The 144,179-nt window shown below is 44.9% G+C and overlaps 1 protein-coding gene and 1 non-coding gene across 2 annotated transcripts; both read left to right on the top strand.

Annotated features, from left to right (window-relative positions):
* The first annotated feature begins 1,678 nt into the window (after positions 1–1,678).
* CACNG3 (calcium voltage-gated channel auxiliary subunit gamma 3) lies at positions 1,679–97,756 on the top strand. The gene is made up of 4 exons (XM_069570687.1): positions 1,679–1,889; positions 84,571–84,654; positions 91,361–91,501; positions 97,245–97,756. Exons 1-4 carry the CDS (start codon positions 1,679–1,681, stop codon positions 97,754–97,756), a joined length of 948 nt encoding a protein of 315 aa, XP_069426788.1.
* Positions 82,636–82,708, top strand: TRNAG-CCC (transfer RNA glycine (anticodon CCC)). Its single transcript has one exon. It is a non-coding gene; the product is annotated as a tRNA-Gly (tRNA).
* Positions 97,757–144,179: the final 46,423 nt, after the last annotated feature.

Here is a 144,179-nt window from a genome sequence, read left to right on the forward strand (position 1 = left end):
GCAAGTAACACTTGCAACAATGACTATTTCCAAGGCAGAGTCTCACTAGCTTTCAGGTGTGCACCAACATTTGCACTTTGGACTAACAAGGAAAGCAGACCTAACTTCACATGCTTCCTGTCTAACTTAGACAAGAATGTTAACAAATGATCATCCAAGGGACCTTTGAAGAGAATCTGACATTTTCAGCGACTCTCCCACCTTGACTCCATCACCACCACCACCCCAAAAGTGTACGGTTGTTAAAATATATGTGTGTTCGGAGATCAATATCTCACACTCCCTGGGCCCAAATCCCTAATATGTGCATAACAGAGTCTACATACTTCTGGCTCTTTCTGTCTTTTAGGAATACATGATCATATGTATATGAACAGTTCCGGGTCTGATCTGAGCACGTTGTCTCCGTTGCAAACCAGAGCTCCAGAGAAAGGAGGGTAGACATATTGGTTTGTTTTCTGGGGAACCAAATTGAGACAGACTATACACAGATGTTCCTGTGACAACACTTTTTGCCCGCCCAAGTGAGCCATAGAACCATTGCCCCGAGTCGCCGGTCCCTTTAAGAAGACTCGGTCTTCCCCAATGGGCTCCAGCGGCGCCCGCAGCAAAAGGCAAACTTGCCTGGCTCATTGGTGGTGGGGGAAATGCCGCGTCGGGTGGGAGCTGAGAGAGCGCCAGAGTGCGCTGCAGGCTCCTTTCCCCTTCCCCTTTCCTTAACCCTTCCGGGAGCGGGGAGCGGGGGAACCGGGTCGTGCTGCAGCGCTCCTGAGGAGCCGGGGCTCTGACTGCCCTGGGCTCCCGAAACTTTGCGCGGAGCGTGGGTTGACTAGGTTGAGAAGAGCAGGTGGGCTGGCCTGGGAGGGGCGGGAGGAAGACCCACTCGTCGGTACCCCAGGTCTCTCGCCCGGGCGTTAGGAATGCGGGGGTGCAGCAGCAGCAGAGGAGCTGTCCCTTCAGCACCACGGACCTAAAGCCTGGTCGTTAGGAAGGCGGGGGCGGGGCAACAGGCCGGGAGCTGTCCCTTCAGCACCGCGGACCTTTGCCCCCCGATGAAACCTCTTGGCCCCCGCCCCAGGACTGTCTTTTCTCCAGTTTGAGCGGGGGTGTCGGGAGCAGGCGGTGAGCTTTCCTGGGAGGCTGGGGAAGCAATGAACACTCTTCTCAGCGACTCGCCTCCCAGCAGTGCTATTTTTTGCCATCCGCCCTCACCCCCAGCACACGCGCTCGCACACGCACGCACACACACACACACACACACACACACATAGTCCTCTCTGGATTTCTTTGCCTTGAGTCTCCCGGGGCTGTGAGGAGCCAGGCGCATCTCAGATCGAGCTGGCAGCTCCAGGCTCCAGAGCCATGCCCTGCACGGACCCTCATCCTTACCAAGCTCCCAAGGAATGAAAGGAATCCAGGGACCCTCAGAAGGCAGCAGTGATGTGGACAAACCCCCTGGAGCCTGCACCCTTCCGAGGGCCATAGGCGACCCAGGGAACTGGAGAGAGCTCCAGACAGGAAAACCCAGCTTTCCCAAAGTCCCTGTGGATGCCGACAAAAGGAGACCCGAATTTTTGGAAGAGCCTGTCCTAGGTTATCCAGCTGCAGAGTGATTTTTTCCCTCTGGCATTGAATCTCCCTCTCCAACGCCCAGCCGTCCAGAGTACCATGAAGAATTATGAGGATGTGTGACAGAGGAGTCCAGATGTTGATCACTACTGTGGGAGCCTTCGCAGCTTTTAGTTTAATGACCATTGCAGTGGGCACGGACTACTGGTTATATTCCAGAGGTGTGTGCAGGACTAAATCTACAAGTGATAATGAAACCAGCAGGAAGAATGAAGAAGTAATGACCCATTCCGGGCTGTGGAGGACCTGCTGCCTAGAAGGTATTTAGTAATTCCTCTCAATGGCCCCAAACAATCCAGTTTCTGATTTTTTGCTATTCCAGTGTGTGGTTGGGGAGATGGAGGCAGTGATGGGGAAAGAGGATAGTTCGAATTATTGCCGAGAATTTGCAGATGTCCAGACTGTTCCAAGAAAGACTAATGCAGTGTGGGATGAAAGGGTTGGGTCTTGTTGGTTGTTTTTGGTATGAGCTTCATGAGATGAGATTTTGTGGCTCTCCGGGCAGCTTCTGCAGTTGAGAAAAGTCTTCAAATCTAAGATCCCCAGGCATATTGTGAACTACTTTGCTTTGATCTCTGGCTTGAGATGGGGTCTCTAGCTCTGCTTAAATTGCATTTCAGTGGGGAAGAGGTGACAGGAGAGGAAGGGAAGGAAGGGAAAGCGGCAGGGGGAGAGAGAGATTGATTATGACCTAGCTTGGCATACTCTGAGCTATTTCCTGATTTAGCAACATAGTCTTATCAGTTTCTTCTGAGTTTGGTCTACCTAGATATTTTCATGAACTTCCATCAGCAATCAGTTCCAGACTAACCTATATGAACCTACAAACACACACACACACACACACACACACACACACACACACACATTTTATGAAAACATTAATACGTATTTCTCCATTTGGGATCAAAACAAAACTTAAGTCTTGGTATTTAGTGTCCACCTGTCTTCTTTCCTAAAGCATTTGCAAAGCCAACATATATTTCTATGACATTTGCATAAGACTGATTCTCAAGAATCACAGCATACCACTTCTCATTCAAAAAATTGAAGACTCATTCTAAATTACAATGAAGGAGACAAACCAATTTTAGAATGTCAAGCCTGTCTCGCTATAAACTTGCCTTCAGAACACCAGAAGTCACTCTCAGCATCATTGGGCAATGCCTGGATGTCAGCAGGAGTAAATCTACAAATAGAGAAGGAAATCAAAGCTCTTTAGAGACTGTGTGCCTGAGGGAAGGAACTGGATTAGAGGGGCAGAAGGGAGTTTTTTCAGGCTTCTGAGGAATCTGTGAAGCTTGTCATAGTGATGAGCAAGGAAATCTGTGTTTCCTGTGTGTTTTCCTCCCCTGCCTGCCATTGGTTTCCATGCCTGCATTACCACTGGCTGGCATTTGTCAGGGCTTCTTGAGAAGTTGCATTTACGTAAATTGCTTAGGAAATCATGCTATGACATCACTTGCTAGTGTAATATTGCATCATTCCCTGGCCTTCCTCCCATGATCTGACACTCTGAACAACTGCCCTCCTGACTGTAGAACTACTAGAGTTGATTCTGTTTCCACCACAAATCTGCAACTGGTGGGAAGCCCAGGTAGGAAAGGATGACTTTAAATGCAACAGGATTACTGCACTTGCTGTCTGAAGACCTTGGTAATGCTGCAAACTATCTATGTGACCTTGGCTGAGACATTTACTTATCCAACCCTGAGCATATTAATCTGGTAGATGATTAATTTGGGGTAGGTGTTCATGAATTAGCACTATCCAAGGGTCTTATTATATCCAATGTACTGACAGGAATTCTTTCCTAAACATTGACACAAATCTGATATCTGTGATTATTTGTGGTCAGATATGGTGAAGTCATTTACCTTAGGGAAATGCCATAATTCTCTTTCCAATGTTAATAAGGCATTGAGCCATCTTTATAAAGCTGCAATTAGGTGGATGTTTTGGTGCCTATGTGATTCTAAGGATGACATAAAAAAAATCTGAGGTGGCTTCCAGGCCAAAAATGGCATATAGGTAGACTATGTTTCATTTATTTCCAAATTTTCTGCCTTTTTGATATAAATCTGGGAATACACAATTAAACCTCAGTTTTGGCCTCCCTCATTAGGTCCTAAAATTCCTGAATCCTTGCTCAGAATCTCTCAACTGATGGTTTCACTTATCTCCAACATCATGTCCTACACCCACAGTTTGTACAAGGAATTGGAACCCCACCCAGGCATTCTGTGGGCTTATTGGGAGAAGTGAGGATTTGAATCAAGAAGAAATTGGATTATTCTAAGATATGTTCTTGGTCAGGTGAATTCCTCTAAGAAAATTTTCTTGCAGTCTCCTTGCAATGTGGCCCAGGTATTTTATTTTTTACATTTGTGAAGTATTAATACAGTGAGCTGCACAAACTTTAATGAATCACAATGAAATTTTAGCTCTGTGCTCACCCATATAATCAACACCAAAATAGGCCTGGCTGAAATCTGAAGCTAAGATTTTCCTTCATGCAATGAACATATCAAGTGTTCAAGAAATTTGCAGGAGCATCTGCTTTCTGCATGGGAGGACACATGCAGTAGGCAGCATCCATCTTCTGCTGGAATGAAGGTGTACAGCCATCTCCTGCTCCATTATCTCCTGTCTTCCAAAGCCTCAGCATCTTCATTTTTCTGGCCCTTTAAGTGTCAAAGGATAACTGGGTGGGATAGGGCATCCATATTTTAAGAGTCATGAAAGAATGTGGCTATTTCGTACAAGAAGGAGAGAAGGCTCCAGAGGGACATGACAGCTGTCTGCAAATATCTGAAGGGCTGTCATATGGAAAAGAGACTCAAAATGTTCTATGTGGCCTCAAGAGGGTAGAATTAGGAGCTAGAGGAAAACAGGTTTTACCTCAGTATAAGTAACTCTCCAATATGTCATAAGAAGCTTTCAAGGTTATGAGTTGTCTACTACCAAAAATATTCAAGTATAAGAAAACCACATTAATTGTTTCCAGATTTAACCAGTCATCAGAATCACATAGGGAGCTTTAAAAAGTAGATAATAAGGCCCCCACAGCTAGGTTCTTGGCCTCCATGGGTCTGCGGTAGGTCACTTGGAATCTTAATTTTCTGAAAGTCTTCTAAGCAATGTATGATATTAATGCCAAACCACATTGTGTATTTACAGTGGGTCTGGGAATAACCATGTGTATTAGGAAGGATCACATCTCTCAAGTGAGAGAAGAGATGTTTCCAGTTTTCCTTTCTGTAACTCAGAAGAACATCATATATATTTAGCACTTATTATGTGCTAGGATTGTGCTAAGAACTTTGAAAAATTAACTCTTTCATCTTCAAAGGCTGTCAGGGTTGTGGGTATAAGTATTAGCCTCATTTTACAGATGAGAAAACTGACGCCGGGAGAAGTTATAGAACTTGCCCAAGGTCTCACACCTAAACTCAGCAGACACTACTTCACCTAAGCCATGTTGCTCCACCTAACCCTTGCTAGAGAACATTAATTCATGCTCCAGAGGATAGGTTGCTACTGGTACAAATATTAGCCTGTGAGAGAGCCCAAACACATGGCTTTTTCCATTCAGAAGCCCCAGATCCCACCATGCCTGTGCAGCATCTGCAGGGGTGTAGGAGCCACCAGACAGGCAAAAACTCAGAGGCAGTACAGGACACTGTTTGAATGAAAAACCAATCGACCTATGTAGAGACACCCACACTGAGAAGCCAGAACAAATGCCTGACTCATTAGCTGGAAAGCACGCTAGGCATTCACAAGGCAGTGCCCCGACCTGCTGTGTGCTTTCAATGGCGGCATGTGAATTTGAATGAGAATATGTTCAGTATGTGATTCTCTCATTAAGAAGTTGCAGATATAATCAAAGGGATGTGTTTAGATAACAGAAAGACCACTGGCTTAGTAGGAAGGATGCTCCCAGGTGCTAATCACATTCCTATCTCTAGCAGTTGTGTATGTTAGTACACACAGCAGTTGTATATGTGAATTGTGTATGTTGTTTCCTCCTTTGGACCTCAGTTCACCCAGTTCTAAAGAGAAAGCTTCAGGTAAGATTAGGAAGAAACAAATCCAAACATCCCTGTGGACTAGGCAAGTAATGTAAAGTGTGAAGCAAGTATTTCACGGTCCTGTTAGCTCAGTTATATTGTTGTGAGAAGAGGAGTAACAGTGCATATGAGATGTCCATGGGATTCTCCAGGCAAGAATACTGGAGTGGGTTGCCATTTCCTTCTCCAGGGGACCTTCCCGACCCAGGGATTGAACCCATGTCTCTTATGTCTCCTGCATTGGGAGTCGGGTTCTTTACCACCAGTGCCACCTGGGAAGCCCATGAGAAGATCCAGGAACTGAGACTTGGTTTCAATGTGGTGGCAACTGAGAGTGGCGGGGACTGTGGCAAACTGGAAACAATTGCTATGTGTCTTGAGTTGATTTTCACTCTGGGAAAATGGATACCAAACTTGGTCCAATACTCCAAATTTTAAAGAGCTAGATGTTGAATCTTCTGACTTTTAAAATGTGGGCAACTGGCTTAAATTTTTAAACACACAGTGCCAGCCAAACCAAACTCACTTTATGGCTGAATTTGACCTATGGGTTGCCTTTTGAGCCCTGAAAATGATTTAAAAGGCCTTTTAAATCCTAATTTCTGATATCTTCGTTAATGAAGTTGTCCTTCATTAAGCGAATTATCACTTTTTCAACTCATTAAAAAGTTGCTACTAAGAAAAAAAACCCAACTTTAGATTTTAAGATAGGGAACTTAAAATTATGAAAAAGAAGTTCAATAAACTGATGTTTCTGCTACAGATGGGCTTGGATAATATCAAACATCTGGCTGAAAAACTGGAAAAAAAATTAGCCAGTCATTAGAAGTTCCCCCATATTTCCAAATCTCCAGATGGTTGACTTTTTCAGCCAGATGGGGTTCCAGCTTTATTTATGTGTTCAGAAGCCTTCGGGGAAGCTTCAAAGATGTGGTTGAGGACAGGGATGGGAGAAGGACATGAGTACTTCCTATGTACCCAGCCCATTCTAGGTGCTTTAACCTATATTAATTTACAATTTTCACATCTCCTATCTGCCCTCCAGTAGAATATAAACTCCATAACGATGGAGATTCTTGTCTACCGAGGGCCCTACTATATCCCTAGAGCTTAGAAACAGTACCAAGTAGTCCCTTCTGCTCCTCTGCCCTAGATTAATGCTGTACCTCCTGTTAAATGTGGGTGCAGAATGCATCCGAACTCTCTTCCCTACTCCTGACCTTCCTGTTCCTTTCTCTCCACTTTTCTTCCTTGATCTCAAAATCCAAGAGGCAGACAAAAGAGAGAAATGGGATGGAGTCTTAAGGCAGGGTGGGAGAGACTGACCATGACTGTGTTTGGGGGCAGGTTAGGATTTGGGGAAGTGGCAGAGGCTGAGGTGTGAGCATGACTGACATTCAGCCAGAAGATGTTTATATAGCCATACTAGATGTTAAAATATGGAAATACTTCCTCATCTGTTGATAAATAGTATCTATTGGTTCCCCTTACTGATGAATTCAATAAAATTTGACATGAGCTCACTGTGTATTTTAAGAGAATTATGTTTTTGACAGTTTGAACAGTGTACTCCCAATATGTGAAAATATCCCCAGTAAAATGAGTTCTCACCAAAGCCCCACCACTAGCCCTTCCTTGAACCTCTCAAACATCCATTAGATCCACTAAGTAAAAAGTAAAAACCTGGCCTAACAGGGCCATCAGGATCGTGTTCCAGCCCTATGGAAGCATAAGTTCTAACTGGCTCATCTTATGTCCTGCTGGTGGTTAAATATTTTTGGATCTTACTCTCAATGGTTATGCCATTCTTGATGGAAAGAATTGTTCTTTTTTCTACCTCAAATCCAGACTTCTACCTTCTGACTGTAGCATTCTACCCATCTGAGAAAGTAGATAGCCCAGATATACTTTTTGCTTCATCATTTGAGATGTTATCTCTGGATTGGAATAAAGGCAAGTGACGTGCAATCCAAGGTTGGGTGATCAATGTGGGCTAGTAGCGTGGATGGTTATTGTGAGTTATCAGTACATATGGAGAAAAAAAACAACAAGAAGAAATTAGGCAGAAAGATGGGTATGCCCTTTTAATGCTTAATGTGATAGAGTAGTGTCTGACAAGCTTACTGAAGTGGTCATCTAATCCCCTGGAAGTGTACCTTTGTTTGACCTAGCTTTTCTTATAGATTCAGGTCTAGCTGTATAGTTAGATGTTTACTTGTGGAAAACTTGGGAAGATGAACATTTATCTTTTCTTTCAGTTGAGGTACAAATAGTTTCTGTTCATTAGAGGAGATAACTCCCAATGTTGTGGACAATTTGCCCACTCCCTAGGACATTAATCAGTTTTATATATAACTTAACAATATTATTTCAGTTTTTTTCCTCTAAAAAAAAAACATAACATCTTCCTTTGAGCCAGCTTTGTCATTCTGCTTGTTCCCTTCACTGATGAATTAAATAAAATTTGACATAAGCTCACTGTATATTTTAGGAGAATTATGTTTTTAACAATTGAACATTCTACCCCAACATGTGAAAGTATTCCCAATAAAACCAATGTTTCTGAGATTAAAAAGAAGCCTACAAAAACTCCAAGATTGTTTTTTCCCCTTCATTCTATGACCCTGCAGAGAGCCCATTTTTCAATATAGAAGCAAATGGGCCTTTAATAATTTATGGAAGATCCCAAAGAATATTAGATAATAGCAGGGGCTTTGGGGTCAGGTAGACCTGGTTTCTTACCTGAATCCTGCCATATTCTGGCTATAAGACTTTAGAGATTGCTAACCTCTGAGCATGAGTTTCTTTACCTGTACAACAAGGAAGAAAATGTAGCAAGCACTTTCACCTGTTTCTTTCTTATTTCTTAATTTACGTCTTATGGTTCCTTCATACCTCTAAATAATATGTTGATTAGTAGTCCTTGATTCTTGCATTTTAGACAAGATGCATTTTCTAAGACAGATGATTTTGCTTTCTTAAACTACTACCCTTCCTTCAGCACTTGTAGTTCCCCAATGAGTTACCTGTGGCTTCCAAGAAGAATCATTCATAAAGACTGAGGGCAGCTGGCATCTCATTCCTGGATTGGACACTAGCTGAGGCAGCACAACTGCTTATCTGTTCATGTACATGTTTTAGCAAGGAAGTCAGAAGACAAGAGCAGGGCTGAGAGAGAGAAGAGCAGGGCTGAGAGAGAGGACAGCAGTGGGGCAGCCTGTTTGGAAGGGAGAGGTCTCATGAGTTGAGTGGATCTGTGGTGGATACCTGAGAGCTTATGCCATTTTGTCCATATTCCACCCAAGAGAATAGCCAGTTAGACCCTAGACAGGGCTACATGATATTCAGGAAGATTGCCCTGCAGTCTGTTGCCCTGCACAGGGCTGCCTGGCCAAGGGGTCAAGCAGGGATTAAGAGTCAGTCCACGCACCACTCCCCAGACCACGCCTTTTGATCCAGAACTGAGTCTCTTCAAACGGAGGAGGAGGACCTTAAAAGCATAAGGGTTCTATATGGGGCAACTGCAGGTCCAGCAGCATAGGGGTATGAGTTGCCAGTGATAGGAGCCAAGACAGGATGGCAAAGACTGGCCAGACTGAGGTATCTCACATCAGGGAAGGAAGTTGTAGTCGAAGGTCCACAGGGCCTCCAGTAACCAATGCACAGGTTTCTAATGGGAAGTCAATGTGTTGACTCCTGCGTGAGGAGAATCTGACCATTAGTGTTAGCTGGAGGAACAGTAGCAACGAACAATAATGCTTTGCAAATCCACACACTGAGTGAAGTGGCGTTTTGGCCTTTTTTTCCTTCCTGTTCTTGGCCACAGCATACTGAATTTACTCCCAAATGAAAGAGGGAAGAGTAGGGAAATAGCTTGCATCCAGGTATGCAGTCGTAAGTTTTAACAACCAACAGTGGCTGGAAAGTTATGAAATCTGCCCAAAATATCACTAAGAAAATGAGGGATTGGACATAACACAGTTGAAAGCCAAAATAAAACAGTTGCCTCATTATATGCCACTTAGTTGAGACATCAATAAATAGGAAATATGTCATCATGTTTTGTCTCTAAAATTCTAAAAGTTGAAAACTCAGTGATGTACTATGTATGTACTAGGATACCTAATTATATTTCAGGAGTTGGCAAACTACAGCCAATGGGTCAGATTTGGACCAAGGTTTACTTTTGTGCAATCCAAAAGCTAAGACTATTTTGTACATTTTCAAATGGCAGAAAAAATTAAACAATATCCCCAAATATTTCACGACACATAAAAATGAAAAGAAATTCAAATTTCAGCATGTATATAACTCTTAGTGTTGTATATTTTAAAATTATGGAAATTTGTTTTCTTTCCTGTTATGTTAATACCTATATAGTATCCTCAGTTTTGCTGCTTGGCCTGCAGAGCCTAAAATATTTACTGTCTGGCCCCTTAAGAAAAAGTAGTTTGCCAATCTCTGCTACACCTCACTGCAGAGATATGTAGGAAGCTATAATAACATTTTATTTCGAGAAGTACCCTTTGTATTCCCAAGAGTGTCGAATTTCTTTCTTTTCTTCGGGTGCTATGTTGCCTTTATCATAGACTGTTCATCTGATCAGGTATTCAGGCATTCTGTCCTTTTTTCTTTCCTGAAGAACTCTCACTTAGTTCTTTGCCCAGGCAGTCCTTGTCCTCCTTCTGAGCCATGAAAAGTTTGAAAGAAAGTCAATGAGATCTTCCCCTCTCTAATGGTATCTAAGGAAGACAGCCCCTGCCAAGATATGTAGGGAAAAATATCTGTTGGAGCCGGCAAGAGAAGAAAACTTTGTAACCTGTGTTCTGGTGGCTATGAAAAAAAAAAAAATGATCCTAGAGGCAGACTGAAGTAGGCTCAATCAGACATGGTTACTGGGTGAGTGAGGGTGAAGAAATTAGGTCCACAAGAGGCAGCTGGTACTGAAAATCTAGACAGAGCTACTCACCCATATAGTTCCAAGAATAAGGTTCATGTGATTATGAAACTCCGTGAAAGATACTATATGAATGGGCACTTTTTTAGAAGTAGTTTCATTCTCTAGTGTTACAAATCACTAATACAGAATTTAGGGCAGAGAAGAAACCTGGGTTGATACTTAGGATCATCTAGGCATAGATGGTGATTGAAGACGCAAGAGTACACGAGAAACCCCAGGTGACTACAAAGAGGGAAGTTGACAGAACCCCTCTAAGTAACATTAATACTATGGGGCAAGGATCAGAAAAAAAAGTGAAAGTGTTAGTTGCTCAGTCGTCTGACTCTTTCTGATCCCATGAACTATCGTCCGTCAGGCTCCTCTGTCTACAGGATTCTCCAGGAAAGAATACTGGAGTGGGTAGCCATTCCCTTCTCTAGGGGTCGCCTGCATTGCAGGCAGATTATTTACCATCTGAGCCATCAGGGAAGCCCCGTGGATCAGAGGAACTTGTGAAAATTTAAAAACAACAAGACCAACAACAACCAGAAAAAACAGAACTGAAGAGGAGAAAGAATTCAGGATTTAAATACCATTTTGAAGTCTACTAAGGCTTGCTCCAGAGAAGGCAATGGCACCCCACTCCAGTACTCTTGCCTGGAAAATCCCATGGATGGAGGAGCCTGGTAGGCTGCAGTCCATGGGGTCGCTAGGAGTCGGACATGACTGAGCGACTTCACTTTCACTTTTCACTTTCATGCATTGGAGAAGGAAATGGCAACCCACTTCAGTGTTCTTGCCTGGAGAATCCCAGGGACGGGGGAGCCTGGTGGGCTGCCGTCTCTGGGGTCACACAGAGTCGGACATGACTGAAGCGACTTAGCAGCAGCAGCAGCAAGGCTTGCTCCAAAACGATGCAAATAAACAGAAACATCTAAGCCAGATAGCTCCTAGCAAAGTGGAGCGTCAACATCAGAGGGCTACTTCCTGGGTTTGTGGGTCCCACAAAAGGGCCTGCTTCCAGGGTAGGTCTGCCCTTCCTTCTGGGATTGGTAAGCAGGTGAGATGTCAATGTGGACCCTGGAGGATGCTTCTAAGGAAGTTGCTGAAGGAGAGAATAGGTCATGAGAATCCCAGAAAGAAGTGCCAAGGAAATAGTAAAATAATAATTAGTTAACACTTAATGAACACCTTCTGTGCATGAAGCTACAATTACTGGAGTAGATTAAGCGTTCATTTAGGGGCTAACTCCTGAGCATTTATTTATTTGTTTAACAGACACATGCTTTATGCCAAGCACTGTTGTAAGTGAGCACTTGACAAATATTATTTAATCCTTATGCATTCTTCAGAAGGTAGCCATTACTATTCTCCTCATTTTACAAATGAAGGGATGCGGACCCAGAAGGGACATGGTTAATAAGAGGCAGAACTGGAATTCCAATCCCACCCTGTGTTGCCTTTCATTACTGTACTCTACCGGCTTGGCCTGCTTGACAGAGGATGAGATGATGGGATGGCATCATCGACTCAATGGACATGAGTTTAAGTAAGCTCTGGGAGTTGGTGATGGACAGGGAAGCTGGCATGCTGCAGTCCATGGGTTCTCAAAGAGTTGGACGTGACTGAGCAACTGAACTGACCAGCTTGGCTAAGCACTTAGTATAAACAGAAGGGACTGATTCTCATAATAGCCCTGTGGACAACCAGCAGGCCTCTCCCACCAATAATGACACTGAGGCTTGGAGAATTGATGATCACCAGCTAGGTGGTGGCAGGGCTGGGACTTGAACCAGAAAATTCACCCTAATCTCCACACTGCACAGTCTTAATATAAGATTCAAGGCCTGGTGGGCTGGGCTTCTCTAACCTTCCCACTCCTGTATCCAGGAGACTTTGATGTTAGTCATGGCTCTGAACCATTCAACAAATGGAACTGTGGTGAAAAATAATTAACCCAGCCTTTGCCAACTTTTATTATAAAACCAGAAGCAAAGTCAAGGGAAATATATGGTAGAGTTAGTGAGACTGAAATATTGTAGCAGTAGGTTCTGAAGAAACACCACCTCTGAATCAAAGGTAAATTGAAAAGAATAAAAAGGCAACATCAAGCATTTGGAATAAGAGCAATGTTTCTTTTCCAGAGTTTGACTAGAGGCAGATGAGCAAACTATTGGAGATTCTTGCATTCTCTACATTGAATCTGTGGTGTTTGCAAACTTAAGAGTGCCATTAGATCCACAGGTGTCCCACTTCCTGAGGACTAGACCCGGGCACATCAGTTATTTGACTTCTTTGAACTTTACATTCTGTGTTAGGCAGGAGGAGTCAAGGTGTCTGACTTGGGTAACTCGGGTACTTAGGGTCTGCAGCTTGATTCTCACGCAGCACCCAAGGCCAAAGACATCTTTGAAGAGCACCTGAGTCACACCAGACATGCCAAAGACTATTGTACCACCAGCTCTAGTTCTTAGTGACCTTGGGTGTGAGTAGGCTCACAATGGGCTGCTGAGGTGAGCTTGGGGCAGCAAGACTTAACACCATTGATCCACCTTTTAATTTTCATGTTGTAAGAAATACTATCACATATGTTATCTATCACATATGTTATGCTCTTTGGAGAATACGTAACATATAGCATATATGTAACATATAACACATGGAGCATGTGTAACATATAACATATATAACACATGTTTCCTCCTTTTAAAATATTTGCTAATTTATTTTTGGCTTCATCAAGTCTTAGTTGCAGCATGCAAGATCTGTGTTGTGGGCGTAGGCTTCTCTCTAGCTGTGGCACACAGGCTCAGTAGTTGCGACACATGGGTTTAGTTGGCATGTGGGTTCTCAATTCTCCAACCAGGGATCGAACCTGCATACCCTGCATTGCAAAGCAGATTCTTAACCACTGTACCACTAGGGAAGTCTCCCGGACACTTTATCCACCACATTTCCCTGAACCACTGCCTAGAACAAGAGCCTGGCACACAGTTGATGCTTAATAAATAGACATTGAATTTATTGCTTGTGAGTAAGTAATTTCATTACCTTGAGTTTCTCTGAGTGAAACCATGCTAATCCCTGACAATCGTTGTTCTGCCATTAAGTGCTTACAAAGTACTTTTAAAATAATATATCCTATAATCCCTGCCACAATGAATGGTAATTCAACAGTCTGTATTTTGAGCAAGTCTGACTTGAAGATCTCAATATTGTTTGTCCATAGCTCACTTTCCATTTTTTTCCTCTCAAAGATGATCCATAATATTTTATTTAAAATTTCCCTCCATATCCTGGGTGCAAACTTGGGGAAGGAAAAGAGAAAATACATGTTGTGTGAGACATATTGTGTACAGATCCGGCAGGCACTATTTCTATTCCTTGTGCTTCAGATTCTGTATATATTTGGTTACCTGCATATTTAGGAAATAGAGTTTCCACCACTCTATATTCTGCAGCATATGCTATTCAGCATCATGCAGAGCTGCCTTGGAAACAATAATACCTACCTGTTAAATTAAAGGGACTCAAAACCTCATGGGTAACAGCTGAGGTGTCTTCCATCACCTCATCTATTACAAAATTCTACTGTCACCTGTGGAAATTGATTTTGGCATTGAGCCATTAATACAGATGCATATTTACAACAAATCATTCTGACCCTTTGCAAATCACAGGACGGCAGAACCAATTAGCTGTTTATCAACTTAAAATGTCTTAAAATATGTACTACCAAGAAAGTCCCGGCTTTTCAAAATATTGCTTCTCACCAAAGATGAATCTGGCTTGCAATCAAAATGCCTTAAGTGTTTAGAGAAAAAGAAAAAGATCAAATCAACAGGCAATGATGTTAATCTGAGTCAAAGGCCTGCTGCACAGCATCATAATTGCTCTTTTCTGCTTTTTCACTCTGTGGTGAGTGATGGCTTAGCTCTGAGCAGTGGGAAAATGGCAGGGGTTGGGTTCTAAGAGATAATAAGGTCTGAACCAAGGAAAATTCATTCTGGGCCACCCCCAAAGATGATTTTCCAGTTGGAGTCCCTGAGGCTGAGCATAGGAAATGGAGAGTCTTAGCCCAAGACCGTGCACTTTCTCCAAACTCTCTTAAAGCAGGCAGAAGAATGGGGTGGGGGAGGAGAGTGAAACTGTAAACAGCATGGTCAAGGTCGGCTTCCCTGAGAAGGTGACATTTAGCCCCAAATTTGAAAGAGGTAAGGAACCAAGTCAGGTGGGAAGAACTTTCCTGCCAGGCAGAAGGAACAGCAGGAGCAAAGGCCCCAAGGGGGGATGTGCCTTGGGTGTTTAAGGAGCAAGGAAGTCAGTGTGACTGAACAGGATGAGTGAGGAGGAAGAGAGAACAGGTGAGGGAGATGGCAGTCGGAAGGAAGTAGTAAGAACTTGGACTTTGAGTGAACTGGAAGCCTTTGGAAGAGTTTTTAATTACTTCTTTTCTGTGTTGGGTCTTAGTTGTGGCACACAGGATCTTCTGTTACAGCACACGGATTCTCTGGCTGTGGTGCTTGGGCTCAGTAGTTACAGTGGGCAGGCTTAGTTGCTTCAAGGCATGTGGAATCTTAGTTCCCTGACCAGAGATCGAACCCACAGCCCCTGCATTACAAAGCAGATTCTTAACCACTGGACCACCAGGGAAGTCCCTGAAAGAGTTGAATCCCAGGAATGACATATTCTTGGACTTGCCACGTCTGAGTCTTCTCACCTGCATTATTTGCTGCTTGACAGAAGGAGAACTTTGAACTGTGACCTTTCTTGCTTCCACCAGGCAAGAACTTCAGCTCTAACCTTTAAAACTTTCACCCTACCTGGTCCTCATGCTTCTCTAAGACTGGGCACAGTGGAATAGCATCTCTTCAGCCTCCTCTTCCTTCTTCTCCTGAAAACAAGCCACAGTCCCTCACTGTTCTCAGCATCATATTTCTCACTGTGAGAAAATGGGGTTTAAACGAAATGACAATGATGCGGAAGTTTCTAATGCTTTCCAGATCTTACAAAGCTCTTGGAGTCATCATTCCTGTTTGGTAACCCCTTCCTGGCTCACAGATTATCCCCGTCAGGCTGGAGTCTTCTCCGTGCTCTGGTCCCTCTTCTCAGCCTGGAGAGACAATAAGACACTTCGAAGTAAGTGGTTTGCGTTTGAGGGAACCTCCAGTCTGCCTCCTGCTCTATGAGGGCTTATTTAATACCTACTATGTGCCAGACACTGTTCTGGGTGCCCAGGATTCAGCAGAAAATAGACAAGTTCCCATCTTCAGTAAGTTCACAGTTGTGTAGGAAAGATGCCTAGATGAACAGTTCAGGATGCTTCCGGGACATAGACCAGGGGATCCAGGATTAGGCAAGGGGACTATTCACTGTCACAGCAATGTTCTCTTAGGGCTTGTGTGTCCCCAAGGTGCCTGGCCTACAATATGTGTTCAGAACACATTTGTCAAATGCACGAAAAAACTTGTGGAGGCCACACAGAGGAGAACTGACCTCTGCCAGGTGCTGGGGGCTGGAGTAGAAATGAATTCAGAGCCCGTGGCTTTTTATCCTTCAGCAGAGGGGAAAGAGAGCAGAAAAACAGTCTACGTAAAGGTCCATGGAGACTAATTGATGACACATCCGTCTCTTTTTCTAAATTCTTTGAACTTTTTAAAAACAAATAATCTTGGATATTTGATTTTTGTCACGTTCTTTTGAGTGGCATATTTTTTCCTATTGTATTTTCCTAATTAAAACACCTTGAATATAAAAGTAATAGAAAAACATATCCTCAATATCAACTTTTTTAGACAAGGCAAGGTTTCCCCTGGGCTCTTACAGCAATCTCATCCCCTTACCCCCAAACTATTGCTACTTCAGTTTGATGAATCTCTAATAAATATTATTTCCCTTTTTTTCTGGTCTACCATGTCAAGGAGATTAGAAAGCATATATTTTTCTCTTCTAGTTCAAATTATTCATAATTTACTCAAAAGCTTTAAAATGGTATCTTACAATTTATTAAGATATTTAATCATGCATGCTATTTTTAAAAATCAAATCATACAGAAGGGCTTTTAATGACAAGCATGTGCTTCAAGGGGCTTCACCCCTCCCCACTTCAAGTACTACTCCTTAGAGCAAGCTTTAAAAAAAAAAAAAATTTCTGATTCAGTTCCTCTGGTGGTTACATCCACATCTCTAAATAGTATGTTTCTTCTTTGATAAACATATTATAAACATTTTTTGATTTATAATCTATTGACTTCCTGCCATAATAGGCAAGGATTTAGCTAACTCACTCTACCCTCTGTATTGATTATCTTTCTAATTTCTAAAAATAACATTAATCTTCATTTCTTTTTCCAGCCACCTTGGGAAGAACATCTTTGCTTCTCACTTTACAGAATGAGGATGTACATATATCCTCCTTCCTACCCACCCATGTCTGTCAGTTATATTTGGACTTTTCCATGGTCAAGAGTCACTCCATTTGCATTCTAGTCTATAAATATGCTAATGTCTTCCATGCTGGGGCTATAGATTGATTCTGGAGTTTGAAAAACAAATGAACATTATTATGATCATGTAGACAATGTTTGATACAAAGCCAAGTTGTTTTCTAGGATTACATGTTTTTCTTTATGGTTTCAATGTCATTGAAATCTCTGAGTCATGCAAAGATAAATGTCCTTATGGAGTCTCCTTTCTAACGCTCAGCTAGTTGTTCAAGATCATGCCGTGTATTATTTGCTACAGTTTTCATTTTTCCTGGAGTTTCTGATTGACTCAAAGAGTTTTCCAACAGGTCATTTAAGAGCAAAATTAGGCTTCTTAAACAGAAGCCCTGTGGCCAGGAAAGGAAAGTTTTAGAAAAATCACTCCGCCTTCTTTTTTTTTTTTTTTTTCCTGTTTCCTCAGTACAGGGTAGTGGTTAAGAACTCAGCTCCTACAGTCAAACTACTTGGGTTCAAATCCCAGGTCAACCGCATACAGTTATATAACTTTGGATGTATCCACTAATATCTCTGTGTCTGTTTCCTCATCTGTAAAGTGGTGGCTATTACTCATAAGGCTGTTTCAGGGATTTAATGAGTTAGTCCCTGTATAGCACTGAGAGCAGTGCCTGGCACACGGAATTACTAACTTGGTGTTGGTTGTTACCACCCTCCTGTGATAAGCAGATCAGACAAAATCTGCCCATTGGCACTGTTCTGCCAACAGCAAGGACTCACCTAGGCTATAGTTACCGCTGTACTGTTAGTTCCCAAGAATTTTCAGTCTTTGCTTCCCTGAGGCAAAGCCAGTGATATAGCTGATGCAGATCCTATCAAGAAACAAAGTTCATGATTTTTGGTGATGCATCTTGGACCTGATTCCTTTCATACTGGTTGATGTAGGTGGTCAAAACATCAGGGAATATGTATTCTAGAATATCCCCCAACTGAGCCACAGTGAGGAACCATTAGCACTTCATAAATAACAGTAGCAAGAGCATACTGAGTACTTGTATGCATTATCTCCCTTAGTCCTCTCAAGAGCACTATGGGGTATTTATACCCACTTTACCAATGAGCAAATGGGCTCAGATGGCAAAGAAGCTGCCTACCAGGTTCAATCCCTGGGTCAGGAAGATCCCCTGGAGAAGGGAATGGCAACCCACTCCAGTATTCTTGCCTGGAGAATCCCATGGACAGAGGAGCCTGGCAGGCTACAGTCTATGGTGATGCAAAGAGTTGGACATGGCTGAAGTGACTTAGCACACACATGCCAATGAACAAATGGAACTCAGAGAAGTAACTGTTCAGATTCTCACAACTCGTGAGTGGTCGTAGAAGTGAGATTCAACTCTGGGTCTTTTAAATCTGAAAACTGATATCCTTAAGGCTGCTGTCAAGAGTTCTCAGAATGTCTTCTGTTAACTACGGAGCCTCCCAACATCATTTCATGGGGTCTGCAAAGTCAAAACTATTTCACAGTGATAATAAAATGTGATCTGCCTTTTTCACTGTATTGATATTTGCACAGATGATGCAAAAACAAAGGTGGATAACACTCCTGGAGTCTGGAATAATGGCAATGCGCCAGGTGGTTCCAGGTGTCATTGTGTTCACTACCACCATGCACCCACAGTGAAAGAAAGTGCTAGTTTCACTTTGCATGTAACAACATGGGAAGGACAGGTAAAGTACTTCCACCATAAACCAAAGGCCACTGCTGGTCTCCACCAAAGGCACTTGTGCCACTGGGTTGCAAGCTGAACTAGCTGCTTTTCCCCAATGAAACACCCTATTTACTTGAAAGGACGACTGACAGGCAAATTATGGTTATTCAGACTTGGGTATTTGGCAGACATTTTCTCGAAAATGAGCTAAGTGAGCCTGTCACTTCAAGGAAAGCAACTGACAGTATTTATTGCCAAGGAAAAAAATTCAAGGTTGCAAGTAAAATTACAATTTTGTTTCTATCTGCCCCCATAAGTGAATGCATTTTTTTTTCTATTTGTAATGAAATGTGCCAAATTTGGAAGGTTTGTATAACTCAGTGAGCTGATACTTCCCGAATGACCAATGCATAATGTTAAAAATGATCCCTGGATAAATGATTCATTCAAAATATAGGCTTAGAAAGAGCCATGGATTTTAATGTACTAGAGCATAAAAAGTTAATGCATATGTTTTCAAACTCCACATTGCAACTGGCCATTAAAAAAAAAAAAACTGCTTGATGAGTTTTGGCGTACTATCAAAGGAGATATCCGTGATCATCTTCATAGGCTATTCAAATTCATTGATCTTTGTGGACCACATATTTGTATGAGGCTAGGTTTTCTTCATATATTTCAACAAAACATTTGACAACAGATATAATGCAGAAGCATGTATGAGAACCTACCTTTTTTCTTTTTTTAACCAAGCCAGACAATAAAGAGATTTGCAAAAATGTAAAACCAAACGCCACTCTTCTCACATTTTTTGTTTTAGAAAATAAAGCTATTTTCATATAAATATACGCAATTGGGTCTATCATTGTTTTCAAATGAATATGAATTTTTCTGAGTTTGATTTTCTAATACGGGAAATTCTGTTAGAGTTAATGCACAAAAATATCTCAATAATGTGCACAAGTGTAATAGGAGTCCTGAGACCAAAACACACAAGAATCTCTTTATAGATAAACTTTTACTCTTGTTGACAAACTTCAAGCGGTCGAGGAGAGAAACTAAAAAAGCCACGTTCACACTTTTGTCAGAAGCTTTCCTTCTAGTTCTGTCTTTTCTTTTCCGCTAAGATCTAAAACATGGTCCCTTGGCACATTCTGGTCTCTCTGTTTTTGAGTCCTCTTTAGTTGCAGCTAAGCTCAGCCATTGTTCCCCCATCACTGGGATGTAAGAGGCAATGTGAGATTTCAGCAGGCGTTGAAAGAGGTGTCTTTGATTAAAATGCAACCCTGCTGGTATCAAGTTTGACAGGGCCCGAAGGATTCACTGTGTCTCTGTTCACAAACACTGACAAAGCTTAGCCATGTCCTCACAAAGAAGTGAAAGCTCGGGATTTGTGGTGTGATTCCTTACATGTGAGCCAAAGCAGAGGGCAGGAAAACCGAGCTGTGAGTCCTCAGGATTCTGTGGGTAAGGATTTATTGATAAATCATCTGTCTTCTACCTCAAATTAAAGGAGACCACATGTGAAGATGAAAAAATTCAGAAATGGAAGGGACTACTGGGACAGTCACTGAACAAGTATTTCTTGTGCCCAGTCTCAGTGCTAGGCACTGGGAAACAAAGAGAAATGGGAAATCAGAGGGAGGTTTGGGGATGCTTCCAGAAACGGCTGTTCCTGTTTGTGTGTTGTTTTGCCAGTGCCACATCCACCCTACTTCTTCTGGTAACAGTACTCTGATTTTCTTTTTGGGGTTACCATGTCACCCTATCACTCTATCCTCTGTCCACATGATTTGAGAGGAACGGACTCCAGTCTGGCCCTCTGGATGAGCATGTGACTCAGGAATGACCTTGACAATTATAAAAAATTTAATCTACGCAGTGGTTCTCAATATGGTATAATTTTGTTCCCCATGGGACAGACATTTGGCAATGTCTTGCAACATTTTTGGTCATCACGACTTGGTAGGAGTGTGGGGGAGTACTCCTGCATCTCATGGCATCAGGGGATGTTGCTAAATGCTCTGCAATGCACAGGAAAGCCCCCACAGTGGAATTTTCTAGTTCTACATGTCAACAGAGTGGGGGTTGATAGCCCTGATCGAAACATAATAGGAAGCCATTGAAGGGTTTTAAGCAGAGGAGTAATGCGATGTGAACTGATGTTTTTAAAATTATAGTCAGGTGTCATGTGGGAACAGATTTTAGAGATGAAAGAGTGGGACAGGGAGCGGGTGCGGGAGTGCTATTGCGATAACCCTGGTGAGAGACTAGAAGTTTGGAAAGAAGTTTGATTTGGAAATAAACATTTGCAAATCATCAGAGGCAAAGCGTAGAGACTTAGATGAGAATAATAGCCTCCAATAAGGCTGTGAAAAAGAACAGAATAGAACCAAAGACAGAGCCTTTGGAGTCACCCATGTATGGCACGTAAAATAATGATAATATCTAACATCGTCTGACAGTTTATGCGCCAGCCACTATGCCAAGTCATGTACGTGATCGCATTTATTCCATTTATCAAAGCTTTCACCACCATTTACAGGTAAGAAGACTTAGGCACAGAGAGGTTAAGTAACTGGCCCAAGGCCACACAGTTAGCTATTGTCCAAGACAGAATTAGATATGACCATATCGCTTTCCCTCTTAACTACCAAGCTGCCTCCCTGGTCTAAGAATTTTCCAAGATAAAAACTACAACTCTCACAAGAACTGAAGGATGAATGTGAGTTAGAAAATGAGAGGATGGAGCAGTGTTCCAGGAAGAGGAAAACAGCACGTATGGATGTCTGGAGGCTGGCACCACAGAGGAACTAAAACACTCAGTAATGGTTGCAGGAAGCTACACATTCATAGGTGGGCGGAGTGCACAGAATGGCAGGGGCCAAGTCATGCAAATCTGGGGAGGATGTATTAGGTTAGACTTTATCCTGGGGGCAACAGGAATCCTTTGGAAAATTTAAAGTGAGAGTTAAAAAAACTTATATGAGGTATGTTCCTGGTGGTCTAGTGGTTAAGACTTCATGCTCCCAATGCAGGGGGCCTGGGTTCGATCCCTGGTCAGGGGAATAGATCCCACATGACACAACAAAGTTCCTGCCTGCTGCAACTAAGACCTGGCACAGCCAAAAGATAAATAAATGGATGAATAGTAAGAAAAAAAAATCTGGCATGATAAAGTTTTCATTTTTGAGGCCCATTGCAGATGGAGTGTGGACACTGAATGGGAGAATAGAAGGCCAGTTGAGAAGCTTAAATGTAATAATCCAGGAGCAATGATGGATTTCCCCTATTGGTGATGGGGAATCACATTACTTTGGGAGGTGTGTAAAAGCTGGAATCCACAGAAGTTCCTATTTGTTGCTTGTCAATTGTGAAGAAAAATAAAGTCAGGGGATTCTTGTGCTTCTAGCTTCACCTTTGGTTGAGCAATGATACCTCTTACTGACGGAAATTTTGTACAGGAAGATGGTGAGTTTGTTTTGAACAGGTTGAGTTTACAGCTTCTCATCTAACATTCAGCTGGGGGAGTTAAGAAGGTCATTGAATACACTCATCCTAAACTCGTAAGAGATGTCTTGTCTAATTACTTCTCCATGTGTGTAGCTAGGCTTTTTGATCAGGATACAAATGTGTACCTTCAAACCTCTGCTAATTCTAATAGAGTCACCCTGGACAGGTCATTCAGTGAGGTTCTGTGTGACAGATTAACTGATGTAAAAAATCTGATTTCAACATCAGGAGGTCACTGCCAATCTAACTGGGCACAGATAGAGTTTACTGGGTCGTGGAAAGCAAGAAGTGTGAAACCCTTGTTTCAACCCCATCTGCTTCCATTGCTGACTTATCATCTGATTTGGGGTGAACATTAAAGAATCTTTTCATAATGGTGACCTTTTGAAATTTGAAATGATGGTTTCTGGTTAATTTCCATTCCAGCCCTGGGGCTGCTGCTTGAAGGTCATGAGCTTGAAGCTCTTGACTTGTTTCTAGCCCCATGATCTCAACCAGAATTGGAAAAGGGCATTGTTGTTTTTATCCTTTACATGCCCATCATTTGGATAAAGGATTGCCATACATAATTGTGTGACCAGACACTGAGGATGAAAAACATATGAAGGGTTGAGTTTCTGTTACTAACACGACCCAATCTGTTCTTTTCTGGAGAACCTGGGAACATTTGGTTTGAGGTCATCACAGTCCAATAACACTGTTGTATCACTTAGAATTCATTCAATTGCAAGTGACAGAAAACCCAATTTTAATCGAGAGAGAGATTCTACCAGGTCACATGCTTAGACAGTAAAGGTATCGCTTGATGTACTGAATTCACAAGTAACGCTATTTTTCTTACAATTCTTTCTTCTGCTTCTTCTCTGTTGACTCCATTTCAGAGTAACGGATTAGAGACTCAGAGACAGATACAGAACAGCAACTCTCCGGGCTAAATGCTTCTTTGCTTGAACTCAACAAAAGAGTATGAGATTCTTGCCCAGCAAGTGTAAATCTCACTGCATTTCATTGGCTCTGATAAGGTCCATGTCTGTTGGACCTTATCACTGTGGACCAATCACTGTGGACAAGGTGTCCCAGAGGGCTGACTGGTTTATGTGGTCAAACCTTGGAGTAGGAGAGGCATAGATCCCAGAGATAATTGTGCTGATGAACAACAAGCATCAGTTACTACATGTCAGGCACTGGTCTAAGCAGTATATGTGCTTTTTAATTTGCTACTTGGAACAACCTTTGAGGTAGGTACTATGGATATCACCCTTTTTAATGATGAAGAAAGCCAAAATACAGTGAGGTTGAGTAACTCGGGGCTTCCCTGGTGGCTCAGTGGTAAATAACCTGCCTGCAATGCAGCAGACTCGGGTTCGATCCCTGGGTCAGGGAAGATCCTGTGGAGGAGGAAATGGTAGCCGACTCCAGAATTCTTGTCTGGGAAATCCCATGGACAGAGGCACCTGGCATGCTACAGTTTGTGGAGTCATAGAAGGGTCAGACACAGTTCAGCGAATAAACAATACCAACATAAGCTAACTTTTCAAGAACCCACAGGTGCTAAATGACAAAAGCAAGGTTCAGAAAAAGGTGAAAGAACCTTCTTCAAATCAGACAGATGGTAGATGATGGAGCTGCAATGTAACAAACTCAGGTAGCCTCTCACCTCCCATTCTCTGTGACACCACTCTAAGTTAGAGTGGGGCTACTAGATGTCCACTATCACTCAACACTTCACTGTTCCAGAGGGCTTTCCTATAGACTTCAATTTCCCTCACTCCTTACGAATGAGTCAGGACCTGGGTGCATTAGCCCCATTTTCGGATGAGAAAATTGATGTTCCAGTTAATTGAGTGATTCGCTCTAGGTCAAACATCAAATAAATAGTGGAACAGGGTCTAAAATCCCACACTCATGCTTTCTTCTCTTACTTATTTTATTTATTTATTTGGCTGTTGCCAGGTCTTCACTGAGGCACGTGGGATCTTTGATCTTTGTTGCAGCTTGTGGGATCTTTAGTTGAGGCATGTCAACTTAATAGAAGCATGTGGGATCCAGTTCCCTGACCCGGGATTGACCCTGGGCCCCCTGCACTGGGAACATATAGTCTTAGCCATTGAATCATCAGGGAAGTTCCCACAGCCATCCTTTCTAACCCTGCAATTACATACCCTGACAGTTTGGTATATATTTAAAAAGCCTGCAGACTTTATTGGACTCATTACAGGCTGGTCCTGAACCCTTGATTCCTGGAAGCTACCATCATGTTAATTTCTTTCTGGCTTTGTTGTTGGCAGATAAGAGAATCTCAAGAACTTGGACACAAAATTTCCCTCGATATTTAAACTGCAAATTAAGCTATTTATAAAATAGTTCATCCACATTGAATTATGGCCTTTATCTTTGATTCAGTTCACATACACACACACATCTCTATCTGTTTCTGGACTTTATAATCTTTACTTTGATACTTCTAGTTCTGAGGTTGTATCATACTTTTGTTTGACTTAATACCACAGACTTAAGATTTTTATCACCAGAAGAGCATGTGCTTCCTTATTATGCTGCCGCTTTTTTTTCCTAAGCGTGATTTGATTACCTTTTGAAAAATACCTATTTAGGTGCACGCTGGGTCTTCGTTGCAGCACTGGGAATCTTTTTTAGTTACAGTGTACGGGATCTTTAGCTGCAACATAGGAACTCTTAGTTGCAGCATGTGGGATCTGGTTGCTTGACCAGGAATCCAACCCTGGCACCCTGAATTGGGAGTCTTAGCCACTGGACCACCTGCAAAGTCCTTCTCTGCTCTTTTCCAGTACATTTTCAGTTCTTTTGATTTTTCCCAGTGAATTTTCTGACCATTCTGTCAAGTTGCCAGAGATGGAATATTAAGAAAATGTTAATTAATAGAGTTATTTGGGCACAACCGATATCTTCAGAACACTAAATCTTCCTCAACAAAAAAGTAATAAATTTCCCATGTATTACCATTTCCTGTAAGGTCTTTTAGAGAAGTTGTGCCAGTTTCCTCATTTAAGCTTGTGCATTGATTGGGTATATATTATTTTCAGGTAGCTTTTATATTCTGGGTTGCTAATGTTAATGAGTACCTTTTCCAGGATATTTCCTAAATAGTTTGTATGTGAGGAAGGGATTGATTTGCAATCATAAGCTGCTTGAACATTCTTATTGTTGCCAGTTGCACTGTAGTTAATTTCACTTGGTTTTCCAGGTAAACAATCATGACATCTGCAGATAATAGATAAAACGTATTTTCTTCCTGCTCACTTCCCTTTGACTGAGCCCCAGAGGATGACAGCCAGCAATGGTAGTGCTTAAAGACCACTTTGCCTTGCCCCTCACTATAAATGCCTTTGGACTGTAGTTCTCAAAGTGATTTATCTAGGTATAAATCCCCAAGTTTATGCAAATTTGCTAATCTGCATTTTAGCAAGCTCCTGGGGTGATTCCTTCTCCCCTAATCCTGCTCTTCACTGTTTCACCAAGAGGCATGGTTTTTGCTATTGGTTTAGAAAGGTTTTCTTTATCATGCTAGGGAGGCTTCTATCAATGTCTAGCTAACTAAGAATCTTAAACAGGTATGGAGGTTTACATTGTTTTTTGGAGGTTTACATTTTTTGATATCTACTGAGATTGCAAGCTTTTTCTCTCTTGACTTGTTAATAATATGTTTTAATTTAAATTTATTTATTTTTTAACTGGAGGAAAATTGCTTTACAATACTGTTTTGGTTTCTGCCATATATCAACATAAGTCAGCCATAAGTACACATATGTCCCCTCTCTCTTGAACCTCCCTCCCACCTCCCACCCCATTAATGCCTTTTGTAATAAATCCGTTGGGGCTTTATTTTACTTTTGATATATAATGCTGAAATAAATTTGCTAATAAATAATTTAGACCCCTGCTCTATATTGATCAGTAAAATTTATCTGTAGTCTGCCTTTTGTATGCTATTTGTGTTAAGTTTAGATATCAAAGTTGTGATAGCTTGATAAAATGATTTGCCATGCTCTGGAATAGACTCGATAACATGGAGATTTTCATGTAAAACCCTCTGGGCCTGGGTCCTTTTTGAAAGTAGTTCTTTGACAATATCTTTCATGTGTTATTTGCTTGTATTAGGCCTTTTTGTGGAGTCATTTCTGTTTCCTAGAAAATCATTCACTTTATAGAAACATAAATGTTTTGGTATAGAGTTGAACACTGTGATTGCTTAAAGCTTGTGTTTTTCCAAGTCTATCTTTTCTCCTCTCTAGTTTATCATTTTGTCTCCTTGATTCTGTTTTTTCCAACACCATGCCATTGAGTTGTCTTTCAGCCTTCAATTTTTCAGCTTTGAGGTTTCACCTCTTTCTGTTTTTTTATGTATTTTTTAAGAAGCTGGGAAAAACTATTTGAAGGCAGCTAGCCAAATGCATTTTGAGCAACATGTTTTTTCTCTTGGGACTTTTTAACCCAGATTTAAAGTTTCGTCTTGTTCAGGTTGGCAGGTTTTAATGGGAAGAAGTCCTTTTGGGGATCCCAACTCATCCAGCAAAGGCACTAGAGTTCCCAGCTAAGTGTCATCTGCCAATGTGATTGACTAGCTTGCCACTCTGATTCTCACAGAGTCATTGATAAAACCACTGAAAAGGAAAAGTTCAAGAATGTAGCTCTGTGGTAAAGAATTAGTTAAGCATAATCATCATCAGAAGATTCATCTGAATATAAACTCACTTCAAGTTCAGTGAATTCACTAAAAAACCAGAGCCCCTAACGCTGGCTGAGTTCAGTGTTATTCACTCATATATTATACACTCATTGAGTGTTTCCTCTGGGTAAGAAAAGCACCTTGCTGGTCTTAGACACACAACGCTGAAAAGATGCAGCCCCTTTCTTCGGGCACTTAGGCTGTGAAGAAAATCCTTTCTTAAATTATGTGATCACACAAGCTTGCCCCACACCACTATTTTTTTTTTTCTTATGTAGGCAAACATTAAATTTCCCCTTCAAAAACTACAAGAGTATCATATTTACTGTAATCAGTGAAACTATCCAAACAGACAAAATGTAGTAATAATATACCCTGCTCAATTCCAACTCTATTTCCACGTTACTCTACTCCAAAGCAATCCATGATAACAGCTAGATATGTTTCCTCAACATCTTCTTCATCCCCAAACCAGACACATACATGCACAAAGGGGAGGGATTTTTTTATTTTTAAAATTGAATGAGATATTAGCTGCTACTTGCTTTTCTCCTTGAATACATCATGGGTTTCTTTCCAGGGCAATAGACACAGATCTAACTCGATCCTTTTAACAGCTATATCATATTCCATAGAATGGAATCACTGCAGTGTATTCAACCATTTCCCCATTGGTGAGCACCTTGCTTCCAGTTTTGTTTTGTTTCTAGTCATTCTTATGCATATGTTGCTCTGTACTAGTGCTTTTATTTTTATAGGCTAGATTACCAAAAGTGAGATTGCCAGATTCAGGTATGGGCTTATAATCTTAAAAGATATTGACAGACTTGAAAATCTTGAAAGATTTTAGCAAGTAGGGGATGGTTACCAGGCAAATACGATAATTATTAAAATAAAATACAGCTTGTTCACACAAATTTAAGACATTTGTTTGAAAGGAAGCTCTCTAGAATGGGTCTGTTAGATGCACAAAATCCAGGGGGCACTGCTCTGAGAACAGTAATTGTTCCTGTTGGTCACTCAGTCGTGTCCAGCTCTTTGTGACCCCATGGACTGTAGCCTGCCAGGCTCCTCCATCCATGGGATTCTCCAGGCAAGAATACTGGAGTGAGTTGCCAATTCTTTCTCCAGGGATCTTCCTGACCCAGGGGTTGAACCATGGTCCCCTGCATTGCAGACAGATTCTTTACCATCTGAGCCACCAAGAAAGTCATTGAGAAGAGTAAAAACAAGAGCAAAGCCATTTACTGAGCCCTTCCCACGTAATCAGCCAGCACCTTAAGTGGGTATCTTTCATTTCACTCTCGCTGCCATAGAAAACAGATGCTGTATCATGCATCGACCCTGGACTGGCAATTTGTTTCATATATGATATTATACATGTTTCAATGCCATTCTCCCAAATCATCCCACCCTCTCCCTCTTCCACAGAGTCCAAAAGACTGTTCTATACGTCTGTGTCTCTTTTGCTGTCTTGTATACAGGGTTATCGTTACCATCTTTCTAAATTCCATATATATGACAAAACCAATACAATATTGTAAAGTAATTAACCTCCAATTAAAACAAATGAGTTTATATTTTAAAAAATAAAAATAAAGAAAAAAGAAAACAGATACTGTTTATTACCATCCTCACTTTCCAGACACAGACACAGGCCTAGCAAGTTGAAGTCACTTACTCAAGGTCACCCATCTAGTAGGTGGTGTAGCTGAGATCTGATTCCAGTTCTGTGTGGCTCCAGGACCTGTGCTCTCAACCACCATATGGGATTTCTTCCAAGGATACCTTTGCTGACAATGTTTTACTTGAGCCCCAAAATGATGTGACCTTTGATGTTAACTTTGAACAGGCTAAGCTGTGCCTCCTGCTGGGAAGAAGGAACACAGCCATGAGCTTGATTGACCTCCACGTAGGACTTCCTCATTCAAGGGGAGCTGAGTGAGAAGTGAGCTTCCAGGATTCTAGGTGGACACTTTTGTTTGCCCTGCACACAACTCCAAAGCCAGCTTTCTCCTCCTCTTCCCTTCTCTTCTTCTCACCTCCCTACTCTCTTTCTTTTTCTTTCTCAAAACAGAGAACTGAAGCAACTAAGAGAAACTGGTAACTTTTTACCTGTCTCCATTCTCTCGTGATAGCCAACACACAGTCATAGTTAAAAGTATAGACTCTGGAGTCAGAATGACCTGGGTTGGAAACCAACCTGCTATCCATCTTTGAGCAAGTTTCATGAGACTCTCCAAGCCTCCTGGTCTCCCTGGCAGCATAACCATCCCACACAGTGTCTTGTCTTACCTATTAGAGCATCATCTCCTTGGGGACCAGTCAATGCCCATGCCTCTCAGTTTACAGGTCCTGAGGGAACCTGCATCATGCTGGGCCAGTATTGATTCTCAGCAATTAGATTTGATGAGGTTTTTTAGTAAGACTCAAGGCTAGTCAGGGGAGAAGGGAAACGAATCTGAGGGCCTATGTATTGAGCACTGCCTTGGAACTTAATAAACATTGACTCAACTCTGTGACGTAGGCATCATTATTTCCATCGTACAGAGGGGAAAAATGACACTCAGCAGAGTCAAGATCATCTTTCTAGGACTGCAGAGTAGAAATGATGGTGATGGTAGTGATAACTACTATTTATCAAGCATTGGCTGTGAGTCAGTACTATGTCAAGAACTTTGTTTGCACTCTCATTCAGTCCTAACAAAAATCCAACACATGCACCCTATTATTAACCCCTTTTACAGATGAGAAAACTGAGGCCCTGAAAGGCTAAATGACTTTTCAAAAGCACTCAGTAAGTGTGGGAGCTGGAATTTGAACTGAGGTCTTTCAGATTCCTTAGAAGCTTACCTTGCCCTTCCTTTGGTAGTGAAGACCTTGGTGGCAGTTATCCAAATTTAAACATCCAGCTTCTTGGACCATATCTAAATGTCGTGTCATGCAGCTGTTTAGAAGGCCAGGCCTTTGGAAGAAGGAACCAGATTGCATCCCACCCATCTTCATCCCTTCATCTTTTGAGGTGTGTGGGCATCACTTACATGGCAAGATTCTGCATCCTGTCTCGTGGGCACCCGTACCGTCTGTGCTTGGCACGGCCTGCTGCCTCCCTGGAACATCTGTGGCTCCCTACTACTGTGAGTGATTCTATTTTCCACACATCTCCAGCTCGTTAGAAAGCAAGGCTCCTATTTGTTGGTAGATGTTTGCAATCTGAAGCTGAAATACTGCAAAATGATGATTGAGCTGATTCACACCGGGGGAGAGTCTTTGACACATAAACACACACACACACATGCACATGACACTTAATTAGTGAAGACTGAGCTGGCACCTGGTCCAATGGGCGTGGTAACTGTCCACTGAGGGCCATCTGGCTCCTGGTGACAGTTGCTGAACCGGAAGCTTTTCACACAGCAATGGTGGTCTTCCCTGGCCACGGTTGCTGTCCAAATGTCCTCTGGGTCACCCAACTCACTGAAGTGTCAGTATCCTAGGGATGTACTCTGTCACCCAAGGGAGTGAGAAAGCTGAAATAAACAGCATTACCCCAGCAGACCTTGGGTTATGCAGCGAGGAAAGAGCTTCCCCTCTGAACGTGTCTTAGAACTTCCTCAACATTCCTCCCAGAGTCTCCACTTCTGGTCTTTGGCCAAATGCAATCTTTAAAAATACACATTTGGCAAGAATCTGAAAAAAAAAAAAAAACGCTTCAGATTGTTATGTGATGGTGGGGAAAAGACACATTTTTTTAAAACTCTAAAAAAAGCACCTTAGCATTTGTAGGCTTTTATAATTCTGAAACAGCTGAAATGCTAAAACTTTCAAGTTGGCAGGATTGAAACTGAAATCTGCAAAGCCCGTTCAATTTGACAAGAGTGGGAGCCTTGCATCTCAGAGGGATTTGATGAAGGCTGTGGGCCTGAGCCATCAACACAATGGGTGGCCACCCACTCTCAGGGGGCCCTTTCCTTGCCTCCCTTCCGGCTTCCTGCAGACCTCATCTTCTGGGGCTCTGTCCACGCAGCCCACCAAGGCTTCCCTGCTGCCCTCAGAGTGGCTGGGAGCACAGCATCTGGCTAAGGAATTCAGGTTGTGAAGTCAGACCACCTGGGTTTGCAGTACTGATTCCATGACCTATAAATTCTATGACCTTATTCAAGTTACCTGATTCTTCTGTGCCTTGGTTTCCCCATCTGTAAAATGGGAACAATATCTACCTCATGACATAACTCTAAGTGAGTTATGTCTTGAAAGTGGTTAGAGCGGTACCAAGTACATGGGAAACATTTAATAATGCTGGCTATTATTTATTAGCAGAGACAATGCAACCACAAAAAAAGATGTGGGATTTTGGCTAAAAATGTTGGGAAGCCCAGGGCTGACGGGTTAGAGAAGCTTAGACTCTAGCCAGTCAGGGGTGAGGTTAGGACAAAAATCATCATAGGTATAATCAAAACCTACTATGTGACAAAAGCTCTATAGGGATTCAAAATTAATATTTAATATATTTGTTGATTTATAATCATCTTCTTAGGCTTCCCCGGTAGCTCAGCTGGGAAAGAATCCACCTGCAATGGTGGGAGACCTGGTTTCAATCCCTGGGTTGGGAAGATCCCCTGGAGGAGGGCATGAAAACCTACTTCAGTATTCTTGCCTGGACAATCCCCATGGACAGAGGAGCCTGGCAGGCTACAGTCCATGGGGTCACAAAGAGTCAGACACGACTGATCAACTAAGCACAATCATCTTCTTCCAGAAAGAATTTAAGGCAGTTTCTAGGTACATAACATAAGAAAAGATAGGTCCAATACTTTAACTGGATTAAGAAAAATTGGGAACAGGACCACGCCAAGAGTGAGAGTAAAATGCATCTCATAATGAAATATGTTCTTGGAAAAGTGATTCCTAAGGCTGCCCATAAACCAGGCTTCCTTGAACAAGGGGAAGCTTGGTCAAATGCATGACTGCAGCACTCAGATGCAGGTAAACCTGATGGCTAAGCAAACCTTTGATCAGGCCCAACTGGGCTCCCAGACGTGCTTCAAGGCTTGTCCCTTTGCAAATTACTTACCTTGGAGTTGGAGTTGTGTGGCCATGGGGTTATTTCAGGCGTAAATTGGAATAATAGAAGAAAAACATTTATCACAGGGCCAACCACTTAGCAAGTATCCAGTAAATCATTGTCAAAATAAATAAATTTCAGAATATATAGATACCTGCCACTCTCTTTGATACCAAGCTCAGAAAGGACTGTTTCCCTTCCTAAAAGGATGCTATTTCACATAATAAAACATGATATCCTCATTGTGAGGACGATGGCAAAGTCCCCAAAGCCACAGTGCAAACCCGTAAGGAGCACAACAGAAGTACAGGTTCAAGTTCTAACTGTATTGCTACTGGTGGTGAGACCTCAGATCCCTCGCTTCACTTTCCTGATGCTTGGGTTCTATGTCTGTAAAAGGGCAAAATACTACTATTAATGCTTTCCTTATAGGGATGTTATAGAAATTAAATGAGATAATGATTGATAAGATATTTGGCATCGTTTGGGCATGTAGGTAGCACTCCGTGGCCCTGACGTTGTTCGTTGCTGATGTTGACAGAACTGATTCATCTGCGCTGGTCTGGCTTCATCCAGAGGGACCCGCAAATATCTGGTAGGTGGGGGGTCTGCATATCCCGCCGGCCTGGAGGGGTATCTCCTCTGTGTGATGACACACTTACAGACCGCATTTTTCAGGCAACCATTCAACTATTTTATCTCGTCAACTGAGGACAAACCATGTAGCTTAAATCAAGTGAGGGCTAGAAGGATCCTTTCGGAGAGGACGAAGTGCCCTTGAAGGGCCTGGACCTGAATCAATGGCCATTTTGGTGTCCTCCTTAGAAGGGGTTGTGTTGGTGAAAGCCAGCAGGGCAGGGCTGAGGTATTATGGCTTCATGGTCAGGAGCACAGGTTTGGGAGCCACCCTGTTCAGGGTTCAAGATCTGCTTCTGCTACTTACTGGCTGTGTGACCTGGACCAAGTCACCTAAACCCTCTGGGTCTCAGTTTCCTCATTTCTTAAACAAAAGGGGACAGATGGTAACAGCATCAACCTCATATGATTATGATAGGATTAAGCAATCCGAAAGATGCCGTTGAACAAGGGGCACACAGTAGGGTCAGGCTAAGTGTTAGCTGTTCTTACCACGGAGAGTGCAGAAGGTGAGAACCCGAAGACGCTATGGGGGTGGCGGAAAGGGTTAAGGGGGATGTACTTCGTGAAGGGAGGCAGAATGGAACTCCAGGGTGAGCCGTGGAGAGGGAGACTTGGGTAAACGAGGGATGCTTATTGATGAGGTAAAGACCCGGGGGCGACAGACGAGCGCGACTCCCGGGCACAGGTGGAGCGGATAATCGGGGCTCGCGGAGGTGGAAGACATTCAGGATGAGCAAGGTGGCAGCTAAGTTTAGCGCTGGAAGGGAGGGATTTGAATATGCATGAACTGCCCTCCCGCGGTGCCAAACGGCTGAGGTTTTCAATTGCTCCTCACAGGGAGTCATGAATGGGGAAACAGAGTCAGCAGGAATCCCCCTGTAGGGGGCTGTGTGCCCATTTCTCCTGGGTTCAGGCCACTGGCTTCCCACCCCCGTCGGGGACCAGAGAGGGGGTCTTCCTTCCTTTTGTCCAGTGAAACTAGGAGTTTGGGGCAGTGGATCGCTAGGGAGTGGATTCCTTTTTGACATCAAGGAGGCCTGGTTTGGGGTGGTAGCTTGTACACAATCAGAAGTGGGGAAGGGTCCTGGCTCACTTCCTGCTACACTCCCTGAAACTCACATCCCCGGGTCCTGCCCTCCCTCCCATCCCCTCTTCTCCCCACCCCTCCCCAGCCTCTCTCCTCTCCCCTTCTTCCTCTCTACCCATCTTCTCCGGTTCCCTCTATCTCTCTCCCACAAATCTATATTCAGTTTCTGTCTTCCAAAAAGAAAAACTGAGTAGGAGGACAAATTGTTTAAAAGCAATGCATCTATTTTAACAAAATGCTTTTTCCTTTGAGTCAGTCCTAAGAAATTTGGGTACCATCTAAGCCAGAATGAGCCAGACAATAATCCTGAACGATGACACGGATTTGGGAAGAGAGCCTCACCTGCCGGGACCGGGTGGAGAACAAGGAAAGACAGAGAGGATGTCACCTCAGTGTGTTAGAGAGGTAACCAAGCCAAGGTGTTCGATTAGAAGACCTGAAAGTCAGCAGAGAGAGAGTAAAGCATCTGTTTAATCATTTGGATGTCAAGTCCATCTTGTGTCAAACATCCGGCTCTTGGAAACGTATGGATGATTGCTTGTGTAGACCTGACCTTTCAGATCTTGGCCACCCTGGTTCTCACCCCAAGTCAAGAAGTCCTTCCTTAGTTGATGCATAGCGCAGGGAGTTCGGCCTGGTGCTCTATGACAACCTAGAGGGGCGCGATGGGGTGGGAGGTGGGAGGGAGGTTCAAGAGGGAGGGGACATGTGTGTACCGATGGCGGATTCATGTTGATGTGTGGCAGAAAACAACACAGCATTGTGAAGCAATTATCCTTCAATTAAAAATAAAGAAATTCTTTTAAAAAGAAGGGCAAACAAAAAAAAGAAGTCCTTCCTTGTCCTCTGGATTTAAAGATCCCAGAGCTGTCAGGAAAATATTGAAGTCTTTTCTGTTGGAAAAGCCAGAATCTTAGCTCTAGTCTTAACTCTGCCCCTTAGCTCTGTGCTATGGAATAAACCATTCCCTTTGGGGCCCCTGTTTCCTTCTGTACACAATAAGAGGATTAGACTAGGTGACCTCCAGAGGCCTCCAACTGTGACCTTCAGCCTCTGGTTCTCTTTGTCCTTGTCGCTCCACTTGACAGCCAGCTAAGAGTGTGATCTTTGGAACCACATCATCGGCAGTCATATATTGCCTCCGTCCCTGGCAACTGTGGATCTGCACATGTTACTTTTAACTCTCAGAGTCCTCAGTTTCCTCATCTGTAAAATGGATAACTGTACGGTTTTTCACTGCGCTTGTTTTCCCCATTCCACTCAACAAAGCTTATCTGGAAGCCACTGAGTGAGAATAGAACCTACCCTGATTTATAAAAATAAAATGTACATCCCATGCATATTTCAGAACTTACACTGTAATTGGTAATAACATTCTTGGGATGCCTTCTGCAATTGACGGGGAAATATTCTGCAGCTGAGATTTGCTGACTCCTCCGATCTGGTTCCGTTTCAGCTTTGCTTGAGAAAACTGAGGATCAGAGAGGCCCAACTATCTGCCCAGGATCAGCCAACAGATGTTTTTGGGTGTCGCTGAAAATGCCAAGGGAGATCTAGAGAGGGGAAGTCCTCTCTCACTCCGATACCCTGCATCTGGTTCTGGGATTCATAGTAGAAACATTATGGGTAGAGGGGGGGAAAAAAATCAAACCCTTGAATCAAGGGCTTTCCAATCCTTCTGCCTCTTATCCCCATCCATCTAATCTACAGCCTCTTCTTCCACTGCAGCAATGTGTTCTCATAGAAAACTACTTTTGCCTTATCTCCCTTCTGAGAAAATTTACTGCTTCTGAAAAGATATATTTGTCCCACAAACTTAGTGTTTGTGCACTTGATAGTAGGTGCAGGAACAAGAAGGCAAATCTGGGTGGTAAAATTGTTTCCTTTTGCTTATCTGCAAACTCTTAACTTAGAGAGGACATCGGAAGAAGACACCAGAATATCTCCCCTCCAGGCAGCTGGCCCTGCATCCTCTTGGCTTGGGTACGAGAAATCCCCTGAGTTATTCAGTGTGAAGGGACAAAACAGCATCCCTACTGGCAGCAGAGCTGCCTATGCCAAAGCCCCAGGGTGCCCAGTCGCTGTTCATTAATGCTGCCTACAGGCTGCAGGAGAAGTCCGTCTGCTTTGACGGGCAGAAGGTCCAGGTTCCAGGGCACTGGAGGAGATAATTGTCTTTATAGCCAGGGGATGCTTGGCAAAGAGGTCAAGTGACTTTATACACTCCCCTAAAAGTCTAGGCAGATGATAGTGATGAAACCATATTGTTCTTAACTCCTGGCAAAACAAACAAATGAAAGATACTTTAGAAACAGCATGCTCTAGTAGAAAGTACAATATGGGGTCGATATCTGGGGATCTTGCCAGTTATGAGTCCTGTGCTGGCTTCTCTGGTATGCGTGCTCAGTTGCTTCAGTCGTGTCCGACTCTTTGCAACCCACCAGGCCCCTCTGTCCACGGGATTCTCTAGGCAAGAATATGGAGTGGGTTGTCATGTCCTGCCCTAGGGGATCTTCCCAACCCAGAGACTGAACCCACGACTCCTGCATGGCAGACAGATTCTTTACCCAGTGAGCCACCTGGGAAGCCTGGCTTATCTGGCAAAATTAGATAAATGATTCTTGCTCTGTGTATTTCCTTGGGTTGTTATGAGAATTAAATGAGATGCTAGGTATTAAAAGATTTGGGAGAATATATTGCACTTCTTTATTTATTCAAATAATGGAGGCTGAGTGTTCTCTAGATGCCAGTAGTTGCAGATCGGGTGGTACTAGGGGGTACCTGCTCTTACATACAGGTGGGCAAAGGCAGGTGTGCCCTGAGCTGAGGAATGGTTTCTCCAGAGCACCCTCCAGAGGCCACATCCTAGCCCTCCACCTGCCAGGTTAGCTGGAAGTACAGTTTTTTTCCTTAAGTCTCTTAAGTCTCCAGATTGCTTCCTGGGGTCCGAACGGTCGCTCGGCTTCCTCCGGACTTGCAGCGTTGAACTGCAGCCCAGATGTGCTCCCTTGAGTAGGGCATGTCACAGCTGCCCCCTGAGATGCCAGCTTCAAAATGGGCCTCCATGCAGCCAAGTGTCCCAGCCTGCTGCTGGGAGGGGCAAATACCCAGTAGATTCTCAGCTTGCTGCTCCTGGTACCAATGACAGCTAGATCTCAGTCCTCAGAGAAGGTGGGATTTCTACCAAGGCTTCTCTGATCCTTTAAGGTGTGAATAATAAAACAGCTGATTTCTACTGACCGATTTATCAATTGACAAGCTGGGTATTATCCTGAGCATATTTCATACAGTAACTCTTTCAATCTAGAATTGAAAACAACTCTGTGAGGGCAGGATTAGGATTATCCCCATTTTACAGGCGAGGAAATCAAGGCTAGGAGTGACCCTCCTAAGTCACAGCTCTATGTGACAGAGCCAGGATCTGAACCAGAGCCCTTGTCTCTAACTACTAGCCTCTCCTGGAGGAGCTAAGGAGGAGAATTTTCCATCATATACCAAAATAGGGCCCACAGATCTTAGATTCAAGTTCAAGTCTGCCCTTGGGATGACAAGGTCAGGGGTGCTTCCAGTGTCCACCCGTTCCTGACTTAATGTCCTCAGTCCTGGTCCTGTCTCCTCCCATCCCGCCCCGCTCCTGCCCCACTCTGGGGTCACTTCCGTCTAGGAGTCTGCTTGCCTTGCACCGTCAGCTGGGCCAGTTTGCACTGAACAGCGTTCCACAACTTCACATCTTGGTCTCCTTCTGTGAATTTGTTCTCTGAACGTGCAGCTCTTCCGGAAGTACAGTTTCTCTCGCAGAAAACAAAATTAAACCGCTTCCTCACCAGACACCCAGCTGTGCACAAAAAATTAATCAATTACTTTTGAGATAAGAGCTGCAGAAGAGAAGCTCAGAGGGCTGCGGTGATACTGCTGTTATCTCTGAAGACACTCCTCAGCCATTCTATGCAAAGGGAGGCTGGGTTTGTTGAGGACGAGTGTTCATCCTGGTGGATGTTTCGAGGCCTACAGGTCCCCCCATAACCTCTCCTCCCATCTCCTCTCTCCCTCCCTCTTAAGTGAAGGTATCAAATCATTAACCCTGCTTAACTACTGCTGTGTTATAGGGCCTTCCCTGGTGGCTCAAACAATAAAGAATCTACCTGCAATGTAGGAGACCTGGGTTTGATCCCTGACTCGGGAAGATCTCCTGGAGATGGAAATGGCTATCCACATCAGTATCTTGCCTGAAGAACTCCATGGACAGAGGAACCTGGTGGGCTACACAGTCCATGGGGTCACAGAGAATCGGACATGACTGAGCAACTAACATTTTTTCACTTTTTTATGTATAATGGCTCTTTTACTGTAGAAGCAATGCCCTATTCACTGTAAAAAACTTAGATAATAAAAGTTAGTTTGAAAGTAACATTAATTATCCTTATATTCTCTTATCCTAGATATAACCTGGAGATATAACCCTTATTGAATGTATATGTTTAGATTTTCTATATTTTCTAGTTATCCCTTATTTTTAACTCAAATGGAATTATACCATACATTTTTTGTATGTGTGTTAGTCGCTCAGTTGTGTCCAACTGTGTGCGATCTCATGAACTGTAGCCCACCAGGCTCCTCTGTCCATGGAATTCTCCAGGCCAGAATACTAGAGTGGGTAGCTATTCCCTTCTCCAGGGGATCTGCCTGACCCAGGGGTCAAACCTGGATCTCCTGCATTGCAGGCAGATTCTTTACCATCTGAGCCATCAGGGAAGCCCACCGTGTACTTTTTATAGTGTCCTATTTCCCTTACTAAAGCACCATGGTTGTCTTTTCTATATCGACAAATGTTTTCCCTTATCATCTAGTGACTGGATAATATTTCATTGTATGCTATGCCATAACTAATTTAATCTCTTTGTGTTGGGTATTTAGTTTGCTTCCAGTTAAAAGCAATAGACACACATACATTGCAATGAATAAATTTTTGCACACATTCCTGATAATTCCTTATGAAGAATTTCTAAAACTGAAAATCACTGGGTCAAAAGATGAACATATTTTAAAATATACTTTTTACTTAGGATAGTTTAGATTTGCAGCAAAGCTGCAAAGACACTAGAAATAGTTCCCACATTCATTTTCCTCTGTTAAGTTCTCAGACTATAATATATTTGTTCCAACTATAAACCAATATTGGGCTTCCCTGGTGGCTCGAATGGTAAAGAATCCACCTCCAATGCAGGAGACCCGGGTTCAATTCCTGGGTCGGGAAGTTTCCTTGCGAAAGGGAATGGCTACCCACTCCAGTATTCTTGCCTGGAGAATTCCATGGACAGAGGAGTCTGGCGATCCCGTCCACAGGATCACAAAGAGTTGGACATGACTGAGCATCCAACACTTAACATAAACCAGTATTGGTACATTATTAACCAAAGTGAAAGTGAAGTTGCTCAGTTGTTTCCAACTCTTTGCGACTCCTGTGGACTGTAGCCTACCAGGCTGCTCCGTCCATGGAATTTTCTAGGCAAGAGTACTGGAATGGGTTGCCATTTCCTTCTCCAGGGATCCTCCTGACCCAGGGATCGAAACCGGGTCTCCCGCATTGCGGGCAGACGCTTTACCATCTGAGCCACCAGGGAAGCCCTATTAAGTCACATGCTTTATTCTGATTTCCTCATTTTTTGCCTAATGTCCTTTTTCTGTTCTTGGATCCCATCCAGGATGTCATATTATGTTTAGTCATCACATCTCTTTAGGCTCCTCCAGGCTGTGACAGCTTTTCCTTGTTTTTGATGACCTTCATAGTTTTGTGGAGTACTGACTAGGTATTCTGTAGCATGTCCCTCAGTTTGGCTTTGTGTGATGTTTTTCTCAGGATCACATCAGAGACACTGGGGTTTTGAGAAGAAAACCCACAAAAAGTGCATTCTCATCCCATCATATCAAGGGTACGTGCTGTCCGCATGACATCACTATTGGTGTTGACCTTGATCACCAGACTGAGGTCGTGTTTATCAGGTTTCTCTGCTGTGGAGTTACTCCCCCCATTTCCTGTACTGTATTATTTGGAAGGAAGTTACTCTGCACACAATTACTCTGATTCCCACACTTAATGAGTGGAGAGTCATGCTCCCCTTCCTTGAGGCGGCAGTATCTACATCAATTATTTAGAACCCTTCTGTACAAGAGAATTGTTCATGCTTCCTTATTCATTCATTCATTCATTTATATCAATATGAATTCACAGACATGTATTTTATACCGTGGATTATAATTCATTACTCCATTATTTATTTTGCTCCTTCAGTTGTCCCAGCTCTAGCCATTGGAAGCTCTTTCACTTGGCTCCTTTGTCCTTTTGACATTCTCCCATTGGTTTGTGTCTGAAAACCTCCTTATTTTTCTGGGCTCATCTTGTATGTTCTCTGCCCAGAAGAAGTCATTTTTCCAAGAATCCTTGGTTCCTTTTATGGGAGAGTGGGATTAGAAACCAAGACTGGGTGCTGGTTATGCATTTCCTGTTTACTCTAGGCCCTCCTGGCAGACAGAGCTCAAAAACGTAAGTGTGCATTAAGCCATGTGTATGGGCGTATCTGTCATTTTTTCTGAATTTATCTACCTGTATCTGTTTTAAGCTAAACATGAGTTCATATTCATGTCTCCAGTATGACATGGCTTGCTTTAGCTTTCTTCTTTGCCATTAGCTATATATTTTTTTTAAATTGAAATATAGTTGACATACTGTATGATATTAGTTTCAGGTGTATGCATAATGATTTTACATTTGCATACACTGTGAAATAATCGCTGTAATATGTCTGGTCATCATCTGTCCTCCTACAAAGTTATTACAGTATTTTTCATCACCATATTCTTTAGGCAGCATATTAAATCCCCGTAGCTTCTTTTATAACAACTGGTTTGTATCCCTTTCACCTATTTTGCCCCCCTCAACACTCCTTCCTCTCCGGCAAATACACATTTGTTCTCTGTATCTATAAGTCTGTTTTGATTTTGTTTTATTTGTTTGGTTTGTTTAGATTACACGTTTAAGTAAGATCATATGGTATTTCTTTCTCTGTCTGACTCATTTCACTTAACATAATACTTTCTAGATCCATCCATCCATATTGTACAAATGGCAAGATTTCATTTTCTTTATGTCTGAGTAGTACTCCATTTTATATATATATATATAATGTATCTTCTTTATCCTTTCATCCATAGATGCACAATTAGGTTGCTTCTATATCTGGACTATTTTAAATAATGTTGCAGTGAACATTGGTGTCCATATAACTTTTCGAATTAGTGTTTTTGCTTGGAAGATAGCTATATTTTAAAGGCTTTTGACTTATACTGCCATATTGCCTTCCATGAACTTCTTTTTGGGGGGAGGCAGGAGTTAGAGAAGTATGCCCTGAACCTCTTTGCTGACAATCAGGTTTGAATAAAATTAATCACACACACTGTGTAGAATGACACATTCTAAGCTAACATTTCTCATGCTATATGAGAGATATGAAGCCCCCTTTTGCTTGAAGAGATCAAAATCTGTAAGTACTTGTGTGCACAACTCGCGCACTTTGAGAATCAGAGACCACTAACATCAGAGAAGAGCTCCTGGTGGAAATCTGTGGTTGTTTCTTGCTTTGTAGAGTACTTTTTTGAGCCATGACTAAGATCTTTTGATCTGAGTGGCTTCCAAACTGCTTTTAAGTCCAGATAAAGAGTTAGTCTTTTATTCCCAACTTGTGGACATGAGACCTCATGGGGTAAACAATGGACTACGGAATCTGTATAAACGGTCACAAAACTCAGGTACCTAGAGAACCAGGTGGGTTACCTGGGGAAGGGGAAGGGAAAGGGTGCTGGCAAACTGGGAAACTCAGGGCCTGGTTACAGAAATGTGGGCCCAGTGTCATCAGGTCCTCTGACTTCTTTTGAAGAAGCCATAAATCTAGATTTTTGTGTGAACCCCTGCAGTCTTTAAATGGTGGCCATGATTGGCAATCTTTCCAAAACACCGTCAGAGCCAGCCAAAATATGTCCTCTGGCAAGATATGACCTTCAGAATTCCTGTTTGGGACCTTGGTATTGGTACTCTCTTGTTCATAGGAAAACCGTTAACAAGTCAATTACGTGGGAATCCATGACCATCTTTTTATACTATAAAGGGATCCCACATACAACAAAGTTCAAATAACACTGGGTTACTTTGTCTTGCAAAAGCGTTCATTTTTTTTTAAACTTTTTATTTTGTATTGGGATATAGCCGATTACAATGTTGTGATAGTTTCGGGTGAACAGAAAAGGGACTCAACCATACACATACTTGTATCCATTTTCCCCCAAACTTCTCTCCCATCCAGCCTGCCACATAGCATTGAGCAGAGTTCCATGTGCTACAGGCTTCCTAGGTGGCACTGCAACTGAAACTGTTAGTCACTCGGTCGTGTCTGACTCTTTGCGATCTCATGGACTGTAGCCCGCCAGGCTCCTCTGTCCATGGAATTCTCCAGGCAAGAATACTGGGGTGGGTTGCCATTTCCTTCTCTAGCGGATCTTCCCGACCCAGGGGTCGAACCCGGGTCTTCCACACTGTAGCCAGTTTCTTCACCGTCTGAGCCACCAGGGAAGCGCTGGTGGTAAAGAACCCACCTGCCTACCAATGCAAGGTGCAAGGGATGCAAGTTCGATTCCTGGATTGGGAAGATCCCCTGGAGAAGGAAATGGAAATCCACTCCAATATTCTTGCCTGGGGAACCCCCAGGGACAGAGGAGCTTGGTGGGCTACAGCCCATAGGGTCACACAGAGCCGGGCACGACTGAAGCAACTTAGCACGCACATACGCACCACGTGCTAAACAGTAAGTCCTTGTCGTTTATCCACCTTAAATATAATAGTGTGTATACGTCCTTTCCAGACTGCCTATCCTTTCCCCCATCCTTCCTCCGAGCAACCATAGGTTCATTCTCTGTGAGTCTCTTTCTGCAAAACATTCACCTTTTAAAAATGCTATTTATTTTTCAGTTAGAGAATAATTGCTTTACAATATTGTGTTGGTTTCTGCCATACATCAACATGAATCAGCCATAGGTATACATGTATGTCCCTCCCTCACCTCCCACCACTCTGGGTTGCCACAGAGCACCAGACTGAGCTCTTTGTGTTATACAGGAGATAGCCAGTGGGAAAACATTCACTTTTATTTCTTTCCTGGGTCAGTGAGTTTCCAAACAAGTTAGAATTCAGACTCTCTGGAGGCTGAGGGATTAAGACAGGAACACAGCAAACCATCAGTGGCAGAATAAGCCGGGTCAACTTCATGGGGTGTTGGGGGAAATGTGACTCCCCTACCACCACCCAAAATAGTCACAAGAGGTGTGGGGACAGGGAGGGACCCACCCTGTGAAGGCATGTCCCCCACACTCTATAGTCTTCATTGCTTCTTCTGCTTTTCTGACTCATGAGTCTTTCAGGGCTGTGGGGGATTGATTTAAAAGCATCCCATAAGGCAGGGAATGGAGCCGAGGGAATTACTATCCATCCAGCAAGATTAAGCCTCCAAATGAAAACCATACTTCTTCGTTCATCTTGGCATGCAGACCATGTTCTTTCACCCAAGAGAACACTATTAGTTGGCAACCAAAGAGCTGAAATGTTCATGATTATTTTCTTAAGTTTTTAAACAACTGTATTTTCTTCCAGTCCTCTGGACTTCCCTAAATTGGCATCTCCTTTCTGCTTCCTCGAGTTCTGTGTTTGGGGCATAGATCTGGGTTTGAAAGTCATTACTCGGATGAGTGATTCCTCATGGAATAGTTCTGAGTGTCTAGTGAGAGGACATAGAAAGGGATTCTGATTTTCATTTATTTCTTTTTGGTGGCACTGGGTCTTCGTTGCTGTGTGCAAGCTTTCTCTAGTTGTGGTGTCGGCTTCTCATCGTGGTGGCTTCTCCTGTGGCAGAGCATGGGCTCTAGGGCATGCAGGCTTCAGAAGTTGTGGTGCAGGCTCAGTAGTTGTGGTATATGAGCTTAGTCACCCCGTGGCATGTGGGACCTACCCAGACTGGGGATGGAACCCATGTCCCTCACACTGGCTGGTGGACTTCTAACCACTGGACCACCAGGGAAGTCTTAGAGAGGGATTCTAAATTAAAGACCGGGACACTGTAAATTCTGAATCTGTCTTCTGTTATCCTGATGCCAGGGATCCCTAGGACCCAGGCACATGGAAAGCAAGAGCAGTCACTCAGCTTTTCCCTTTGACTCCCTCATCTCTTATCTTCTGGCTTCCGCTGTTTCCTCCCTCTAATCCACTGTCCTCATTGTCTCCCGAGTAATCTTTTGAAAACACCCATAAGGTCGAGCTCTCCTTCTGCTTAATATTCTCCAAAGGCTTCCCAAGGTGCTTTTAAAAATAAGCCTTCCTATCACAGCCCTGTTAAACCTTGCTACTCGAAGTGTGGTCCTTGGACCTGGAGCATCAGCATCATCTGGGAGCTTGTTAGAAATGCAGCTGCTGAATGCAACCTACTGAACCAGAATCTGCATTTTCACAAGATCCTCTGATGACTGGGATGCCCATCAAAACTGAAGAACCTATGGGCTTCCAGGCACACACTAGCAGTTCCCAGCCCAGGCTGCATACTGAGTCACCTGGGAAGATTTTGAACACATCCTGCCCAGCCCCCATCTGGATGTGGTAGAGTCCAGACTCTGGTATATTTTTAAAAAATCTCCCCAGGTGGGACTTCCCTGGTGGTCCAGTGGTTAAGAATCCACCTGTCAGTGCAGGGGGCATGAGTTCAATCCCTGGTCTGGGAAGATTCCACATTAGATTCCAATTATGGCTCACTAAGCCAGTGAGCCATAATTACTGACCCTCTTGCCTAGAACCCATGCTCTAAAACAAGAGAAACCACCACAGTCAGAAGCCCACACACCTCAACTAGAGAATAGTTTACAACAACTGCTTGCAATAAAAAGAGAAACTCTGGGCATAGCAACGAAGACTCAGAGCTGCCCCCTCCCCGCAAAAAAAAAAAAAACCTCCCCAGATGGTTGTAAGATACAACTAGGGGTCAAAAAACTGCTTTACCTGTTCTGACCCTCACTTGCCCCTCTAGCTTCATCCCCCCAAGGTCCCCACATCCATCTTTTGTTTTTTTCATACTCTAAAAATGCCGAGTGACGTAAATCTCTCTCCCTCGTGTTCCTGCTGCCTAGAAAGCACATCTTGTGGTCTTCTTATCACTTAGAACTCAACTTCAACATCAACGTTTCAGGTCCTCTTCCCGGGCTAGTCCCACTGCCCACTGGATCTGTACCCCACTGCCCTGTTCAACTGCCTTCAGAGCATTTATTGCTATCTGCAGCTAACGAACATGCTTCTATATTTCTTGGCCCGTGAAATGGTTGCTTTTGTTCATTAGAATTTCAGTTTCAGGAAGACTGAGACCTTGCAGGTTTTGTTTACCATCAGGGCTGGATTCATGGTAAACTAAGGACGTGCTTTGCGCAAGAACATGTGGTTGCGGGGAGAGTGACAGAAAGAAAAGCTTTTCTAAAACAAGATTTGATATTTCAAAAGCTGACCAAAGTTAGTCATCACGGGGAAAAAATTAGAATCTGTTGTACTTCCTTATACATATTTTAAAATAGTTCTTAAAAAAAAATACAAGAGGGAAAAGGTACCAATCATCTTTTTAGGACTTAGAGATTTAAAATTTTAAACTTAAAAAAATTAAGTTTCAACCCACTCCAGCATTCTTGCTGGAGAATCCCATGGACAGAGGAGCCTTGTGGATTACAGTCTATACAGTTGCAGAGCCGGACATGACAGAAGTGACTTAGCACAATTGCACAAAAAGTGTAACAGAGAAATGCATCCTAAACTCAGTGAAATTTCATAAACTGAACATTCCTATGTATCCATCACCCGATCAGCTTCTAGAAGCTTCTCTCATGCTCCTGATCACTGTCAGCCCTCATTCAGCATAGACTCAGTTTTTGGAAAGTTCTAATCCAACATTGTCACCTCTGTGGGCCCATGACAAGAGCAGTGCCTGGCAAATATTGGACGATCAATCAGTGTTTGCTGAATAAATGAATTGGCTCATTGATTAATTACTTCTTCCAATTATCTCTATGCACATCCTCCTGATGGGGTATCCAGAGAGGGTGGCTCTCAGAGGCTGGAATGTATCATTCGAACGACCAAAAAACATGTGATAGGCTCAGAGCAGACCTCAGTCTCCTTTAGGATGCCAGCAATTGACAGCACATTTTCCAGGTCCAGGTGGTCTGGGAGCCTTTTGATGGAACCAGGGAGGCAGGTTTGCTTTGGTGCCTGTGCCCCGATGGTACCCATCCAGCCGCACCAGCGCCCGTCAGCAGGAGTGGGAATTATCACACCAGTGGGCTGTTCTTGGCATCACTGTGGTCACTGCCCTTTGGGTTTCTTTGCATTTAACTGGGGCTTATATTTCGCCCCATGGAAACTCAGGGCTCCTATTCTTCCTTCTGGGCTTTTCGTTTTTTCCCTTCTAGTTGATGAAGCACCGTGCTGAGCAAGGTAAAAAGGTTGAATTGCAGTTTCAGAAGCAGAGAGGTTCTAAACCACGGTTTCCTGTGCAGCAGGCGTGTGGGACAAAGGGAGGAGGGCACTGGCACTGACCCCAAAAGACAGGGACCACCTGGCAGTCCACGGCCTCTTGCTCACCATTGTGCTGGGAAGCATTCCTATTAGCCATTGGCTGTGCTGCTGCGCTGGGCTTAGTTGCTTGGTCATGTCCAAATCTCTGTGACCCCATGGACTGTAGCCTGCCAGGCTTCTCTGTCCATGGGGATTCTCCAGGCAAGAATACTGGCGTGGGTTGCATGCCCTCCTCCTGGGGGCTAGCCCCTGGCTAACCACCCCCAACACATACACATTTGCCTGCATGTCCAGGTACCACGATGCCTTCAGAATTCAACTGTCCCCAGCTGTGCCCTGGACACAATTCTTCCCACCCCCAATTCCTGCCCCTATGCCCCCCCAACACACACAAGGTCCACAGTTTGCGTTAGGTGTGATGTCTGGCTCTATCTCAGGCATAACCACAACTTCTCACAACACTGCCAAGCCCTGTGCTGCAGCTTCACTTGCAGCCCCTCATTTAGAGCCCATCCCAGCTCTATGAAGCCCTTCCTGGCCTCATCCCCATTTTACAGATGGGGAAAATGAGGCTCCTGGAGGTTGACTTACCCAAGGTCTCTCAGCTAGTAAGTGGCAGAGCCAAGACTGGCACCCCGTCTGTTCCATCTGAATGACTGATGCTGGACAGCATCTGACCAGCTACTGGACTGCACCCGCAGACATGGCCCATTCATAGCTGAGCTCTCAGGATAAAGAGGATACAGTGTAAAGAGCTCTCTGGAAATTGCCCTTAGTATAAAGAGCTGCCCCAGCCAAGGTCACATGCCTTTCGCAAGGGGCATCCCACATCCAACAGCTGCTTAAGGTACAGGGTACCCTTGCTTTCATTCAGGACATCTCTAAATGCCAGCTTCAGAGTCCCCATACCCATAGAGCAGACTGAGACTGCATAATATCCACGTCACAGTTCCATATGCCCCCTGGCCAGCCCTTCCACCCTTACTCCCCCACCACGCAGGGAACATCCCCAGGAGCCCATCCCAAAACACCTGACATGCAAATCTTTAGGATCTGTATCCTGAGAATACAAACTACGAAAACTCCAAGGCACACACTAGACTCTGAGGTCTGTAAACTTTACTGTTTTCCCAGCCCAGTACCCAGCAGGCAGAGATGGGAAAACAACCCAAGCCTGCCTCTTCATGCGCCTCTTGGAAAAACTGGATGTTCTCATTGATGATGAATGGCTTCCCTGGCAGCTCACAGTAAAGAATCCACCTGCAATCCGGGAGACCTGGGTTCAATCCCTGGGTTGGGAAGATCCCCTGGAGGAGGGCATGGCCACCCACTCCACTATTCTTGCCTGGAGAACCCCCATGGTCAGAGGAGCCTGGCGGGCTACAGTCCATGGGGTTGAAAAGAGTCGGACATGACTAAGCATAGCATAACTTATAACAAAATGATTGTAGGGGGACTTCCCTGGTGGTCCAGTGTCTAAGACTCCATGCTTCCAATGAGGAGGGCCTGGGTTCAATCCCTGAATTTGGTTGCATGCTGCAACTGAAAAAAAAAAAAAAAAAGATCCCTCATGCTGCAAGGAAGATCAAAGATCCTGCGTCCCACAACTGAGACCTGCTATAGTCACATAAATAAAAATAAATGTATTTTTTTAATGGTGTAGGACACTATGAGACCAGGAAAGAAATCTTTCCTGGGGTGTGATAGGCAGGGACTCTGATCCCCTGAGGACTTCACTGCATTGATATTCCTTCTGACTCGCGACCCTACTTCTGGTGGCTGGTGGCATCTCCCCAAATAGAGGGTGGGGTGGAGAGGCCATGATCCCTCCAGCAGACCCAGACCTGCAAGAAAAGGATCTCCCTGTGCCCATCCAGGGGCATGAGATCTGTGTTCCTGATGGGCATCTTGCTGCTGTGTCTGCCTCCTCGGCTCCACGCTGAACTCTCCAGTGGGCCTTATTTGTATCTGAAACTCCTGGGCATCTGACAGGGCCTTTGACTCTGTGGATACTCTGAAAACCTTGCTTGAATGAACAGATGAGCCGGGGACCCAGGAGGAAGGTCGATAAATATGGAAGGACCCCACGTGCTAGGGGGTAGATGGTGGATCACCCCCAGTGCCGTGTTCCCACTCATTGGTGACCTTGGTCCCCAGCCCCGAGGAAGAGGGTACAGATCCACACCTCACAGCTTCGAGCCTGGGTGTGGCTGTTCCTGAAGCCATCTGCTCTACCAGTGTCTGCAGCGGCCAGAGCAGAGGCGGCGCGCCCACTTCCTTCCTCTGCACTTGGGAATCTGCACAGCACGTACAGCTTCGCTGGCTGGGCCCTTGTCTCTTCCACGCCATCCATCGTCTCTGCAAGCTGTCCCTGCAGCCGGCCTGTGTCTTACTTATGTCTGGATTCCCACATCTTCTTGTCCAGGCCTGATCTGATTGTAAGCACCTCATCGATTAATATTATCAATGGTAAAAGCTAACAATAAGCATTTGAAGCATTTTCTATGTACCACTGGCCTAATTAGCACTTCACCGATGGCTCAGCAGGTAAAGAATCTGCCGGCAAGGCAGGAGACTAGGGTTTGATTCCTGGGTTAGGAAGATCCCCGGGAGGAGGACGTGGCAATCCATTCCAGTATTCTTGCTGGGATAATCCCATAGACAGAGAAGCCTGGCAGGGTTGAAAAGAGTTGGACGTGACTGAAGTGACTGAGCAAGTACGCACTGGCCTAATAACCTCTCCTGAATGGACTCATTTAACCTTCATGGCAGCTCTATGAATTGTGGTTCTCATGTTGCAGAGGTAGAAACTAAGGCACAGAGATGTCAAGCAACCTGCCTGAGGTCACACAGCTAGTCAAGTAGTACAGTCAGGCTCCGAGTGCAAGTGTTTCGGCACCGCTTTGTATCTCCCCAGTGTGCACAAAGTTAGGACGATATGGACAAAGAAAAAAGGACTGATGAGCAGATAGGGCAGAAAAGGAAGGTAATAAATGCTATTTAGTGCCTAATATGTGCTGTTGCTGCTGCTAGGTCACTTCAGTCGTGTCTGACTCTGTGCGACCCCATAGATGGCAGCCCACCAGGCTCCCCCGTCCCTGGGATTCTCCAGGCAAGAACACTGGAGTGGGCTGCCATTTTCTTCTCCAATGCATGAAAGTGAAAAGTGAAAGTGAAGTTGCTCAGTCGTGTCTGACTCTTCACGACCCCATGGACTGCAGCCCACCAGGCTCCTCCGTCCATGGGATTTTCCAGGCAAGAGTACTGGAGTGGGGTGCCATTGCTAGGTACTTTCTTATACTTTTTCTCCCAACACCTGTACAATGAGATAGGAGAGGCTCAGAGAGGTTAAGTAACTTGCTCAAGGTCATCACAGCAGGCGTCCATCTGTCTGGATTCAAACCCAGACCTCCTGACACCTGTTAGAGCAACTTTATTCTTTATAGAAATGAAGTGCTTTCAGCATGAGAAAACCACCAGATAAGTTTCTTGCTCAGGCTGTGACCTCCTGGTGGGCCCACATAATATCCGTTTGTCTTGGTTTCACACACACTTCCTAACACAAAACCTGTTGAGTGAGCAGATGAATCATCGTTCACGTACTTTCAAGCAGGGGTGCCTGATGGGACTTCATAGAAATAGTGGAGGGATGTGTTGCGAAGGTAATGATTTCTCCACAAAGCAGCGAGAAATGATCTTCAAAGAGTGAATCAGATCATTCCCACCAAGGGATGGCAGGGAAGGCCTCTCTGAGGAGGTGACATTTGAGCTGAGACCCGCAGCTCAAGAGAGAAGTTGCAGGGAAGAGGAAGCCGGCCATGTGAGAATACAGGGGAGATATAGTCCAAGAGGAAGGAATGGTATGTGCTAAGGCCCTGGGGCAGCAAAGAGCTCTGTGTGTTTGTAGCTGGAGGGACTAGAGCATGATGAGCCATGGAATAGCATGGTAGGAGATGAGGGCTGGAAGGTGGGCAGGGACCAGATCAGGAGGACATCATAGAACTCAGTGGGGGTGTCCGAGGTAGTTTTACATGTAGTGGTGGTGGTGGTTTAGTTGCTCAGTTGTGTCTGACTCTTTGCGACCCTGTAGACTGTAGCCTTCCAGGCTCCTCGGTCCATGGGATTCTCCAGGCCAGAATAGTGGAGCGGGTTGCCATTTCCTTCTCCAAGAGATCTTCCCGACCCAGGGATCGAACCTGGCTCACCTGCGTGGCAGGGAGATTCTTTGCTGTCTGAACCACCAAGGAAGCCTAGTTCTAAACATAGTGGGAAGCTATTGGAGGACTTTAAAGTAGAGGGGAAGACAAGAAGTGATCTTTTTTGTAAAATATCACTATGGGAAAGAAGTGAATGAGACCAGAAGCAGGGAGACCATTAGGAGGAGATATCCAGGTGGGAGGGGATGGTGGCTTGGACCAGTGTGAGGAAGTCAGTTCAGTTCAGTTGCTCAGTCGTGTCCGACTCTTTGCGACCCCATGAACCGCAGCACGCCAGGCCTCCCTGCCCATCACCAACTCCCGGAGTCTACCCAAACCCAATGTCCATTGAGTTGGTGATGCCATCCAACCATCTCATCCTCTATTGTCCGCTTCTCCTCCTGCCCTCAATTTTTCCCAGCATCAGGGTCTTTCCAAATGAGTCAGCTCTTCGCATCAGGTGGCCAAAGTATTGGAGTTTCAACTTCAACATCAGTCCTTCCAATGAAAACCCAGGACTGATCTCCTTTAGGATGGACTGGTTGGATCTCCTTGCAGTCCAACACCACAGTTCTCCAACACCGCAGTTCAAGAGCATAAATTCTTTAGTGCTCAGCTTTCTTTGTAGTCCAACTCTCACATCCATACATGACCACTGGAAAAACCATAGCCTTGACAAAACGGACCTTTGTTGACAAAGTAATGTCTCTGCTTTTGAATATGCTGTCTAGGTTGGTCATAACTTTCCTTCCAAGGAGTAAGCGTCTTTTAATTTCATGGCTGCAATCACCATCTGCAGTGATTTTGGAGCCCAAAAAAATAGCGTGTGAGGAAGAAGCATTCCTAACAGCAGCAGCATGCTTTGGAGATCGAGTTGACAGACACTGATAACAAACTGGATGTTTGAGAGTGAGGGGAAATCTATCAAACAGTCACTTGAGATAGGGAAGACCAACAGTGAAAATAGCTATTGCTTAAACAGTGTTTGCTAGGTGCTATTCTCATCACTTACTGTATGGTAGTACCTCCTGTCAGCTTCACAGCAGCCCAAGGAGGAAGGTAGTGTTATCCCCATTTACAGATGGGGACACTGAGATACAGAGAGGTTAAGCGATGTGCCCGAAGTCCCACAGCTAGTAGGTGAGAGTGCTGGGATTTGAACCTGGATTCAGATTCCAAGCACTGGCATTTCACTGTGGATTCTTCCCCTGAGAGAAGAATGTTCACAAGGGAGGGGGCTTTCTGGACTCCCCCACATCCTGCTGTGAGCTGTCAGTAGGCAGAGATGAATAGCTATTCTCCTGAGGCTGTTAGAGTTCAAGTAGACGCACGTACAGGCTTCCCAGGTGGCTCAGTGGTAAAGCATTTGCCTGAAATATAGGAGACGCGGGAGACACAAGAGATGCAGGTTTGATCCCTGGATTGAGAAGTTCCCCTGGAGAAGGAAATGGTAACCCACTCCAGTATTCTTGCTGGAGAATCCCAAGGAGAGAAGCGCCTGGTGGACTATAGTCCATAGCGTTGCAAAGAGTCAGACACGACTGAAGCAACTTAGCACGCGTGCATGCGCGCGCACACACACACACGCACGCATAGATGGAGACACATATTCCTCCTAGATATACCCCAGGTGATGACCCCTCAAGGCCCAAAACCAGGGACTTCATGGGGTCCCGCTTCCTGGCCAGCTCCCCAGCGTGGACACAAAGGAACCAGTCCTTAGGGCGTTTTCAAGCTGTTTCCCTTTTCTGGGTGGAGACCCTTGGGCTGTCTTTTTCAGCCACAATATGGGGCAAAAGTTAAGAGTAAAAACTCTGCAAGGAGATGTGAGGCACATTACTTGACCTCTCTGTGTCTCAATTTTCCCATCTGTAAAATGGGAACAATGTTAGTGTCTCATGGGGTTATAATGAGTTAATGTATATAAAGTATTATTAAAAGTGCTTGGCACATTCTAAGAGCTTTTTACATGGGTGCTAGGAAATAAAACGGTGATAGGTGAGGGCAAAGGGGAGATGCAATACTTCTCCAAGCCAAGATCATCATCCACAGAGCCAAATGAACACACATCATATCTGTCCAGGGACCTGACCTGTTTGGGGGTTGATGCTGGGAAAAACGTTAAAATCAGCCTTCAGTCAATCTGTTCTAAATGTGAAATCAGAGTCAACAAGAAGGAGCAGGATGTTAAATATTGGTGGCTGGGCTGGACTGCATTAGGCGGTAGGAGCAAACATTTCACACGATGAACCACGACCGCCTGGCCGGGAGGCTTCAGGTTTAAAATGGATCAGAGTGTGAACCCAGGTCAGCATCTCAGCCCATCAAAACAACCTACATCCCACTCCAGCTTTCGTGAGTTGTGTTAAGAGAGGAAAACAGTGTAAAAGTCCAGGGCTAGACTGGTTCAGTGGAGAAGGGAATGGCACCCCACTCCAGTATTCTTGCCTGGAGAATCCCATGGACAGAGGAGCCTGGCAGGCTACAGTCCATGGGGTCACAAGAATCAGACACAACTTAGTGACTAAACCACCACTACCAGACTGGTTCAAAGCCCAGCTCTGCCACTTGTTAGCTGTGCTTCTTTACACAAGTCACTTACCCTCTCTGTGCCTCAGTTTTCCCATCTGTAAAAACTTGGGTGATAATAATAATAAGATGTCTCTTATTGTGCTGTTGTGAGGAAAGAATGAAAACTATGATTTTAGCACCTAGTAAACACTGAATAAATAGCAATCTCAGTGTGTATAACGCTTTGTCCTTTTTAAAAACATTAATCTGCTCTTATTTTAATTAATTAATTAAATTTGGCCATGCCACATGGCATGTGGGATTTTAGTTCCCTGACCAGGCACTGAACCTGCGCTCTTAGCATTTGAAGCAGTCTTAACCATTGGACCACCAGGGAAGGCACCATGATTTATCTTTTCTAAAATATTAAGTTAAAACTTCCACTATACTAAGAACTTTATATGAACTGATTTATTTCTCATAACAGCTCCCTGATATAAATCCTATTACTGTCCCTCATTTGCTGATGAAAAAAATGAGACTCAGAGAGGTTAAGGAACTTGTCCGAGGATACACAGCTTGAAGCGTCAGGACTGGGATTTGAACCCAGGTAGCCTGGCTCAAGAGTCAAGGCTCAAAATACCACACTAAGAGGGTTTTTTTTTTGAATGCAGCGGTATTTTTAAAAGCTTCATTTTCTACACTTGTCAGGATCAGTTTAAAAAGATGAAACTGGCCAAAAAGACATACCTACTGTGTCTTCACTGTCCTAAAGCAGAGCTCCTGGGACTTTCCTGGCGGTCCAGTGGGTCAGGACTCTGCACCTCCAATGCGGAGGGCACAGTTCAATCCCTGGTTGGGGAGCTTAGATCCTGCATACCGCGTGGTATGGCCCCCGAAAAAAAGAATGGATACCTGAGTCGGGGCAGAGCTTCTCTCCAGATGTAGGTTCCTTGTGCGCTGAGCAGAAATAGATCCATATGTTAATAAATCCAGTGCAAAATGAAATTTTTTTCATCATTTCAAAAATATTAAGAATTTCAAGACAGTAAGAACAAAGCATTCAACCAAGGCCAGGCGTCTTCTGAGCACGGGATGCTGTGAGGCTGCTCCGCTCCTCTACCCTTGAAGCTGCCCTGATGCAGGGGCCTGGCTCCACTCTGCCCGCAGGGCAGCCCCATAGCCCTGGCTGAACCATGTCACCTGAGAGCTTATGAGTGTCCTTGGCCTTTCACCCCAGGGCACCATGCTATGAAAAAGGAAGGAAGCCCTGCCTTCCTGGATGAATCTGGAAAACACACTTCTCCTCGGTCTGAGCCAAAGGCCCATTCTTTCCCCAAGATTTATCAGCCTTCAGAATGCTTTGTATGTATGGAACACCCCCCATCCTTACAATATGGATGTTGCCATGCACCTCTGTGTGCCCACAGACTCCCCAGCAACCCAGCTTCATTCTGAAACCCAGCAAACTCCCCAAGGATGCCCTGTCCCCTTTTCAGCCCCTCCTTTTCCTTCTTTTCCTTCTCCTCCTTCATCCCTTCACTCAACCTCCTTCATCTTCATGCCATCCAGAAGCCTCTACAATCAGGAAATCCAGGTAGGAAGGAAGTGAAAAATGGGAGCCGTGGGCTCTGAGTGTTACGTGACTGAGAAATCAGGGAGTCTGTAAGGGTGGGAGCCCCCTGGGCTGCCATATTAGGAAGCTGTGGGTGTGTGCGGGCTTTTTTAATTCTCTACCAGGTTCTTTGGGAAGTTCCCAGAACATGGGAGCGGCCCTGCCCACCTGAAGATCCTAAGGAGGTGGCTCCATCTGGGAGCTTCCAAAACAAACCCCCGACTCCCACTGGTGCTTCCCTCACCCAGCAGCCCCGGCCTCTCCTCTGTGCCTCACAGGATTATTTTTGGAACTCTACGAGTTCAACAGGTATTCACTGAGCGCTTCCGCAAGGCCAGGCCATACTTGTCAGGTTGCTGACTCGCTTTGTATCTTGGGTGGAGATTCACCTACCTCTGTGTCTCTCCCAGCCCAAGAGAGGGCTCTTTGAATCCAAGGAAGGGACCCGTGTGCTTCTTCAGCTGTCAAAACACACCCGCCCCTTCACTGCTCCCTCCTCTGATCACCACCCTCACCATCAGCGGTATCATTGGATTGATGGCATTTATTGAGCACGTGCTACGTCCCAGACAGCATGGTGCATCTAACGAGGTGGTACTGTTATTATCCTTGTCTTACCGAGAAAGAAACGGAGGTTCAGAAACTGTAACGTGTCTGAGGCCCCACAGCCTGGGAGCCAGGCTGGACCAGTAACGGTCTTTGCCACCTGGAGGATCTCAGGGACCCTTTGGACTTCATCCATCCTGAGACATCAAGGGCAGACACATCCCTTTTACCATCCCTGGCAGGAGCCCCTCCTGTTTGTCTGGGCAGTGCCCACTCTGCCACATGCCCCAGGCCCTCCTCCATCAGTGCCCAGGCTGAGCTCCGGTGTCAGTCTTTCCTTGAGCCTCTGCCTGAATGCCTAGCATGCTGTGAGCAACTCTGAACCCTGGGCTCTCACTCTGGCTTGTGAGCCTGTGCTTGTGAGCTCCCTAGGAAAAGTTCTGGTCCACTTCCCCAAGTCCCCACAGAGCCAGTGCGGAGCAGGCAGCCATGTCGCTTGCTGGGGTGACAACAGATTGGCCCATCCGTGGCTTCATTCTGCTCTATCTTCCCAGACCTTCTCCCAGCAGTCCGACTGAGACACCCAAGACACCACCCACCCCCAGCAGCCGTGGAACTCCCCAGCTCGCTCCAAGCTGTGCCTGGTCTGCGCTTGGATCCTCGGAGTGAGAGACAGTTTGGCACCCCTCCCCCACCAAAGTCCTGATGTGGTGGCCCCATGGGGACCAGAAATGAACAGACCTGGGTCCAAATTCCAGCTTGGCTACTTGGCCAGGGCATCAAGTGTTCCTTGACTTCCCCTATCCGCAGTCCCCTCACTAGTGAAATATGGATAAAATGCACAAATGCACAAAATAATGCAAGTGCATTATTTTGCACAAAATGCACAAATAATAACATCAGTTCAGTTCAGTCACTCAGTCGTTTCCGACTCGTTACGACCCCATGGATTGCAGCACAGCAGGCTTCCCTGTCCCTCACCAACTCCCGGAGCTTACTCAAACTCATGCCCATCGAGTCAGTGATGCCATCCAACCATCTCATCTGTCATCCTCTGTCATCCCCTTCTCCTCCTGCCCTCAATCTTTCCCAGCATCAGGATCTTTCTTTTCTAATGAGTCAGTTCTTCGTGTCAGGTGGCCAGAGTATTGGAGCTTCAGCTTCACCATCAGTTCTTCCAATGAATATGCAATCCAATGATTTTCTTTAGGATTGACTGGTGATAACAACAGGGGAAATGTCTTCTATAGTACCTAGGACACAGACATGACATGACAAGTAGGACCAGCTTGCAAAACTAGGGAATGAGTGAATGAATGTGAATGAAGGGATCTCATAAATGACCCACCTGGCTGCAGAGTAACCATCATCACCCTTATTGCCCACATAGCCTAGGTCCCACGGACATGCTCCATGCTTTATTTATATTATCTCATTTAATTGGCCATTCCAGCTTTCCAGTTAAGGAAACTGCAGCTTGGAGATGCTGAAAAGTTTAAGCAAGGCTGCATGGGCAAGAAAGGGCAGAGACAGGAGACAGGTTTCAGCTTTGGGGTTGGCTATGCCTGAGCCTGTGCTCTTAACCACTGAGTTATGCTGCCAGGCTGGCTCTCTGTGAGACCATTGTGTGTGTGCAGGCTAAGTCTATTCAGTTGTGTCCGACTCTTCACAATCCCATGGACCAGGCTCCTCTGTCCATGGGATTCTCCAGGCAAGAATACTGAAGTGGATTGCCATGTGCTTCTCCAGGGGATCTTCCTGACCTGGGGATCAAACCCGCGTCTCATGTCTCCTGCACTGGCTGGCAGGTTCTTTGCCACTAGCGCCACCTGGGAAGCCCCTCTCTGAGGCGGTTAGACTCCACCTAACTATGGAATCACATGGTGGAAGTGACGTGGGTAGGGTGGAGGGGCTGGGTGTGTTCCTCTGCCTGTTCCAAAGACTACAGACAGAAAGTGAGGAGGCCACTGTTCACAGGGATGGGTGAGCTGTGGGGGCTACCGTGGAGCCCCCAGACCAGCAGCAGCAGCAGCATCTCCTGGGAGCTTGTTAAACATGCAGAATCTCAGACCCACCCCAGATCTGCTGAGTCAGAATTTCTCGGGAATCTGCATTGTAACAAGCCCTGCAGGGGACCCTGTGCCCCTGAAGCTTGGGAAGCGCTGCTCTCAAGGGTTCCAGCCTCTGGGCCTTTGCACTTGTTGGTCACCCAGCCAGGATGCTCTCCTTCTTGCTCTTGGCATGGCTGGCTCATGTTCTGCATCCAACCTCAGTTCAGATGCCCCTTCCAGAAGCTTCCCTCTCCTCCCGCTGTGACTGGCTGTGTTACACCTTGTTGATTTCCTTCATAGCACAGTCCCCCTCATGCTATGTTGTTTGAACAAGAAAGCCTTGTTCTTTCTCTCTCTCTCTCCCCCACATCCGCAAGGGCAGAGATTTTGTTCATCTAATGTTTCTCTGCATTCCTGGACCAAGTGTTATAGTTAGCACCCAGTAGGCCCTCCATAGACATTTTTATGGATGAGTGAATGAACAAACACCAGCTTCCTGCCTGGCATCAGCTTATAGGCTTGCTACCGTCTGGTTATTATATGATAGCCCTTTCAACACGAAGTCTCAGCAACACAGGCCCAAGGGGCCTTGTATATCAGGTGGAAATGTCCTGTTACACGGCGGTTAGGGTGGCTTAGGGAAAATTTTGGCTGAGACGGCAAAACGTCTGCCTGCCAAGCAGGAGACATGGGTTTGATCCCTGGGCTGGGAAGATCCCCTGGAGAAGGAAATAGCAACCCACTCCAGTGTTCTAGCCTGGGAAATGCCATGGACGGAGGAGCCTGGCAGGCTACAGTCCATGAGGTCACAAAAGAGTTGGACACGACTTAGCAACTAAGCAAAAAGAGCAAATCACATAAAGGGCCCTTATTAAGGCTGTTCCTTGAGGCACTGAAAATCAGTGCCACCCAGCCTAGATGAAGTGAGGTTACCTAGCCTCTCCCTTCTACCTGGAGGTTACCTGACAGCCCACCTGCAGAGGCTCCCAAGCCTCAGAGGGTAGCTACCATGGCTGATGCCTGGAATCTGGACATGGCATTAAATAGCATCTTACCACATGGCGAGAAAGCTATTTGCTTTCCAATGCACAGTGTCTCGCTGGAATTTAATAACATCATTTTGTTTTCATTGTGTTTATTTTCAAGGTGGCCTTCTATTTATGGCCAGCAATACTAGTTCTCCATTTACAGTCAGGTTATAAAGCCTCCTTTTAAATAAAATTGGGTTTTAAAAAAAGTAAGTTGATTTAAAGAGACGTATCAGACAAATACTAAAAGGTGGTATAAATATATGGAGAAGGCCATAAAGGCTGGGGAACATGTAGCTTGCTATAGCTGTACTACAGTCCCGCACCCAGGTACATTTCATGCATGAGTGTTTAGAATTTTAGCGAGACTAGGGTACATTTAGCATAGATGGCTTTATGACCCTGGGCAGCACCCTGCAGTCAGATGCATTAATCCCTCTGTGGCAAAACTTCAAAATAATTCCAACAAGTGAGATTTGTAAAGACCATGGTTACTTTCTCAAGTTAGATTGTTAGGTCAGGTTTTATCATCAACTGAGTCCATGTCATGACCTCACAGTTTTGTTACCAAATACATAGCAAGGAACTTTTTTTTTTTAGAGCTTTTTGGATTTCAGAATTTTGGATAAGGAGTTGTAGACCTTGGAAATAATACTCATACAAATCCTAAATGGGAGTTCATGAGCATTTCACCCTGTGACATGCTTCCCCTTGTGTGATCTCATTTAATCCTCATGACAACCCCAAGAGTCAAGGACCATGATTATACCCATTTTCCAGATGAGGAAACGGAGGCCTCAAGCAGTTAATTCACCTGCCAAAGTTACACAGATAGTGGGACTTCCTTGGTGGTCCAGTAGCCAAGACTCTGAGCTCTCAATGCAGAGGGCCCAGGGCTTAATCCCGAGGGCCCAGGGTTCAATTCCTGGAACTAGATTTCACATATTGGAACTAGATTTCACATCTTACAACTAAAAAAAAAAGATCCCACATGCTGCAACTAAGACCCAGTGCAGCCAAATACAGAAATAAAATACTTGTTTAAAAAACACAAAGGGAAACAAAGTTACACAGCTAATATGATAGTGGGACCTGAATTGGAAGCCAGACAGACTGGAGGAGAAGGGCAGAATGACCTGGAACTCAGATATATCCATCCCTGTGGCCACTCCATGACCTATTGATGATTCCCACTCTCCTAGCACTGAAATTCTCACATCAGCATCACTCCTTAGCTAGGTGAGAAAAAAGAGCCACCGTCTCCAGATGCCCAACAGAAACAAGCCCAGCCAGTGCCTGAGAACAGCTCTATGATCTCATTAGCTCCTCGAGGGAGCCCTGGTCACCCCTGGGTACCCGCCAGAAACTGCCAAGACAAGCTGTGAGCTTCATGGCCACAGTTTCTTTTAGCCTTCAGACCTGCCCCTCCCCACCAGGCACACATTGCTTCTTTTCCTCTCTGGTTGACATTTTTATTGAACATAAAAGCCCTATGCCAGACACTGATCAGGTAAACATTTTCTTATACACTACCTCTGTTTCCTGAGGGGGGCTTACCTGGTGGCTCCGTGGTAAAGAATCCACCTGCTAAGGCAGGAGATATGGGAGACCCAGGTTTGATCCCTGGGTTGGGAAGATCCCCTGGAGAAGGAAATGGCAACCCACTCCAGTATTCTTGCCTGGGAAATCGCAGGGATAGAGAAGCCTGGTGGGCTAAAGTCCATTGGGTAGCAGGGTTGGACATGACTTAGCAACTAAAACCATCACCACATCTGTTTTTAGAAGAGTTTTTAATTTGAAAAATATAGGGAAATGAAACCAAAACTATAAAACTCATTCATGATCCACTTTAAAATGTAGTGTAAGAGGGGAAAGTTCCCCCCCAACCCATTCTAACACTCAAATTCTATCCCCTCCACACCCCACAAATGTAAAGGAAACCTGACCTCTGCCTAGAAAGGCAAAAGCAAGAAAGCTAGAGCCAACTTTTATTTAGCACCTAATATATGGGCTTCCCTGGCGGCTCAGAGGGTAAAGCGTCTGCCTGCAATGCAGGAGACCTGGGTTCGATCCCTGGGTCAGGAAGATCCCCTGGAGAACAAAATGGCAACCCACTTCAGTACTCTTGCCTGGAAAATGTCATGGACTGAGAAGCCTGGTAGACCACGGTCCATGGAATTGCAAAGAGTCAGACATGACTGAGCGACTTCACTTTATATGCCTAGCATCTTGCTGGATGCTTTGTAATACGTTATTTCATTGAATGCCGCCAAAAACAAGCAATAACAGTAAAGCCTTTAGAAAAGATAATAGTGTCCTTGTTTATAGAAAACTGAAATTCAAGGGCAACGGAAACTGCCCAAGATCACACGGGAAGTGGTGGAGCTGGGGTTCCAATCCCCTTCTTCTTTGCTTCTATTTCTAAACGGATACAGATCTCAGCCCCAAAACCCAAGTCTGCATGACACAATCGTATTTTCCTGCGGGTGAATTTAGTGTCTTCATTTCCTCCTGAAACACGCTCCTTGTCCAGTTTTCCCGTCTCGTTTCCTGGGACTACTACTTACCGCACTCTCACAGACCAAAAATGTAGAGAACCTCAGTGTCTCTTTTCTCCCTCGTCATCCAATGACCAAATCTTTTCAGCTCTGCCTTCAGAATACAGAATTAACCAAGCGCTTCTCCCGCCTCCTGTCCTCTTAGTCCCAGCCACCATCATCCATCGCTCCCACCCCAGGACCACATGGCCCCAGCGTTTAGGCTTTTTTCTGTCAAGATCATCCTCCGCCTGGCAGCCTGAAAATGAAAGTCACTCCGTCACGTCCGACTCTTTGTGATCCCATGGACTCCATGGAGCTCTCCAGGCCAGAATACTGGAGTAGGTAGCCGTTCCCTTCTCCAGGGGATCTTCCAAGCCCAGGGATTGAACCTAGGTCTCCCGCATCGCAGGCGGATTCTTTACCAGCTGAGCCACCAGGGAAGCCCAGCAGCCTGAGGCGTCACTAAAATGTCCATCTAGTCACATCACTTTCCCCCTTACTCTCCCTCCTCAAGCCTCCATCATACTTGGAATAAGACCCCAGTGCTGTTCTGTAGCCCAAGACTCTTCTCCCCTCCTCCATGGACTCAGCCTCCATCTCCTCCCCACTCAACTCTCCTGTTCCCTGCTGGGTCCGCCCTGTCTCCCCACAGCCCAGCTCACTCCCACCTCAGGGCCCAGTGCTGCCTGAGGTGGGGCTTTTTCCTTCCCCATTCAGTCTTCAGGACTCACATCCCCTCAGAGACACCCCCATGGATCGCCACCCTCCATGACTGCCGAGCCCCTTGTCCTGCTTGAGGTTCCTCGCAGCTCTGATCACTAAAGTCACTCTTCCATTCGTCCTCCCCACCCTCCGGAAGGACCTGGGGGTGCTTTCTGAGCCACAGAACAGTGGTTGCAGTGCAGTACTTGCAGTCCTGGAAACTTAGGTGGCTCATGGCTACTTCTTTTCTTTTCTTTACTTTTTTAATATTTATTTACTTGGCTGCACTGGGTCTTAGTTGCAGCATGTGGGATCTGGTTCCCTGTGCTTAGTCACTCAGTCATGTCTGACTCTTTGTGACCTCATGGACTGTAGCCCACCAGGCTCCTCTGTCCATGGGGATTCTCCAGGCAAGAATCCTGGACTGGGTTTCCATGTCCTCCTCCAGGGGACCTTCGCAACCCAGACATGGAAGCCAGGTCTCCTGAATTGCAGGCAGATTCTTTACCATCTGGGTCACCAGGGAAGCCCAAGAATACTGGAGTGGGTAGCCTATCCCTTCTGCAGAGGATCTTCCCTACCCAGGAATTGAATTGGGGTCTCCTGCATTGCAGAAGGATTCTATACCAGCTGAGCTACCAGGGAAGCCTGACCAGGGGTCAAACCCAGGCATCCTGCATTGGGAAAGTGGAGACTTAGCCACTGGACCACTAGAGAAGTCCCCTAATAGCTATTTCTTGAGTGACATGAATGAGTTTCTGTTATGAGCTCTGCTCCATTGGAGGAAGGATTTAATCTCAGCCAATCCTTTTCCTCGAAGGGCATCTAAGCTCAAAGGGTGGAAACGTCTGGTCTGGGTCATCTTGCCTGCATGTGCCATCTGCTGAGGTTTTCTCACTTCTTTCACCTCATTGGGGTGAAAGGAAGGATGATGGGAAAAAAGGATTTGGGAACATCACTTAATTTATAGCAGAAGAGTCACTGACCACACAGCTTTGTCCCACTTTATTCATTCATACACTTGAGACCCAGCACACTCAGTAGCCTGAGTCCAAGCTGCCAAGCCTCAGAGATACACAAGCCTTGCCCAAGCCAGTGAGCTCTGCTCCTGGGGGACCATGCTCAGAACTGTTCCTGTGCCACAGCCTCACTGATTCTCACAGAAATCCTGAGAAGCAGGACAGATAGGACTGGTGATCCTCATTTCACAAACGTGAACACCAAGACCAGAAAGGGTTATATGAGTTACCTGGGTTTGCAACATGGGTTTGGGGCAAACCTGAATTTGGGAGACAGATGTGCTTTGCTCTGGGTTCACCAATTTTCTCCAATAGGTAGCTTTTCAGACAGCTGCTGGAGGTTGAAAACGGGAGGAGTGATGAGAAATCAAATCCTGATGACCTCATTTGAGATCCTGGATCCAGCCATGCCTGAATCAGGCTCACCTCCTGGACATATCAGTAACTGCTGATGGTCAATCCAGCCCTTCCAGCAGGAGGCACACTCATTCATTTATGAAAGAAATATTTACTGAGTAAAGAAACAGAATCTGGCTTCCTTAGGGTGAGACTTATATTTGGTGAAACAAAAGCCTGTGTGTGGGGAGGTTCAGAAGGGGAGGCACAGGCTTAGACTATGACATGACTGAGAACTCTCACAGCCAGGGAAAGCCCTGTGGAGGAATTAGAGTCAGCGAGAACCTAGAAAAGGGCTGGGTATTGAAATCTCCTTTGGTTAGTCACGAGGAAGCACACTGAGATTCTGGAGTCAGAAGAACCTGGATTTAAGTTGTCAATCTGCCCCTCTCGGGCTGTGTTAATTGGGTAAGATACTTACCCTCACTGAGCTTCAGTTTATAAATGTAACGTGGCCGTGACAAGAGCTGATCCATTTCAAGTGATGTGCTGTAAGGATGAAATAATGTGTGGCCCGCACTGAGTAGAGTCAGTATAGGAAAGAGACAGGCAGGGCAGGAGGGTGGTACATGCTTAGACTCTGGAAAGAGTCTCTGGGTTTGAATCATCTTGGGCAAGTTACATATTTCTCTATGACCAGTTTCCTTATCAATATGATGAGTACCTATCTCATCGGGTTAGATCGAAAGTGCTTAAAACTGGACTTGGCAGATAACAGGATTTTTACTGTTCCAAGAAGGTGATCCTATATTTGTGAAGACTCTCATTCATAAATGACAGAAATCCATCTCAAATAATTATAAACAGCCTGAGAAGCTGGTACTAGTGGAAGAGAACCTGCCTACCAATGCAAGACACATAAGAGATGTGGGCTCGATTCTTGGGTTGGGAAGATCCCCTGAGGAGGGTATGGCAACCCACTCCAGTATTCTTGCCTGGAGAATCCCATGGACAGAGGAGCCTGGTGGGCTACAGTCCATAGGATCACAAAGAGTTGTACATGACTGAAGGGACTTAGCAGCAGCAGCAGCAGCAGCAGCAGCAGCAAGCAGTGAAGAGACACTAACACAAGAAACTTAGGGAAGAATTCAGACTTGGAGGAAATACTCCAGGCTCATCCCTTCATTGACTTATTTGTTGATTTAATGACCTACTGTGTGCCAGGAACTGGGAAGACAGCATCAAACAAGAAGGAGTGTGTTCTTGGAATTTATAGTAGCCTAGAATAAACAGACATAGAATTAAACCCATAATTAATTATTTATAATATGTTCCCCCAAAAGAGAAACATGGGGTGCTGTGAGAGCAAATAATTGGATGGCATCAGCCTGAGTACATGTGGATGGTATCTTAAGGGCAGGAGGAATTAATCCAACAGGGAATGGATAGAGAAGGATATATGAGGCAGAGAGAGCGTAGGTGCAAAGGTCCTGAGGCAGGAGCAAGAGGAGCATGGGAAGAAGAATCTGGAGCTGGGAAGAGGCCAGATGCCACCGGACCGTGCAGAACTTCTGTCCTTATCCAACCGGAAGCCACCTTGTCTAAAATTCCTCAGGTTCAATACATAACAAACAGACATTTGATAAATACTAATGAATCACCTACTATGTACCAGACTTTGTACAAGGTGTCTGAGATACAGCAGTGCTTATATTTCAGTGAAGAAGTCAGAAATTAAACGAGGCAAGAAGGGCTTCCCTGATGGTTCAGTGGTAAACAATCTGCCTGCAGTGCAGGAGACCTTGGTTTGATCCCTGGGTTGAGAAGATCCCCTGAAGGAGGAAATGGAAACCCACTGTGGTATTCTTGCCTGGGAAATCCCATGGACAGAGGAGCTATAGTCCACACGTTACAAAAAGAGTCAGACATAACTGAGTGACTAAACAGCAACAATAAATATAACCAAGAAAATAAACACACTTACATATAATCATAAATGATGGGAAGGAAGCAACTAGAGGCAGGTGGAGACCTAAACGCTGAGAATGAGAGAGCTCCAAGAAGGCCATGAGAGAGCAGGGCAGGCAGAAAGCTGTGTTCCTCAACCTCCTTCACATTAGAATCACCTGTGCATGCCGAGTCTCTAAGTCACGTCCACCTCTTTGCAACCCCATGGTCTGTAGCCCACCATGCTCCTCTGTCCATGGAATTTCCCAGGCGAAAATACTGGAATGGGTTGCCATTTTGCTCATCAGGGGATCTTCCCAACCCAGGAATCAAACCTGAGTATCCTGCTTTGCAGGCTGATTCCTTACCACTGTGCCACCTGAGAAGATGCAGCATTTTAGAATCACCCTGGATAGCTAAAAAAGGCCAGCCCCCACATCCAGAAATTCTGATTCTGCTGGTCTGCAGTGGGGTGTGGATACCAATACTATTTAAGAACTTCTAGGATGATTCTGGGGTCAGCCAGGACTGAGAACCCCTGGGTCAGACCCAGCTACTCAAAGTGTGGTCCACAGACCAGCAGCAGCCACACCACCTAAGAGCTGGTTAGAAATCCCAGAAGGGACAGAACCTCAAGCCCTTTCCCAGACCTACTGGTTTCAAATCTGCATTTTTTACAAGGTGCCCATGTTAGAGTTTGAGAATGGTTGACCCAGAGGATAGTGAGAGAGAGAGAGGTGTAGGTAGGACAAGGCGGGACTGGAGAGATGAGAGGTCAGATGGGCTTTACTCTAGGGCCCTCACTTCATTCCAAGTACAGCACAGGTACTCATATACCACACCCCAACACACACACACACACACACAGAGCACACGGGCATGCAGCCATACCCAAATGTGGGCACCAGGCCTGTTTACATTCTATGATTTTCTAAAATATATTTGCACCCACATCTGATAACTTCAGGCTTCCCTAGTGACTTAGACTTTAAAGAATCTGCCTGCACTGCGGGAGACATGGGTTTGATCCCTGAGTTGGGAAGATCCTCCGGAGGAGGACATGGGAACCCACTCTAGTATTCTTGCCTGGAGAATCCCCATGGACAGAGGAGCCTAGAGGGCTACAGTCCAGGGGGTTGCAAAGAGTCGGACACAACTGAAGGAGTAAGCACTGATAACTTCAGATGCCCTCCTCAGGGTAGGTAGGGGCATCCCTATCCCATCTCTCTCTCTCTCTCTCTCTCTCTCTCTCTCTCTCTCTCTCTCTCTCACACACACACACACACACACACACACACACACACACACTTGCCCTTAGACTCATCCCACCCAGAGACACCCCTGCCTCACCCCCATCATACTGCAGCTTAGAAAGACTCCAGTGGGTGAGTGGGCAGGGAGAACGGAGGATCTAGAGGAAGAGGCCACACCTTCTTCCTCCTGCCCAGATAGGGGAGAAACCATCACATCCACACAGATTACAGGGAGGCAGCCAGCCTCTGTACTTTGCAGAACTAAATCCCAGGATGGAGTTTGCTCCAAACGCCAGAACTATTCCTGGATGTCAGGTGCAGTTAATGGTTGCCATGGCAACCACCCATGCTTAATGACTAGAAGAGAGTTAAAGATGCTGGATAAATGTCAGGGCCCAGGATGGATTTGCTGGGAGCAGATCTGCTCGTGCTGGGCAGAGTTGCCCAGTGAAGGTTGAAATGAGCAGTTTAGGGTAGCTGGAAAGATATGCAGGAGACTCTCTCTCTCTCTTCTCAGGTTAGTGGAGTCAGAATGGCGCAAAATGTCAAAAAGTGTAGATTTCTACATGGACAGTTTCTACATAGACTCCAGGTTTGGGTTTGATCCTGCAACATGTTCTCAGAGATTGCAGGGGGTGTAAATCTAAGTCCAGGTCCTTGAAGAATTAAAAGATGTCACTTTATATTAAAAAAAGAAAAACTTTTCTGGAGGGTTTCCCAGGTGGCACTAGTGGTAAAGAATCTGCCTGCCAATGCAGGAGATGTAAGAGACCTGGGTTCTATCCCTGGGTCAGGAAGATCCCCAGGAGGAGGGCATGGCAACCCACTCCAGTATTCCTGCCTGGAGAATCCCAGGGACAGAGGAGTCTGCAGGGCTACAGTCCAAAGAGTCATAGAGAGTCGGACAAGACTAAAGCAACTTAGCACACATGCACATAAACTTTTCTGGATTATTTTTTTAATTAAGAGAATGCCAAATTAGTGTAGAAAAAACAGCCTTTTGTAAAGATGATGTCAAGAAAATGAGATGATAAGCCCCAGACTGGGAGAAAGTATCTGCCAAAGACACATCTGATAAAGGGCTGTTACCCAAAATATATGAAGAACTCTTGAAACACGTATATTACCATATGTTAAATAGATGACCAGTACAAGTTCGATGCATGAAGCAGGACACTCAAAGCTGGTGCTCTGGGACAACCCAGAGAGACAGGGTGGAGAAGGAGGTGGGAGGGGGTTCAGGATGGGAGGGACACAGGTGCACCCATGGCTGATTCATGTCAACCTATGGCAAAAACCACCACAATATTGTAAAGTAATTAGCCTCAAATTAACTAATTTTAAAAAAAGAACTCTTAAAGACCAACATTAAGAAAACAAGGAGCCTGATTTTAAAATGGGCCAAAAACTATAACAAACATGTTGCTAAACTCAGATTAAAACAATGAGATAGCACCAAGCACCTAGTAGAACGGCTGAAACCCAGAAGGCTGACACCAGCAAAAGCGGGTGAGCAGCAGAAACTCTCATGCATTGCTTCTGGGCTGTGCTAAGTCACTTCCTCGCGTCCGACTCTCCTATGGACTACTGCCCTCCAGGCTCCTCTGTCCATGGGATTAGTGGGTTGCCATGCCCTCCTCCAGCGGATCTTCCCAACCCAGGAATCGAACTTGTGTGTCTTCATGTTTTCCTGCGTTGGCAGGTGAGTTCCTTAACACTAGCACCACCTGGGAAGCATTGCTGGTGAGAATGCAAAATGGAACAGCTACTTTGGAGGACAGTTTGGTGCTTTCTTACAGAGTAAATATACACTTAACCATACAATCCAGCAATCATATAGCTTGGTATTTATCCAAATACTCCTTGGTATTTATATCTACACAGCAACCTACACATGGATATTTATAGCAACCGTGTTCACAATCGCCAAAAACCTGGAAGCAATCAAGACGTCCTTCAGTATGCACGCATGCGTGCGTGTCGTGTCCGACTTCGTGCCACGCGTGGACTGTAGCCCACCAGGCTCCTCTGTCCATGGGATTCTCCAGGCAAGAATACTGGAGTGGGTTCCCATGCTCTCTTCCAGGGGATCTTCTCGATCTAGGGAGAGAATCCACGTCTCTTACATCTCCTGCACTGGGGGGTGGGTTCTTTACCTCTAGCGCCACCTAGGAAACCCGTCCTTCAGTATGTGAGTGGATAAACTGTCGCACATCCGAACAATAGAATATTGTTCAGTACAGAGAAAAAAGCTATGAAGCCATGTAAAGGCATGGAGGAATCTTTAAAAAAATTTTTTTTCATTGTGGTAAAAGTCACGTAATATAAAATACACTGTTTTGACTATATGTGACTGTACAGTTCAGCAGCACGAAGTACATTCACATTGCTGGACCTCTCTCACCAGCATCCATCTCCTGAATTTTTCACCTTCCTAAGCTGAAACTCTGTCCCCATTAAACAGTGACTCCCATTCCCCCTTCCCCCTTCCCCATCCCCTGGTCCCTGGCATCCACTAACGTGCTTCCTTTTTTTAACTTTTTATTTTGTATTAGAGTATAACTGATTAACAATCGTGTGATAGTTTCAGGTATGCAGCAGAGTGACTCGGCCATACGTATATACCAGTGTACTTTCCGATTCCATGAATTTGACTATTCTAGGTACCTCATACAAGTGGAATCAAGCACTATTTGTCGGCACCTAAAGTATATTGGAATGCACTTTTAAGGTTAACTTAACATATGTCCTACCAACAAACTGTATCTTCTTTTTATTCCCCCCTGTGCTATACAGTAGGTTCTCATTAGTTATCTGTTTTAGATGGTTGGATGGCATCACTGACTTGATGGACGCGAGTCTGAGTGAACTCCGGGAGTTGGTGATGGACGGGGAGGCCTGGCTTGCTGCAATTCATGGGGTCTCAAAGAGCTGGACACGACTGAGCGACTGAACTGAACTGAACTGAATGTAGCTGCTGCTGCTGCTAAGTCGCTTCAGTCGTGTCTGACTCTGTGCGATCCCATAGACGGCAGCCCACCAGGCTCCTCTGTCCCTAGGATTCTCCAGGCAAGAATACTGGAGTGGGTTGCCATTTCTTTCTCCAATGCATGAAAGTGAAAAGGGAAAGGGAAGTCGCTCAGTCGTGTCTGACTCTTCGTGACCCCATGGACTGCAGCCTACCAGGCTACTCTGTCCATGGGATTTTCCAGGCAAGAGTCCTGGAGTGGTGTGGCATTGCGGAGGTGGGATAAATTGGGAGATTGGGACTGACATGGAGGAATCTTAAACGCATGTTACTACGTGACAGAAACTGCATGACGTTCCAACTATATGACACTGGAAAAGGCACAGCAAAAGGAGACAGTAAAAGGAATAGTGGTCGGCAGGGGTCAGGAGAGAGATGGATGAATAGGTGAAGCATGAAGCATTTTTTAACATTAATTAATTTATTTTAATTGGAGGATAATTTCTTTACAATATCGTGGTGGTTTTGCTGTCCATCGACATGAATCACCCACGGTGCACATGTGTTTCCCCATCCTGAACCCCCCTCCCACCAGCCTCCCCACCCCATCCCTCTGGGTTATCCCAGAGGACCAGCTTTGAAAGCCCTGTTTCATGCAGCGAACTTGCACTGGTCTTTTATTTCACATATGGTGATATACATGTTTCAGTGCTATTCTCTCAAGTCATCCCACCCTCGCCTTCTCCCACATAGTCCAAAAGTCTGTTCTTTACATCTGTGTCTCCTTTGGTGCCTTGCATATAGGATCATCGTTACTGTCTTTCTAAATTCCATACGTATGCGTTAATAAATTGTATTGGTCTTTCTCTTTCTGACTTACTTCACTGGCACAGAGGATTTTTTTAAGGCAGTGAAAACTACTCTGTGTGATACTATAATGATAGATACGTACTGTTAGATACTTGTCTGGACCCAAAGAATATACAACATCAAGAATGAAATAGAATATATGAATTTGAGTGATAACGATGTGTCAGTGTGGGTTACACAGTGTAACCCATGTGTCATCGGTTATAACAACGGCACCATTCTGGTGGGGATGCAGATGAAGGTAAAGTAATGACTGTGTGGCACAGGAGGGTATCAGAAATCTCTGGACCTTGCCCTCAAGTTTGTTCTGAATCTAATACTGCTCTAAAAAGTACAATCTATTGAAAAAATAACAATAACTTTTTGAACCCCACAACTCCACCTGTTACATTGTAAGTGTGCCATTTACATGCTGCTTGCTGCTGCTGCTGCTAAGTCGCTTCAGTCGTATCCGACTCTGTGTGACCCCATAGACGGCAGCCCGCCTGGCTCCCCCGTCCCTGGGATTCTCCAGGCAGGAACACTGGAGTGGGTTGCCATTTCCTTCTCCAATGCATGAAGGTGAAAAGGGAAAGTGAAGTCACTGACCCGTGTTAAAGAGCACATGCAGGGAGCCAGAATTAGGCTCCAAGTTGCACAATGGATGTTTCTCAGGTCTGCCAGTGTGTCTCTGCGACGCTGTGTGGCTCTGCCCTTGGGAACTGCTAGCACCTGGGAATGCGAGGCCGAGTCCAAGGGATCGGCTGCTCTGAGCTCCCCGCTCAGGGCAGGGACTCAGGGCTGTGTGATGCTCCCTTGTTGAAACACACACACACACACACACACACACACACACACGTGTATGGCCTCAACCTCAACCTTGTAAGAGGGAATTGCTTTCCACAGACCCCTGCAAACCCTATCTGGACCTGCTCCACAGTCGAGGTCTCACAAACACAGAGGTCAAGTTCTTTGTGTGTGTGACAATAATCGTGTGTCTGTCTGGCTGCAGAATGTGGCTCTTAGACTCTGGTGAACCTTGGAATCCTGCAAGAGCCTGCTAACAAGCAGTTTCTCACACTCTCCCTAACTCACTGCCTTGTGTAGAGAGCCCAAGAATACACTTCTGTTTTCCTAACAAGAGCCCAGGTGATTCTCATGTGGATGTGCCCAGCTTTTCCAGGAATTCAGAGAAAAAGGGTTTTCCCCAGAACCTCTGCCATGGACATTTGTTTGGTCTGAAAACAGATGAGTTCTTTGACTACTGCCAATGCTTGCCAAGGTGAGATTAAGATGATTGTTCACTAAAATGGTTATGGGGATCACCCCCCACTCTCATAGATAATCTGATGTTAAAGTAATAATAAAGTGAAGTCACTCAGTCATGTCCAACTCTTGGCGACCCCATGGACGGTAGCCTACCAGTCTCCTCCGTCCATGGGATTTTCCAGGCAAGAGTACTGGAGTGGGTTGCCATTTTCTTCTCCAGGGGATCTTCCCGACCCAGGGATCAAACCTGGGTCTCTCACATTGTAGGCAGACGCTTTACCATGTGAGCCACCAGGGAAGTGCAAAATAGTAATACTAAGCTGTTAAATAAGGAAACACAGCACATTTCAGGATTTTTTTCCATACTATTTTAATTTTGTTGTTCAGTCACTAAGTCGTGTCTGACTCTGCGACTCTGTGAACTGCAGCATGCCAGCTTCCTTGTCCTTCACTATCTCCCAGAGTTTGCTCGAACTCATGTCCATTGAGTCGGTGATGCCATCCAACCATGTCATGCTCTGTCACCCCCTTCTCCTCTTGCCCTCAGTCTTTCCCAGCATCAGGGTCTTTTCCAATGAGTCACCTCTTCAGCTGGCCAAAGTACTGAAGCTTCCTCAGCATCAGTCCTTCCAATGAATATTCAAGATTGATTTCCTTTAGGATTGACTGGTTTGATCTGTGTTGTCCAAGGAACTCTCAAGAGCCTTCTCCGGCACCACAAATCAAAAGCATCAATTCTTTAGCTATTTTAATGATATTTTGTAAAAGTCAAATATTGATTAATTTCCCATTCTCATTTTTTCCTCTCTCTGTTTTTACCCCTGCTTTCCTGGTACCGCCAAATACATAGCTTAGCCTGCCTAGTTGGCAGAACTAGGCGTTCTACATCAGTGCCTATGAAGTTTCAGGTGCCAAACTGGGCATCCAAAACACAGAAGTGGAGAGAACTGCTGTCTTGGCTAGGATGGGCCAGGCTCTTGACTCTGCACTTCAGAACCAGCTAGGACCCAGGCTTTGGGTTAGAATGGAGTTCCAGCTGGGCCTGCAATTAACCAAATAATTAAAGGCCACAAATAATTTTTACCCCAAACCCAGCGAAGGGGCTAATCAAGCAAAATGCCCAATGTCAGGCTCTGCAGAAATAAATCAGACCTAGAACTGGTGCAGAAGAGGACAGACAGCACCACAGGCCCCTGCTCTGAGCTCAACTTTCTGCACTTGGTTCAAAGGCAGGACACTTGCTTGATCAGGCATCTCTCTCCGGGTGGATGTGGCTGGACTCTGGCTGGACCATTGTTCCTCTCCCATCACCAGTTACTTCTTCAGAAGGTTCAGGATAGCTTTCAATGATTCCTCTGATGATGCTCTTCTCTTCCTGTGCCTCTGCAAGCCCCTGCCACCTTCTAAGAGATCTTCTAAAACTGTAAATCAGATTGTGTTTCTCACCTATGTAAAGCCCTCCAGAAGCATGGACCACACACCTCTCCAGCTCCCAGCCCTGACCTCAGAGGGACTCCATCCTCTGGCTCCTCTGTGGACCTGGTCTTGTCCTGTCCCCCCCTTACTCACTCTGCTCCCTGCACTTCCCTCGATTCTAGAAACACGCTCCATATTACCCTGCCTTGGGGCCTTTGCACTTGGGGTGCCCTCTTCCTAGAAAGTTCTTCCCTCACATCTTCAAATCTTGTCACTCAGGTAATCTTCACAGAGAAGATTTCCCTGTTCACCCAATCTTACGAGTCTCTCCCTCTCCTCCCAAGACACTCTCTCTCTGGGAATTATTATTTTCATGGCATTTATCACTATCTGAAATCACCTTTTCCATTTTTACAGAAACCTCTGTTTCATTTATTTATTCATTCACTGTTGGTCCCTCACCACTAGGCTATAACAGCCTTGAGCTCTGGAACCTAGTCTGTTTCATTCACTGGTGAATCCGGTGGGCCCAGGACACAGCTTAATGCAAACCAGGCACCTTGGCAGACATCTGTTGAACAAAAGACTGAATCTGGATATGCACCAACAGCAGTTCAGGAGCCTCAGAAGAGCCTGTTTATTTCTCCTTAATTTGCTCATTCCTATTAGGAGCCATGAGCCATAATTGCTGTACCCCCAAGTGCTGTGTCTTGCTCAAAGACACCTAGTTCAGGGTCCTCATTATCAGTGAATTCATTATCCAAATCCTGCACACGCGAGGCTGCATGGATGAGCCAGCAAACTCTGTCTTACTGTGAATGTGTGACCTGACCATTCATAAAATCAATCTCTGCTCAAACACACCCCCAGCCCCATCCCACCGCACCCCTGTTGAATACCCTGCAGTTCATGGTCACGGCCAGGCAGCCTCTCTCTCTGATTGCTAGCTCATGTCAACACGAGACCAAACAACGCAAATAGGAGGCAAAAATGATTGCAAAGTGAAAATGGGTATCTTGCAGCATAGTCAGGACTTCACAAGATGGATGTGAAGGTTGTTGGGGATTTGGTGGCATGGGGTGACATGAGCCCAGCAGGAGGGCGCCGGTTAACAATGAGAGAAGAGGAAACTGACAAGAGTGATGATGCGATAGGCGCGTCCCAGCCATTTGAATATCAAAGGATTAAGAGGAGCCCTTGAGAAAATGATGACATGCTCAAACATTTTTCACAAAAATGACCCACTTTATGATCCAGCTCTGAAAGTCAGACTTTATAATCCAGCTGGGAAAGCGAAGGATTTCGTATTGCACCATCATGAGATTGTATCAGACAAAGGTGCCCCCTCCCACCAAAAATCCACACAACCGACTGGGCACTGAGGCTGGGCTGGGTGGGGCTGGCTAGGAGCATCCACCCCCAACCTGAGCACATGGTCACTGTCCAGAGACTGCTCAGAAGTGATCCTTTGTCAGGTCAGATGGTGCCACAGCCACCAAATTCTGCCCCAGGACTATCAACATGGGCTGCTCACAGTCCACGGGAGGTGGATGGTGGGGGACCCACCTGAAGACCACTGAGGAGCTCTGCCAGTCTGATTTCCTCCCTTCAGAGGATGGACATCCTGTGGACAACTGCCCTCCATTCAGGGTCTCCCTTCAGGACTGCACACTTGAAAAAAGGAAGGTTGATTTGAATGACTCTCTCACTTCCCCTGGTCTTTCTGCTCTGAGTCTGATATTTCCCATCTTGAAGCCAAAACCACTGAGATCAGAGCTGTCTTTAGCTGACCCAGAAAAGCTCTGTCGGGCCCTTGCCCAAACGTGGTACAGCCGGCAGTCTAGGCCTGTTCCTGCTGGGGTGTGGCGGCTCCTCAGGCTTCCTGCCTGGCTCATCTCTATGTGGGATCACACGTGTGCACACGCCCACACACAGGTCTGTGCATGTATAGACATGTCCATGTGAGGGTGGCAGGGAGAAGAAACGATCTCCAGCTTCCCCATGGCTTCTTCTCCCCCTATGCCCCGAATAGTTAGTAATAACATTAATAGCTGTCCCTTGGTTTGGGTTGTTGTTTGTTTTTTTTTTTTTCGGGGGATGGGATGCAATGGGAGTCATACCATGTGGCATGCAGAGTCGTAGTTCCCCAGCCAGGGATTGAACCTGCGTCCCCTGCATTGGAAGCTTCGAGCCTGAACCACTGGACTGCCAGGGAAGTCCCAGTAACTGTCCTTTGTTAACATCCTTCTTGGGGCTCAGCACTATGTTAGTACCATTTAGGGGACTTTGCTAAGACCTCAGGCTCTGAAGTTAGATCTTGGTTTTAGGCCTCAGGTTTCCTGTCTATAAATGGATTGATTGGATTAACACACACATAATAGTAACCATCGATCTAAAGCTCTAGACAAATATTAACTCTTAATCCTCATTAAACCCCACAAGCTATATACCACCAGTATTCTCAGTTTACAGACAGGAAACTGAGATACACTTCAGTTCAGTGACTTGCAACACAGCCAGCACTCACAGTCAGGCAGTTTGGCTCCAGAATCCATTCTCCTCACTCCAATCTCCAACCAGCAGGAGAGCCTGCTTTATAGGGTTGCAAGCACTACCCAAAGATCCCTTAACTTGATGCATGGCACAGGGCACATCTAAACAAACATCAGGTAATATACTTATTTCTTTGAGAAGTTATTTGCAGATTATTGTTTTCTTACAGGAGACTGAGGCTCAGTGGAATAAATAAGTCATCCAAGGTCACTCAACCAATGAGTTAGTCAGTGGTAGAACAGAGATTTGAACTCAGGCCTGAGGGCTCCAAAGCTTTGTTCTTATGACTGTGCCACTGGAAAACCTCTTTCTAAGTCAAATATATACGTGCTGAAGAGGTTGTTGTTCAGTTGCTTAGTCGTGTCTGATTCTATGTGACCCCATGGATGCCAGGCTTTCCTGTCGTTCACTGTCTCCCGGGGTTTGCTCAAACTCATGTCCACCGGTGATGCCATCCAACCATCTCATTTTCTGTCGCCCTCTTCTCCTCCTGCCCCCAATCTTTCCCAGAATCAGGATCTTTTCCAGTGAGTCAGTTCTTCATATCAGGTGATCCAAAGTATTGGAGCCTTAGCATCAGTCCCTTCAATAAATATTCAGGACTGATCTCCTTTAGGATTGACCGGTTGGATCTCCTTGCAGTCCAAGGGACTCTCAAGAGTCTTCTCCAGCACCACAATTTGAAAGCATCAATTCTTTGGTGCTCAGCCTTCTTTATGGTCCAACTCTCACATCCATACATGACTATTGGAAAAACCATAACTTTGACTATGTGGACCTTTGTTGGCACAGTGATGTCTCTGCTTTTTAATATGCAAAGTTCATCATTTTTTTTTTCCTAAGGAGCAAGTGACTTTTAATTTCATGGTTGCAGTTACCATCTATAGTGATTTTGGAGTGCAAGAACATAAAGTCTGTCACTGTTTTCATTGTTTCCCCATCTATTTGCCATGAAGTGATGGGATCGGATGCTATGATCTTTGTTGTTTGAATGTTGAGTTTTAAGCCAACTTTTTCACTCTTTTCTTTCACTTTCATCAAGAGGTTCTTTAGTTTCTCTTCACTTTGTGCCAATTTCATCTGCATAGCTGAGATTATTGATATTTCTCCCAACAATCTTGATTCCAGCTTGTGTTTCCTCCAACGCAGCATTTAACATGATGTACACTGCATACAAGTTAAATAAGCAGGGTGACAATATAGAGCCTTGATGTACTGACATCAAGGGAGTAATCTGGAATTAGTCCATTGTTCCATGTCCAGTTCTAACTATTGTTTCTTGACCTGCATACAGGTTTCTCAGGAGGAAGGTAAGGTGTCTGGTATTCCCATCTCTTAAAGGGTACAGCCTTTATTTCTCCAAATTACAAGAATCTGACTTGTTTGTAAAAATTCCAGAAAAGTATATTCAATATTTTATAATAACCTATAAGGGAAAAGAAGCTGAGAAAAATGGATATGTGTGTGTGTATAAACTAACACAGTGTTGTAAATCAACTATGCTTCAGTTTAAAAGAACTTGAAAAAAAAAAAAAAAGGAATTCCAAGCAAAGCAGCCTAATCCCCACTTCACGATTGTTGATGGCCATTTCCCAAGATCAGGCTGGGTGCCCACGGTACTCAGATCTGAAAGGAAATACTCAGGATGGAGACTGAGCCAGGGAACGTGGAAACACCACTTTCCCTGGAGATATGTGACAAGGCCTTTATGAGTTAAAAGCACAAACATCCCATTTTCTGGGCTCCCTCCCCAGCCTGGCTGCCTCCCTTGCATGTCTGGAAGCCCATCAAGGCCATGTAGATCCTTTAGGTTACCTCGACCCTAAGGAAGAGATGGAGGCGACCTTGGTCCTTGTGCAACCCAGCCTCCGAGATATTCCATAGACCTCGGTGCTCAAAGGACAGCTTGAAGGGCAGCTGATGGACCCAGTAACACCCCCACAAGAAGCCCTCTTCCACCCACTGGCCTCCTTTCTGTTCCCCAAGCTCATTCCCAACCCCAGAGCCTTGGCACTTGCACTGCCCTTGGCCTGGAAAGCCCTTTCTCGGCTCTTCACACCACTGACTCCTTCTCTGCACTCAGGTCTGAGCTCATATGTTCCCCTGGACCACCCTGCCCCAAGTTGCCAACCATCTCCCCTACCATCACATTATCCTGTAGGTTTCTTTACAGCAAAGTTTTCTTATTCTTTTATTGAATAGTCTATAGACTCTCTTTTCCAGCGAGGATATAAATTCTGAGGACCAGAATCTTCTCTGTCTTGGCCACTAGTCAATTCCTAGGACTTAAAACAGCTCTGGTACACCGTGGGTGTTTGATAAATTTGGGGGAAGGATGGAAAGAAGGAAAGGAAGGAAGGAGGGAGGGAGGGAGGGAGCGGGAGGTTGAAGCAATCAATCTTCACAGCCCAGTTCTCATGCCTGCCCTGCCCCAGGTATCCATCACCTTATCACCTGTCACCAGTGGCTACTGGATCTGTCTCCCAGACCAGCCACCATCGATCCCCTTAACACCTTGAACTACTCAGAGGACCCAAATGAGTTTTTCTTTCACTCACTCCCTCTGATCATCTCACAAGTTATTCTACTGTGCCTGGAGCCACACACTTCCCTTACTCTGATTAACTTTTAATTAACCTTCAGATCTCAGTTTAGACATGATTTCATTCAACATTCAGTTAACACAAATCACTCTACGAAGTTATCAAGTGAGAGAATTTTTGGGCGATGAAGGAAGCGCTTTTACTTTAATCTTATGCCTTTTCTATATATTACTGTTTGCATTTTCTAACTACGTACATATATATTCTTTTAGTTTAACAGGGGTTATCTGAATACGGAATAATGGATTGCTTCTTATTTTCTTTGTAACATTTCTCTGCTTTGAAAAAAATATCCTAATAAATGTACTTTGTCAATGTCAGTACCACAATGACTTAATTATTACAGCTTTGTTTTATGGTTTAATATCTTACCAGGAGCCACCTTCCTGCCTTCTTTCATTCATCTACTATTTTTTTCATAGTGAATTGCCTCCAGCTTTCATTACCAAATAGACTATTCGATCACCTGGAAAGAAATGATCATTTTACCCTATGTTTTATTGTGTATAACTCTTAATTCTGTTTTATTTCTTCTTGTTCCGGAGCTTGTAGAACCATGGTACATAATAGAGGCAATTGTGGCCATTCATATCTCATTCTTGATTGTAATGGGACTATTTCTAGGGTTTGACCTTTGAAAAGGATTGTTGGTTTAAAGGAGGTGCCTTCCTCATAGGAAAGAAGTATTCTTCTATTGTCAGAGCCAGAGATGAGCCATTAGTGTAAACTTCTCTGCAGGATGAGGCTTGTTGTCACCCCAAATCCAGTCCTTGTAATTACACGTCAGCACGTCAGGAAATCTCTCTTGGGTCTCCCTGTCATTCCAAAGCTCTTTTTGGGGTCCTGAGGTCTGTGAGTTCTCACAGCCTAGCTGCCTATGTGCTCTACTTGGGGTTCCCATCACCTCTCACCTGTAACTGCTGGTCTGTCTCCTAGACCACCCACTACCGAGCCCTCTCCTGGTGAACCACATTCCTGGTTTCTGCTTCTCTCAGCCCCAGTGTCTTAGCCTCAGCTGTACTAAGACAGTGCTTATCTCTGTATCCTGACTTCATCCTTGCAGGATACCTGTTTTCAGCATCTCTCTTGGCTCCACCCTCAGCAATTCATGGGCAAGTCCAATCCCATCCTTTGTTTTCCTTAGATTTTACTGATGTGGGGAAATACTGATGAGAAAATATAAGTGAGAATAAGAACGGCAAAATCTTGATTTTTTTAAAAAAACTATTTGTGTGTTACAGCCTGGGGGGTGCGGGGAGAAGGCTGGAAGGAAACATACAGAAATGCTAAACAGTGGTTATTTCTGGGAGCTGGCAATATGCTACTTGTATGAATGGCCAAGTTCACTTTTTGATGAGTGTATGACTTACGGTGCCAGCAGCTTCATTTTGAGTGTGGAGTCTTCCTCAGGGAAAGTCTTGATTCCCTTTCCTTTTGTATTGCTTTTTAAAATCTCATCATGGCACCAATGTGTCTCTTCTGGTTCTAAAATACCTCCCCAAGCCAATGGTAGGAATAGTTATAATTTATTGAGTTCTTACTATGTGCCAGGAACTATACTAAGTGCCTTACATCATTGCCTGATTAAGAGTTCTGTAGGAACTGCTGAGTACAGCGCTACTATTACAGCCTCGATTAATTCTCATGACAACCTCATGAAGTTATTATTGTTATTATCTTCATTCTGTAGGAGAAGAAGAAATTGAGATTTGGAGAGGTAATTCACCACAGGTAGCTCAAGTGACGTAGAGCCGGGTGGGGACTTTGGCCAACTATAGAAACTCACATCCAGTCCAAAGCTGGGGAGGGGTTACTGATCCCTAGGTGCTGGGGATTGTTTTCACATGGACACGTGGGACAGAACGCCCCATTGCTCAAGAGAAGCTGCTAATCAGATTTTCCTGGGACATATCCTGAATTTTAAATTGCAGCAATATACTTATAAAAATATACAGGACTTCCCTGGTGGTCCAGTGATAAAGAATCCACCTACCAGTGCAGGGGACATGGGTTCGATCCCTACTCTGGGAAGATTCCACATGTTCAGGAGCAACTAGGCCCATGAGTCACAGCTATTGAACCTGCACCCTAGAGCCTGGGAGCTGCAACTACTGAAGCCCACGTGCCCTAGAGCCCATGCTCTGCAACAAGAGGAGCCGCCGCAAAGAGAGACGCCACCTATCCCCAAGCCTCCCCAACTAGAGCAAGCCCACGAGCAAGCCCACATGCAGCAAATACGACCCAGCACGGCCAAACGTAATTAATTCAAAAATATTATTAAAATGTAAAATCAAAATACAATAAAATACAAGTGGGAAACAGAACATAAACAAACACACCAAACAGAACATTCTGCAGTCCAAATTTGCCCTAGATGAACATTATCTGCTTCAGAAGCTCCAGCTTGGATTAAGTTCTCCAGCCCCAAGAAGGCCCATTTGTTTCCCATTTTCGCCCCCACCGCAGTTTGTACACAGTCCGTGTCTCACTCTTTGTAACCTCATGGACTATAACATACCAGGCTTCTCTGTCCATGGGATTCTTCAGGTGAGAATACTGGAGTGGGTTGCCATGCCCTCCTCTAGGGGATCTTCCCAACTCAGGGATCAAACCTACATCTCTTATGTCCCCTGCATCGGCAGGTGGCTTCTTTACCACCAGAGCCACCTGGGAAGCCTCCTTAGGCAAACAGTCAATAATTTCGGCTTTGCTGTCTCTACCACAACTTCTCAGCTCTGCCATTTTGGCACAAAAACCGTAAACAAACGGGCATGGCTGGGTTTCAATATGATTTTATTTACAGACTCTGAAAGTTGAATTTCATCGTTTTTTTTTTCTTTTAATGTATCATGAACAACATTCTTCTTTTGATTTTTCCAACCATCTACATATGCAAAAAACAGCCTCAGCTAGCAGGCTGTACAAAACCGGTGGTGTGATGCTTTAGACAACTTAAAATTCTTGACCGTTTCTCCAGGAGCCACTGGTGTTTGCTGGCTCTGCGTCCTAGTTTCAAGCTGCCTTAAGCCACCTTAGGTAAGGTGCATTTCACAAGCAGATGCGGGCATGTGTGTAGCTCTCTAGTCCCTTGTGGTTCTGACTGGTCTGCTTCAGTAGTTTTCACATTTAATCTTCAGCTGAACTTTTCCTTCCTATGAAATCTCTTGTTGAGAATGTGAAATAGCTATTAATAGGTGGTCCTACAACCACGCTTCTTGCCCTGCCCAGTGGCCTCTGATGTAAATCCTGGAAAAAGCATGCTGCGGCTAAGTCGCTTCAATCGTGACCAACTCTGTGCGACCCCATAGATGGCTGCCCACTATGCTCCTCCATCCCTGGGATTCTCTAGGCAAGAATACTGGAGTGGGTTGCCATTTCCTTCTCCAATGCATGAAAGTAAAAAGTGAAAGTGAAGTCGCTCAGTCGTGTCCCACTCCCAGCAACCCCATGGACTGCAGCCTACCAGGCTCCTCCGTCCATGGGATTTTCCAGGCAAGAGTACTGGAGTGGCTTGCCATTGCCTTCTCCAATAGTGGATGGAAAAACCACCATCCTGTGGTCTGGTTTATAACAGTGGATGAACCATGAAATGGTCATAGAGCCATCTGGCAAAGGACTTTGCTTACGACTCTAAAATGTGTTGAAGACAGTGCAGCTCTGAGTAGTGATTATGACCTTGGCTTGGGAGTCTGAAAGACTTACATTTGAGTATGTCACTTGTACCTGTGTCCTTGGGGAAATCACCTGCTTTATAGATTTCCTCATCTGTGAAATAGGGCTCATAATACCAGGTACCTCACCAGGCTGTCTTGAGTGCTAGAGAGGATAAAACCTGTAAAGTATTTAGAATGGCATGTGGTACACGGTAAGAGCTTCACATGTGTGACTTATTCTGATTTGTTACCCAGCCAGGTGGAAGGCACTGGGGCTTAAAAACAAACAGGAATCTGTGGCTGAAAGTCTCAAATCCAAACAAGAAAAAGGAAGGCCTTTTCTTAATATCAGGGAAGGAGTTCTGAGTTTGTCCTTCTTCCAAGAATTTCTTTGAGTCTTCAAGCCTTCTCTCCAAGACTCCTCTTCTTGGTTCTGAGTCCCTTCTCTACCTGAATAGTGGAGAATCAGAACCGAGAGAATGGGCTCATATCGCATGGCATTTTCTGTGAAATGCCTCTGGTTTGGGGCATACTTATAGTGTGGGTTAAATACATGGCACTCCTCAAGACAAGGAAGCAACCTAAATGTCCATCAGCAGAGGAACGGATAAAGAGGATGTGGTACGTATACACAATGGGACGCTACTTAGCCATTTAAAAGGATGAAATAATGCTGTTTGCAGTAACACGGATGAACCTAGAGATTATCATAGTCAGTGAAGTAAGTCAGAAAGAGAAAGGCAAATACTATATGATACTACTTATATGTGGAATCTGAAATATGACATAAATGAATCTCCACAAAGCAGAAATGGATGCACAGACATACAGAATAGACTTGTGGTTGCCAAGGGTCAGGGTCTGGGGAGAGGTAGGGAGAGGGATGGATTGGGAGTTTGGGATTAGCAGATGCGAACTGCGACATATAGGATGGATAAGCAACAAGGTCCTACTGTATAGCAAAGGGACCTATATTTAATATTCTGTAATAAGACATCAGGGGAAAAAATATGAAAATTATATATATATATACACGTATAACTGAATAATTTTGGTGAACAGCAGAAACTAACAGAACATTGTAAATCAACTACACTTCAATAAAGCAAAACTTTAAGAATATACATGACACGGGACTTCCCTGGTGGTCCAGTGGCTAAGACTCCGTGCTCCCAATGCAGGGGGCCCAGGTTCGATCCCTGGTCGGGGAACTAGATCCTGCATACCGCAACTAAGATCCTGTGGGGCCAAATAAATAAATAAAATGTTTTTTTAAATGCATAGCGCTCCTATTATTATCAAATAATGATAGACATAGTGTAATGGTAAAGCCAGATGCGAATATTGACTCTTCCCTTCACCAGCTGTGACAACCCTCTCTCCTCTGCAATCCTGCACTGGCTCATCATCGCAAGTCAGTGTGAATAGTCCCTCCCTCCTAGGGTGGTGGATGAGAGTAAATGAGAAGAATGTAGGTTTCAGCTCTGTGCCTTGCCCGCTGGAAGCACTTCAAAGGTGCTAGCCATTATAATGATGCACCTAGAGCTTTGCAAAAATTATCTTACTTCATATATGATCTTATTTAATTCTTACAGTAACTACTCTGAAAATATAAGCCCAGCTGTGTGTGAATGTAAGCCTTGTCTGTGGTCCTCGACACCACCTGGCCCCTCACCTCCGCGGCATCTCTACGGGCAGAGACAAGAACAATAGGCATAATTTCACGCTCTGTTGTGGTGAGAGGTTCTGAAATTGTTTGTCATTTATGAGAACTGGCAGAGCCATTAACTGCCCTGGGAGACTGGCTAATTGGCTAGTTAACAAACACCCACAACGATTATCAAACACCCGCAATGAGTTAACTCAGGCTGATGGTGAAGGAAGAAAAGGAAAGAGAAGGCTGACAGTCATTTCCCCAGGATATACGCGCGCAATTCAGTCCTCCTGAAGGAGTAAGCCGCACAGCAGAGCCCAGCAAGCTGTGGTTCCAGGCAAGGGGATCATCAAAGGGGACTATCCTATGTTATCTATCAGGGAGAGTGGGTTACTCCGAATCCGTGCCTGGAATCCACACTGAGGAGTCAGCAGACCTTGACTGTGTTCTGGCTCACCACTTATGCATTTGAGCGCAAGCACAGTTTTGTTTTGTTTTGTTTTTTAATTGGAAGATTATTGCTTTACAATGTTGTGCTGGTTTCTGCCGTACAACAACTCGAATCAGTCATAACTATATATTAAAATATATCCCTTCCCTCACGAGCCTCTCTCCCACTCCCCGCAAAAATATTTATTTGGCTCCTTGGGGCTTTGTTGCAGCATGAGGGGGTCTTAGTTCCCCTGACCAGGGATCGAACCCAAGTCTTCTGCATTGCAAGGTGGATCCTTACCCGCTGGACCACCAGGGAAGTCCCTAAGCACAATGCTATTGGCCAGTTGTTTCATCTGTAAAATGGGACTGTAAGTTTTTATATATAAATATATATATACACACATATATGCCTACCCACTGTGTTTTCCCTGGTGGCTCAGCAGTAAAGAATCTACCTACAATGCAGGAGCCACAGGAGACACATGCTCGATCCCTGGGTTGGGAAGATCGCCTGGAGGAGGAAATGGCAACCCACTTCAGTATTCTTGCCTGGAGAATCCCATGGACAGAGGAGCCTGGCGGGCTACAGTCCACGGGATTGCAAAGAGTTGGACACAATGAAGCAGCTTAGAATGCACACGCACACACACACGTGTATTCCACTTTCTTTTCCCCTTTCCCTTCATTGACTGGGAAAAAATAACAGCTCTCATGATGAGTGCTTATGCTTCCTAGCTCTTTGCCCTTCTAAATAGATCCCAGGATCATGCAAAATCTAAGCAGAAAGTTTCCGTCTCCAGCTTGATTTATTTTTTTCCTCTGCTAATCTCCTTTCTGTGCCCCAAGAAAGATGCTGACTGACCCACCAAGGCAGAACCCACAAGTCTGAAGGATCTTCACTGTGGGAGAGAAGAAGCCCCAGGCTGGGCCCAGGTGCTCTTTCTGCCCCCCTCCCCCGACTCAGGGCCACACTTGTTTCCACAGGGACTTTCCGAGGCGTGTGCAAGAAAATTGATCACTTCCCCGAAGATGCTGACTACGAACAGGATACAGCTGAGTATCTCCTGCGTAAGTTTCCCTGACTTCCAGGGTCCCCCTGGCGGGAGGGTGGTGAGGAGGGGTGCCCTGCAGTCACCCAGCTGCCTCTGAGTTTGAGGCTCCCAATACCTAGCCTCAGAAAAGGATATGTGCAGTGAAGCTTCAGGAAAATCTTTGCTACTAGACAGAGACATTCAGGCAGTTCTGATATCTGAGTCTCTTTCATTTCCATGAACTAGAAACAGGAAAAGAAAAAAAAAGAAAGGTGAACCAAACCTCAAAGTTCTTTTTAGTCCACTTATAAGAAAATCTAAGGGTTTTCTTCAACTTGAATACAAGTTTTCGCTTGCCCCAGAGGGTGGATTTGAGGTGCTAATGGGCAAAGTGCTAATGGGTGAGGTGCTAATGGATGAAGTGCTAATGGGCGAGGTCCTAAAGGGCAAGGCCTGGGAGAATAAATGTAAACCAAGGTTCACCCTTCTTCCGTTTCAACAGCACTGGGGCAGGGCCAGTGTCTCCCCGTAGACTGTCCCAAGGTCCGTGGCCCTGATATGATGTGAACTGTCATGAACACAGAATGCAGGAGGCAGTAGGGTATGCTGAGCAAAGGCTCTGGATTCTGTCAACCAGGGCTTTTATTCCACTACACCCTACTAGCTGGGTTAGATCTGGACCAGGTTGCTTTGCCTCTCATTGTAAGACCAAACACTATAGAACTCTTAGAGGAAAACAGAGGCAGGACACTCTTTGCCATAAATTGCAGCAAGATCTTTTTTGACCACCTTCTAGAATAATGAAAATAAGAATAAACAAATGGGACCTACTTAAACTTAAAAGCTTTTGCACAGTAAAGGAAACCATAAACAAAACAAAAAGACCATCCTCAGAGTGTGAGAAAATATTTGCAAACAGAGCAATTGACAAGGAATTAATCTCCAAAACATACAAAGAGCTCATGTAGCTCAATATCACAAAACAAAAACAAATGACACAATCAAAAAATGGGTGGAAGACCTAAAATAAACCTCTCTCTAAAGAAGACACACAGATAGCCACCCAACACATGAAAAGATGCTCAACATCACTAATAATTAGAGAAACGCAAATCAAAACTACATCATCAGAAAGTCTCTCACTTTTCTTTATAGTCAGGAATGAAGACTATAACGTCATCTATTTAACAGGGTCGCAAAAATTAAATAAGCTGATGCACATTACCCACCGCCTGAAACCATACGTGTTGGCTCTTTTTTGTGGCATGGGATGAACAACAGCCAAGGCCAACAGCAGCCAAGGGCCTGACATTGATCCTGGCACAGAGAGAATTGGAAATAATGTAATTTAAATAGAATTTCTTCAACAGGGAGCCTGAGTTTCCTCAAAAGGAAAATCGTAAGGCATTGACTAATTTACTATTAGAGAGTGTTAAATGTAACATTTTTTTAAAAACTACTACAGTAATATCAATAAAAACTTCAAGAAATTGTGGTATTCTGATTATGCCTGTAACTCATAACTCAAGCGGAGTGTTTTACAATTAAAATCAGTTTTCACTCTACTCATGCTTGCTAGTCCGCAGAGGGGCTGTGGGTATTCATATGAGCCTTTAATCACATAACAATATAAGTGGTGCTGGGGGATCAGTTTGAAAGAAACAGACACTTCTAAGCTAAATTTTAAAACATAAACATATTATTTCTCTTTTTTCAGCTACTTGGATTTGTCCAATGCTGCCTAGGGTTTATATGAGCAGCTCAAAAAGATCTGATGTGGGAATAGAAGCCACATTTAGAGAGGGAGCTTGACCAGAGTCTGGGGGATGGCATAGATTATTATTACTTGGACTTCCTCAAAAAAGGATTATTCTAAAGCCATCACAAGTGGGGTTTTACCAGAGTGCCTAAGTTTTTACTTTTCTTCCCTACTTTGATGTTTGCCCTGCTGGGAATGAAACAGAACTGTGAGTTCTATTTCATAACTTGCAAAACTGATTTTAAATTCTTCCAAGAGATGTACCTCTTTTCCAACAAAATATATATCTCCCCTCTTGAAAGGTAAAAGTCCTCACCATCAGCCACCAAACCAGGTTAAGGAGGGACCTTCCCAAGCACATGAATTTCCTGCTGGAATTTTGGAACCCCTCACCCAGTCACATGGAGCCAGGGTCCCGTTCCTGTATGGGTCTCCAGCCCGTACAGTCCACACGCTGCTAGTTCCTGCTGCAACCACACCCCAGGAGGATGGGATTCCCCACACCGATTTGCTTTTTCTTCTTTCTTATATGTGGTTGGGGAGGTTACAGCTTAAACCTATAGCAGAAGGTTTAATCGTTCACAGGTCCTATTGACTTGAGCACTGGTCCCCAGCCTTTTTGGCTCCAGGGACTGGTTTCATGGAAGACAATTTTTCCATGGGCAGCAGGGGTGGGGGTGGAGGGGATGGAAGATTCAAGCACAATAGGGTTCCAGCTCCTATGAGAGTCTAAGGACACTGATCTGACAGGAGGCGGAGTTTAGGCAGTAACATGAGTGATGGGGAGCGGCTGTAAATACAGATGAAGCTTCACCCACTGGCCCGCCGCTCACCTCCTGCTGTGCAGCCTGGTTCTTAACAGACCACAGATGGGAAGCGGTCCAGGGCCTGAAGGTTGGGGATCCCTAGACTAGAGAAATCCCTAACATAGCACTGGACCTGGCCAAGCCCTGCTCAGACACCAAAGGTGAAATTACCCTGGAACAAGCTTCCCTCCCCACTCCTAGGACCACAGCTTAGCCCCATTTAGATTAGGAAGGAGAAACAGGGAAAGAAGACAGTAAGACCTCTTTAATTGTCCTGAAGCCAGACAAAAACCTTCTTGTTCATCTAGATAAACCAAATCCAAGGTTGGGAATTCCCTGGCAGTTCATTGGTTAGGACTTGGTGCTTTCACTGTTGAAGCTGGAGTTTGATCCCTGGTGAGGGAACTAAGATCCCACAGGCCATGCATCACAGCCAAAAAAAAAAAAAAAAAACGATGAATGAATCGAGGGTAGACTCCACCTGACTTAGGAGAAAGTGGCGGCAGAGCACATCCTGTGTGAGGCTGGCACCTGTAGCCAAGAGTCTTTAGAACCTGATCTGATCCCACCCGTGGGGCAGAGATGGGATCTGGCCACCGCCTGGTTTCCAGATGGTTCCCACACTACATAGGAAGCAACCACGTTCCCACGTCTCACAGCCACACATTGCAAATACACACAACCAACGCAATTCAGTAGCTTCCAACGTTCAGATCATCTCCTTCGGGCATAATCACACTGTAATCATACTTTGAAATTTTTTTAAAAAAATTGTTTTTAAGGTGCTCTCCTTTAATCAGTTGAACTCATCACATTGAATATTCCAGCAATTCCCATTGAGGACACAATGCAAATGATTGCTTCAGAGATCTGTGCAAGAGTTCCTAACAAGTCCTTGATATCACTGGGGGTAGAACCACTCCTAATATTTGTGGGGCCCAGGGCCAAGGCTCATATGGAAACTCATAGGCCGTATGGGTAAATATTTAGATGCTATAAATAAGCTATGCCCACCAAAGACCCGAGAGCTTACTTCCCAGGATACCGCTTGACATGGGCACTAGAGGAACCAGGGGGCCTGCCCTGCCTCCTGCAAGCCTGTGTGGGACCCCAGATGTGCAGGGCAAGACAGGCCTAGGCCAGGACTCCTGGATAGTGACTGACTGGCCTGAAGCCAGGATGGGGACTGATCTAATCACCCTCCCAGGATCAGGACAGCCAGGAACCCTCCCTTCATACTTCAGGTCTCCTATCGAGGTTTCCAATTAGTTTGAAGCCTCTCCCAAAACTTTCCCATCGCAACGGGGACAGTTACTGGGATCCTGGTCTGCCCAGACGTCAACACTGAGTGACTTGGGGTGGTCATCCCTAAACAAAAGCTAGAATTTTTTTCATTTTCTTCTTTTCATGAAGAGAACCTCACCCCAGTTCTCCTCCATCAGCCCTCCCAGGCAGATCCCAAATCAGCTACCAAACTTGCAGAAAACTTTTTCCGTGAAAAAGACAAAACAACAGCAACAAGAAAAGCAGAGCCCAGCCCGTGCATTTGGAGCGTGAATACCGCCACGCTGTAGCCGTAGGAAGGGCTGCAGCTGAATCCCGGAGAAGGCAATGGCACCCCACTCCAGTACTCTTGCCTGGAAAATCCCATGGACGGAGGAGCCTGGTAGGCTGCAGTCCATGGGATAACTGGGAGTTGGACACGACTCAGTGACTTCACTTTCACTTTTCACTTTTATGCATTGGAAAAGGAAATGGCAACCCACTCCAGTGTTCTTGCCTGGAGAATCCCAGGGACAGGGGAGCCTGGTGGGCTGCCATCTATGGGGTCGCACATGACTGAAGCGACTTAGCAGCAGCAGCAGCAGCTGAATCTGTGAGAAAACCCACAGGGCCGTGAAGTTCCGAACACTGAGCTTGAACTTCGACGCCAAAAATGCACTGACCACCTTTTCCCGCTGCCCTACTGCTCCTGCACACACGCCATGATTGTAAAGATCCTACCGTCTGCTCAGCCGCTAAGTACCAGGCCCTCGAGCCATTGTCAACACCTCTTTCTCTCACATCCCACTGCCAGATCGTTAGGATTTACCTTTAAAATACATCCTGAGTCTCTCACCACCCATCTACAACCGAGTCCATGCCACGGTCAGCTCAAGTCTGGGTTCTTACGGCCCCACCAGCCCCACCAGCCCTACCAGCCCCACCCTTCAAGGGCCCACACGTGGGTCCATGCTCTCTGCTCTCACTATCTTGAAGTCGTCTTTTTTTATATATGCCTTTGACAGTCACCTTTATTTCATTTTGTCTTCCAGTTTTATTGATATATAACATATAACAGTGCTGTATAGATTTAAGGTGTACAGCATCATGGTTTGACTTACATACATCATGAAATGATGACCGCAGTATGTTTAGTGAACATCCACCATCTCATATAGACACAAAATTAAAGAAGCAGAAAAAATTTGTTTCCTTGTGATGAGAACTCTCAGGAGTTACTCTCTCAGTTTTTATGTATAATGTCCAGCTGTGTTAATTTTATTTACCATGCTGCACATTAAATCCCTAGTACTTATTTTTCTTATAACCTGGAAGTCTGTACCTTTTGACCACCTTCATTTCATTCCCCCTCCCTCTAGTCCCCACCTCTAGTAACCACGAATCTGGTCTCTTTTTCTGAGTTTGTTTTTGAAGTAGATCTGACCTACAATTGGGGCTTCCCTGGTAGCTCAGCTGGTTAAGAATCTGCCTGCAATGCGGGAGACTCCAGTTAGATCCCTGCTTCAGGAAGATCTGCTGGAGAAGGGAACGGCTACCCACTCCAGGATTCTGGCCTGGAGAACTCTATGGACTGGGGTCCATGGGGTCGCAAAGAATTGGACATGACTGAGTGATTTTCACTTTCACTTTCTGACCTACAACATGATGTTGGTTCCTGTTACACAACAAAATGATTTGATATTTTCAAAATGATTGCCATGATAAGTCTAGTCACCATGCCATCTTGAAATTCTTAATAATTTTAGAATGAGAGGCCTTGCATTTTCATCCTGCATAGGGCCCTAGCAATTAGGTAACAGCTCCTACCCGTCATCTCTGTTAGAATGTAAGCCCCGTAAGGGTGGGACCTTAGCTCTTTTGTACCTCAATGAAGGCAGAATTTATCCAACTGATATTCTGGCCCAAGTAGTCCAGGAAATACTCTAATAGTGGTTGGGTAAATACTGGGATCCCCACCTGAAGGCCCCTTCCCCCAAAACCTTAGGGCCTCTCTGTGATCCAGCAACAAGAGTTAACACACTTGTTTCGAAGACTTGCCCTGGGCCTCAGCTAGCATCCCTTTTTTCCCCTTTGAAGGGCCATGCCCGTATCCCTTGGGGAGGTTAAACATTTGTGCCAGTATGCCAGGACCCAGCAGAGCCCCTGGCATTTTGTAGGTGCCCAAGAAGCCTTGATGAATGATTAACTAAATTCATGTGTGTATCCAGTGGCTAAATAGATATTGCATGGTCATTGACAGACTCAGTACTAAACGAATGTTTGTGTGTTTTGGGAAAGACAGCTTGTGATCTAATGGGAATCCCAGGATGCCCCACCAGCTACCTACATTGCACGACCCAGGGCAAAATGAAAATCTGGGGTTTCTGGTTCAAAACGCAGGCCCAAAATGCTGTTTCCCTTCTTCTGCCTTCTCTCTCTCCACCTGTCATGGTGTCTTTTACTTGCTATGTAATGTCACACTCCCTAAGGCATAAGGACCCTCAAGGGTGCCCAGGGCTTGCACTCAATCCTGATTCTCCCTGTGTCCATGCCCAGGAGCCAAGGGTGGCAGCGGTCACTGGTTGGGGTGGGGGAGGGGCAGCTAGGAACCACCGCAAGGAGAACGGGAGGTAGCAATGTGGTGGGGCGTGGGATGCCACCTGAGTCGAGGTTCAAAGCCCATGGCTCATGCTCCATTGGCCCATCAGACTTATTTGAAAAACACATTCAAAGATAAAGTTATTATGCATTTCAGGATGATGACTACAGACTGTTAACCCCAAGCCTAGGGTGTTAGAGGTAGACTCTCTCCTCCTGCTCACGTGCTGTCCTCCAACCAGTCACCCCCATGCCCGTGGAGGGGGATCCCAGGGCTGGCTGGGTGCAGGCAGAACCCTCTCTCCTTCTCTCCACAGGGGCTGTGAGGGCCTCCAGCGTCTTCCCCATCCTCAGCGTCACGCTGCTCTTCTTCGGCGGGCTCTGCGTGGCAGCCAGCGAGTTCCACCGCAGCAGACACAACGTCATCCTCAGCGCGGGGATCTTTTTTGTCTCTGCAGGTGAGCGTCTTCGCCTCCGGCCGGAGAGCATCACAGACACCAAACCCGAGCCAGGGCCAGAAGGACAAAGCCATGCTATTCAGGGTTCCCTCCAGGGAAGGAGCAAGAAAATGTTCGACCTGTGTGTTAAGAATGAGAACCAAAGGCTTTAATAAGAATCAAAGATGCTGACAATCTAGCTGGAGAGTGGATGGAGTGAAGATGAGGAGGAGATGGGGTACTTAGGTCGGCTCAGAGATGGGAGAATGATTAATAAGAGTGTGCCTGTGTATGTCTGCTCAGGGTGGGCAGGGAGCATGTACGGTGTGTGTAAGGTGTGATCCGAGAGATGAGTCCAGTGTGTTTTAAAGGGGCCCAACTTCTGGATACGATCATACACTATTTCTGGCCCCGTGAGACCTGGGTTTACTGGTGAACTATTGGTCACAGCTCTTCAAGCACTCAAATCCTCAGGCTGTCCAGAGCATCTCTGGGAACAATAGAAAACCCAGCAGCCTCAGATGCCCTCAGGGAAGATCTTATCAATAAAAGCCCTGACCGGAAGGTGGCAGAGGGTGGTAAGGAGGATGAGCAGTCTCGAGAAGGGTTCCTGTTTCTGCCTCCTCTCTCCTCCTTTATCTCCATCCCTCCTCCACCCCCTCATCTCCCTCCCTTTTGGGTTTCCACGCCTTCATTGCTTTGCAGTCTCTTTGCACCTCACCCTTCAGTCAGTGCCATCTGAATGAAATGCTTTAGAGGTGAACAGAGGGAAGAGAGCTTGACTCTTTGATGATGACCTCCAAACTTTGATCCATAATGGCAGAATATTTCCTGGGGTAGAAACAGAGGGGCATCTTCCCAGGTGGCGATAGTGCTAAAGAATCCGCCCGCCAATGCAGGAGATGCGAGAGATGTGGGTTTCTATCCCTGGGTGGGAAAGATCCCCTGGAGGCAGAAACAGCAACCCACTCCAGTATTCTTGCCTGGGAAATCCCATGGACAGAGGAGCCTGGCAGGCTACAGCCTATGGAGTTGCAAAAGAGACAGACGTGACTTAGTGACAAAACAACCACCACAAAAAAAAGAATAGCTTACCTGCCTGGATTTGAATTTTGGCTAAACTTATGGGGCCCTGGAAATGTTACCAACTCCCTGTGACTTGATTTCCTCAACTGTAAAATGAGGGGAAGGGGAAGTGCCAGTATTTATTTCATAGGGTTGTTGGAAGGAGGTTGGATGTAAAAGCACAATATTATTTTCTAGCAAGGTAAAAGCAACACAATAGTTCTGAAGTTGGAAGCCCAGCCCCCTCTAGGATCCTTCTCAGTTTCCTCCCTACTCTTTTCCCTTCTCGGAAATGGGGAAGGCGGACGGAATCCAGTGCTGAGTGTCTGGGAACCAACTCGAGCCACAGACCATCTTGTCAGGAGAATAAGATCAGCCTATGATCTTATTAAAGGTGACACTCTGTGTGGACAGACGCTAACATCTGGCAAACCCAGGGACTTGCATTGCTTTGAGGCACATTCTAGTTGTTGAGGGCCCCTCCAGACCTCCCGGTCTCTGACTGACACAGAGGATGCTGTGTTGTGCTGACATGAGGGTTTCCTAAACAGGAGAAGATCATTATTTTGTCCCCCAAGGGGATTGTGAAGGGAGAGTGTGTCACCAGCAAATGTCTTGTTACAAGGGGTGTTGTGAGAGACAGCAGGTGAACCGGGGAACACAGGGGCAGCAACAAGGCCCTGGGGGGGGGCCAGAAGCTGGGGGTCTAATCCTAGCTATCCCCCCACCACTGACCTCCCTGAGGACCCTAAAAAGCCTCAGTTTTTCCACCTACAAAGTGAAAGTAGGATTCGGCACTCCCTAAGGCTCTTTTTGCTCAGTTATTCTAAGGTTCTGTGATTTCTGGCAAGCAGTCAACAACCCTTTATTGAGTACCTACTATGCGCCAGGAACTGGGCACTATACTCAAGACCGTGGGCTCTGAAGTCAGGCTGCCTGGGGCAAATCGTGGCTCTACCACTTCCTTGTGCAGTAACCTCAGGCAAGTCTCTTAACCAATCAGTGCCTCCGTTTCCTCATCTGAAAAATGGGGTAATAATGGCTCTACCTCTTAAGCCTGCTCAGAGGATTAGATAGTTGGTATATGGAAAATGCCTAGAACTGCATCTAGCTGGCAGTAACTGTGGGATGCATAGTGCATGCTAAGTCACTACAGTCATGTCCAACTCTGACCGCTTGGACTGTAGCCCGCCAGGCTCCTCTGTCCTTGGGATTCTCCAGGCAACAATACTGGAGTGGGTCACCATGTCCTTCTCCAGGAGATCTTCCCAATCCAGGGATAAACCTGCATCTCTTACGTCTCCTGAATTGGCAGGTGGGTTCTTTACCACTAGCACCACCTAGGATGCGTAATAGCTGGTATTATATATGTTGTACCATTTAATTCTCGTGTTGATTCAATTCAACAAATATGCACTGTGCTCTTGCTTTGGGTCAGGCTCTGGGCAAGGAGATAAGACCATAGCAGTGACCAAACCTAGCTAGATCTGAGCTCAGGGAACAAGAGACAATCTTGGGTTCAAACCCCACCTTTGCCATTTCCCGGGGCTTCCCAGGTGGTAAAGAACGCACCTGTCCATGGAGGAGATTTAAGAGACACCAGCTCAGTCCCTGGGTCAGGAAGATCTCCTGGAGGAGGGCATGGCAACCCACTCCAGTATTTCTGCCTGGAGAATCCCATAGACAGAGGAGCCCGGTAGGTTACAGTCCATGGGGTCGCAAAGAGTCGGAAATGACTGAAGCAGCTTAGCAGAAGCACACAGGCCATTTCCTAGCTGTGTTGACTTAGGGAAGTTATTTTCTCTGTGTCCCAGTTTCCTCATCTGTTAAAAAAAGAGGTTTTTTGTTTTTTTAAAGCAGGACTGTTGCAATGATTAATTGAGATCATGCACGTAAAGACTTTGCGCAGTGCCTGGCGTATCATCAGTGTCCTAGAAACAAGTGGCAACTCACTTGGCTTGTCACCTCCTTTAACCTGCGCTGACATCCGAGTATCTCTTTGAGCTTCTTTATTTTTTTTTTTTTTCAGCAAGACTTCTTTCCAGGGCTTCTCAAACTTTGCCACCAAAATTTCCCTGCAGGCAAAGGAGAGTGAAAAATGTGACCCTGGAGAGTCAGGGGGCATCACCAGAAGCTGCCTTCCATGAGCTGAAATGTCTTTGAAGTCTGTCTCCCATTTATACTTAAAAATTCATGTGAATTCTGCTCTCTTCTCCTTATTATATCCATGTTCATTTTAATATAAAAGAATGTGTCTTCCCTACTCATCTTCAAGCCAAACTGACACTCCAGAAACAGGAACCGGTTTTTTTTCACCCTGTGGTTTTCTGCAGCTTGACACAGGGCTGGCCGTGTCAACCCCCATATGAAGAAATAGCTCTGTGATTAGAACCCGCTGCCTACCTGCTGAGTGCCCGTGCTGGGTAAAGCCAAGAGGAGACAGGGAGGAAGCAGGCCCTGGCCCTGCTTTCTAGGGGAGAGTCCTAGATGGAGTGGCCAGAGAATCACATTCAAAACATGAATCCCTTTAATGCATGAGCACCAGTCAGTCAGAACGGCAGCACTGGAGCAGGATGGAGTGGCCCTGGCTATGCCAAGCTTTCACCCTTTGTGCAGATGAACCTATCTGCAGGGGAGAAGTAGAGATGCAGAGGTAGGGAGTGGACGTGCGGATCTGAGGTAGGGGGATGAATTGGGAAATTGGGACTGACATATGTGTACTGCCATGCGTCAGATAGCTGGCAGGAACTTCCTGTAGGTTCCTACTAGCTCAGTTCGGTGCTCGGTGGTGACCTAGATGGGTGGTAGGGATAGAGGGTGGAGAGGTCCAAGAGGGAGGGGATATATGTATGCCTATAGGTGATTCATGTTGTTATACAGCAGAAACTGATACAACATTGTAAAGCAACTACGTTGCTCAGCCGCTCAGTCATGTCCGACTCTTTGCAACCCACAGACTATAGCCTGCCAGGCTCCTCTGTCCATGGAATTTTCCAGGCAGGAATACTGGAGTGGGTTGCCACTTCCTACACCAGGGGATCAAACCCACATCTCTTGGGTCTCCTGCATTGGCAGGCAGATTCTTTACCACTAGTGGGAAGTTCCAAAGCATCTATACCCCAATTAAAAAGAACAACAACAACAACAACAAAACACTTTAACTCTTTGGTTGCTGGACTCTGGGGAAATCTTGAGGATCCCCAGGAAGAGTATGAGGTGTTCAATGGCGGGGATACTCAGCAGGCCAGTGGAGATGGTTATTTACCAACTAGTACTGGGAACCATAGGCTTCCCAGGTGGCACTAGTGATAAAGAAGCAGCCTACCAATTCAGGAGACGTAAGAGACCTGGGTTGGATCCCTCGGTCCGGAAGATCCCCTGGAGGAGGGCACAGCAACCCACTCCAGTATTCTTGCCTGGAGAATCCCATGGACAGAGGAGCCTTGTGGGCTACGGTCCATAGGGTTACAAAGAGTCAGACACGGCTGAAGTGACTTGGCATGTATGCACTGGGAACTGTAACAAGGGGCAACTTCCATGTAGAGGCAGCCTGGGTTTGTAGGCTAGGAGACTCCAGCTGATGTACAAGCCTCCCTGAGTCATTACCGGTATAAGGCTCAGATGAGGCCCCTAAAGCAAAGAGACACAAAAAGATATCGTCAGCTTTGGACATCATGTGAGAGAAGCAGGCACACACCCTCAGGGTCTTTCATTCCTTCCTCCTGCTCCCTAGAGAATCCATTTCTCTCCAAGCAACTGGGCAGCTCTTTCCAAACCTATTCTGTTGGCACCTGGGGACACCAAGTCTGCAGACCTTGCCTACTGGGGACAACAGCTTCACATTCCCCAATTCCTGATGTTTGAACATTAGCTAATTTAAAACATTATTGTATCCCCCGTGCAGATAAAAAGATATAGTTAGTTACTGTCCCTTACCCATGGGTCATTCTTTCTCCAGACTTCATTCCAGACCCAGAAATACCCACTGGGCAGCCATATCTGGACTCTCAATAAGCGCTTCTAACCCCATTCTTCTTCTGTAAGCCTCCTCTCTCTGCTGCCTCTTATTGAGGCTCAAGATGCCATCAACTTTCCCACCATCCAGGCGAGACCCCTACTCTAAGTTATTCTCAACTCTGGTGGCAATAGCCTTTCATTTCCTGGTGAGCCAGGAGCTGTTCAGGACCTGCTCAAACGTCACCTTGTCTTCAGGACGAAGTGGCTTAGTCATCCTCTCTTTTTGCTCCTGAACCATTTTATATGTGTCTCTGGTGGAGCCCTTACTGTATTTTGCTGTATTTACCTGTCAGTTTCTGCTACTAATGGTGACGAACTCAAGGGCAAGGATCTGTATCTTGTTCATTTCACCATCCTCATGGCTTAGTGCTGAAGACTAAGTTTTGATGGAATGAACTGTTTCTAAGGGAAAATACATGCACTTTGATTTCTGCTGCACTTGCTGGAGGAGTAAGGTGTATTCTTCAGCTGAATGCTTCCCACCAGGGATGGATCAGCAGAATTTTTCATTTCCGGAGAGACAGACCCTGCAAGAAGAGTTCAGCAGCTGGATTTCCGGCCATAAATCCATTCTCCTCTCTCCCTGTCATCTCCACATTTTCAAAATAAATAGTTCAAGCCTAAAAGTGACCGTTACCTCTGTGGTTTATAAAGGTTGTATTTTTCTTTCCCCTTCTCTTAGGGTTAAGCAACATCATCGGCATCATAGTTTATATATCAGCCAATGCTGGAGACCCTGGGCAGCGTGACTCCAAAAAGAGCTACTCCTATGGCTGGTCCTTTTACTTCGGAGCCTTCTCTTTCATCATCGCGGAAATTGTGGGGGTCGTCGCTGTGCACATCTATATAGAAAAGCATCAGCAGTTACGTGCCAAATCCCACTCGGAGCTCCTGAAGAAATCGACCTTCGCTCGCCTTCCACCCTACAGGTATAGATTTCGGAGGCGGTCGAGTTCCCGCTCCACGGAACCCAGATCCCGAGACCTGTCCCCCATCAGCAAAGGCTTCCACACCATCCCTTCTACTGACATCTCAATGTTCACCCTGTCCCGGGACCCATCAAAGATCACCATGGGGACTCTCCTCAACTCCGACCGGGACCACGCTTTTCTACAGTTCCACAACTCCACGCCCAAAGAGTTCAAAGAGTCGTTGCATAATAATCCGGCCAACAGGCGCACCACGCCCGTCTGAACTGACCTCGGCCCTCTGCCCTCCGCCCCAGCACAGCCCGAGGGGAAGTGGACAGAGGAGTCTCTGAGGTTGCATGGCATGGTCCTCGTGATGGTATTACTTTTTACAAAGAATGAAACCAAATGGACTCAGCCCTCTCCCACACTTCGCCCCTCCCTCTCCAGGTCCTAACCGGTCCATCCCTTCCCCCACTTTTCAAGCCAATCCCATGATGTCGTTTCTCTCTGTGTGTATCTGTGACAGATGTTTTCCTCTCTTCCTTCTTTACTGGAAGGACCTCCTCATTCTTCCCTCCTTGGAAGAGGACTTTACTCAAAGTCACGGGTGGTGGCTGGGTGGGGGGTGTCGGGGTCTCCAAATCCCCAGGTGTGTGCACAGGTGTCCCCATTGTCCACTCATGCACATCCTCAGGCCACTTAACCGCCCAGGTGGCCCTGGGAGGCATTCACCTTTCCGTGTTAGAATAACATGACCAGAAATCAAAGATGTCAGAGCCCCGAAGCAGCTAATGTAATAAGCACTCATGTATTAAAGGTTTTGCCTTGTAACTCACAGAGCTGGGGTGCTTTGTTTCTTCTGGGTAGTTCCTGCACAAATTCACTGCCCTGCCCTCAAGCTGACTCATGTCCACGTTGAAAGCTGAGCTTTGCCCATCCACACTCCAATCACTAGGAAGGATCCTCCTGTCCCTCTTGAGGACAGCAAGGTGCTCTCACCAATGGCAGAGTCTGTAACCCTCGCCTGAATCCCCGGAAGCTACTGGGGGCAAACATGTGTTCAGAAATCTAGCTCTGGTGGTAGCCAGTAGCTCTAGGAACTGGGGAAAGTCCAACTGACCTTCAAGCCTCAGGCTTCTCATCTGTAAAATGGAGCATGGTACAGTATTCTCCTCGACAGAGTTGTGAGGCTTAAATAGGACATCTTGAGTAAAATGATTAGGTTCAGTTCAGTCGCTCAGTCATGTCCGACTCTTTGCGACCCCATGAATCACAGCACACCAGGCCTCCCTGTCCATCACCAACTCCCAGAGTTCACCCAAACTCATGTCCATCGAGTCGCTGATGCCATCCAGCCATCTCATCCTCTGTCGTCCCCTTCTCCTCCTGCCCCCAATCCTTCCCAGCATTGACGTCTTTTCCAATGAGTCAACTTGTCCCATGAGGTGGCCAAAGTACTGGAGTTTCAGCTTCAACATCAGTCTTTCCAGTGAACATCCAGGAATGATCTCCTTTAAGATGAACCGGTTGGATCTCCTTGCAGTCCAAGGGACTCTCAAGTCTTCTACAACACCACAGTTCAAAAGCATCGATTCTTTGGCACTCAGTTCTCTTCACAGTCCAAATCTCACATCCATACATGACCACTGGAAAAACCATAGCCTTGACTAGATGGACCTTTGTTGGCAAAGTAATGTCTCTGCTTTTCAATATGCTATCTAGATTGGTCATAACTTTTCTTCCAAGGAGTAAGTGACTTTTAATTTCATGGCTGCAATCACCATCTACAGTGAGCCCCCCAAAACAAAGTCTGCCACTGTTTCCACTGTTTCCCCATCTATTTCCCATGAAGTGATGGGACCAGATGCCATGATCTTCATTTTCTGAATATTGAGCTTTAAGCCAACTTTTTCACTCTCCTCCTTCACTTTCATCAAGAGGCTTTTTAGTTCCTCTTCACGTTCTGCCATAAGGGTGGTATCGTCCACATATCTGAGGTTATTGATATTTCTCCCGGCAATCTTGATTCCAGCTTGTGCTTCTTCCAGCCCAGCATTTCTCATGATGTACTCTGCACATAAGTTAAATGAGCAGGGTGACAATATACAGCCTTGACGTCCTTCCTTTTCCTATTTGGAACCAGTCTGTTGTTCCATGTCCAGTTCTAACTGTTGCTTCCTGGCCTGCATACAGGTTTCTCAAGAGGCAGGTTAGGTGGTCTGGTATTCCCGTCTCTCTCAGAATCTTCCACAGTTTATTGTGATCCATACAGTCAAAGGCTTTGGCATAATCAGTAAAGCAGAAATAGATGTTTTTCTGGAACTCGCTTGCTTTTTTGATGATCCAACGGATGTTGGCAATTTGATTTCTGGTTCCTCTGCCTTCTCTAAAACCAGCTTGAACATCTGGAAGTTCACAGTTCATGTATTGCTGAAGCCTGGCTTGGAGAATTTTGAGCATTACTTTACTAGTGTGTGAGATGAGTGCAATTGTGCAGTAGTTTGAGCAGTCTTTGCATTGCCTTTGTTTGGGATTGGAATGAAAAGTGACCTTTTCCAGTCCTGTGGCCACTGCTGAGTTTTCCAAATTTGCTGGCATATTGAGTGCAGCACTTTGACAGCATCACCTTATGCTTTTTACCTTATGGATGACTTCTGGGTAGACTGACCTTTATCTGAGTTTGGGCTTCCATAACAAATACTATAGATCAGGGTGCTTAACAGCAGACATTTATTTCCTAAAGTTATGGAGCCTGGGCAGTTCCAGATCAGGGTGACAGCAGATTCTGTTCTTGGTGAGGGCTCTCCTCCTAGCTTGAAGACAGCCACATTTTCACTGTGTCCTCACATGACAGAGCCACTAACTCCATCACAAGGGCCCACCCTCATTAAGGGTTTTCCCGATTTCTCAGTGGTAAAAAACATCTGCCTGCAATGAAGGAGATGCAGGAGGTGTGAGTTTGATCTTGGATCAGGAAGATCCCCTGGAGAGAACCCACTCCAGTATTCTTGCCTAGACAATCCCACAGACAGAGAAGCCTGATGGGCTGCAATCCATGGGGTGACAAAGGGTTGGGCATGACTGGGCATGCACACTTGAGCTTGAGCTTGATCCCTAATTACCTCCCAAATGCCTCTTCTCCAAATGTCATCATTTTGAAGCTTAGGGCTTCAGTGTGTGGATTTAGATGGTGGGGAGGGATCCCATTCAGTCCACAGCAAGCATGACTGTAGGAAGACAGATGCCAAATGGAAGCTGGTCTCTTTTGGGGGTAATGGTGTACTTTGCACAGTCTCTGAGGGGCTCAGGGGAGTAAAAGTGGAAGGACATTTGAATATTTTGAATATTGATACCAGAAAGCATGAGAGACAGATAGCGTCCCTGCCTGCAGTGACTCCTGGGGTGAGTGTGACACACACCAACTCATCACGCCTCCATCCCACTTCCAGCTCCAGCCACTCAAGGGGGCAGAGTTATGGTCATAGGAGCTCACACTTACCTGACTCTGCTAGGTACCAGGCTGTGTTGTAGAACCTTATACATATTGCATCATTTAATCCTCCCAGAAATATCCCCATTTTACCAAGGAGGAAACTGAGGCCAGAGAGGGTGTGTGATTGTCCAGACTTCATTCCTGCTGCAGGCGCCAAATCCTGGGAAGCCAGTCACGTGCCCACACTCACACCCACAGTGAATTTTATCGTAGAGCGCAGACTAGTAACAATTTGTTTTGTTTGACACTTGAGAGACATTGCTTGCAAATCACACACATACATCAGATTATCTCACTGAATCCTTAAGACAACCCACGTGTAGGAAGAATTATTATCTGCATTTCAGCAGGTAAGGAAATAGAGGATCAAGGAGAGTGTCTTAGGTGCCGATAACAGAGCCAGCGTTGAGAGCCAAGACTCTGCTTCCTAATTTGACCAATTTCCTCCCTCTGCCCGCATTCCCCAAACCTCAGTCATTTGAATTCAACCCTTGCAAAAATGTTTCATATCCACGTACCGCATCGGCCATTATTTATTTAATGTTTCTCTCTAAATTGACTCACTTTTTACTTTAATAAATATATCTTGAAAGTGAACTTTATATCACTACTGTAAAAAAGAAAACTGGAATTGCTTACCATAAGCAAATGGTAACTAGGAGAATAACTACAGTAAAAAGCAACACAATCCTGCCATATTCTAGCTGCAGCCTATTGTAAGCCAAAGAGCAATGCCTGCTCTTTGTAAAAAAGAACATAATCAAAATGTTAGAAAGATGTTAAGATACTCTAGCAACAAAGAAGATGCTTCCCTTGGCTTAATCAGGAAAAATGGCAAGGGGGAAACCTCCTCACTAACACTGCTCTCTAGTACTGCGGCCATGTGTCAGGTCAAATTATCTCATCCAACACTTCGGGAGGAGTGGCTCCAGGCACTCTTGGAGAGGGAAAGATCTAAGAGATGGAGCAGATAGGTGATGGATACTGTGAAGGGAAGATGCAGTAACCTCCCTGAGAACCAGGAGTTTGCCAAAAACAGGGCATCTGGGGAGCTGATCAGGGATGGAGAGAAAAGACCCAGCGGCTTAACTAACTGGACGTCTGCTCAGGAGACCCAGTACGAAGCCCTCTGCCAAGAGTGCTGGAGGAGAGAAGCAGGCACCTGACCCCTGGAAGGACCCCCTTGCTCCCTGCAAGTTTTCGGTGTGTGAGACTTCAGAGTGCCTTTGCGTGAAGACTGCTCAGATGCACCCGGCTGGCTGGCATCAAGTACATATTCATATCAACACTTCCAGTTCACAGCCAGGACCCCGGGCAATCCTGGTCATCCAAAGTCCTGTGAAGAGCATTCACATTCACTAGGCACCTACTGCGTGTGCCAAGCAATGTGTCAGGAGCTTCTCTTAATTTGTGTTTTTTAATCCTAACATTTGGGTATGTACTATCATTAAACCCATTGGATAGATGTTGAAACTTGCAAAGAAACAGCAAAGCAGGTACTCGGACTGGCACCTACCTGACTCTAAACCTTATGCCATAGCCACTCACTAAGCCTCCTGGGTCACACTTTTCAAATCTCTTGCTCCACCACTGAGTTCCTCCCCCCCCCCCCATTTCCTTCACCACAGTGCAGCTCCTTTCCCAGTCCTCTCATTTATGGACCAGCAACATCCTATGGCCAATGTCAAGAGCAGAACACTGGGGCTTCTCTGTCTCGTATCTCTATTCTGCAGCCCCCAAGTGTTGTCTCTATTTTGCAGCCCTTCAGGGCCAAGTTTTGTCTCTACCTTTCAAGCAAGCAGACGCTGTAGCTGCACTGCCCAGATTTGAATCCCAGTTCTGCATTCATCAGCCATAATGACTTTAACAAGATGATCTCTCTGTGCCTCAGCATTTCCTGCTGTAAAAGGGACACAAAAATAGTCCTTACTCCATAGGTTTGTAGTGAGGATTCAATGAGCTTATTTTCATAAAGCACTTGGAAATATACTTGAAACAAAATATGCACTGTATAAATGTTGCTATTTTGTGTTAGTTGCTCAGTCATGTCTGTCTCTTTCTGACCCTATGCACAGTAGCCCACCAGGCTCCTCTGTCCATGAGGATTCTCCAGGCAAGAATACTAGAGTGGGTTGCCACGCCCTCCTCCAGGGGATCTTCCCAACCTAGGAATCAAACCAGAGTCTCCTGCATTGTAGGCAGATTCTTTACCAGCTGAGCAATCAGGTTGCTGCTGCTGCTGCTGCTAAGTCACTTCAGTCATGTCCAACTCTGTGCAACCCCATAGACAGCAGCCCACCAGGCTCCCCCGTCCCTGGGATTCTCCAGGCAAGAACACTAGAGTGGGTTGCCGTTTCTTTCTCCAATCCATGAAAGTGAAAAGTGGAAATGAAGTCATTCAGTGGTGTCCGACTCTTAGTGGCCCCATGGACTGCAGCCTACCAGGCTCCTCTGTCCATGGGATTTTCCAGGCAAGAGTACTGGAGTGGGGTGTCATTGCCTTCTTCAGAGCTATCAGGTTAGCTAATATTTAATATTGTTCTCAGATTTACATTGTTCCTACTGGATCATTTCCCACCCATCCAATCTTATTTTCCAGATTGTGTCAACACACACCTCTAATCAAGCCAGCATCTACATGCAAGCCTGCATGCTAAGTCGCTTCAGTTGTGTCTGACTCTGTGTGACTCCATGGACTATAGCCCCCCAGGCTCCTCTGTTCACGGGGATTCTCCAGGCAAGACTACTGGAGTAGGTTGCCATGCCCTCCTCCAGGGGATCTTCCCAAGTCGAAGGTCAAACCTCTTATGTCTCCTGCACTGGCAGGTGGGTTCTTTACCACTAGCGCCACCTGGGAAGCCCCCACACCTACATACTTATTCCCAGTTCTCTGCCGTTGCTGATGAGTGTTATTCCTGCCTACAATGTTTCCCCTTGCCCTCTTCAAGGGGCAAGGGTTTTGTCCATTCTTCAAGAGCAAAATCAAGTCTTGTCTGCCTCCATGAAGTCTTTAGTGGCTTCTAGGGCTACATAATCTCTCACTTCATAACATTCATTCTTCATTCATTCATCCAGCGCTTATTACCAAGTACCTACTATGCTACTATGTGCCAGAAACAATTACAGTCCCCGCAGATGCAACCACTGTCCTCACGCAACTCTCAGTCCAGTGTGGGAGACGGGTACTGAACAAGTAGACTCACAAATCAGCACCGTTGACAATTGTGACCCGTGTCATAAAGGGAAAACAGAGAGCAAAAAGTACAAAGGCATGTAAACAGGGAGCTCTGATTTTGTTGGAGGGTCAAGTATCAGGAGTTGCCATTTACAATTATACCTAAAAGTAGAGTTTGTGTTATCCAAGTGAAAGAAGGACACAGGGAGGGAAAAAACCTCAGCATGTGCAAAGGCCCTGAGACTGGAGAGACCCCCACCCCCCACCCACCACTCCAAAAAAGTCAGTAAAACTGGAGCACACACAGGTTACAGGAAGGGCAGCATCAGACAAAACCAAGGGAAAAGCTGGATCCAGAGGATATAGAATTACAGCCATGTGAAAGATTTGGAATTTTGACCCTAAGTACATTCAGAAGCCACTTATCAGCCATAAAAACAAATGAAATAAGGCAATTCGCAGCAACATGGATGCAACTGGAGATTATCATCCTAAGTGAAGGAAGTCAGAAAAAGAAAGACAAATACCATATGATGCCACTTATATGTGGAATCTAAAATATGGCACAAACGAACCGATTTACAAAACAGAAACAGATTCACAGACAGAGAGAACAGATTTGTAGTTGCCAAGGGGAAGGGGGGGTGGGGTGGGGAAGGGCTGGGAGTTTGGGATTCATAGATTCATAGATTCAAACTATTATATTTAGGATGGACAAACGAAAAGATCCTACTGTACAACCAAGGGAATTATATTCAATATCCTGTGATTAAACCTGGAAAAGAATATGAAAAAAAGTAATGTCTATATGTGTACAATTGAGTCACTTTGCTATGCAGCAGCGATAGGCACAATGTTGTAAATCAATTATACTGCAATTTAAAAACAAAAAAAATGTAGAAAAAATTTTAAAGACTTTGAAACATAAAAAAAGGACTCTTAATTTTAGGTATACGTTAGAGATAATCTATTTGTCTTTTCAAAAATTTTGTATGTTAGGCACCTAGTGAAATACTAGTTTCCTAAATCCCATCTTTAGAAATAAATACTTCTTTAATAGTTTTTGCATTACTTGCTTTATCCACAGTCTCTGGTGGATGGGGGCTTCGCAGGCAGTGTAGTTAATAAAGAATCCACCTGTCATTGCCGGAGATACAGAGGAGCTTAGCAGGCTATACAGTCCATGGGGTGGCGAAGAGTTAGACATGACTGAGTGACTCACACACACACACACACACACACACACACACTTACACACTTGCTGCCAGACACAGCTGATTGGATCCCAGTTTGTACCTGATTGAAGGCTAGCCAACTCATTCATAGGGAGGCCAGTAACCTGGGACTTGTGACTTGACCTTAAAAGGTAAACTGAGCCAATCAGATGATCCCTGCTGGAAATTTTAACTAACAGCCACACAAATCAGTTGCTAGTTGGCTAGGGACAGCAAAACGGAAAAGATACAAGGAAGCCTTGGGACTAGGGTAGCAACAATGGGGCAAAGACAAGCTGAAGTTATTTTTTAAAATAAGACAAAACTGTTTGGTCATGAGGAGACAACCTTGCAAAGCATCCCCATTATGCTTAAATAAAACCCAAATTTTTGCCATGATCTCCAAAGTCTTGCATTATTAAGACCATACTAACCTATCCATCTTTATTCCATGCCACCCTTCATGCAGCCTACACTCCAGTCATATGTCCTCTCTTTTCAGTCCCTTGGTCCAGCCGAACATATTTCTGCCTCAGGGCCTTCACATCCAGTGTTCCCACTGCTTGAAATCTCTCTCTTTACATGGTTGTCTTCTTTTCATTCTTCAGGTCTGAGATGACAAGTCACCTCTCAAAAACAGATCCCCTGTTATTCTCTGTTATAGTCCATACTTATTCCCTTGATCAGTCAGAAGGGTATAATATTTTATCTTTTGTGTATTTGTTTACTTACTAGAAGATGAGTTCTGTGAGACCAGTGTCCTTGACTGTCTTGTTCTAGCTTTCCATCTGGTAAGTGCTCAATTATGTGAAGGGAAGAAAGAGAATGCCTGGGGTATTATTCAGGGGAAAGCAAGTAGGGAGAGGAAAAGCGTGGCTTTCTTGGATTCCAGTGGCTTCTCTGTCCCATTTCCTTCTAGCCCAGTCGTATTGCAGGTGTAGTCCTCTGATCTCTGGGAGACTTTTTCCAAATTCCTTCAACAATCTCCTTTTTCCTCGAGCAAGCTTGAGTGGGTCTCTGTTCCTAATCACCAAATGAACATTGATGAGAAATTCTGAAGCTTCCAGAGCTGGAGAACACCCAGCCATATGGGAGCAGCTGAGAGTCCCTCTTGGGGACAGCAGGATAGCTGGGCCAGAATAGTATTTAGCCAGGATGTTTCTAGAAGGGGGGGTGGGGGGTTCAGAACGTCAAAGCCAGTTCAGTTCAGAAAGAGCCAAGACTTGAGACAGAACCGGGGACCGAAAACCAAAGGGGAGTGTCTGAGGGCCAGTAAATCGTGAGCCTAAAATCAAAGCCACCATAAAGGCAATGGCAAGGCCATGTTATTGGCTGCAAGCAAGCACCTCCTGGGTGTTAGGTAAAATTTGTAGACTGCTGATTCCTTCTTCGCAAATAATAGCAAAACCAACCAAACAAAAATCAGTCTTAAGATGGTGGTCTGTGGGGACTTCCCTTGTGCTCCAGTGGTTAGGACCCAGCACATTCACTGCCACAGGTTTGCTTCCTGGTCGGGGAACTAAGAACCTGCAAGCCTCATGGCACAGAAAAAAAAAAAAAGATGGTGATCTGGACTTTAGAGTTCCTACTCTGATGCTTTAAGTAAAAACCTCTTGGCTGCAAGTAATACTCAGTTCTAACTTAACTAGACTGTTTTGATCAGGTAAACTAAGTTATCATAATAACCTCCCAAGTTTCTAGGCTTTAGCCCAATGAGCCTTTACTGCTTGCTCACACAAAGTCCAATGCAGGTGTTTTTGGCTGAGCCACGCTCCTGGATGACTCTATTCAAGTTGCAACTCAGGGGACAAAGCTGCTTCTGTCCTGCATTGTGCCATCTTGTGGCTTCAGGGCGGCCTGATCTCATCCACCTGGGTGCATGAGGGAGGGGAGAGGGGCAGGGGTGAGAAAGAGAAGGATCATGCCCCTAAACTCAATCACCTTGATCCAGAAGCAACCCATTCATTTCATTAGTAAGAAGAGTCACGTGGCTCCATCTAGATTCCAGGGGAAGTGATGTTGAAAACATCATCCACGGCTGGAGAGCTGCTTCCTAGTAATAACTCTACATGACATAAGGTAGGCATTGATCTTTTGCAAGTGCCTGCTCATCTCTGTCATTCAACTTAAATAAGAAGAAATGTTGCCTTTGTAATAAGAAATCTCAAGATAAAGGGGCCCTCAGGTTAGTTAATGGTTTCCCTGGCAGTTCAGCAGTAAAGAATTCGCTTACAACACAGGAGACATAGGAGACGTGGGTTCCATCCCTGGGTCGGAAAGAGCCCCTGGAGGAGGGCATGGCAACCGGCTCCAGTATTCTTGCTAGGAAGATCCCATGGTCAGAGGAGCCTAGCAGGCCACAGTCCATGTGGTCACAAAGAGTCAGAGATGACTGCAGCTATTGAGCACACACACACACAGGTTATTAATTCAGCAGCTCAAAGATAAATCCAAGGACCCAAAGACTTTCCATCTTTCCACTCTTCCATCCTTGGGCCAGTAACCATCATACCCAGGTACAATATCCCATCATAGACAGATGCAACATCTGTGCATCAAGATGCTGCCTCTTCACTGCGTGTCTTTAAGAGGGAAGAAATCTTAGAAGCTACTCCATTAAATGTTCCCCTTATTCTCTTTGGCCAGAATTGGGCCACATGTCCACCCATAAGCCAGTCACCAATAAAGGGAATAAAATTACCATGAGGGACCCAGACCAGTGGTTCTTAGCCTTGGATGCCCATTAGCACCATCTGCAGGACTTTTTTTATTTTTATTTATTTATTAATTTTTTTAAGAAAGGAAGCCTTTTATTTTTTTTTCTCGTCAAAAGACCAAATTTATTTATTTTAATTGGAGGTTAATTACTTTAAAATACAAATGTTCAGACACCCTAGCAGCTGACTCTCAACTTAATTGATCGAAAGGGGGCCTGAGCTTCATGAGTCGCCAACGACAGATTAAGGAACAAAGTCTATTTACATTCTTGTTTAGCTTGATCCATGAGATGCTTGTAAAATTTGGGAACTTGAAGTGATAAAGCAAATGGGGAAAATGATAGCAACCGGTACATCTGGATGAAGGATAGAGGAAGAAGCTCTTTTTTCATTCTTGTGGGTTTTTTTCTTTTTTTCTGTAGGCTTGAGATTATATCAAAATTTAAAGTTACAAAAAAGGAGGGTGATGGGAACTTACATGTAAAAGCCAGGATTTTGAAATTCTCTTGAAAATCAGAAAATCTGGAGAAGTGGAGTCTGTGTTCCTGCAGAAACTAAAAAGTAGATCTGATAACAGAGCCCAGAACTCTGAGCAAATATATCCAAGGCAAGGGCCTTGGCATCAGTATCATTATGTGGAGCTCAGGTGAGTCTTAGAATCAGTCTGGGGACTCGGTGTCTGGAATCCTTTCCATTTCTCTTCATTTTCTTCTCTCCTGCTCCATCCTCTTCCAGCCGCTAAGTATAGCTTAGATTATTTTCTGCCAAATGCAGCACCTTGCACTTGCCCACACTGAAAGCTCATCCCTGGCAACTCCTCTGCCCACTCGCGCAGCCTGGTGAGCTCTTCCTGCAACGACGTGTCGCCAGCGGCTTGGCATTTCACTCCCTGGCACCGCGAAGTGTCACCGGCGCATGTGGCGCTCACCACTCACTCCTCCGGATCAGTCGGGCAAATGTCAGCAAAGACGCAGCCCAGCACTGACACCCCGCTGTTTTCGATTCATTGATTAACGAACTCATCACAACCCAACCAAGCCTCTGGTGGCAAGCAAAAGCGGCCAGCTGCGGTTAATGTAAGCAACAGGAATTTTGTGTAAGGCAGGACTTCTCAAAGGTGGTGCAAGGGACACTGGGGTCTGGATAACTCCACTCTGGGGCTGCACTGAGCACTGAAGAGTGTTTAGCGGCAGCCGTGGTTTCCACCCGCCAGATGCCAGCAGCACAGCTGCCCTGCCTCACCCCCCATGTTGAGACAACCAAAAATGTCTCCAAACAACGGCAGAAGTTTTTGGTGGGGATAGGGGAATTAAAAGCTGCTCCCAACGGAAAGGGTTAAGGATTAAGCCTAAGAAAAGACGGCAGGCTTAAAACAGAGCAGGACCCTGTGGGGCTCCTGGGCCTGGAAGCACTTCTGTGTCCCCCATTCCTTCCTTGTTTATAGGGAGCAGACTCCAGTCTCCATGACCTTCCTTGAGTTCCAGAGGGCAGATTCAAATTGTTGCTACTCAGGGAATGGAGGGGGGCTGCAGAGAGAAGGGAGGAAGAGTGTGGAAACAGTGGTGAAGCCTTGGAGCAGGGTCCTGGTTCCCCCTCGAGCGGTACCCATAACAATATCTTTGAGCTCTTTATAGAACTAAAGCCCCCAACGAATGGAAGATATTAGCATTCGTCATTCCAGAGAAGACCACCTGAAGCCAGCTTAAAGGAGTTCCAGCCCCGCACACACCTAATCCTTATCAGCAACCCCAGGCTTGAACCACTGCTATAAAACTCCTCACCAAATCCTCCCAGGTTGGGATACACAGTTCTTTAGGGCACAAGCTCACTGGGTTCCCCTTTGCCTGGCAAAGAAATAAAGCTCTTCTTTTCTACTTCACTCAAAGCTTTGTCTCTGTTCCATTCAGCACCAGTGTGTAGGGGCTGAGTTTTTGTCATCATACTGAGACACTGTAGGGTTCTAGATGGCAAGGACTGTTAGATGGTGGGATGTGAATCCTGGCTCCATCATTTTTATTTGTGTGACTTAAGCTCTCCATACCTCAGTTCCCTTATCTTTAAAGGGAGATAATCAGGATAAATTAGGTTATATGGTGGAAACAAATAAGACCCAAATATTAATAGTTTAAAATGCAGACTGTGTGTTCACTGCAGATCAGTTGGGGTTTTGTTCATCTTGCTCAGTAGAGGGTCCACCATCTGGATATTGCTGGTCAAAAAAACAAAGAGATGCTAAACTGGCCCTTAAAAGTTTCTGCCTGAAAATGATACATATCATTCCTGTTCATAATTCATTGATCAAATAAGTTATGTGGCTATACTGAATTTAAAGGGGACAATGAAGTGAAAACCTACCACAAGCCTGGAGAAAGAAGAGGAAATATTGATTGACAAACAGCACATGAGCAACAACAATACTGACCTTAAAAGTTTGCTGGGAATAGTAAACAAATTAATCGTACAAAGTTCTCAGAACAGTGCCTGGCATCTATTAACTACTCTATAAATATTGGCTTATTATTACTGATTAATTCAGCCAGTGTTTATTGAGTACTGCGGTGGTCCATTTTATGTGAATATCCCAGTAGTCTCATCAAACACTCATCTTGGTGTTGCTCTGAAGGATTTTACAGATGTGATTAACATCTGTAGTTGACATTACATAAAAGGAATTATTTTCAACAATCTGGGCCGCCTGATGCAATCAATTGAAGGGCCTTAAGAGCAGAGCCAAGGTTACCCTAAAGAAGAAGAAATTCTGAGGAATCTCCTGGTGGCCCAGTGGTCAGGACTCAGTGATTTCACTGCCAGGGACTGGGTTCACTGGGTTCACTCCCTGATCAGGGAACTAAGATAATGCAGGATGTGTGGCATGGCCAAAAAAAAGAAATTCTTCCTGAGGACAGTAGCATCAGCTCCTGCCCCAGCTCCTGCCCACGTTTCCAGGCTGCCCTTCCTAACAGCCTGTGCTACAGATTTCAGATTTGCCCAGCCTGCCCCAAAATCACATAAGCCAATTCCAGGCAATAAATCTCTTTACAAGAACTTTCCTGGTGGTCCAATTGTTAAGACTCTGCACTTTCAATGCAGGGATCTCAGGTTTGATCCCTGCTTGGGGAACTAAGATCCCATATGCTGTGCTGTGTGGCCAAGAATAAAATAATAATGATAATAATAAAATTTTAAAGGAATAATAAAAGTAATAACTGATAATAAAAACTCTTTACAGCCTTACCTGTCAATATCTTCCCCCTCCCTGCTTCTCCTCTTCTTCCTACCTCTTGTTAAAGACATAAATTCTAGGTTTTATTCCCTGCTCCTGTGATGACGAATTTCTGATTTCTGACCCTTTAGTCCTGACCCCTCCCCCCCAACCCCCTGGTGGACGTTTCCTGGTTTGTCCTCATCCCCCTGGATCTTTCTGTTTTCAGCCACCACCTACCTCCTTAGACATCTCGCAGTTTCTTCCCCCGTGTTGGGCATCCTTAAGGCTAAAGAGCTTGGGAGAGCAGAAATTTTGAGCCACATGACATCGGGACCAACTGCCCCCAAAGTAGGCCTCAATTATATACTGATCATGTTGAATTAAAGTTAAGAAACATTCGATGTAAGAGGACACTTTGACCCTCCTCTGTGTCTCTCTGGAAGCAGGAAATAAACTTCCCATGTGATACATGCTACTATATATGAAATAAATAACCAACAAGGGCCTACTGTAGAGAACAGGGAACTATACTCAGTGTTATGTATTAACCAGTAAGGGAAAAGAATCTGGAAAAAATGGATATTTTTGTATATATGTATAGCTGAATGACTTTGCTATACACTTGAAACTAATATAACACTGTAGATCAACTATACTTCATTAAAAATAAATAAATGAATCTTTTTTAAAAAGAAAGAAGAGGGCAGAGAATCCCCAAGTCAAAGAAAATCAGTCAATCAATAAGTAATCAATAATAAAATTTCTCATGGGAAAGGTCCATTCCCTGTATCTGGAGGTAAAAAGGACACCCTTCTCATCTGAGGTGAGAAAACTGCATAAACAAGTCTTGTTACCTCTTTAATTTACTTTCCCCAAGCCCAAACTCTGTTTAGGTAATTCACTGATTAAGAAAAGTGTCATATCTGACTCTTTGCAACCCCATGGACTGTGGTCCACCAGGCTCCTCTGTCCATGGGATTCTCCAGGCAAGAAGACTGGAGTGGGTTGCCATTCCCTTCTCCAGGGGATCTTCCCAACCCAGGGATTGAAGCCAGGTCTTCCCCATTGCAGGCAGATTCTTTACCACTGAGCCACCAGGGAAGCCCCCAAAGCCTAATTTTCTTTGTCTCATCAATTCCTCATACCTTCATTTCTTTGTCTAAAAAGTATACAAGCTGCCTGATTTGGCCACTTCTTAGATTCCATTTCTATAAGACCTCTGTCCATACAAATTAAAATTTGTCTCTTTTTCTCCAGTTAATCTGTCTTGTGTCTATTTTATTATGAGTCCAGCTGCAAGAACTCAAGAGGGGAAGGAGGTAAATTTGCCCCTCCTCAACAATGACCATGACTGCTATGCCTTGAGAAGCTCCATCTTCTGCCCCGACCCCACCTTCCCTATCAACTTCAAGTTTGTGCTCTGTGACTTTAGGTAAGTGACTTTCCATGCTTCAGTTTAACTCAGCTGCTGGAGGGGATCAGGATATACCATCTTGAAATATGCCACTTCGGCAGAGGATTATTTTGAGCTGAAGGCAAGCAAGAAACAGCAAATGCAGAGAAAGCTCTTTATCCTCCTCTTTACTGCCTCAAGGCAAAGCATAAATTTCCCTCCGTGAAGGTGTGCCCCCTCCTCAATCCTGTACCAAAAAGAGGAAACAACTCCTGTCACACTGGCGATGGCGCCGACTTGAATTTGCACAAAGAAATTGAATTGAAATAACCCTTATCGTCCATCATTTCTCCCATATATTTGCCTTCCCACAATCTACTGTCCCTAGAAGCCCAAACCCTTTTCCTTCCTCTTGTCACCTCTCTAACTAAATGTATTGCACTCTGTTAAAATGGTATATAACCTCTCAGACTAAACCATGCAACTCAGATTGGGACTTGAACCCATGGTCTTTTAGCTGAGACCACACTCTTGGTCTCAGGATTCTTGCAGTCTCTTCCCGGAAAGAATTCAGTGGGAGACTAAGTAATAGGTAAGAAGTAGATTTATTTAGGGAGAAATACAGTCCACAGACAGAGTATAGGCCATCTTAGAAAGCAAGAGGGCCCAAAACATGGGATATTAGCTTTAACGTCCTGGGAAATTTCATAGGCTAACGAGTGGGAGGGTTATCCAACGGTTTTGAGGAAGTGGTAGGGATTTTCAGGAATTGGGCCACCGGTCACTTTTGGCCTTTTATGATTAGCCTCAGAACTATCATGGTGTATCATTTGGCTAATGTATTTCAATGAGTAATTAGACACATGAGTGTCTAATGAGGCTCAAGGTCTACTGGAAGTTGAATCTTCTGCCATCTTGGGCTTGGTTGGTTCTAAACAGTTTTTGTCGTGTCTTGTGGCTATGTCATTCTTTTAAAGGTTATTTCCTGTCCCCTTCCCTCCCATTTCAGACACACTTCTTTGAGCTTTCACTTCCTCTTCCATGAGATCCCTTTCTTTGTATAAATAAATAAAATATCAATGTCAAATACAATTTGTATACCTTATGGGGAACAAAATTTGCCACGCCAAAATCTGTCTTTGGGACATGAGGATCATGATTGATTATTTAAGTTGGTTATTTTTAAGAAACAGAAGATTCAGCAAGAAACTTTGACCTCCTCCTTAGCTGCCTAAAGAATGTGTATAGAGGACATGTTATAGCAAGGGAGCAATGGAACATCACCCAAGACTATAGGAAGACATTAGGTGTGTAGACCCAGAGGAGCCTAACAAGGCCTGTTTGTTAAAACTCCTCTGTGTCCCACCACTGCCTCTGCCTGGACCAGCAAACATTTATTTACCAAATATTTGCTTTTCCATATCCATGTGAATTGCCTTCCTTACCTTTGAAGTCCCAGATGCCTATCCCTAACATCTTCTTCTATGTTAAGCTGAAGATGGCATTTAAGGTGAAGGTCTCAGTCATTTCAGTAAATTACTCCATTTTCCTGGGCTCTCCCATGTATACTTGTTATTAAACTTTTGCTTGGTTTTCTCCTATTAATCTGTCTCGTGTCAATTTAATCCTTAGGCCAACCAGAAGAACCTACAAGGGAAGAGGAAATTGTCTTCCTCCCTGACAGCCTCTTTTTCTGTTACCTAGCTTTTCTTAGTTTAATTTGCATGGCCCCATCCACTCAGTTTAAAAGTGTAAGAGGAAAAGCATTCTCCTCCCCTATACTGCAAAGTGGGAATCACAAGAGAACCCATCTTCTATTTGTGCAGTGAGGACTAACTGAGGCAAATGCTTGTGTAGTACTTAACACACGACCAGCTCATTAGTCAGTGCTTAGTAACTGAGAACTTGTTAGATAATTACCACTACTACGATTGATGAAAAATTAATGAAGCTAGGAAAGAAATGGAATATTTTATTCAAGCCAAATGGAGAATTTAAGCATGGTCACATAATCTTTTGAGACAGAGGGAGGGCTGTGCATTAAATGATGTGTTTTTGACAGTTTACAGAATCCAGATACACAAGTACAAAGTGAGTAATGCGTCATGAGTCATTATGGCCCCTTACAAGATTCAGTTCAGTTCAGTTCAGTCACTCAGCCGTGTCTGACTCTTTGTGACCCCATGAATTGCAGCATGCCAGGCCTTCCTGTCCATCACCAACTCCCGGAGTTCAAAGTTATCTCCTAAGGAGTAATGAATCCTGATGAGATTAAAGAGGATTAATCAGATCTCCTAAGGAGGTCTGATTAAGGCAGATACCTGCTAAGTCGCTTCAGTCATGTCTGACTCTTTGCAACCCTGTGGACTGTAGCCCACCAGGCTCCTTTGTCCATGAGATTCTCCAAGCAAGAATACTGGAGTGGGTTGCCATGCCCTTCTCCAGGGGATCTTCTCAACCCAGGGATCAAAGCCACATCTCAGCATCTCCTGCACTGGCCGGAGGGTGCTTTACCACTTGCGCCACCTGGGAAGTCCCCATGCAGACGCTCACAATGCACTAAAGGGACTTCCCTGGTAGTCCAGGGGCTGAGACTCTGTACTTTCACTGCAGGAGCATGGGTTCGATCCCTAGGTGGGGAACTAAGATCCCACAAGCTACATGGTCAAAAAACAAAACCAAGAAACAAAAGATACAATAAATACTAAATGGGGAGGGAGGAAGCCCAAACAGGCAAAGAAACACTTTATCAAAAATGTTCCCATCTTGCCATAAATTATGAATTTTATTTCATCACTAGCCCTCTCCATCTTCATCCCCAGCCCTGGTATGTTTGCCCCTTGTGGTCTGAGGACAATTTTGAAAAAGGTGAACAGCTGAGTCACAGAAACATAACCAGTTTTATTAACCACAACGAAGCTGGTGTTGACAAAAAAATTAATCGGTTCATCTAAGAAAGCAATAGAAAATTTTATTTGAGTCTAGTCAAGGCTATGGTTTTTCCTGTGGTCACATATGGATGTGAGAGTTGGATTGTGAAGAAGGCTGAGCGCTGAAGAATTGATGCTTTTGAACTGTGATGTTGGAGAAGACTCTTGAGAGTCCCTTGGACTGCAAGGAGATCCAACCAGTCCATCCTAAAGGAGATCAGTCCTGGGATTTCTTTGGAAGGAATGATGTTGAAGCTGAAACTCCAGTACTTTGGCCACCTCATGCAAAGAGGACTCATTGGAAAAGACTCTGATGCTGGGAGGGATTGGGGGCAGGAGGAGAAGGGGACGACAGAGGATGAGATGGCTGGATGGCATCACTGACTCGATGGACGTGAGAGTGAGTGAACTCTGGGAGTTGGTGATGGACAGGGAGGCCTGGCGTGCTGCGATTCATGGGGTCGCAAAGAGTCGGACACGACTGAGCAATTGAACTGAAGGATTATAACCCGGGAAGAGCATCTCAGAAAACTCCAAGAACTGTTTCACCCATTAGAAGTCAAGGCATAGTTTTATAAGTTTTTTTGAGATATGTATGTTAAATGACATATTATTGACAGTTTATACAATCCAGACCTGTAGGTACAAGGTGGTGGATCATCGTGATCCCTTACAAGATCAAGAAGGAATGTTAGTCACCTTTTAAGGTTTTGTGTTCTTGGTGCTAGGAGAATGCTGCTATTTTTGCTGATGGAGAAGTTTGGTCGATGCATAACACAGGCACACAGTGCACAGGGAGAGGGGAGAGGGGACCAAAGTGTTAGGCAGGTAGAATAGGGAAAAGGAGTCCAAAATGGAGGTGGCTAAAAGACAAGGAAGGGAAAAGCCTGTGAAAATAGAAGAAAAGAAGGTCCGAGGACCTGAGTGAGGACCTCAGGTAAAACAAACAACACTCCTGGCTGGCCCAGTTTACATAGGACAGGCCCAGGGAGAGATAAACATATAGAGGAGCCAAAGCCAGCTCTCTCTCTCCCCCCCCCCCCCCCCCGCCTCCCTCCCCGCCCCTCCCATCGCCCCCCCCCCCCCCCCGCCACGCGCTAGGGTGCTCTTCTCGTGTCTTTGGATCAACATGCCCTCATGCCTCGAAGATGGATTTCCCTGCTATCTTCTAAATAAAATAGAGCTGTAACACTGAGCTATAACACTGATTTGTCTAAGAGCTATGACATGGTCCATTCGAGACCTGAGAGCTCTAACAGGTCTATCCAAGACCTGAGAGCTGTGACACGCCGAGGGGGCTTTAATGTCCATCACTCCAAATCTTTGTTGTGACGAGACAAAGAACCGAGGAACATACACTCGTGTCACAAAAGGGCAGAGACAGGTTCTATGTTTACTTTTTTCCTAATCTTGCCATAAAATATGAATTTTATATCACACTGGCATCCCCACTATAAGTCTCTCTTTAGAAGGAGAACTTATACAATCTAAATCTATTCATCTTTTCTTCAAACTCACCCTCTCCCATAACATCAAGAGATGCTTCCTTTTAGCAGAGAACCCCAGGGAGCTGGCTTCTGTCTCCCAACTTCTATCCACGCTCAGGCACCCCATGGTCAATGTGTCCATATTGCCATCTCAGCTGTAGGGGACTCACAAGAAGTCTTGTGCTTTGAAGTATCGCACTTACCTCCATTTTGCATATCAAGAGGGAAGAGGATGGCAAATCATTATTGGCAAGAAAGATAGGGGAAATAGCAGAGGTCGTGTATTCAAAAGCAATTAGTTGGGACAACAGAAGGAACAAAAGGAAAGACATTATGCAAATGGAGGCCATTCCATCCCTCAGAAGATAATGTCCTCTTTGAACACAAAAGGAAGGCTTTTAAAGCAGCCCAGTTCTTTCCAGTTCTGTTCAAATATTAAGCTTCCTCATGATTAATATTAGGCCTGGGTAGCGTCAGGGCTCTGAAACATTAACACTTTCATATTCTTCAGTAATGATGTTAGTATTCACTGTATTAGATTTTAAATATTTCACAACATTGGGCAGAAGTCAGTACAGTCATAAATCTTTTATTTCTACCAAATAACTCAAAACTGGCATGAGCCCATACCGCTCTTCCTTTTCTAACATTTCCTCTATGTAGTCTTTTGAGGGCTACTAAATTGGGGGTGGTCCATTCTCTGGGAAGCAAGTAGTGTTTGATTTCAGTTACTTTCTCTCAGGAGGAGAAAGCAAGGTGTTACCAAACTCTGAGCCAAACTCAAAAGCCAAATTCAAATATTGAGAGTCAATTGGAAAGGAAAAGCTACTTTTTTTCAGGAGGCTAGCAACCTGGGGAGAAGGCTGACTTGTGTCCAAAAACCAATTCCGAAGATTCTGCTCAACCATGAAGTCTTCCCAGGTGTCTCAGATGATAAAGAATCTGCCCGCAGTGCAAGAGACCCAGGTTTGACTCCTAGGTTAGGAAGATACCCTGGAGAAGGGGATGAAAACCCACTGCAGTATTCTTGCCTGGAGAAGTCCATGAACAGAGGAGCCTGGTGGGCTACAGTCCATGGGTGTCACAAAGGGTCAGATATGGCTGAGTGACTAACACAACACACACAAGCTTTTAAAGGGAGAATCCTTTGGGGAGCAGGTCAAGGTCTTCATATCTTCTACTGTGTGCTGGCTTTCTTCTGATTGGTTGGTGGTGAGGTAACAGGGCAGTGCTCCAGGAATCTCAAGCTCAGCCTGAAGTCACCATCCTCCACCTGGGTGGGGGCCTTAGTTCCAGTAGAAGAACTAAAAGGTATTTTGCTGTGCATATTCCATGAGGAGGAACTAGGACTCTGAAATGTTGTTTCAGTGAAAGTCGCTCAGTCAGAGCCAGAGCAGTTATTCTCAATCCTAGCTAAGCATTGAAAAAGTGAAAGTCACTCAGTCAAAGAGTCAAACTTGACTGAGCGACTTTCACTTTTCCAGTGCTTAGCCAGGATTGAGAATAACTGCTCTGGAGGGTAGGTAGAGGCATTTTCAGTAAACATGGGTCTTCATTATAATAAAACCCAAGACAAAAGAGGGCCAGGTTTGTTACTTCTCAAGGGATAAGGTCAAGGTCAATTCTTAAGAGACAAGTACATTTCTCAGGTAGCCTAAATGGGAGTGGTTTACAAAAAAGGAAATTAACCTCAGATCTGATTTCAATTACCTTAGGCCAGTTTAAGAGCTTAAAACAAACAAACAAACAAACAAACAAACAAAAACCCTATTCCCTATGTATAAATTCTAAACGTACACCTGCCCTATGTCCCGACAATTCTACTCCTAATTATATGCTTAAGAAAAATGAGTGCACTGATGGAAATTTTTGGTGTGTACACCAAAAATATGTATAAAATGTTCATCATATTTCATTAGGTTAGCCAAAAATTGAAAACAAACAAATTTCTATCAGAAATAAGATGGATGCACACATTGTGGCATAGTCATTTGATGGAATAAATAACTGCTGACCCTCACAACGTGGATGAATCTCACAGACCTGTTAAGGGAAAGAAGCTAAGCTCCAAAAGACTGCATGCTACATGGCCTCATTTCTATGAAGTTCAAGAAAAGGCAAAATGAATCTCAGGTGATAGAAGTCAGAATAGTAGCACCCTATCCTAGGACAGGGAGCTTCCAGGTTGCTCAGTGGTAAAGAATCCACCAGCCAATGCAGGAGGTGCAAGAGATGCTGGTTCAACCCCTGGGTCAGGAAGATACCTTGACGTAGGACATGGCAAAGCACTCCAGTATTCTTGCCTGGAGAATCCCACAACTGAGCACACACACAGACATCCTGGGGTGGTGGGAGGAATTACTTCCTGGAAGAAGCGTGATGGAGTTTTCAGCAGTAGCCAGAAAGTTCTACGGCTTCATCGAGGTGTTAATATAATACATGGGTATCAGTTCAGCTCAGTAGCTCAGTCGTGTCTGACTCTTTGTGACCCCATGAATCGCAGCACGCCAGATCTCCCTGTCCATCACCAACTCCCGGAGTTCACTCAGACTCACGTCCATCAAGTCAGTGATGCCATCCAGCCATCTCATCCTCTGTCGTCCCCTTCTCCTCCTTCCCCCAATCCCTCCCAGCATCAGAGTCTTTTCCAAAGAGTCAACTCTTATCATGAGGTGGCTAAAGTACTGGAGTTTCAGCTTCAGCATCATTCCTTCCAAAGAAATCCCAGGGCTGATCTCCTTCAGAATGATGTTGGACCTCCTTGCAGTCCAAGGAACTCTCAAGAGTCTTCTCCAACACCACAGTTCAAAAGCATCAATTCTTCAGCGCTCAGCCTTCTTCACAGTCCAACTCTCACATCCATACATGACCACTGGAAAAACCATAGCCTTGACTAGACGGACCTTAGTCGGCAAAGTAACATCTCTGCTTTTGAATATACTGTCTAGGTTGGTCATAACTTTTCTTCCAAGCAGTAAGCGTCTTTTAATTTCATGGCTGCAGTCACCATCTGCAGTGATTTTGGAGCCCGAAAAAATAAAGTCTGGCACTGTTTCCACTGTTTCCCCATCTATTTCCCATGAAGTGATGGGACCGGATGCCATGATCTTCGTTTTCTGAATGTTGAGCTTTAAGCCAAGTTTTCCCTCTCCTCTTTCACTTTCATCAAGAGGCTTTTTAGCTCCTCTTCACTTTCTGCCATAAGGGTGGTGTCATCTGCATATCTGAGGCTATTGATATTTCTCCCGGCAATCTTGATTCCAGCTTGTGTTTCTTCCAGTCCAGCGTTTCTCATGATGTACTCTGCATAGAAGTTAAATAAGCAGGGTGACAATATACAGCCTTGATGTACTCCTTTTCCTATTTGGAACCAGTCTGTTGTTCCATGTCCAGTTCTAACTGTTGCTTCCTGACCTGCATACAGATTTCTCAAGAGGCAGGTCAGGTGGTCTGTATTCCCATCTCTTTCAGAATTTTCCACAGTTTATTGTGATCCACACAGTCAAAGGCTCTGGCATAGTCAATAAAGCAGAACTAGATGTTTTTCTGGAACTCTCTTGCTTTTTCCATGATCCAGCGGATGTTGGCAATTTGATCTCTGGTTCCTCTGCCTTTTCTAAAACCAGCTTGAACGTCAGGGAGTTCACAGTTCACGTATTGCTGAAGCCTGGCTTGGAGAATTTTGAGCATTACTTTACTAGCATGTGAGATGAGTGCAATTGTGCAGTAGTTTGAGCATTCTTTGGCATTGCCTTTCTTTGGAATTGGAATGAAAACGGACCTTTTCCAGTCCTGTGGCCACTGCTGAGTTTTCCAAATTTGCTGGCATATTGAGTGCAGCACTTTCACAGCATCATCTTTCAGGATTTGAAACAGCTCAATTGGAATTCTATCACCTCCACTAGCTTTGTTCATAGTGATGCTTTCTAAGGCCCACTTGACTTCACATTCCAAGATGTCTGGTTCTAGATGAGTGATCCAATCATTGTGATTATCTGGGAAGTGAAGATCTTTTTTGTACAGTTCTCCTGTGTATTCTTGCCACCTCTTCTTAATATCTTCTGCTTCTGTTAGGTCCAGACCATTTCTGTCCTTTATCGAGCCCATCTTTACATGAAATGTTCCCTTGGTACCTCTAATTTTTTGAAGACATCTCTAGTCTTTCCCATTCTGTTGTTTTCCTCTATTTCTTTGCATTGATCGCTGAGGAAGGCTTTCTTATCTCTCCTTGCTATTCTTTGGAACTCTGCATTTAGATGCCTATATCTTTCCTTTTCTCTTTTGCTTTTCACCTCTCTTCTCTTCACAGCTATTTGTAAGGCCTCCCCAGACAGCCATTTTGCTTTTTTGCACTTCTTTTCCATGGGGATGGTCTTGATTCCTGTCTCCTGTACAATGTCACGAACTTCATTCCATAGTTCATCAGGCACTCTATCTATCAGATCTAGGCCCTTAAATCTATTTCTCACTTCCACTGTATAATCATAAGGGATTTGATTTAGGTCATACCTGAATGGTCTAACGATTTTCCCTACTTTCTTCAATTTAAGTCTGAATTTGGTAATAAGGAGTTCATGATCTGAGCCACAGTCAGCTCCTGGTCTTGTTTTTGTTGACTGTATAGAGCTTCTCCATCTTTGGCTGCATAGAATATAATCAATCTGATTTCAGTGTTGACCATCTGGTGATGTCCATGTGTAGAGTCTTCTCTTGTGTTGTTGGAAGAGGGTGTTTGCTATGACCAGTGCATTTTCTTGGCAAAACTCTATTAGTCTTTGCCCTGCTTCATTCCGCATTCCAAGGCCAAATTTGCCTGTTACTCCAGGTGTTTCTTGACTTCCTACTTTGCATTCCAGTCCCCGTCCCCTATAATGAAAAGGACATCTTTTGGGGGGTGTTAGTTCTAAAAGGTCTTGTAGGTCTTCATAAAACCATTCAACTTCAGCTTCTTCAGCATTACTGGTTGGGGCATAGACTTGGATAACTGTGATATTGATGGTTTGCCTTGGAGACGAACAGAGATCATTCTGTCGTTTTTGAGATTGCATCCAAGTACTGCATTTCAGACTCTTTTGTTGACCACGGTGGCTACTCCATTTCTTCTGAGGGATTCCTGCCCGCAGTAGTAGATATAATGGTCATCTGAGTTAAATTCACCCATATTTATGTAAAAATTCATTGGGCTGAAAACAAGATTTATAAATTCTACTGTAGTATACTATATGTATATAAGCTAGTCACTCAGTCGTGTCTGTTTCTTTGCGATCCCATGGACTCTAGCCCACCAGGCTCCTCTCTGTCCATGATGTTTTCCAGGCAAGAATACTGGAGTGGGTTGCCATTCCATTTTTCAAGGGGATCGTCCTGACCCAAGAATGGAACCTGGGTGCATTTCAGGCAGATTCTTTGCCATCTGAGCCACCAGGGGAAGCCTTGTGATATACCATAACTCAATAGAAAATTTTATAAAATAAGCAAATTTACATAAAATACAAAATACCTAAGCCAGTACCCACTTTCCCTGAGAGTCTGATTCAGTTGAATTTTTGAGTAGGACCAAGACAAGGGGATATTTTAAGAGTCCCATGGGGATTATTTTTCTAGCTTTATTAGGATTAACCAGCACAGAACATTGTATAAGTTTAAGGCTTACACCCTTATGGCAGAAAGTGAAGAGGAACTAAAAAGCCTCTTGATGAAAATGAAAGAGGAAAGTAGAAAGCTGGCTTAAAGCTCAACATTCAGAAAACTAAGATCATGGCATCTAGTCCCATCACTTCATGGGAAATAGATGGGGAAACAGTGGAAACAGTGGCAGACTTTATTTTGGGGGGCTCCAAAATCACTGCAGATGGTGACTGCAGCCATGAAATTAAAAGACGCTTACTCCTTGGAAGGAAAGTTATGACCAACCTAGACAGTATATTCAAAAGCAGAGACATTACTTTGCCAACAAAGGTCCATCTAGTCAAGGCTATGGTTTTTCCAGTGGTCATGTATGGATGTGAGAGTTGGACTGTGAAGAAAGCTGAGCGCTGAAGAATTGATGCTTTTGAACTGTGGTGTTGGAGAAGAGATCTCGAGAGTCCCATGGACTACAAGGAGATCCAACAAGTCCATCTTAAAGGAGACCAATCCTGGGTGTTCACTGGAAGAACTGATGTTGAAGGTGAAACTCCAATACTTTAGTCACCTCGTGCCAAGAGTTGACTCATTGGTAAAGACTCTGATGCTGGGAGGGATTGGAGGCAGGAGGAGAAGGGGATGACAAAGGATGAGATGGCTGGATGGCATCACTGACTCGATGGAAGTGAGAGTGAGTGAACTCCGGGAGTTGGTGATGGACAAGGAGGCCTGGCGTGCTGCGATTCATGGGGTCACAAAGAGTCGGACACTACTGAGCAAATGAACTGAGCTGAACTGAAGGCTTACATAATGTTTATATATATTTATATATGCATATATATATGTTGCAAAATGATTGCCTCAATAAGGTTAATGAACACATCCATCACCTTGTGAAATAAAATTCATATTTTACGGCAAGACAAGAAAAATTTGAATGTAAAAAATGTTCTCTGCCCTTTGATTTCCTCTCTACTCCCCAACTGGGCACTGTGCGCCTGCATTACACATTGATCAAAATTTGCCATCAACAGAAATCCCTGCTCAACCATAAAGATCTCTTCCAGCACCAACGAGACAACTCCTTAAAAGACAGCATTCCTTCCCAATCTTGTAAGGAGTCACATGATGCTTAGATTGTGTAAACCGCCAATAATATGTCATTTAACACACAGCCTTCTGTCTCAAAAAACCTATATAACTGTGCTTTGACTTCTAACAGGGAGAATAAAACTTCCTGAGAGGCTCTTCCTGGGTTATAATCCTCAGTTTGACTTGAATAAGATTTCCCATTTCTTTCTTAGATTGATTAATTTTTCACCAACAACCTCATGCAGTTACAATTGTGTAATAGGGAACAGCCTTTGTATTCCATTACAAGGTAATCACTAACTTGTTGCCCATAAGCTTAAATTATACATAATAGCCCACCTCTGGGAACCCTGCATCCCAGACAATGAGCATTAAGCTAAAATATCTTTATTTACCTCACAGGAAACATCCTGGCAAGGTTCACCTGTGAATGACTGCAGAAAGGAGGAAATGAACGCATTCCTTCTGAAGGCTGGTTGGAACCAGGAAAAGCTTGACTTCACTCCTTCCCCTTTTGAGGCAGGAGTTAGATGCTCCTCCCTGCCCTGCCCCGCACTCCCCCTCCAACAGAGTAGATGCTCCAAGAGGAGAAGAGCAGGACAATCAAGGGAGGAGTCAGGGTCCTGCCCAGATAGAAAAAAAGAGACCACATATTTCTCATTCTCAGAGTTAGGAAACCTCCCCAACTACACAAGCATAGGAAGATGCCTTGGAGGTGAAAAGGGAGAGTGATGCTAAGTGATGCTAACTTCCCATAGGCCTCTTCAGTAGAATTCATCTTGGCTAAGAGGTGTGTGCACATGCCTGGGAGCATCCTGAGATATACCAAACACAGACTCTGAACCAGGCAAATCAAAACAATTGGCCAAAGGAAACCAGGAAGGAATGCCCCATATAAGTGATTTCAACTGCCACGAAAGCATGACTCTACCTCTCTGAGTCTGCCCACACATGTGTCTGTCCACACATACTGTACTCTTTTTTCCTCCTAATAAACACTTTTCTTATTTCACTACTTTCTGTCATTGTGGGAATTCTTTTCGGCAAAGCTGAAGAGCCGGGGCCTTGTCACTGACCATCAGTCTAGTGGCTAGGACTCAGCGCTCTCTCTGCTGTGACCTGGCCTCATTCTCTGGTCAGGAATCAAGCCCTGCTTCAAGCTGCTGCTGGCTAAGGCCACCTGAGATCAACTTTTAGAATAAAAGAAACCTGAATTCTAACAGAGGCGAGATGGTTCTTTAGGGCACTAGTCTACCATCTTCTCAGTCTGCTGGCTTTCTGAATAAAGTTGCTATTCTTCACCCCAGCAACTCAAATTTCAATTCACTGGCCTGTTCTTCATTGAACAGTATGAACTTGGACTCAGTAAGACAGGCATGTGTGAGTTTGAGAATTATTAAGATCTCGCTTAGCATCTTTCAAATAGACAATACAGCATTGTTAACCATAGTGACATACTGAACATTATGCCAGTCTTTTACACAAAGACTGCTTTGAGAATACTGTCCCAGAAGAGTGGACCTGTGCTCCTCTAGCTTCTCTCTGACCCTGTGGATAACCCTCACAATTATGGGGAAAAGGGGAGAATATACTGGTACAAGAAATCTGGTTTACTGGACTGAAGCAGATGACAAGGCGGTAAGGCCTAAGGAGAACCTCTTACTCCTCCGTGTTCCAAATCTAATTATTTAGGCAATGCAACGCATGCAAAGGAAACCTATCCCAGGAAGCCAACCCCAGAGCTGAAATTGTGTATCTCAGATTGAACCCAGACAAAGCCCATGTGGGGTCTGGAACCCACGGTCTTTTAGCTTGAGATCACATACCTGGTCTCAGGACTTACTGAAGCTCAGGTTCTTGATGCTGCATCACAAAAAGATATCAGTGAGACACACAGTGGTAGGTAAGACGTGGATTTATTTAAAGAGAAACACCCTCCACAGACAGAGAGTAGGCCATTTTAGAAGGCAAGAACAGCCTTGAAACATGGCATGGTTCGTTTTTATGGGCTGGGTAATTTCATAGGCTAATAAAGGGAGGATTATTCCAATGATTTGGGGGAAGGAACAGAGATTCCCAGGAATTGGGCCATTGCCTATCTTTTGGTCTTTGATGGTCAGCTTTGTACCTGTCATGGTGGGTGTGTCACTTAGATTATGCTAATATATTACAGTGAGTGTATAATGAGGCTTGAAGTCCACTGGAAGTTGAATATTTCACCATCTTGGACCTAGGTGATTCTAACCAATTTTTGTCATGTCTATGCCTATGTTGAAGATGGCGAAGGAGAGGGAAGCCTGGCATGCTGCAGTCCACGGGGTTGCAAAGGGTCAGGCACAACTGAGCAACTGAACAACAAGATGGCTATGTTGGGCTTCCCAGGTGACGCTAGCAGGAACGAACCTGCCTGCCAGGGCAGGAGACATAAGAGATTCAGGCTCAATCCTTGGGTCGGGGTGATCCCTGGAGAAGGACAAGGCAACCCACTCCAGGATTCTTGCCTGAAGAATCCCATGGACACAGGAGCTTGGCAGGCTACAGTCCATAGGGTCACAAAGAGCTGGACAGGACTGAAGCAACTTGGCACGCGTGCACGCTTGGCTATGTCATTCTTTTAAAGACTGTGCCGTGCCCCCTTCCCTTGTTTTGGAGTTATTTAATCTTATTGTTGCATGGGAAAGTAGAAAGGCCCTGAAAGAGAAGAACCAGCCTACCAAGCTATAGTTCTTGCTTCTCTGGTGGTTCCCAACCTTGACTGTCCAATCAAATCATCTGGGGAGCTTTTTAAAATCCCAATGCCAATGCTGCATTCCAGATTCTCTGGGGGTAGCCCAGGCATCAGTATTTTATAAGGCTTCCCAGATGATTCCATTGGGAAGCCAAGGTTGAGAACCACTATTCATAGCCATAGGCCACACCCAGGCATTGAAGCACAGTGATCTTGGCCACGATCCAAGAATCTGACCCAATTCCGTTAGCACTGCCTTCTCCTAAAGGGAGACGGGGGCTGGGAGAAGGAGGGATTGGAGACCTCCTCCCCTCACCAGTTCTGGGGAAGGCACTATTCTGGGTGTCCTGCAGCTTGAATATAAAGACTTTGTCAAGGACCTGCAATCTCTCAGCTGGAGGACACAAACCCCACCAGCCACTTAGTGGACACGAAACTTCTTCCTCTGTGCCTGATTGTTCTAATAGTCAGCCTGGTTGTGCTGGGATCCACGTTTTCCAGAATCGCCTTCCCTGAATGGTTCCAGGTTAGAGTTGCCCATTTTTTGAATGTTCACCGTGGTGAGAGAGAGATGTTGCCAGGTTTCATTTTGACCCGGCTCTGCTCTGTACACTGCATCCAGCCCTTCTCCTGAATGCCCCCCGGACCTGCTGACCCACAGTGACCCCATCACCGCCACATGCTTCACTGAGCACGTTGCAGAGGCTGCAGCTAAAGAACCAACAGCTTCCCTCAGGTTTCTGCACCAGCTCTTCTGTGGTCTTGCTACGTGGCCAGCTTCCGGGCTTTCTGACAATCTCTGACTCATTCACCCGTGTCCTTGCTTCGAGTGAGCGCCTTTGCTGATTCCCCCATGCCCTTTATTGAACTCTTAATTCCCGAGTTCCTTCCACAGTTGGGTAAAGTCAAATTCTTTTAATCCCTGGTAACCTAACATTCATTATGGTTCTGCTTTTCTGATTTGACCCTGATGGATACAGCACAGAAGGGCAGGGGGAGCTCTCCAGGATGTTGGAAATGTTCTATATCTTGATCTGGGCAGTGATTACATGAATACTGTACATATATATGTTTTTAATTAATTAAACCTTATTCTTAAGACATTCACATTTTACCATTCAAATGTGCATCTAAATGGAGAAGGCAATGGCACCCCACTCCAGTACTCTTGCCTGGAAAATCCCATGGGTGGAGGAGCCTTGGTGGGCTGCAGTCCATGGGGTCGCTGAGAGTCGGACACGACTGGGCGACTTCACTTTCACTTTTCACTTTCATGCATTGGAGAAGGACATGGCAGCCCACTCCAGTGTTCTTGCCTGGAGAATCCCAGGGATGGGGGAGCCTGGTGGGCTGCCGTCTATGGGGTCACGCAGAGTCGGATACGACTGAAGCGACTTAGCAGCGGCAGCAGCAGTGCATCTAAATGTGTGCGTGCGTATGTGCTCAGTCGAGTCCGACTGTTTTTGACATCATGGACTGTAGCCCACCAGGGATTTCCCAAGGAAGAATTCCGGAGTGGGTTGCCATTTCCTCCTCCAGGGGATCTTCCTGGCCCAGCGATCAAACCCAAGTCTCCTGCGTCTCCTGCATTGACAGGCAGATTCTTCACCACTGAGCCACTTTGGGAAGCTATACATCTCAATAATTTTTTTTAAAGAGTGGCTTAAGACAGTAATCCCCAACCTTTTGGGGCACCAGAGACAAGTTTCACAGAAGATAATTTTTCCATGGGCCAGTGGAGGAGGGATGGTTTCAAGATGATTTGAGCACATTACATTTATTGTGCCTTTGTTTCTATCTTTATTACAATAGCTCCTCCTGAGGTCATCAGGCATTTAATCCCGGAGGTTGGGGACCCTTGGCTTATGAGACTTTATCAGCCAAACAAAGCAATTAAAGCAGAAACTTAGATTGAGGGCAAACCCATTCGGACACCCGCCTGGGCCACAGACCCCCAGCCCCAAGCTTGCCTGCTCACCTCCTCCCAGGCCCCAGCACATCTCTCTCTCTGCTGCCACTGCTGAATATGCAACAGTCCTTCTAAGGACTCCTCTGCCTGCTGGCTTTGACAATAACAGATCGTGATTACAAATGGCTTTAGACTGAAGAAAGATCTTTGGTCTTCATTAAGGTTTATTTGTGACTGTTCCAATGGTGGTTTCTGAGGCAGAGAAAGAATGCCGATGTAATTAGGCCCTCCTAATTGCAGCCGTCGCTGATTGCCTGTATTAAAAACATTTGAGGAAGTGTAGCAATTAGAGCTTTGGGAAATATTGTAAAACAAAGTGAAAAGAGGCCTCCAAGTGAAAGGACACAGAGAGGCAGCCATGAGCCCCCTGCCCAACTGAAGTGGACCCCGAGTGACCCTGGATGGCTGAGCCCATCACCCCCAGGCAATGGCTGCAAGAGTCTCCGGACATAAAGGCATGTTTCCTCCAGTCACCCTCCAGACATGACTGAATTAACCCGTGGAGTCTTGCAAACAGGATAATAATGCCAGACACATATTAATATACATATATACGCATTTGCTGGCTAAATCCATACAAGAAGCTACAGGATTGTTTCCATTAAAGCTGAAGAAACCCAGGTCCCAGGGACTTGCCTGGTGACCCAGCGGTTACGGGCTTCCCAGGTGGCTCAGCGGTAAAGAATCCGCTGCCAGTGCGGTAGACACAGGAGGCACGGCTTGGATCTCTGGGTCAGGAAGATGCCCCCGAGAAGGAAACAGCAGTCCGCTCCAGTATTCCTGCCTGGGAAATCCCATGGACAGAGGAGCCTGGCAGGCTACAGGCCATAGGGTTGGACATGACTGAGTGACTGAGCAGGCACGCACACCAGTGGTTAAGACTCTGTGCTTCCACTGCCAGGGCTGTGAGCTCAATCCCTGCTCAAGGAATTAAGATCCCACACGCCGCTCAATACAGCCAATAGAAAAAACACCACCAAAAACAAACCAAAAAACACTCCTGAGGTCGTCACTGAAGAAGAAAATAGAAAACTTTTCAAGGTCATGTACACAGGAGTCAGACCCCAATTCAATGCACATGTCCACAGCTAATACATAACTCTGTGCCTTTCTCATTCCCAATGAACTGGTTCCTCTCACGATCAGCACCCCAGCAAGGCAGGCTTGCTCATGAGTTCACACTGTCCCCTCCCAACAACCCTTTGTCATGTCCCCTTAAAGAATCTCTTCCAGCCATCAAACCAGCTAACAAGTCCTCTTGCTCTGCTAGCCCTCCTTCATGCTCCCTGAGAATGAGCTCTTGGAATTTTGTAAACTCCTCCTCCCAGGAAGATGAGAGGTCCCAGGTCTTTCATCTGTCCCTGCATTTCTACCTCAGAGAATTCAAATCATGCCCGTAGATCATCTCCAAAAGTCTCCAGTCACCAAAGTTTCCTTTTGCTCTGGCCCCAGGGTGCCCAACTATGCTTTAACGGGAATGTAAGTAACATGAGGGAAGAGATTTGGGGCCTATTTTCTTTCCTGCTGTAAACCTGGCACTTAGAAGAGTAACTAGCTCATAGTAGGTGCTTAATGCCTATATGCATGCCTGCTGAGTTGCTGCAGTGGTGTCTGACTCTTTGCAACCCTATGGACTGTAGCCTACCAGGCTCCTCTGTCTATGGGATTCTCCAGGCAAGAATACTGATGTGGTTTGCCATGCCCTCTTCCAGGGGGTCTTCCCGACCCAGGGATCAAACCCACATCTCAGCATCTCCTGCACTGGCAGGTGGGATTCTTTACCACTAGCACCACCTGGGAAGCCCAAAAAACAATCACCAAATGAATGGACACTTTCTTTTATCCAACCAGAAATACATCCTCTACATGTCTAAGCAGCCCTTGGCACGTGGTACTGTCTCAATTGCGAGAAATGCCTTCTCTGTGTTCCTTTGTATCCAACGCTTTTCCTAGAATCATACCTTCATGCCTTTCAGCCTAGCCCAGATGGATTCACATGGCCACTCCTTTAGCCCAGAAAGCATTTTTATTTCTGAAGCCTGACGTATAAGAAGATTACCTCTATGTCACGGGTCCAGTGTCACCCCAGACAAAGTTGTTCTCAAGCTCACTTGTGTGGAGCCTTGAAGAGAAGGCATTTCACCTCACTTTGTACTATGTCCATCAGGAAACAAGATTAAAACTTTACATCCATCTCCTAACTGGACTGTCCCCACCCCCCCCCCACCCCCCGCAAGAAATACTGGTCCATTAAGTAAGGAATGCTAATTGCTTACTCACCTCCTACTGACACTGATGACAGACTTAGTTAAGGGTTTTTATTAAGGCGCATTAAAGGGAAGCCTGTGTGGCAGGCTTCTGCGTTGCTTGGAAAGGAGAGACTGCACATAGATGCTAAGGGGGTGGAATAGGGTGAAAAGCAGAAGATGCAGGTGAATGAGGACACAGATGATTCGGGGGGAGGGGTGGGCTGCTGATAAAAGTGCAAGCAACAGAGACCACGTAACTCAGAGACGGTTTCGCTTTTTAAATCCCCCACTAATTATTTATCTATTTATTTAACGATTTTTTTCATGTGGGCCATTTTTAAAGCCTTTATTGAATTTGTTACAGTATATTAATTTATTTTTAATTGGAGGATAATTGCTTTACACTATTGCGTTGGTTTGTGCCATATATCAACATGAATCAGCCAGATGTAGAGAACACATCCAGCTTGTGGACAGAGTGGGGCGGGGGGGAAGGAGGGGGTACAATGAATTGGGAGAGTAACATTGAAACACATACATTAACATACGCAAAACAGATAGCCAGTGGGATTTGCTGTGTGACGCAGGCAGCTCAAAGCCAGTGCTCTAGCACTACAGTGTTGTTTCTGTTTATGTTCTGAGTTTTTGGCTGTGAGGCATGAGGGATCTTGGTTCCCCAATCAGGAATCCAATTCGCATCCCCTGGGAGCCTAAGTGCTCAATTCAGTTCAGTTCAGTTCAGTCCCTCAGTCGTGTCCAACTCTTTGCGACCCCATGAATAGCAGCACGCCAGGCCTCCCTCTCCATTACCAGCTCCCAGAGTTCACCCAGACTCATGTGCATCGAGTCAATGATGCCATCCAGCCATCTCATCCTCTGTCATCCCCTTCTCCTCTTGCCCCTAATCCCTCCCAGCACCAGAGTCTTTTCCAGTGAGTCAACTCTTCGCATCAGGTGGCCAAAGTATTGGAGTTTCAGCCTCAGCATCAGTTCTTCCAATGAACACCCAGGACTGATCTCCTCTAGGATGGACTGGTTGGATCTCCTTGCAGTCCAAGGGACTCTCAAGCGTCTTCTCCAACACCACAGTTCAAACCATCAATTCTTCAGTGCTCAGCTTTCTTCACAGTCCAACTCTTATATCCATACATGACCACTGGAAAAACCAGAGCCTTGACTAGATGGACCTTCGTTGGCAAAGTAATGTCTCTGCTTTTCATATGCTCTCTAGGTTGGTCATAACTTTCTTTCCAAGGAGTAAGCGTCTTTTAATTTCATGGCTGCAATCACCATCTGCAGTGATTTTAGAGCCCAAAAACATAAAGTCTGCCACTGTTTCCACTGTTTCCCCATCTATTTCCTATGAAGTGATGGGACCTGTCCAACTCTTTGGACCCTGTGGACTGTAGCCCACCTGGCTCCTCTGTCCATGGGATTCTCTAGGCAAAAATGCTGGCATCGGTAGTGTTCCCTTCTCCAAGGGATCTTCCTGACCCAGGGATCAAACCCACATCTCCTGCATGATAGGAGGATTCTTTATCCCCTGAGTCACCTGGGAAGCCCCAGCATCCTTTGCATTGGAAGGCAGTCTTAACCACTGGACAGGGACGTCCCTCAGAAATGCTTTTGCAATGAAATATTTCATCGTTAATTTAAAAGAAATTCAATCTTTATTGATTACTATGTACCAGGTACCACTCATGGGAAGGAGAGGCCTAAAGAGTCAAAGTAACTCGTTCAAAGTCCCCCGGCTAGTCCATCTATTTCTACAGTATATATTCTAGAACACTATACGTGGAGGGCAGGAGTGGGAGGCTGGTAGGCTTTACCATGTCTGGAAACTTCTCTACCACACACCTGTCCTTTGATTCATTCTGCAAATAACTGGCTGACTGCCTACAGTAAACTAATAACACACTCCGTATTCAGTATATAAGTTCAGTTCAGTTCAGTCAGTTCAGTTCAGTTGCTCAGTCATGTCCAACTCTTTGCAATCCCATGGACTACAGCATGACAGGCTTCGCTGTCCATCACCAACTCCTGGAGCTTGCTCAGACTCAGGTCAATCGAGTTGGTGATGTCATCCAATCATCTCATCCTCTGTCATCTCCTTCTCCTCCTGCCTTCAATCTTTCCCAGCATCAGGGGCTTTTCGAATGATTTGGCTCTTTCCATTCAGGTGGTCAAAGTATTGGAGCTTCAGCTTCAGCTTCAGCATCAGTCCTTCCAATGAATATTCAGGACTGATTTCCTTTAGGATTGATTGGTTTGATCTCCTTGCAGACTTCTCTCAAGAGTCTTCTCCAACATAACAGTTGAAAAGCATCAATTCTTTGGTGCTCAACTTTATGGTTCAACTCTCACATCCATACATGACTACTGGAAAAACCAACTAAATGGACCTTTGTCAGCAAAGTAATTTCTCTGCTTTTTAATATGCTGTCTAGGTTGGTCACAGCTTTTCTTCCAAGGACCAAGCATCTTTTGATTTCATGGCTGAAGTCACCATCTGCAGCGATTTTGGAGCCCAAGAAAATAAAGTCTGTCACTGTTTCCGTTGTTTCCCTATCTATTTGCCATGAAGTGATGGCACTTATATACTCATTATATAAGTAGCATATTAGAAAATTCCTTTGGAGATTGGCTATTATGACATATGGAATATAAATACCTCTATCTGTTACCCCTAAACCCATGAAACAAATTCATAACAGCACAGGAAAGCAAGAAAGTTATCATCATCAGATGGTCAGAAATTTTAAGTCAAAGATAAAGCTTAGGAGAGTTTCCCTGGTGGTCCAGTGGTTAAGACTCCACACTTCCAAAGTAGGGGGTGCAGTTTTGATCCCTGGTCAGAGAACTAAGATCCCATATGCAGCATGACACAGCCAATAAATAAATACATTTTTTAAAAAAGCAGAAGTTGGGAAATAGACAACATATATACTACAGATAAACAAAACTAGAGGATCATCATCACAAAATTTGCAAGAGAATTGCTGGAGAAGGAAGGAATATATGGAGATAAACTCCAAGCTCAGAGGCAAGGGAAAGAAGGGGGGCCCCAGGAGTACTTGTCAAGGTGATTAACTGGGGAGATACAACAACTATGTCAGGTCTCTGAGAAGATAACCAGGTAAGAGCACTGATAAGTAAGATGAATTTTAAAAGTCCCATGCTTCTGCTGCTGCTGCTGCTGCTAAGTCACTTCAGTCGTGTCCAACTCTCTGCGACCCCATAGGCAGCAGCCCCCCAGGCTCCTCTGTCCCTGGGATTCTCCAGGCAAGGACACTGGAGTGGGTTGCCATTTCCTTCTCCAATGCATGAAAGGAAAAGGGAAAGTGAAGTCGCTCAGTCGTGTCCGACTCTTGGCGACTTCATGGACTGCAGCCTACCAGGCTCCTCCGTCCATGGGATTTTCCAGGCAAGAGTACTGGAGTGGGGTGCCATTGCCTTCTCCGAAAAGTCCCATACGTGGATGTAAAGTATCAAGAATAAAGAGAAAAATCCTAAAATTTTCCAGAAAGAAGACAAAGGTCACTTAAAATCACTGTCCTTTGTCTTCCTCCCACCTGTTTTTATTTTTAAACGAAGAAACTTTAGATTTTTGAATATGTATGAGTACAGGATGAAGGTGTAAGAGATACGGGAGGACATAATTCATATAGCAAGAACCTGCTGAGGTGGATTACATTGAGAAATTCTTCTTGCCCTCTAAAATAAGGAATAAAATCCTAAGGATGGGTGGAGAAGAACTCAGTTTCAGGGTAGATGGTCAGAAAATTGAGAAAGCTTATGCTCTAGTAGCCTCTGTTCTTTTTATTTTGAATAGTTACTGTGTGTCAACCACTGTTCTTAACATATCATTCCTCATTTGAATCTCAAAACAATCTGCACACAGATTGGGGAAAACCATAGTATATATGTCAAAGGAAGAGTATACAAAATACAGTTTAAACATCTATCAATTAACAATAAAAATCAAACAACTCAACTTTTTAATTAATTTATTTATTTTCGCCGTCTTGGATCTTCGTTGCTGCGTGTGGGCTTCCTCTAGTTGTGGCGAGCAGGTGCTGCTCTCTAGTTGCTGAGCACAGGCTTCTCATTGCAGTGGCCTCTCTTGTTGCAGAACATGGGCTCTAGGCACACAGGCTTCAATAGCTGTGCTGCATGGATTTAGTTACTCCCTGGCACGTGGGATCTTCCTGGACCAGGGATTGAACCCCTGTCCCCAGCATTGGCAGGCAGATTCTTAACCACTGGACAGCAGGGAAGCCCTTCTTTTCCTTTTTCTTTTTTTGGCTGTGGTGGATCTTCATTGCACACGGGCTTTATCTAGCTGTGGAGAGCCGGGGCTGCCCTCTAGTTGCCTGCACAGGTTACTCAGGGTGGTGACTTCTCTTGTGAAACACAGGCTCTAGGCGCATGCGCTTAAGTAAATGCAGCTCGTGGGCTCTAGAGAGCAGGCTTAGTAGTTGAGGCACATAGGCTTAGTTGCTCTGAGGCACGTGGATCCTCCCAGACCGGGGATTGAACTGGTGTCTCTTATATTGCAAAGCAGTTTCTTAACCAGTGGACCACTAGGGAAGCCCCTAACAACTCAGTTTTTTTAAGTGAGCAAAAGTCAGGAACAAAATTCACAGGAGGAAATATGTAATAGCCAACAAGCACACAAAATGATGCTCAGGATTGTTAGCCATCAGGCAAATACCAATGCACAGTGAGAGACCACCTCCAACCCATGAGAATGGCAAAAATCATATGCTGACAAGCATATGGAGCAGCTGGAATTCTCATTCACGGCTGTGAGAATGCAGAGCCATGCAACCATCTTGAACTATTTGGAAATTTTTTATGAAGTTAAAGATACATTTACGCATACATGTGTGTTCGGTAGTGTCCAACTCTTTGGTAACCCCACAGACTGTAGCCCACCAAGTTCCTCCGTCCATGGAATTTTCCAGGCAAGAATACTCTCTTACCATTTCATTCTCCAGGGGATCTTCCCAATCCAGGCACTGAACCCACATCTCCTACATTGGCAGGCAGATTCTTTGCCACTGAGCCACCTGGGAAGACCAAAGATACATCTATATGACCCAGAAATTCCATGCCTAGGTATTTATCCATGACAAATGAAAACAGACTTCTATTAAAAGGCAGGTACACAATTGTTCATAGTAACCTGGATCATAATAGCAGCCCAAATTGGAGACAATTCAAAACGCCCATCAAGCGGAGGACATATTACAAATTGTAGTATGTTCACACAATGGGATACTACCCAACAATACAAAGTAATAAACCATTGACATCCACAATAGCACGGGTGAATCTCAAAAACACTGTGCTGAATACAAGAAAGTAGTTACAAAAGAAAACATACTGCATGGTTGTGCTTACGTGAAATCTAAGAACAGGCTAAACAAATATATAATGCCAGAAAAAACAGATTCACTTAGAAAGAGGTACAAGTGAGTTTTCTGGGGTGATGATAATGCTTCATTTCTTATTTTCAGACGGTTGTTACACAAATATATACAATAGTCAAAATTCATCAAAGTAAACACTTGATGTGTACATCTTAGTTTATATATATTGTGCTTTACTTTAAAAATAAATATTTTAAAACCCTGCAAGTTGGGTTTTACAGGTGAAACACAAAAGTTCAAAGAAATCAAGATATCAGCCTACAATCACAAAGTAAGTGAGTGGAATGGTGGAGTTATAATTCAAAGACATATCTGGCTGATTCCAAAGGCCATGAACCATCCTAAAACCACTATATTAAACCATTCCAAAACTTTTCTGCTAAGGCAATTAGGCAAGAAAAAATAAAAGGAATCCAACTTGGTAAGGAAAATATGCAGCTATTTTTATTTGCAGAAAATATAGAAAATTCTTAGGAACACACACACACAAACTATTAGAACTAACAGATAGAGCAGCACTGTGTAATATAAGAGTAATACATAAAAAAATCAGCTGTGTTTCTATATAGTAGCAATGAACAATACAAAAGTGAAATTAAGAAAAATCACAAAAATTAAAATAGCCTCAAAAAGAATAAAGTACATAGAAATAAACTGAACAAAAGAAGTGTAAAACTTGGACACCGTAGAACATTGCTCAAAAAAAGAAGACCTAAAGAAAAGGAGAGACATTCTATATTCACAGATCAGAAGACTTAATATAGTTAAGATGGCAATATTCACCAAACTGATCTATGGATTTGGCAGAATCCCCATCAAAATCCCAGCAGTCTTTTTGCAGAAATTGTCAGAATGACCTTAAAATTCATATAGAAATTCAAGGAACTCAGACTAGTCAAACAATCTAGAAAAAGAAGAACAAAGCTAGAAGACTCAGAACTCCTGGTTTCAGACCTGCAACAAGGTTACACTGTGAAGACAGTGTGGTACCGGCAAGAGGGTAAGTAGATCAATGGGACAGAATTGAAAGGCTAGAGAAAAATCCTTTCATGTGTAATGATTGATTTTCAACAAGACTGCCAACACAATTCAATGAGGAACTAAGTCTTTCAACATATGATGCTGTGATAAACGGATATCTACATGCAAAAGAATCAGGTTGGACCCAACTTACACCACGTATGAAAGTAAACTCAAAATGGATCATACCTAAACGCAGGAGCTGAAACTATAAAACTTATAAAGAAAACACTGGAGTTAATCTTCAATACTTCAGGTTAGGCAGTGGTTTCTTAGCTATGACACGAAAAGCCAAAGTGATAGGAAAGAAGTAGTTACATTAGACATCATCAAAATCAAAGATTCTGTGCTTCAAAGGACACCAAAAAGAAAACAAAAAGACAGGAATTCCCTAGTGCTCCAGTAGTTAGGACTCGGCACTTTCATTGTCAAGGGCCCAGGTTCAGTTCCTCGTCAGGGAACTAAGATCCTACAAGCTAGACGGTACGGACAAAAACAACAAAAAAAAGAAAACACGCACACGAAGACAACCCTTAGATTGGGAGATACTTGGAAACATCTGATAAGAAAAAACTTGTACCCAGATGATACAAAAAACTATTCAGTTCAGTTCAGTTCAGTCGCTCAGTCATGTCCTACTCTTTGCGACCCCATGAATTGCCCCATGCCACGCCTCCCTGTTCATCACCAACTCCCGGAGTTCACTCAGACTCACGTCCATTGAGTCCGTGATGCCATCCAGCCATCTCATCCTCGGTCGTCCCTTTCTTCTCCTGCCCCCAATCCCTCCCAGCATCAGAGTCTTTTCCAATGAGTCAACTCTTCGCATCAGGTGGCCAAAGTACTGGAGTTTCAGCTTTAGCATCATTCCTTCCAAAGAAATCCCAGGATTGATCTCCTTCAGAATGGACTGGTTGGATCTCCTTGCAGTCCAAGGGACTCTCAAGAGTCATCTCCAACACCACAGTTCAAAAGCATCAATTCTTCGGCACTCAGCCTTCTTCACAGTCCAACTCTCACATCCATACACGACCACAGGAAAAACCATAGCCTTGACTAGACAGACCTTAGTTGGCAAAGTAATGTCTCTGCTTTTGAATATACTATCTAGGTTGGTCATAACTTTTCTTCCAAGGAGCAAGCATCTTTTAATTTCATGGCTGTAGTCACCATCTGCAGTGATTTTGGAGCCCCCAAAAATAAAGTCTGACACTGTTTCTACTGTTTCCCCATCTATTTCCCATGAAGTGATGGGACCGGATGCCATGATCTTCGTTTTCTGAATGTTGAGCTTTAAGCCAAGTTTTCCCTCTCCTCTTTCACATTTATCAACAGGCTCTTTAGCTCCTCTTCACTTTCTGCCATAAGGGTGGTGTCATCTGCATATCTGAGGTTATGGATATTTCTCCCGGCAATCTTGATTCCAGCTTGTGTTTCTTCCAGTCCAGCGTTTCTCATGATGTACTCTGCATAGAAGTTAAATAAGCAGGGTGACAATATACAGCCTTGATGTACTCCTTTTCCTATTTGGAACCAGTCTGTTGTTCCATGTCCAGTTCTAACTGTTGCTTCCTGACCTGCATGCAGATTTCTCAAGAGGCAGGTCAGGTGGTCTGGTATTCCCATCTCTTTCAGACTTTTCCACAGTTTATTGTGATCCACACAGTCAAAGGCTCTGGCATAGTCAATAAAGCAGAACTAGATGTTTTTCTGGAACTCCCTTGCTTTTTCCATGATCCAGCGGATGTTGGCAATTTGATCTCTGGTTCCTCTGCCTTTTCTAAAACCAGCTTGAACGTCAGGGAGTTCACAGTTCACGTATTGCTGAAGCCTGGCTTGGAGAATTTTGAGCATTACTTTACTAGCATGTGAGATGAGTGCAATTGTGCAGTAGTTTGAGCATTCTTTGGCATTGCCTTTCTTTGGAATTGGAGTGAAAACGGACCTTTTCCAGTCCTGTGGCCACTGCTGAGTTTTCCAAATTTGCTGGCATATTGAGTGCAGCACTTTAACAGCATCATCTTTCAGGATTTGAAAGAGCTTCACTGGAATTCCATCACCTCCACTAGCTTTGTTCCTAGTGATGCTTTCTAAGGCCCACCTGACTTCACATTCCAGGATGACTGGCTCTAGGTGAGTGATCACACCATTGTGATTATCTGGGTCGTGAAGATCTTTTTTGTACAGTTCTCCTGTGTATTCTTGCCACCTCTTCTTAATATCTTCTGCTTCTGTTAGGTCCATACCATTTCTGTCCTTTATCGAGCCCATCTTTGCATGAAATGTTCCCTTGGTATCTCTAGTTTTCTTGAAGAGATCTCTAGTCTTTCCCATTCTGTTGTTTTCCTCTATTTTTTGCATTGATCGCTGAGGAAGGCTTTCTTATCTCTCCTTGCTATTCTTTGGAACTCTGCATTCAGATGCCTATATCTTTCCTTTTCTCTTTTCTCTGCATTCAGATGCCTATATCTTTCCTTTTCTCTTTTGCTTTTCGCCTCTCTTCTTTTCACAGCTATTTGTAAGGCCTCCCCAGACAGCCATTTTGCTTTTTTGCATTTCTTTTCCATGGGGATGGTCTTGATCCCTGTCTCTTGTCATGAACCTCATTCCATAGTTCATCAGGCACTCTGTCTATCAGATCTAGGCCCTTAAATCTATTTCTCACTTCCACTGTATAATTGTAAGGGATTTGATTTAAGTCATACCTGAATGGTCTAGCGGTTTTCCCTACTTTCTTCAATTTGAGTCTGAATTTGGTAATAAGGGGTTCATGATCTGAGCCACAGTCAGCTCCTGGTCTTGTTTTTGCTGACTGTATAGAGCTTCTCCATCTTTGGCTGCATAGAATATAATCAATCCGATTTCAGTGTTGACCATCTGGTGATGTCCATGTGTAGAGTCTTCTCTTGTGTTGTTGGAAGAGGGTGTTTGCTATGACCAGTGCATTTTCTTGGCAGAACTCTGTTAGTCTTTGCCCTGCTTCATTCCGCATTCCAAGGCCAAATTTGCTTGTTACTCCAGGTGGTTCTTGACTTCCTACTTTTGCATTCCAGTCCCCTAAAATGAAAAGAACATCTTTTTTGGGTGTTAGTTCTGAAAGATCTTGTAGGTCTTCATAAAACTGTTCAACTTCAGTTTCTTCAGTGTTACTGATTGGGGCATAGACTTGAATAACTGTGATATTGAATGGTTTGCCTTGGAGACGAACAGAGATCATTCTGTCGTTTTTGAGATTGCATCCAAGTACTGCAGTTTGGACTCTTTTGTTGACCATGATGGCTACTCCATTTCTTCTGAGGGATTCCTGCCCGTAGTAGTAGATATAATGGTCATCTGAGTTAACTTCACCCATTCCAGTCCATTTCAGTTCACTGATTCCTAGAATGTCGACGTTCACCCTTGCCATCTCTTGTTTGACCACTTCCAATTTGCCTTGATTCATGGACCTGACATTCCAGGTTCCTATGCAATATTGCTCTTTACAGCATCTGATCTTGCTTCTATCACCAGTCACATCCACAACTGGGTATTGTTTTTGCTTTGGCTCCATCCCTTCATTCTTTCTGGAGTTATTTCTCCACTGATCTCCAGTAACACACTGGGTACCTAATGACCTAGAGAGTTCCTCTTTTGGTATCCTATCATTTTGCCTTTTCGTACTGTTCATGGGGTTCTCAAGGCAAGAATACTGAAGTGGCTTGCCATTCCCTTCTCCAGTGGACCACATTCTGTCAGACCTCTCCACCATGACCCGCCCATCTTGGGTTGCCCCGCAGGCATGGCTTGGTTTCATTGAGTTAGACAAGGCTGTGGTCCTAGTGTGATTAGATTGACTAGTTTTCTGTGAGTATGGTTTCAGTGTGTCTGCCCTCTGATGCCCTCTTGCACTTAAAAATAAAAACCCAAATATCCTAATTTTATAGTGGACAAGGGTATAAGTTTGACAGGAAAAGATCAGTCATTAGGTTTTGCCAATCAAAAACCATAGTGAGGAGGGAGGGAAAGATGGCAGAGGAATAGGACGGGAAGATCACTTTATCCTTCACAAATTCCTCAAAAGAACATTTCAATGCTGAGCAAACTTCACAAAACAAATTCTGTAGGCTGGCAGAGGACATCAGGCAACCAGAAAAGCAGACCTTTGTCTTCAAAAACAGGTAGGATAAAATATAAAAGACGAAAAAGGAGACAAAGGAGGTGGGGAGGGAGCTCCGTCCCGGGAAGGGAAGCCCGTCCTGGGAAGGGAATTTTAAGAAGAGAGGTTTCCAAACACCAGGAAACACTCTCCCTGCCGAGTCTGTGGCGAGCCTTGGAAACACAGAGGGCAACATAACAGGAAGGAAAAATAGATAAATAATTAAAACCAACAGATTACAAGCCCAACAGTAACTCCCCCAGCGGAAAAGCAGCACAGCCGCCTGCATCCGCCATTGGGAAGTGGGGGCAGGGCAGGGACGCGCGGGAGGTGTGGGCTGCAGAGCTTTGTAAGAATCGGGCAGGAACGCCCCACGCAACCAGAACGACCTAACTTGGGCTAGCAAACCAGACTGTGGGATAGCTACCACGCGAAAAGCTCCAACATAAGACCCCGCCAGGACCGAGCACAGAACAAAGGACGGAACGGAAAAAGCCGGCTGCAGACTATCCCCCGCCGGGGACAGGCAGCCAGAGCCGTAAAGTCTGGAAAGGGGCAATTGCAGACCCGGAGAGACTTTACTTACCTAACTGCAAGCAGACTCCTTTGCTAAGACTTCTGGGGGTGCTGGACAGTCACAGTCTGCCTCACGGGGTGCGCCAGCGGTCCACCCAGAAAGCTGAGCAGCAGCGGCAGAAAAGGTGACAAGCCGCGGCGACTGCGCTCGCCAAACTCCTGAGCTACTCGGACCTGGGAAGGGCACAAAGCGCAGTTCCAGCCGAATCTGTGCCTCTGAGGGCTGCCTGAGCGCCGAACCTGAGCGGCTTGGACCGGGGAAGTGCACGCAGCCTAGGGCCGGCCCCAGACGGTTCCCGGCTGAGCATCGTAGAACCGGAGCGGTTTGTGCGCCGCGAGAAAGGACAGGTCAAGCGGAGCAGAGATACTGTGTGCACACGACAGTGCTATTTGTTTGCAGCATCCCCCCTCCCCACAGCGCGACTGAAGTAGTGATCCTAAAAAACCAGCAAACAGAAGAAGTTAATCAGAGGGAACCACCTTGGAAGTGATTCCACACTGCCCATAACACCAGAAAGGGCAAGATATATATGTATTTTTAATATTTTTAAAAGCATTCCTTTTTTTTTTTTTTGCTTTTTTTTCTAACTTTTTTAAAAATTGTTAAGTCTTCTATTTCTCCTCTAATTTTTATTTCTATAACCTATTATTACTATTTTTTTTTAAAGACTTTTTTTTTTTTTAAGGCAAACACCATATATAGTCTTTGGATGGTTGTTGATGGTTTTTTTTTTATTGTCTGTTTGTTTGTTTGTTTTTTAATAATTCTTTTTTTTTCTTTCTTCCTTTTTCCTTCTGCTTCTCTTTAATATTGTATCTTTGAAAATCCAAACTCTACTCTAGATCTTTAATCTTTGCTCTTAGGTGTTTATTGCCAATTTTGTACATTTAAAAACCCAAACTTCACTACCCCAGTTTACCTGAGAGCGAGATTACTGGCTTGACCACTCTCTCCTCCTCTGGACTCTCCTTTTTCTCCACCAGGTGGCCTCTGTCTCTTTTCCCCCCCATCTCTCCTCTATCCAACTCTGTGAATCTCTGTGTGTTCCAGACGGTGGGGAACACCTAAGGAACAGGTTACTGGCAGGATTTGTCTCTCTCCTACTCATTCCTCTCTCTGATCCTCCTGGTCACCTCTGTCCACTTCCTCCCTCTCCTCTTCCCCGTATAACTCTGTAAATACCCCTGAGCGGGCCAGACTATAGAGCGCACATAAGGAAGTGACTACTGGCTAGTTTACTCTCTTCTCTTTTGATCTCACCGCATCTCATTCCAGTTACCTCTAACTACCCCCTCCATCTTCTCTTCTCCTTGTAACTCACTGAACCTCTCTGAGTGTCCCTCAATGTGGAGAAACTTTTCATCTTTAACCTAGATGTTTTATCATCGGTGCTGTATAGATGGAGAAGTCTAGAGGCTACTGTAAAAATAAAACTGAAAACCAGAAGCAGGAGGCTTAAATCCAAAGCCTGAAAACATTAGAGAACTCTTGAATTCAGGGAACATTAAGCAATAGGAGCCCATCTAATGCCTTCATACCTACACCAAAACCAAGCTCCACCCAAGGGCCAGCAAGTTCCAAAACAAGACATACCACGCAAATTCTCCAGCAACACAGGAACACTCCCCTGAGCTTCAATATACAGGCAGCTCAAAATTATCCCAAAACCTTAGATGTCTTGTAACCCAATACGGGTTACTCCACTGCACTCCAGAGAGAAGAAACCCAGCTCCACCCACCAAAACTCCAACACAAGCCTCCCTAACCAGGAAACCTTGACAAGCCACTGATAGAACCCCACCCCAAGTGAGGAAGCTCCATAATAAAGAGAACTCCACAAATTACCAGAATATAAAAAGGCCACCCCAAACGCAGCAATATAACCAAGATGAAGAGACAGACGAATACTCAGCAGGTAAAGGAACAGGAGAGCTGCCCACCAAACCAAACAAAAGAGGAAGAAGTAGGGAATCTACCGGAGAAGGAATTCCGAATATTGATAGTGAAAATGATCCAAAATCTTGAAATCAAAATGGAATCACAGATAAATAGGCTAGAGACAAAGATTGAGAAGATGCAAGAAAGGTTTAACAAGGACCTAGAAGAAATAAAAAAGAGTCAAAATATAATGAATAACACAATAAATGAGATCAGAAACACTCTGGAGGCAACAAATAGTAGAATAACGGAGGCAGAAGATAGGATTAGTGAAACAGAAGATAGAATGGTAGAAATAAATGAATCAGAGAGGAAACAAGAAAA

The sequence above is a fragment of the Ovis canadensis genome, chromosome 24 (genome assembly GCF_042477335.2).
Source record: "Ovis canadensis isolate MfBH-ARS-UI-01 breed Bighorn chromosome 24, ARS-UI_OviCan_v2, whole genome shotgun sequence".
NCBI classification, from domain to species: domain Eukaryota; kingdom Metazoa; phylum Chordata; class Mammalia; order Artiodactyla; family Bovidae; genus Ovis; species Ovis canadensis.

Coding starts and splice junctions, on each gene's coding strand:
- CACNG3 (XM_069570687.1), top strand. CDS start 1,679: ATGAGGATGTGTGACAGAGGAGTCCAGATGTTGATCACTACTGTGGGA. Junction 84,655..91,360: donor TACAGCTGAGTATCTCCTGC/GTAAGTTTCCCT, acceptor TTCTCTCCACAG/GGGCTGTGAGGGCCTCCAGC. Junction 91,502..97,244: donor GATCTTTTTTGTCTCTGCAG/GTGAGCGTCTTC, acceptor CCCTTCTCTTAG/GGTTAAGCAACATCATCGGC.